Source organism: Chionomys nivalis, chromosome 10 (genome assembly GCF_950005125.1).
Source record: "Chionomys nivalis chromosome 10, mChiNiv1.1, whole genome shotgun sequence".
NCBI lineage: Eukaryota > Metazoa > Chordata > Mammalia > Rodentia > Cricetidae > Chionomys > Chionomys nivalis.
Genome location: NC_080095.1, coordinates 39,914,015 through 40,028,144, shown reverse-complemented (window position 1 = coordinate 40,028,144; position 114,130 = coordinate 39,914,015). Strand labels below are relative to the sequence as shown.

The 114,130-nt window shown below is 45.1% G+C and overlaps 2 protein-coding genes and 1 pseudogene across 10 annotated transcripts; 1 reads left to right on the top strand and 2 right to left on the bottom strand.

The window, feature by feature from the left end:
* Positions 1 to 39,390: 39,390 nt before the first annotated feature.
* On the bottom strand, positions 39,391 to 92,297 carry Arel1 (apoptosis resistant E3 ubiquitin protein ligase 1). 7 transcript variants are annotated; one of them, XM_057782420.1, is made up of 22 exons: positions 92,139 to 92,296; positions 86,243 to 86,343; positions 71,273 to 71,336; positions 69,819 to 70,122; positions 62,641 to 62,701; positions 61,621 to 61,847; positions 59,548 to 59,785; positions 54,232 to 54,401; positions 53,848 to 54,028; positions 53,405 to 53,652; positions 51,691 to 51,768; positions 50,369 to 50,510; positions 50,150 to 50,271; positions 49,085 to 49,160; positions 48,524 to 48,633; positions 47,451 to 47,630; positions 46,875 to 47,000; positions 45,080 to 45,209; positions 44,941 to 44,999; positions 42,046 to 42,135; positions 41,471 to 41,646; positions 39,391 to 41,364 (listed from the first exon to the last, which is right to left on the bottom strand). In XM_057782420.1, exons 5-22 carry the CDS (start codon positions 62,654 to 62,656, stop codon positions 41,262 to 41,264), a joined length of 2,472 nt encoding a protein of 823 aa, XP_057638403.1. In that variant the 5' UTR covers positions 62,657 to 62,701; positions 69,819 to 70,122; positions 71,273 to 71,336; positions 86,243 to 86,343; positions 92,139 to 92,296; the 3' UTR covers positions 39,391 to 41,261. The 7 variants fall into 7 exon arrangements, with proteins under 7 accessions (XP_057638403.1, XP_057638402.1, XP_057638405.1 ...); XM_057782419.1 differs by lacking the exon at positions 71,273 to 71,336; XM_057782422.1 differs by lacking the exon at positions 86,243 to 86,343.
* On the top strand, positions 92,250 to 106,018 carry Fcf1 (FCF1 rRNA-processing protein). Of its 3 annotated transcripts, XM_057782426.1 has the most exons (8): positions 92,250 to 92,364; positions 92,669 to 92,736; positions 95,020 to 95,091; positions 96,356 to 96,504; positions 100,646 to 100,718; positions 101,937 to 102,024; positions 104,741 to 104,835; positions 105,858 to 106,015. In XM_057782426.1, the coding sequence occupies exons 1-8, from the start codon at positions 92,344 to 92,346 to the stop codon at positions 105,904 to 105,906; spliced, it is 615 nt and encodes a 204-aa protein (XP_057638409.1). In that variant the 5' UTR covers positions 92,250 to 92,343; the 3' UTR covers positions 105,907 to 106,015. The 3 variants fall into 3 exon arrangements, with proteins under 3 accessions (XP_057638409.1, XP_057638410.1, XP_057638411.1); XM_057782427.1 differs by lacking the exon at positions 101,937 to 102,024 and having other exon boundaries at positions 105,858 to 106,018; XM_057782428.1 differs by lacking the exons at positions 92,250 to 92,364; positions 95,020 to 95,091 and having other exon boundaries at positions 92,387 to 92,736.
* Positions 92,980 to 93,321, bottom strand: LOC130882682 (60S ribosomal protein L37a-like; annotated as a pseudogene).
* Positions 106,019 to 114,130: the final 8,112 nt, after the last annotated feature.

Below are 114,130 nucleotides of genomic sequence, written 5' to 3'. Positions count from 1 at the left end.
TCTCTCCCTCTCCCTCTCCCTCTTCCCCTCCCCCTCCCTCCCTCTCTCTCCCCCCCCCGTGTGTGTGTGTAAGTGTAAATGCAGGGGTGCACATATGCACAGTGGCCAGAGGTGTCATCAACCTTGGGTGTCGCTCCTCAGGGGCCATCCATCTTGGGTTGTTTTGTTTTGTGATAAAAGCCTCTCACTGGCCTCAGCTTGCTTGCTGATTGGCTGGGCTGGCCGTCCAAGAAGCCCCACAGATTCATCTGTCTTGGCCTTCCCAGCACTGGGATTAACAAGCAGGCCTAACTTTTTGGTTTTTTATTTTAACCTGGCTTGTAAGGACCAAACTTGGGGCTCTGCTTGCAGGCAAGCACTTTACCAGCTGAGCCATCTCCCCAGCCCAGCTTCAGCCGATCTGCTAAAGCCACAGGAGGAGTCCTGTCCAACAATCTCTACAAATATTTGTCGTCTTAACTCCCCAGCTACTGGATCTCTAAAGGAGCTGATATGTTGCTCACTGTCTCCCCAGAACATAGAACAGGGCTAGAATCTGGTGGGCAGGCAAGGGATACACCTCAGCTGTGACTCAGGAATGAATGACAGAATGCCCCACCAACCAGGAAGGACTGGTCGCTAAGCCTTTTGAAGAGAGGGAAAACTTGAGCCCTGGGTAGCGGTTCCTGTCCAAACTCTCATGCTTGCTGTCCTTGGGGACGAATGCTACCTCCATCCCCAGGATGCTCAGTTTCATCCCTTCACACTGATGCAAGCCTCGGCCATGCTGACTCTTCCTGCTTGGAGTGGGTATCCCTCTCTGCAGTCCAGGCCTCCCCCTTCTACCTGTCCAGTGCCTTCAGGGGCCCTCTTCCCCAGCCACCAGTGCTCACCTCACAACCCCAAGGACTCCTCAAGGCCAGAAACCTTGGCGTCATCTTCTCCCTGAGCTATTTTTTCCTCCTGTGTGTCCAAGTCATTATTGCTGCTCCGTCTCCCCAGCCTGAATTTCTGGAAGTCTGCCGCCCATTCAGCCTCTCACTGCCGTCTCAGCCAAAAGCCTCAGCAGACACGCTTCCCTCACCACCCGGCACCCCTCCCATTCCTCAGTGAGTACAAGTGGTCCTTGGAAATCCCCACTCTGTACTCCTGGGGCCCAGAGCCCCAGTAATCTACTCCAAAGCTTGGCATCTGCTGCCCATCTGAGCTCCATTCTCCTGTCTCACCTCCTTTATCTTCCACATGCCTACCCCCACCCCCCGTAATTATTGGCACCTCATGACATAGCTTTTCAAAATCCTTTCTCCCATTAGCACTCGAGTTCTGGTAGAGTTTGACTTCATTTTGCTGTCTTAAGATGTCAAAATTTGTGACCCTTGGTATGGCCCAGGCATTATGTTAATCTGCTATGCAGATGGCTCATGCAGCCAACCTATAGAGCATCGTGACTGCGATTTCCATACAGAAGAGCATGAGGCTGGGGACAGCTACTGGCTTGTCCGAGACCACACAACTTGTTGATAAGCAGCAGATACAAAATTTGAACCTGGCTCACTGAAGCCCAAGCTTTTAAGGCCATATCATCCAGAGCTCCCATCACAACCAAGCAGGACTCCCACTGTTGTGACCACTAAAGGGTCTCCCGTGAATAGTCTCAAACGCCTCACCCATGCCTGCCAGTTCACAATTTAATTCCCTAAAGAACTGGGGTGATCGGAACATTCTGCTCCCCTGAGCCCCATCTGCACAGTTCGAGAAGGGGTTAACTGTTCCCAGCATGGTCCTGACTCACCATGTGTCACTTCCCTGTCACTGATGAGGCAGGAGAATGCTGTTAAGCCTGCTCACACATTTGTGGAGTCTGGAGGGAAAGCATTTCTGGAAAGCCCTGAAGAGTTACTTTTAAAGGGTCAACATTGGTCAGGACCCTGCCCCACCAAGCTGAGGGCAGTCTGCTGGACACATGGGCAACCTAATTGCTTTCCCATGTCTTGCTGGAGTGATGCTGGCAGCCAGAGAGCTACCAGAACCTGAACTAATTTGGTAAATAAGGACCAAAAACAAGGACCGCATTTCTCCTTCCTTTGCTGAGACCCAGACTCCCCACAGAATTCCAGAGATTTTTCTTCTTTGGAAGTCACTGGACCTCCAGCCCCGAATTCCTCTCCCCAGGAGAGCCTGTTCCCCTGCTCAGAACAAATAACATATTTCCTGGTTAATTGAAAGTCAGGAGAGCTTGAAGAAGGATGATTGGGGCTCCAGTCTTCCAGAGAAGTCAGCTCGTGGGCTCAGTGTCCTACAGACACCGGGCAGCTGGGACTACTGCGTGGTACAGCCTCCATCTCAAGTTCTGAAGATGGAGGTGGTACAGGATGACCTCCTCTCTCTCATGACTTCTATGCCCATAGAGGTAGGTTGTCAGGGTAACTCTGACTCATACATCATAGCCTGTCATCCCCACAAATTCACAACCACTGGGTCTGATCTGCTGATGTCTGTCCCTCCCAGTGAGTATGGATGCTGGCTTAGTGGTGGCAGCCACAGAGTAAATATCCACCCAGAGATCAAGCAATCTGGCCTGACACTATCAAATGTTCTGGACGAGGTGCCTTCTGCGACTGGAGCTCCGTTCAGAGCGCCCCCTGGCCTCTATTTTCCCATCTGGAAAGGGAGCTAATGATGTCCTTTCCTGCAGTTCCCTCCTCCAGGGCAAACCATGCTCTGTCATTGGAAGGGGGCTGATTACTGCCATGCCCTGCACTAGCACGTAAAAACTACCCGGCTCTGGGCTCAGCGCCCCACGTTCATTTTCTCATCTGGTTCTCACAATAATTCTGTGAAGGACGTGTTGCGTTTCCCCGTGTTGCGGGTGAGGGAGTGAAGACGCAGGGAGGTGAAATGACTTATCCACAGTCACAGCTATGAGCAGCTACATAGCGACACTCTCCTGGTTTATCTAGCTACAGACACTAAATCCACACCAGCTTCCAAGGGCAGGGAGACTATCTCCAGCCACACTCTCTGGGAAATAGAAACTCTCAGCATTTGGGGTACAGTAAAGATACTGATGGCCCCAGAACTTCTGTTAGTCCCAAGCAAGGTCCCCTGTCAGGCCTGTTGGTCAGCTAGAACACCTTGTGTCCAAGCAGACCAAAACCACCGTGAGTTTCAGAAACCCTGACTCCACCCACTAAGGAGAAGGAAGGGGGTCACGTTCATTCCATTGAGCGGCTTGCCGTTGCTGGCCGAGGCTCATCTTGCCCTCAGCTTTTCTCTTTGGGGACAGGAGAGATACAAACATGAACCCCTGTGCAGCCACGAGGCAGGCATTGTAATCTGCAGCTCACAAACCCAGAAGGGTAAAGTATCTTGTTCAAGGTCACACGGGCTAGGAGTCCAGCCAGGATTCATCTAAGAAGTCTGAATGGCTCAAAAGTCCATAATTTTTCCACTATAGCACACTGGGCTCGCTCCAGGGTGTCCTACAAAGATGTGAGAAGGGCCACTCTTCAAAATGACTGACTCCACTCTGTTCCCTTCAGGCTCTGGCATAGGGGTGAACTGGTCTGAAGTCTCCGCATTTAGTACTAAAGCCAAGATGGCATTTCTGACTTACTTGCACGTTTCTTTCAGTCTCTAACTAGAGCAGAATCTTCTAGAATTCCTGGGATCTGGATCACAACAATGTCTCCTCCTTCTTGGTGTTTTTTGTTTGTTAGTTTGAGACAGGGTCTCACTGTGTACCTATTCCTGACTGGCCTGGAACTTGCCATATAGACCAGGCTGGCCTCGAACTTAGAGAGCTCTACTTGCCTCTGCCTCTCAAGCGCTATGATTAAACTCACATACCACCATACCCTGCTGAAGTACTATTTCTTCGGCAGAGGCTCCAAAGACCTGAACCACACTGGCATCTGGAGGCCTTTTTCATCCGGGGACTTGTGTGCTCACCTGGGGTGAGGTGAGAGCGAGAATGAAAGATTCTAAATCTCCAGGAAGAAATTCTAAAGACTTTGGGGAGAGAGACAGACCTCTGCAGAATTCTGAGGTGGCTGTGGAGGAATCTAAGGGCAAGACTGGGAGGGAGCAGCTGTCCTTGGCTGTCAGTGAGTTCTCCCAGCCCCTTCACATCTTGGCCTCCTGCTGGGACAGCGACAACCCTGAGGGGTGAGGCTGGCTTGTCAGAACAAGCAAAGGGACAGCTATGGCTCTTTCTCTGTGGAGGCCGCCAGAAGACTCACCATTTATTCTATTCCCCTAGTCAAGGGAAGAGGATGCCGCCTGCTCCCATGAGACGAAACACAGGTCAAGAGTGGGGACATTCATGAAGTTGGCTCTGTCTCTAGGGCCTCAAGCCCTTAGGACCAGACCTGGATCCCAAAAGTCCCCAGGAAAGATCACAGACACCAGGCTGAGGGGGGAGGGGAGAGGTGCAGCCAGAGTCCACCGGCCCAGCCAGTCCCCATGACTCATCCCGTTTCTGTCCACTCTGGTCTGAGCGCCTTGGCCAAGGGGCCTTGAGGAGGCTGTAACACAGCCTGGCCTCTTGCCCATCTGGGCTCAGCAGACAAAAATTAAAGATCTCACCCCTCAGGAACTCACACAGACAGCAAAGACACGCTCGGTGCAGGGCTGCCTCGGAGACCAGACTTCAGGCCAGCTGATGCTGGTTGCCAAGGAGGAGGGAAAAGTCTTTGGCTCCACCCCCTCCTCTGCACCCCTTGAGTCCAGCCCTAAAACCCCAAGGCCTGTTCACTTCCCTCTGCTCCCCGTCTGGTCCCAGTCTGAAGGTGGCAGTGCCAACCAGTGTTTCCTCAGGTTCCTCCTCCCTGGCCCTTCCCGCCTCTCCCTGAAGACAGTACTCCGCGTCTTCCAAGAGAAACAGACTTGTAATTAGTTCTCCATCCATTTCTGGACTCACAGTTCCGACTCTGTCACTCCCCTTGCTCAACAACCTTCCGAGGCTCCCCGCTACTCCATCAATCAAGCCCAAACCCTTCGCTGGGGCTGGCCCCTAAGCTCGCCTCACGTCAGACCCTTCGCTATTTCTGCTGACGCTCAACACATTCGCTTAACATCTCCTCCCTGTCCCCTTTCCCTTTCCCGCGGCTTGCTCTAACCCAGATACCTTCGTACACGTAATTTCCTTCACCTTGAATGTTCTTCACCATCCCTGCCCTCAATTTCAAAGGCCACCTCTTCCAGGAATTTCCTAGATTACTCCTTCCATCTAGAAAGCTTTTTGCCTCCACCAGACCTCTATGGCTCTCAGTGTTCTCCACGACACCCTGTGCGTTCCAGGCCACAGCGGGTGGCACTGGCGGAGAGGAAGAACACGGAGCTAACCTCAACACAATCCTTGACCAGTTCCACAGCATGAGCTAAGGGGCTCTGAGTCAGATTCCTCACCAGTGAACTAACTGGATGTCTTTCTATACACAGCTCCTAGAAAAATCAACTGTATATTGCCAGTGACACCATAGCCCAGGGCACGCGTATCTGGACCAGGGATGAGGCAGCATTCTGAAAGCAGCCGCTTAACTGATTGGTGACCTAAGACTTCTATGGTCTGATTCAAATACAGACATCATGGGATGAATTAGCAGTTAGCAGTCCAGGCTTTGAAAATCCAGACCTGGAATTCAAACACAGCAGGCAAGTCTCTGCTTTCTAGAGGTCACATTCTAGCCACGGTCAAAAAATCAGAGAATGATGAAACCAGACTGGGTAGCCAGTGGCACAGAGAAGTCTGGAGCATGGGTCTCCAGGCTTGGGTTTGGTCTTGACTAGTTGGCCCTTGCTGTAGGCTCGAGAAGTACACAGCCCTGAACTGATGCTCTCTAGAAGACTAAAGGCCACCACACCCCTTGCCAACCATGCAGAACACTTGGGTCGCTTGGGAGCACAGGGCTCTTCCGTTCCAGGTAGTTCGGCCAAAGTCAGATGGCAACAGGAAGCAAACATCCTTGGGTCTGCATCTGCCTCTAACGGGACTCACTGACCTGCCCTCCCTCCTCCCCGGGACTCAGCTTTTTATGGATATACAAATTCAAATCCCTGTCAACACTAAAATTTATATTTGAGGAGTAGACAGACAAGGGCTATGGAGCCAAGAACTGTAGGGTCCAGCGAACGTGCCTGCAGAGGGGAACTTCCTTAAGGGACCAAGCAGTCAATGCTGTTAACAGGAAACTGAGGCCCCAAAGAGGGAGACAAGCTTGTCCAAGGTCCCATGACTGATTTTGGCAGCACCCAACCCTTGAATTAGGGTCTCCCGACTCCCAAGCCTTTCAGCTCTTTCTCTTTCAACTCCCATGGAAAGCTGGGAGCGATTTGACCGTCTGGGCACGAGAGGCCAGGAGTCACTAAGCATGTCAGAGCCGGGCCTTGGGGCCTGGGAATCTCTCTGATGGGGAGTGCATGTGCCAAAGCTGCTGGGGTGAAGGGCAGGGAGGATACCAAAGAGATAAGTTGTCAGCATCCCACTCTTCTCGTCGTCGTCAAGTGTCCATGGTGACAGAGGAGCAACAGCCCCGCCCCTGGCTCTCCATGGAGAGCTTCTCCACTGGCAGTACCCACTGTCTTGTTGCTGAAAACTGCCTACAGCCTCATATCTTAAAGTATTGAAGTTTCCTCAGGCACACTGAGATGTTCCTGCTCACCTGCTTCTAGCTGGAGGTCCACTCACTCGACGAGGCTCACAATGCTCTCCCCTCTCACTCCACAGGCTAGTCACTGGGGATAGACAGCTAGGGCATCCTCACTCCCTGTGCAATGTAAGTGTTACAGTTTGAATATGAATTTTACCCATAGGCGCATTGCTGGACACCTGGTCCCCAGGTGGTACTATTTGGGAAGGTCATGGAAACTTTAGGAGTTGGTTAGCTGGAAGTAGGTTCCTAGAAGCAGGACTTTGAAGAGTACACCTATTGCCCCTGGTCCCTTCCAATTCCACCCTTTTCTTTTGGCTTCCGACCTACCATGAGGTGATGAACCTTTTCCGTCATATGTTCCAGCCACCACGACTGTTGTGGGAGACCGATTGTTTGTTCCCGGCTGCCTAGACTCAAAATCATCACACAGAAACTGTATTAATTAAATCAACACTTGGCCTATTAGCTCTAGCTTCTTATTGGCTAGCACTTATATCTTAATTTAACCCATTTCTAATAATCTGTGTATTGCCATGTGGCTGTGGCTTGCTGGCAAGAATTGACAGAGACATCTTGCTGCCTGGACAGTCACCCAAAGTTCTTCTATACCATTGGAACATCCATATTCAGCCTACAGGCCCATAGTATCCAACAGACTTTACCACAAAGCAGGAAATTTGAAGATCTGTTCTGCCTTGTATTGGCAAAGTCCATCAGTTGCTTTCTTCTGTGTTGTGTAGAATGTCTGGCAGGCTCTTTGATGAAGCAGGAACCCCGAAGGACAGTCTCACCTTTAGGTAACTTCAGCAGTCATTTTTCTGTGGGCCCTGCATGTCCAGTTCAGGGACTCCATCAAGGTAAGAGCAGTTTCTTGCCCAAGTAGCTAGCAAACTCCATAAGGAGCCTCTTCAATGCCCATCTTCCTCTTGAAGTTACTGGTGCTGCCAAGAGCAGATATGTCTCATTGCAATAAAAAGTCTTAAGTTCTTAAAACATTTTAAATTGGGATTGATGAGAGTGTTTCTGGTAAGCTTGGGTCAATGAATAGAGGTCTTAACTCTATTGATCTCCTGTTGTGAAATGTTTAGCTATGTAACGATGTGTTACATTTGTTTATGCTATAGAATATTACTTTAACTGTGTAAAGGTGTGGCACCTTTGTTTATGTTAGAGAATATTAACTGTGTAAAGGTGTGGTACCTTTGTTTATGTTAGAGAATATTATTTAAACTGTGTAAAGGTGTGTTACATTTGTTTACGTTAGAGAATATTATTTTAACTGTGTAAAGGTGTGTTACATTTGTTTATGTTAGAGAATATTTTAACTGTGTAAAGGTGTGGTACCTTTGTTTATGTTAGAAAATATTTTAACTGTGTAAAGGTGTGTTACATTTGTTTACGTTAGAGAATATTATTTTAATTGTGTAAAGGTATGTTACATTTGTTTACGTTAGAGAATATTATTTTAACTGTGTAAAGGTGTGTTACATTTGTTTACGTTAGAGAATATTATTTTAACTGTGTAAAGGTGTGTTACATTTGTTTACATTAGAGAATATTATTTTAACTGTGTAAAGGTGTGTTACATTTGTTTACGTTAGAGAATATTATTTTAACTGTGTAAAGGTGTGTTACATTTGTTTACGTTAGAGAATATTATTTTAACTGTGTAAAGGTGTGTTACATTTGTTTGCGCTGCATTTGTTTAACTATGTAAAGATGTATCCCATTTATTTCACCTTGCCTGCCTAAGGTGCCTGGTTGGTCTAATAAAGAGCTGAATGGCCAATAGCTAGGCAGGAGAGGGACAAGCAGGGCTGGTGGGCAGAGAGAATAAGTAGGAGGAGAAATCTAGGCTCAGGAAAAGGAAAGAGAAGAACGAGGGAACAAGGGAGAAAGAGGGACATGCCTGGGGCCAGAAGCCAGGCAGCTGGCAGCCAGACACCAGACGCAGTGAAAGTAAGATAAAAGAGAAGAAAGGTTAAAAGCTCCAGGCAAAACGTAGATGAAGCCGGGCGGTGGTGGCGCACGCCTTTAATCCCAGCACTCAGGAGGCAGAGGCAGGCAGATCTCTGTGAGTTCGAGACCAGCCTGGTCTACAAGAGCTAGTTCCAGGACAGGCTCCAAAAACCACAGAGAAACCCTGTCTCGAAAACAAAACAAACAAACAAACAAAAAAAAAAAAAAAAAAAAAAAAACCCCTGTAGATGAAGAGAAACAGGTTAAGTTGTAAGAGCATAAGATAAGGCTGAGTGATGGAGTGTACAGACTATCAATCTGGATTCTTAGTCTCTTGATGTCTCCAGTCAATAGTAGAGAGTCAGGACTAGAGGGAAGTCAGGGTGTCCTTAATCTCCATCAGCTCAGAGTTATCCAAATAAACATCAGTAAACACAAAGCCAGGGAGCTTGCTAGGATTAAAGTCATCCCCCAACAGTGCTTCTGACCAGCCTGCCCTACAGAGAACTTCCCAGTTTTACAGAAATGGGGAGAGCTGCCAATGCTGCGGGGTGGCCTGGCCTCTGGCTCTTGCAGTGGTGACCCAACACCCAGAGTATTCCTTTCTTCTTCAGCCTGTTCCCAGATACCTCTCCCTTCTAAACCCAGTCTGAATGCTCAACTTCTGCACTTGACCCGTCTGGGGGCTCAGCTGCAGACTCCTATGCCCAAGCAAGCCTCACCCTGGTTTGGCTGCAGGTCCCTCTGCAATCTCACAATCTTGCCATTGTGTCATGCCTTTGGCAGCGTACACAGTGCAGCTTTCCTCACTGCCTCGCTCCATAGATAGATAAGCTTGACAGCCCATGGACAGCACAGATAATACACCAATCCCTTGTCTCTTGAGCACCCCTTCAGTGGGCATGTTGAAGAATCAGGTTGAGGATATCTGTCATGTCTCGTCCCGTGTGTCCTGTCCCAGCCCCCGACCATGCTTGCAGGAAGAAGAAAGGCGACAACTGCTTAATGCATGAGTTCAAGGATAAAGCGCTCATTCGTGGCTGAGATGATGAGATGACTGGACTCTGGTGAAGTCTCCAAGATGGACTGGGAGGTCTTGGCCAGGAGGTGAGGAAGAAGCATCCATTGACCACTAGAGCCAGGCTTGTGGAAATCGACACCACACCTATCCTGTTTCTTTTATTTTCATTTGGCTAGGCTGGCTGGCAGCAAGCCTGAGGGTCCTCCTGTCTCCTCTTCCACTCTGGGAGTACCAGCACACACCTCCACACCTAGCTTTTTAACATGACTGCTGGGGATCAAACTTAGGAACTTACGCTGTGAAGCAAGCCTTTTTATCCACTGAGTCACCGCCCCAGAGCTATCATTTCCTTTTTCAGTAGGGTTCCTGGTCAGCAAATTGTTGCCATAGTTTGGTGATATTCTGATGCTATGTGACATGGGCAGTCTGAAGAAGTGTGAGGCCCTTGGTAATGCAGTCAGAAGATGCATAGTTCTCCTATGCCCTTCCCCCACAGTAATGGGTGGGTGGAGGTCACCGAGAACTGTGAGATGGGGCAGGGACCAGCAGAAGGCTTCTCACAATTGGGGAGTGGGAAAAACATTTTTCTCAAATTTTCACATGACACAGAACAGAAGGAATAAATAATAAAATTGGATGCTAGAAATAAGATCTGAACTGAACTAGATAAATGGAGAGTCAATAGAGATAAGGGGAAAAGCCTTGCATCTTGGTCCAGAGAGGTCAGTAATTAAGTGAAGAATGGGAGATGCTAGCTCTGACAGTCAGTCATCTAAAATGACCTGAAATTGGTGGAGTGGACAAGGGGGGATCACGGTGGGGGTTACAGAGACTGTTGAAAAGGGACAGCCTAGTTAACCAGTGGTTAAAAAGTTAACTAGCAGCTGGGCATGGTGGAGCACGCCTCTCATCCCAGGACTGCAGAGGCAGCAGCAGGCAGATCTGGTCTAATATGGTCAGATCTTGTCTCTTGAAAAAAAATAATAACAGTGACACCTTCTAATGGATCTAGTACCTTCTTTTATTGCCTTCAGGTCTAAGAACCCAGAGAGTGACGGTGTTCTCCAAACTATTCGGATGCAATGGAAGCTTTACACTGCTAGACGATGATAATGGCATATTATAACCCCGAGACATGTCTAAGGGGAGGCGGCCAAATGGAGATAAATGAAACCCAGAGGAAGGAGAAGCCAGAGAAGAAAACTATCAGCAGAATCTGACCATACACAAGTGTTTGAAGGACTACTGGGCAAGAGAGGGGTTTACATTAGTCAGGACAGTTTGACAACCTCTAAGGCCACGTGTGGTGTCATGCCTTTACTTCCAGCACTCAGGAGGCAAGGGAAGATTCATCTTTGAGAGTTTGAAAAGAGCCTGGTCGACATAGTAAATTCCAAGCCAGCCAGTGCTATAGTGATACCCATCTAAAAACAAACAAAAACAATAAAATAAAACACAACAAAAAAAACAAACCAGGACTAGGTGTGCAGCTTAGTGGCAGAACCCTTGTCTAGCACGCTTGAGGCCAGGGTTCAATCCCCAGAACTTACAAGTTTGTTCTTGCTTGTGTTCATTCAAGCTTCAGGGACCTGGCTCCTCCCATTTACGGTGTTCTAGTATTTTATAGATTCTTCCTCCGTCAGCGTAAAGGTGGAGCCTCAGCAGAACCTTACAATGAAGAATGACTTCAGGAGTCGTGGAAGCAGCAGCCTTTCCCACCAATGCTACCAGTGGATGGGCTATTCCATTCTGCCTTCTCTGCTTTCTCCTCTAAGGAGTCCCAGGGCCCAGCGAGCCAGAGATGACAGCATAGCCACTGCCACATGTCCTAGCTACTCTTCCTCTGCTGTGACCACAGATTTAGACAACGGCAACTTAAAGGAGAAATGGCTTGAAGGTGGAAGAGTCCTGGCGACAGGAACTTGCGGCAACTGGTCACTTGTGCATCTGAAGTCAGGAAGCAAGGACCAAAGAATGCCTGTGTTCATCATCCTTTCTGTGCGGTCCAAGAACCAAGCCCAGGGAATAATCTGACCTCCTTTAAGGCAGTTCCTCCCACCTCCAGTAACCTAATTGAGATAATCCGCAGCAGGGGTTCTCCAAACCAAAACTAATCTAAATAATCCTGAAGCGGTAGGCCTGCAGTCTTCCCTCCGAGGCTGATTCCAGACCTTGTCAAGTTGACAAGTCTGCATTAACCCTCCTAAATGCAAACATCACCAGTGGTCCAGGCCAGCTGGAAGAGTGTTTTTCAAACTTCTAACCATAACTCACAGCAGGAAGCCCATCTTATAACATGGCTGGCTACCCAGGGACATATAATCACTGAAATGAGGCATCCCTGTTCACTGGGAGACATTCTCATGGTTTCGATTGCCTCTCTTCTGTTTTGCATTTTAATACTGGTCGTGACTCACTTCAGTGATTTCACAACCCACAGATGGACTGCAATGCTCGGCTCAGCCCCGGAGTTCCAGACAGGAGTCAGGAAACTTGGGACAAGCCCAAAGGCAAGGTGTGAAGCAGCAGCCAGCGTGGACAATACATAGGACCCAAGAAGAAAGGCCTGGAAGCCCCTCAACCCAGAGAAAAAGGCACCCAGGGAACTTACCACATTTCCATGTTTACCAAGACATCGTCTCTCTGTGGTTTTCTTGTGTTCACAGAGGGTAGTGCTAAAGGGGTTGATTCAAACTCAGTGGAAGAGATTTCAGTTCATAGAGGACTGGCAGCTGAGTGTGTGAGGGGAGTGGGGGCAGTCAGTGTTCATGGTAAAAAAAAAAAGGTTCAGGACTGTTCCCCTTGTTCACGGCAAGGTAAAGGCAGATGTAGGTAAAAGCCCTGGCTGAATTCTTGCTAATCTAGGATGAATTGTAATGTTTTCCCAAGAGACAAAGGACACACCTGATGGCTTGAGAAGAACTTGTCCAGACTTAGGGGGTTCACGAGCGCTTTCAGCTCACCCTGTCCATAGCCTGTTGGAGACCTTCATCTTGGCTCATGTTAGCGAAGAGCGCCCAAGCAGAAAGATCCCAAAGAGCCAGAGGGTCCAAGGCTGGGGAAAGGAGAGATTTCAGTACAGTGGGGCCGGCGAGGTTAGGAGGCGGCATCTGTGTGCCGAGCTGGGCAAGCCATGGTGAGTGACTATCCAAGTAGAGCAGAGTTAAGAGCTTAGCATCAGGAAGGAGGCAGGTCTAGCCCCTGTCACCTCTGCAGGGATGTGCTGAAAGCAGGAGGAAACTGCCCGGCATGTGAAGGCCAGCAAAGCTATTCCCTGTGCCAGCAGGACAGGAGAAAGCTGAGCAGAGGGTATAGGGCTCATCCTCCTCCCCATATCAGCAGAAGCTGGAGGTGAGGGTTGCTCAGAGGTGTCTGAGATGGACCCCCTGGGGAGTAGGAATTAGATGTCGAGAGATTCTGTTGCAGTCCTAAGGGCCCAGTAGTTGCAAGGGCACTGGGCACCCTTAGGGAAAGGAGAAGACCCAGGGAAGCTGTCAGCTGCAGCCCTGGGCAGGCCATGGGGAGAGATTCTGAACAGAGGCAAAGGCTGGGCTTAGTGACAGGCAGAAGGGACTGGTCCACCCTGCCCCACCAGGGCAGCACAAATGGCCACAAGTATTTGCAGACTGTAAACACCAAGAGGGACTAGGCTTGTCTGGATCTACAGGGCTCTGGCTAGGACTGATGGAAAAGAGCCCAGGGTAGGGAGGAAGCCAGAGCCTGGCATCCTCTGTAATGACCGCTCCAGACCATGGGAGAAACTCTGGGAGACCCAGGGACCATCCAGAAAACCTCACGGAGCCAAGAGCTAGACACCACCCCAAATAAAGATCTGGGACCAGCTTGTGTTTATATAGGTGTTGGTCACCTACAAGTATTTTCTCCCTTTGGAGCTCAAAGTCCAAAGACTCAGACTGGTGTTTCTGTTTGGATGGACAGGGTTCTATAGACATATAGGGGAGCTGGCTTTACCTCCCAGCACCAGGGTTCAGCTAGGGCAGTCCAATAACTATGGTGCATGCCCATTACCCTCTCACATGTGGGGTGACCCTCCTAATGGCTTCCATATGGACTCTCACCCCTCCACTCTCCTTTCTTGTATGGAAAATTCCTGCCAGAAGCAGAGTCTATGGATGCAGTCTCACCTTCTGTCCAGCACTAGGATAGTGAGGCCTTCACCAGATGCGGGTTAGAATAGAGACTGTGGCCAGAAACACAACGGACCTAGGATAGGACTGCCTCCCTACCTGGGGCCTCAGTTCACCCAGCTGCAACACGAGGGTGAACTGGCAGTCACAGATTTCATTGATTACAGCCCTTGGCTCAGCCTGTGATTGCTATGAGAATAGACCCATATAGGCACTAAAGTACTCAGCAGGCTGCGGCGTTCCTCTTACACTATGACTCTCTTAGATTGTGTTAGTCCCTTTACCATCCCTCCTTCCATTCCCACACAACCGTTCCTTTTCCTTCAGCAAACTGCCCCGCTGTTTTCTAGGTCTTTTGATGAATGGCCAATTACTGTATTTGCCACAAGGCACACAGCCTAAACTGGTCCAATTAGATTCTCTCCCATGATTTGACCCTGCGGCAGATAAACATTTTAATGGCAGCATCCAATTTGCAGCTCCCCCAGAAAGACATGACCCCAAGGAGTCTCTGGGACTGAGCACAGTTGCTGTCTAAATTCCTAGCTCTCTTGAATCCTGCCTCTGCAGGTCATGGATGTGACTGCAGGCCCTTCCTCCCTCCTTTAGGGCTGAAGGATGGCTTAGTCCTCCCATAGCAGTCAGTGGAAGTAGGAGGCCGGGAGGATCTGTTTATCCAACAAGACTAGGGGTAACTCCACAGTAGGGTGTGTGCTCAGCCGTGATGAGACCCTGAGTTTTTCCTAGGAAAAAAAAGACTGAACTAGAATTCAAAGCATATCAGTTATCTCCGACACCTGTCTTAGGACCTTGTACATTGTAGGTATTCCATTGCATGAAATCAGACTCAACCCCCCTTTTATTTATTTACTAACTTATTTACCTATTTTTATTTTATGTATATGGGTGTTTTGACTGTGTGTATGTTGGTGTACCATGTGCATGCCTGGTGGTCAGAAGAAGGGCATCGGAACCCCTGAACTTGAAGTTATAGATGGTTGCAAACCACCATATGGGTACTGGAAATCAAACCCAGGTCCTCTGGTACCAGTGCTCTTAAAAAGTCTTTTTTTTTTTTTTTTTTTTTTTCCAAGACAGGGTTTTCTGTGTAGCCCTGGCTGTCCTGGAACTCTATCTATAGACCAGGCTGGTCTTGAGCTCAGAGATCTTCTGCCTCTGCTTCCCGAGTGCTGGGATTAAAGGTGTGCAGCATGACTGCCCAACAGAACCAGTGATCTTAACCAGTGAGCAAGCGCCTCAGCCCTGTGAATCAGAATGTTGAAGCCAGCAACTCCACTGAGAGAAAAGCTTAACAAGTCTCAGGGGATGCCACCTGAAGGAGAGACACAAACAGCTCCACCTACCCTGCTCTGGAACCACGCAGTTCCCTCTGAACACAAGCACAGTGCGTCAGGCAGGGAGGATGATGGGCAGGCAGCTGGAGGGTTTAGAGGCCCAGAATGTCAAATAATTTACAGAGAAACTGTGAGAAAGAGAAGAGCAGGGCAGGGATGCTGGGACACAAGGGAGTGTGGTGCCTGGTGGCTTTGGCTGCAAGTTACAGAACTTGGCTCTAGCAGGCTACATAGGGGGATAGGAATTGGATGAAGGAGGTGCTCCTCAAGGCCTGGGAATGCCAACACCAGGGCGGCAACGGGACTCTGGTGGCAGGCACCCATAGGCCGTCTGTCTTTGGATGGTTCTGAGCCTTGATGGTTCGGAGTGACTCCCACCCACATTCAAAGCTCTCAGGGAAGTCTGATGGGTGCAGGGTCCACCCTTTGTGGGTGGAGGGACGGGAGCATCCCGTGGCCTGCAACACCATTAGGAATGTATGGAATTGGGGAGGGGAGGTTCCCCAAAGGAAAACTGGTTTTCTGTTCCCCAAAGCAGAAGGAGTGCTGGGCATATGCACACAGCAGATGTTCACTGCACATGGGATGTCAATTGAGCGAGGAGGGAGATGAGAGGGGCGGGGTCTGAGAATTTCCAGCACTCTCCAGAATCTGCCACAGGGGCCAAGACTCTTGCTCTAGCCTTGGATTGCGTCGCTCTTTCCCTCTAAAAGAGCAAGCTCAGAAAAAAAAAAAAGAACACTGTTTTTATTCTTGACAGCTTGATAGAATTGTCCCGTTAGCTTCCAGTCACGGTCAGCTTCTGCTAGAATAATTACCACCCACCTGTTCGGCAGACGAGAATTCACAGCCAGTGGATGCACATCTGGCCTGTAAAAGACACACTTGGAAGTCTCCCAGGCTGCTCGGAACAGGCTGGGGACAACACAGAGTCAGCCACTGATTCGAAAGCAGGGAAACAGCTGGCCTGAGAGCCATGGTCACTGGGCCTGACCGTTGCCCACCATTGCCTGCAGAAAAACCCCTGAAACTCAGAGGAAGTCTGAAGGGTGGGGGTGGGCCCTGCCCTGCTCCCCCAGTACACCCTTTTCTCCAGGCGTGGAAGGGGGGCTGGGTGGTCTTTTAGAAGATGCTTTGACGTTTTTCTTCCTATTACTGTACACATCACTCTCTTCTAAGCATCTCAGAAATTAAGACCAGTGATGGTGCACGCCTTTAATCCCAGCACTAGGGAGGCAGAGGCAGGAAGATCTCTGTGAGTTTGAGGCCTGCCTGGTCTACAAGAGCTAGTTCCAGGACAGCCAGGACTATATAAAGAGGCCCTGTCTCAAAACACAAAACAACAACAAAAGAAGACCTGGAGTATTTTTAGTGGGGCCTGAGTGGGGGTAGCACTAGCAATTTGTTGGTGGTAGGAGCAACTGGTTTTTTGGGTTTTTGTTTTGTTTTGTTTTGTTTTTGTTTTTTTCTGAGACAGGGTTTCTCTATGTAATAGTCCTGGTTGTCCTGAATCTCACTCTGTAGACCAGGCTGGCCTCAAACTCACTGAGTTCTGCCTACCTCTGCCTCCCAAGTGCTGGGATTAGAGGCATGCGCCACCACCGTCTGGCTGGTTTTGTTTTTTGTTTGTTTGTTTTTTAATGAATGCAGAACCAGAATGGACCTGAGAGCTGAGAGTTTCTCAGTCATTGATTTCAGGGAAAAAAAAAAAAACTTTGTTCAATGTTCCAGCAGTCAACCAACATTTTGTTTTGTTTTGTTTCTTATTTTTGTTTTTTGAGACAGGGTTTCTCTATGTAGCCTTGGCTGTCCTGGAGCTCATTCTGTAGACCAGGCTGGCCTTGAACTCATAGAGATCCGCCTGCCTCTGCTGCCAGAGTTCTGGGATTAAAGGCATACACCACCACCACCACCTTCCTCAACCAATATTTATGAAGTGCCGGTCGTGGGTTGTGTTGGAAGGTACAACAGCATGCATTCCAGACCCAACCCCTGCCCTCAGGAGCTCACTTATAGTCCAGTAGAGGCGACAGGTCAGCGGAAGTTCAGACAACTAGTTCAGCTTTCAAGGGAAGTAGAGGTAGGAAAGAGACACAGGCAGCTACGTGACTCAGAATAGACTTAGGGATAACAAAGGCTAAGAGAGACTTCTGAGCGAAAATCCAAAGGGTACCAAGAAGAAAAAAGACAGGGAGTTGAATGAGCCAGGCAAGAGAGATTAAGGAAAATCTCTGGTAGGAAGGCACTGTGGTAAGCAGCTGCCCCGGCCAAAACAAGCAGACAGTGTGGGGTGAGGCTGGAGGGGACACAGGGACCAGACTACCAGGGCCTTAGAGCCCAGATCAAGAAAGAGAGCAGGAAACGTGGGAACTCTTGGGATTGAAAAGGGACCCACCACAACCTACTCACCCTTTACCACCCAGAAGTTTTTGAGGCACTTTGGTGGAGCCATAGGCTTCATGGAATATAGCTTTAAAAATCCCTATTCTAAAGCTAGACCTTGTAAGGGGCGGGCTTGGGATGCTAAGACAGGAGATAACGAGTTTGAGGGCAACCTGAGCTGTAGACCAAGACTCTGTCTCAAGAATAACCCAACCCAGAAAAACTGAAAACCACTGTCCCAGCCAGCCCTGCTGGCCATTAAATTTATTTTCAGATATTTATTTTATTTTATGCTTATAATTGTTTTGTCTGCACGCATGCCTGTGTACCACATATGTGTCTGGTGTCCAAGGAGGTCAGAAATGGGGGCTGGATCCCTGAAACTGGAGTCACAGGTGGTTGTGAGCCACCATGTAGATGCTGGAAATTGAATCTGGATTCAATACAAGAATAACGACCGCTTTTAACTGTCAGCACTGTCTTTCCAGTCCACGCTTGCCATTTCTAAGACAAGATTCCTGGACTTCACTAGTGGTCCACCCCCAGTGCTGCTCGGTTAACTCTGGGCAGCTCACCAGCCTCGTCAGAGACAATGTGACATCAGGACAAGTTCCCAGGACATGGTACATCTTAGCAGTTCATGAATGACAGGAACAGTCTCAACAACCCCCAAGCTGGGGCACCGAGTGGGGAAGGGGGTTGGGGAGACACCAGGATGAGATGTTACCCCCTGAAGTCCTATGCTGGGAGAATCGCTGACCTCCTCCACCCCGCCTGTCCCCACCACTCACCCCAAGGCATAGACAGGCAGCCTGCCAGGACAGCAGACCCTATTCAAGCTCTAGCCTCAGCATTCTTCTTCACTCAGGGGTGAAGGTCAAGAGCAGGGTATTTTCCCAAGCTTCGAGGAACAGCGGCGCCTCCTGATAACTGCAGCTACTACTTGGCTATCGGGACAGCCAGACTGGAGAACAGAGTAGTCAGCTGGACCTCAAAGCCAGGGTGCAAGGGAAAGGGGCCTGGGGAAGAGGGCCTGGGATATATCAACAACTTCAGTCCCAGGAAGTAGAAATCTACTGGCGAGAAAGAGTGATCAAGGCAGGAGGCTGAGCTCTGTCGGCGTCCAGAAGAGACTGGAATCTTCCGACCCAAGCCCAGGTGGTCCTCTTCATAACTAGCCTAGGGTCTAGCCTCTCTGGAGACCCCTAACTGGCTTGTCTGCAGCTCCTAGGGCAGGAGCCTGGAGAAAGCGGGTATGGAGCCCCAGACTGAGGACAGCTGGAATAGGTATCGCAGACCCCTTTCCAGCCTGCAGATGTTCAAGGGCCCAGCAGGTCTGGCTGGAAGAAAGCTTCTAAGGATCAAGAGGCAATTGCCCGATCATGAAAAGCTGCAGGAAGAATCTCTGGGGTTCTGAAAGGCAGCTTTTAAGCAGCCGAGGCTAGCCCGAGGCGCACAACTCTCCCTTCTGCTCTCACGTGGCACCCGGCTCTGTGAGCACAGAACACCTGCCGCCCTCCCCCAGAAGGAGGTACAGAACATGGGAGCAGGTATCAGAGGGTCTAGCTGCTCCCTCTCTAGCTGTGTGATCTTCAGCAAAGCTCTTGGGCTCTCTGAGACTGCTTCCTTGTCTGTAAAAAATGGGAGGCAGAAGGGCTATACCACTGGCTTTCTGTATCCACAGACCCAACATCCTTGGATTTGACTATCCACAAACTGAAAATTGCATCTAGATTGAATATGTACAGACTTTTCCTAGGGTCGTTGCTCCTTAATAATTCAGTATAACCGTGGTTTAATTAACATTTTACTTTATATTAGGCACTGTACGGAATCCAGAGGAGATATCAAATAGGTCCTATGCCATCTGATAGAAGGGATTGGGCATCTGGGGTTTTTGGTATCTGCAGGTCCTGGAACCAATCCCCCAAGGATACAGAAGGACACTTAGGATTGTAGAAACTCTTGAAGTGATCTGAAGGAAATAAAGTTAGCTTGTGTCACCCTGGTTACTCCTAACAGTATGTGGGGCTAAGAAGGAAAATAGGGACAATAAGAGGGAACCTTTGGATTTTAAAATGGAGAACTTGATGCTGGGGCTTCTGAAAGTTCCCAGTCCCATTACTAGGTTAAAGGCCACGATAGATAGTGGGCATTGAGAACCTGGGGTGGGAAGGTTGTCCTCTATTAAAAGGAGAAAGGAGAGAGGAAGTCAAATTTCACAAGGTATTTAGGCCAAGAGCCTGGGCAGACAGCCGCTTCTCTGAGGGACGGCTGGTGTCCTGTGCTCTGGGGCCTCTGGCAGCCAGCACTGAGCTGCTGTTTTCCTCATTATTATGGCTGCTGCCTGGCTGGTCCACACTGATGCCAAGGGCCAGAATTAATTCAGAGTCCCCAAGCAGACAGTGGAGGCAGCAGTGGAGGACTAAATTTGGGGGAGTGCAGGGATTTTTCAAAAAAAAAAAACTTAACCAGAAGGGCTGGAGAGATGGCTCAGTGGGCAAGAGTGCTTGCTGCACACACATGAAGACCTGAGTTCAAATCCCCAGCACCCACATTAAAAGCCAAATGTGGCGACAGGCCTGTAACCCTAGAGCTGGAAAGGGGGACATAAACACGAGGATTACTGGGCATTGCTGGCCACCAGCCTAGCTCTAGATTCAGGAGACCCTGTTGAGGGGGGTAAGGTGGGGAGAGGGGCAGAGCTATGTACCTCCTCTTGCTTCAGGTGTGAATGACATACATACTCTCACACATGTGCACACCCACCCACACACACACACTTAAATGCTTAAAAGAATCTTATCTAGAAACTTAAGAAACAGAACAAAATAAAAACATAAAAAGCTGGGCATGGTAATGCATTTCTGTAATCCTAGCTCTTAGAAGGTTGAGATAAAAGGATGGTAAATTCAAGGCCAGCTTGGGTTTCAAAATGAGTTTTAGGACAGTCTGAGACACTTAGCAAGGTTCTACCTCAAAGCAGAGGCATGCACACACACACGTTATAATGTATTGAACATGAATATGTAATGTTTGGGTCCTAGGATTAGGAAAATAATGGCCATTGGTTGTACTTCTAAAGCACGATTAATAAAAACTCAGAGGGAGAAATTGGGGTTCAACACAAAGGTCAGAAAAGTGAAACAGCCAGACACTGGTTCTCACCTCTACGTCTGAAATAGCGATCCTGCCTCCCGGAATCTCAGAATGAGACTGAGAGCTGTTTCTTCCCATTTTATAATCCTCTCTAGGGCTGGGATTAAAGACACCACCTGGTTTCTATAACACCTAGTGTGGATACTGGGATTAAAGGTGTGTGTTACCACTGCCTGGTCTGTAAGACTAATGAGTAGGGCTGTTTTACTCTCTGATCATCAGGCAAGCTTTATTTATTAAAATACAAATGAAATGCCACTACATACTTTTTATGTGTGTGTGTGTGTGTGTATGTGTGTGTGTGTGTTAATGTTGGTGGTAGAGACTGAACTCAGATCCTACACCTGTAAGACAAATATTTCAGCATCTGAGCTACCTTCCCAGCCCTTTGTGCTCTTAATTTGTGTCACTTTCTTTCATTCTCAGGGATATGAGACCTGGACTGTTATTCTTCCTCCCTTCACAGATGTGGAGACTGATGCTCAGAGACACAAGGCCACCTGGCCAATTCAAACAGATTGGGGTTCAGACCTGCATCTCCCCTCTCCATCTCTCTCCCTCTTCCTCTCTGTCTTTGCAGTGCTAGGGATTAAACCTCTGCATATGTTAAGCAAGTATTTTACTCCTGACCTGCATCCCTACCCCTTGTTTCTGTTGAGATGGTGTTGCTATGTAGCCTCGGCTTCAAACTAGCCTCAAACTTGAACCCTCCTTCTTAGGCCTCCTATCTTCCACAACACCCAACTTGTATCTGCTCTCAACCCCTAAATGAAAGAGATGGTGACAACCAGTGGCAGGCCCTGCTCTTGACCTCACGCCTGTGAGTGAGCTGCTCGGGTCCCTATGGAAGAGTTCAGGCCAGCACCATGGCCCGCCTGATGATCGGGTTTTCTCCAGGAGATAGCATGTGCTTGTTTTCCTGCAGTTCATCTCATGGTCCTTGTATCTGCTAGCTAATAGAAAACAAAGAAATCGAACCCCATGGATTTCCGTTTATCCTTCATTTCAAGTTACCTCACAGCATGTTATATTTCCACATTCTATTAACTCTGAGTTCCCAGCACCTGAAGTGATGAGATGGAGCCTCTAAGCCAGGGCCTGGCATCCAGCCAAAGGTCAATGCACTACCCCGCTCATCACCTAGAGGCCTCATTCTTCAACCCCATCAGCAAGTCCCCCTGGCTCTCTCGGTACGGGCAGTATACAGTAGGGCCTTAACTGGAGCCGCTATCGTAGTTACTGATAAGGAGTAGTTACTGAGCTCATGAGCTGTCCCTTTCAATCCTGATAGCAATGTAGAAATGTTTTCTGCTCTCTCCCATTTACAGAAGATTAAACTGGGCTCAGAAAATATGAAATAAGGACACAGCAAGGACGTACAACTCCTCAGTGACAGGGCTAGGATCTGAGCCCAAGCAGTCAATCCAAAGCCTGCGCACGGTCTGCCCTGCCCTGGCCTGCTGCCTGGGAGGACGCGACAAGAGATACTGAAGAGCAAATGAGGGAAGGAGATGGCATCCTGCTGGGGTGGTCAGGATATGGTCAGAGGGAACACAGCCTATTGGACCCTGGAAGGAGGACAAGAGAAGCCAAAGAGGGGTAGTTGGAGAGATGGCTCTGCAGCTAAGGGCACTTCTGCTCTTACGAGGACCCAGGCTCAATTCCCAGCACCTGCAGAGTGACTTGCAACTGTTTGTAACTCCAGTTGCAGGGAATCTGATGCCTTTGTCCAACCTCCTTGTGTACCAGGCATGTATGTGACACATAGATATATATGCAAGTAAAACACTCATACACATATATGGAAAAAATTTAAGAGCAAAGTATAAAGAGAAATGTTTTAGGGTGGAAAACGATACTTGTATCTACTACAACCCAACCATGAAACATCAGAAGATGCCCCCTCCCTAGACCATGAGGGCTTGCTTCTCCTTTGAGGCATGTCCTTGGCCAACTGGTCTACCTGGGAGAGCACTTCAAGAGCCTGAGGGGGGGGGGGGCTTTGTCAGGTCTCCAGAATCAGTGTCAAACAGAACAGTACAAGAACTCCTAGGAGGCACTGGGCAGGGCTGGCCAGGGTTTAGGTGGATCCATATGAACTGGCCTTTAATGAAGCTGTGTTTGGTACCCTAGCAAGAATGGACACAGAGGGACCCCTGCGCCTCGAGAACTGTATTAGTCCTCAGTAATTATAGGCAGAAGCTTTGACCTCCAGAAGCCATAGTCACTGTTGGATGGGACAGAATGTAATTCAAGGCCGGGCAGCTGACAGTGTGTTAGTGCCCCCCCACCCCCACCCAATCAAAACAGACACAGCTGAAAGGTCAGATAAGATGCGCCTTGCGTGTGGCAAGCCTCCTTAGAGGTTCAGCCACATCTGGAAGCCCATCACATGACCTCACTTGTATGATCAAAATCTGCCCCGTTTGTCAACATGTGCATCTTCCCAACAGTACTCCTTTGTGAGTCTACGTGTCAACCCATCCTTGAAGTCTCCTTAAACAAAGTGAAGTGACCACCTGCAGGAACTCTGAGAGCCTTGTACTGCTTCTTCCTGGGAGGAAACCTGCAGCGACCTCAAATGCACTGAGGCGCTGTGAGGAGAGGATGCTGTGAGAACCCCGTGGCTGCGCGGAGGATTGGATGAAGAAGGGATGTCACAAGCACTTGGAACAAAACTACAGCACTGCAGAGCGTGGCTTCGGCGACTGGTGAAGTGCCAGGGGTTCTGCAGCTTTGTGACCATTTTTGCACGTATGCAGATACTAATTAGTAGAAATAACTTGCCTTTCTGGGTTGTCTGGCTTCGTGTCTATGGACAGTCTTACATCCCAGAGAGCGATGGAGGATCTCTGGGGAGCAAATGTCATCACCACCACTTGCCTGGAAGCCGCTCAAGTGAAGGCTCCAGGGAAAGCTGGGCCACTGCTGACGGGCTGGGGGGAACATGGATGCTCCCCAGGCCTGGCCTGGCTGTCGCAGGCACCAGTGGAATTTCTGAGCATGTCTAACTCTGCTGCACCTGTCTCTTTTCACATAGCCCCGGTTTGGCCCAGGCCAGATAGGCTGTAGCTAGAGGCAGACTAAAGAGAACTGGCCAGTGCTTCTAAGACACGGGCTGAGGCCAGAAAACATTCAAAGACTGGGGTTCCCAGAGCTGCTAAGGAACCCAGGTGAGAAGCCCAGGCTTCAGTGCTCTCAGCTCTCCACACACAGTTCTTGGCACCTTTCTTTCTCTTCTTTTTTTTTCCTTTTTGGTGGCTGCATATGTGCAGATTTTGCAATCCTAACACCGACCATGCCACTGTTCCTCACCGTGTGGTCTGGGGACCACCAGCAGCAGATGCGTGTGAGAAAGGCAGACTCTCAGGCGTTCCCCACTGGAATCACAGTCTGTATATGAACGTGATCCCTGGGGGCTTGGATGCTGTAATGCCTGGTTCTGAGCAACACTTGAAAGCAGGGCTAATCCGCATTGGCTGTCTAAACACTCCGCTTCCACATCCCATGTGTTTCTCAAGAAGGAAGCGCTCACCCAGTGTGTGATTTCACCTGCTATTTTGAAATAATTGAAGACTTAGTGAAAAGCTGCAAAAATTAATCCATGGCATTGTCATCACATCACCCAGCCCCCCGAGTATTAGTCCATGGTGTTCTCATACACACCACCCAGCCCCCCGAGTATTAGTTCAGGATGTTCCCATACACACCACCCAGCCCCCCGAGTATTAGTCCAGGACATTCCCATACACACCACCCAGCCCCCCGAGTATTAGTCCAGGGTATTCCCATACACACCACCCAGCACCCCAAGTGTTAGTCCACAGTGTTCTCATACACACCACCCAGCACCCCCAGTATTAGTCCAGGATGTTCTCATATATACCACCCAGCCCCCCGAATATTAGTCCAGGACATTCCCATACACACCACCCAGCACCCCCAGTATTAGTCCAGGGCATTCCCATACACACCACCCAGCACCCTGAGTGTTAATCCAGGGTGTTCTCATACACACCACCCAGCCCCCGGAGTATTAGTGCAGGACATTCTCATACACACCACCCTGTCCCCCCAGTATTAGTCCAGGGCGTTCCCATACACACCACCTAGCCCCCCGAGTGTTAGCGGTTCGCATGACCATGGTACAGCTGAGAGAAGAACGGCAGGAAGGTAGCCTAGGCATGAGACCATTCACTACACTACAGACCCTCTTCCAGTGCCACCAGCTTCCCCTCTGGTGGCCTTTTCTTCTGCTCTAGAACCCTCTTGACTTTTAGTTGTTGAGTCTCTTGAAGTCCTACAATCTATGATAGTTCCTCATTGTCCGCCCCTGTCTTTTATGACCTTGACTCTTTCTGTGATGGCTCTTCAGACACTTGGCAGTCTGTCCCTCTACTTGGGTGTGTCCACTGTTTTCTTCTAATCAGACTGAGGCTATGGTTTTTGTTTTTGTTTTGTAAAAGTCACTGAATTGGTCCTAGACTATTCCCCAGAGGGACAGCATCTTCAAGGGTACAAGATGTTGTTATGTCTTAATACCCAGGAGATGATCTTGATTATGTGGTTAAGTTTGTCTGTTGATTTTTTCCCCCCTGCTCATTCTAAAATTACCACTATCTTTGTCTATCTTCAGAGACAAAGACACCTGTCTCAGAGGAGACACCTGGGAAGTCTGCAGCTACATGGATTCCATTTAAACATTTTCCTCTGAGCCTCGTACCCACCCAGGTCTGGTGGAGCTTTCCTTCAACCATCTTTGCCTCTGTGTTTGTTTGATGATGATTTTAAATTTCCCCAGTCCCTTCTATATTTATTCGCTGGAATTCTAGCAAAACGGAAATCTCTCTTCCTCATTCTAAAGCTTCATTATTTATTTCAGTAATGTCTTGTGGGCATTTGTTTGATCCCGTGGCTTATAATCTCAAATACCATTATTTTATTTTGCTGCTTAAATTGTTCCCCAGTTTACCCTTGTCAGTTGGTTGCTGAGTCTCTACCACAGGCTCCACCCTTCACTAGGGACCTGCGTTTACTTCCAGACTCTTGTTGATAAAGTTCCAATGAGTAGACCTTAGATGGAAAAGTCAACGAATATATAAAATCATCCTGCCAGTCCCCAGCGTGGAAGCTGTAGATAGCTCAGTTCTCCATTGGGAAGGACAGGTGTCTGATGCCTCACAGAGCCTCTTGCCTCTGCTGCTCCAGGACCATCAAGAAGGCTGGAAAAATATCTAACCTGAAGACAAGGGCAATGTTCCCGTGGAAGTGAGGCCTAGGACTTTGCCTTGCCCTGAAATACCTGTCATGGGCTGTCTACACCTAGTAAGCAGTGTGCAAGTGCTTACTAGTCTACATAGCAGAGCCAGATTCCTGATTGTATGACCACCCTGTGCCTCAGTTTCCCAAAAGTAAAATGTAGGTGATATAAGCATTTGTCATCGACCTGAATAATAACCGGCTTTTAAATGTGTAAATCGCTTAGGACATTCTGCGGCATATATAAATAATCAAGGACCATTATCCAGGGAGTCTGGCATTCCTAGCATTGGCCTGCACTTTTTTTTTTTTTTTTATTTTCGAGACAGGGTTTCTCCGTAGCTTTTGGTTCCTGTCCTGGAACTAGCTCTTGTAGACCAGGCTGGCCTCGAACTCACAGAGATCCGCCTGCCTCTGCCTCTGTGCTAGGATTAAAGGCGAGAGGACCCTCTCTACACCCTTCTGGAATAGAATAGTCTAAACCTTAAAAGGCCTTGCCCTGGCTGTTCTGGAATTCTCTCTGTAGATCAGATTGGCCCCAAACTGACAGAGATCCGCCTGCCTCTGTCTCCAGAGTGCTGGGATTAAAGGCACGTGCCACCATGCCTGGCTACTTTTTAAGATGGCAGAGGGAGGAGGAGATAAAATACCAGCAATGCTGTCAACCATTTAATTCAGGCTTTAGTGAATCGAAGCACTGCATTATGCTACGGCAAGGACACGTGACCCAATCGGCATCCGCAAGACTAGCTTCCTGGTTCCTCACAGTAAGGAGCCCGTGAAGAATAGCCTGAAGATTGATGCCAACATCACTATTGTAGAACCTGAGTGGAGGGAAGAGCCCTGCTGGCCTTGCCCAAGCCCCTCAGTCAAGAATATGTTCTGAAAGTGGACATGGTGGTATTTGCCTGTGCCTGTAATACCAGCAGCAATCAGGAGGCTGAGGCAGGAGGATTAGAGTATAAAATGAAGCCTGAAATCTGTCCTATGGTCTGCTTTTCAGCTATACAAGCCAAGAAATTCTCTTCCATTGCTTATACCTGACTCCTGAGCTTACTTCAACCTGTAGAAAGCCTGATACCTCAGATGTTACTGTTCTCAGTGCTTCATGGTTCTGTGTTTTAGTCACAATACACACACTAATACACACATACACCACACACAAACATACCACACACACAGCCCCAACCCCTATACACACTAACACACACCCCATATACACACATACACACCACACAAATACACCACATATACCACACAACCTCAACATCTATACACACTAACACACGCACCACACACACAAACACACAAACCCACCCCCACACTAATACACACACATAACACACACACCATATATACACACCAAACACACCACACACAAACACACAAACCCACTCCCCACACTAATACACACATACACCACACACACGAACACACCATAAACACAGCCCCAACCCCTTTACACACTAACACACACACCATACACACCACACAAATACACCACATATACCACACACACACAACCTCAATGCCTATACACACTAACACACACCACATACACAAACACACCACACACAAACACCCCCACACTAATCCACACACATAACACATACACCATATACACATACCACACACACACCACATAAACACCACACACACAGCCGGGCGATGGTGGCGCACGCCTTTAATCACAGCACTTGGGAGGCAGAGGCAAGCGGATCTCTGTGAGTTCGAGACCAGCCTGGTCTACAGAGCTAGTTCCAGGATAGGCTCCAAAGCCACAGAGAAACCCTGTCTCGAAAAACCAAAAAAAAAAAAAAAAAAAAAAACACCACACACACACACACACACTACAGTTTACAGCCCACCCTTGACTTCTCTCCTGCTTGCCTTGCCCTTTCCCAAGCTCCTCTGCCCAAGCCACTTCCGCCCAGGTCAGTCAGAATGAATTCCCAGCCCCTAGTTTGGCCTCTGGTGGCCTTGCCTTTTCTTCTTCAGAAGTCTAAGGGACCATGCCTGCCCTCAATAAGCCAGCAGGGGAATGCTACCCCCAACAGCAGAAGGCTCCCACTCCTTCTAGAGTCCCCTGTACTGTTACCCCATCCCCTGTGTCTGAGATCTCCTGTAGCTAGGCCTGGGTGGATTCAAGGATCTTTGAGCCCTCCCATCTCTGTGCCCAGTGAGAAAGCTATCTCCTAAGGGCAGACCAGGAACACCCAAACTCCCTCATCCTTGGGAATATTCTCACCTCCCTCCCCCAGGGCTAAAAAATGCAGTGTCCAAATCACTTACTCATCCCTGATTGTTGACCCGTTTTGTGCTGTCTTCCAACTTCTTTTATTGTAAGACTTGCCTCCTTGCACCGACTATAAGCCTAGCATGGTACCCAGTAAACAAGGAAGAAATTATGGCTGAAAAAATGAATGGTTGGGTAAAGGGTAAAATGAGTAGTAGGACCTGGGTAGAGCAGCAGAAGGTGAAACAGCCCAGGGGAGGAGCAGCGGGAGGAGACGGGTGGGAGGAGGGGACAGCTAGCCTGAGAGCATGTCAGGAGGGACACAAATATCCAAGGTCTCTGAAATTTGTGTTTCCGTGAAAAAAAACAAACAAAAACCCTACGCTAGTTCTGTACTCGTCCACAGTTTACAATGCAAACGCCATTCTCAAGGACGCTGTGCACCACGCTTTGACGTGACCAGTCATGGCAGATGAGGGCTCAGCTCTCATATCCCACTCCCCAGATGTGGGGATGACAAGGCGGTTGAGACACCAGCATACTTTATAGAGCCTCTCAGACAGGGTCTGGGAGATCCAATGAACTTGAGTGCCTCCCAGCCAAGAGCTCCAAGTCCTCTTCAGACCAGGGCCACAGTGACCTCTGTCCTGCCACAAAGATTTTCCTTCTCTCTGGGCCACCAATTCCCATGCCTGGTTCTACATTGGCACTGCCCAGACCCGAGGAGACCTCAGACAACCCAAGAGAGCTTCGGGTGACTGCATGGGTTTGCAGCTACAAATGAAAAGCCACGTTTTGTTTTGAATGGATTGTGCTCTGGCAGGAAGGCCTGGGATGCAAATCCACCGAGAGACGATACAGATGGGAAGCAGATGTGGGGATGTTGCAAGCCCTTCTCCAGCGCCTTAGGCCCACCTTTTAGAATGCAGGCCTTCTGCTACAGAACGCTGATGGGGGTATAGACACCGTGGGAGCCCCAGCTGCCACCCTCGCCTTCTCCCCCTCCCACTCAGGAGCAAACCTTTCTTTCCTTGCATCCTCAGAAGATGTGTCTGTTCTTCCTGCCCTCCCCTCTGCCCACCTCTTGCCCTGTCTTTTTCTGTCGCTTGCCTCTCTTACACTGTCTCTTTCTCAGACATTCTGTCTGTCCCCACTCTTTGCCTCTCCCTCCTTTGTCTTGGCTGCTTCCCAAGGCTTCTGCCCCTACCCTCCATGCTTGGATAAATCTGCCAATCAGCTTGAATCCCTGGGGTGAGGAACAGGAAGAACTGGCCAAGGGCAGACAGCAACCCCAGTTCCCTGAAGGAAGCTGTTTCAAGCCAGCTAGGCTTGGGCGAGCTGAGGCCAAGAATTTCTCACTTACCCTCAGGGCTGGATATTTAGTCTGAGATGGGGAGGGCAGGTGGCAACCAGCCTGGAGCTTCTAAGCCTGCAGGAGTTCCAGCTCTCCATCCTTAAGTTCCTGCTCCTCCGTGGGACACTGCTCTCCCATCCTGGTTTGGGCCCAGCATTACAGAGAGGTAGCATAGCTGGGTACTGCGGTCACTATTTCCCAAGGGCCCAGGCCCAGGTGAAGGGCAGGCAGGACAGGAAGAGGCATATTTTGTATACTCCACTGCACTGCTAAGCAATCCTTCCCTTTCCACCCCTGCAAGGCCCCAGCCAGCCTCCAAATGCACGCGTGCTTGTTCCTTGGCCTGTATACAGCATACATACTTTACCCAATTGATACTGGGCTCCACATTCAGCTGTCTTGTTTTCCTTTATGTTCTGCAAGCGCTCTCGCGTTCTCAGACAAGACCTCGGGACCACTTCTAGCACATTCCAGGGGCCACCAGTCATCTCAAAATTTGATTCTGAACTCTTGAGTGCTACTCAACTTTTGAGAAGGACTTGAGAGGCATCCTGAAAAGCATCTAAAAATAGGATGTTGCCATTCCCAGCAGACTGAAACCGTGTAGAGGGACATTTCACAGAGGCTTCTGTGGTGTGAATGAGGAGGCTGTCAGAACACAGCTGGGGCCTCTCCCTGGCACTCCCCCAGCTCTGCTCAATGGTGTCCCTTCCCTCCAGCAGGCATTTGCTCCAGGATCCATGGGCACTTCATGGTGCCCAGGACTGGGCTGAACCGTAAGATGTAGTCTCAGGAGCCTGGCACTCAGTATGGCACCTAAGCTTGGCTCTGGACCCCTTCCTGCGCTGAGCATCCATTACACATGTGCCTCACACTGCTCGGCCACGGTTTTGAGGGGCGAGTAAACCAGCAAGCACATCTCTCTGCTTGTGAAGATGGACGGGGTGCTGACACCTGGATCACAGTCAGGGGAGGTCTGGGAAGAGTCCCTGCAGCTGAGGGGCTCTCAGACAGGTCACAGCAGCCATCTCGGAGGTTCGGTTTCGTCACCCAGTAGAGTGGGAGGTAGTCAGAGGACTAGTATGAGGAGCCACATGGTTAAAATCATTAGTACATAGGCTGGCAGAGGGCAGGGGCTGAGTTCTCTGCTCACCCGCCCCCAGACCTCCATGTTATTGCAGGATACACAGTTCACTTCCAAGAGCCGTCCCTGCATCTTTTTCAGAGATCTGCCTTTGGCTGCTTGATTCTGCTTGGGAGAACTGCATAGAAGGCAGCCAGGTGCCTGGGTGGTTACTTCCCTGAGCCCCAACAGGCAGGCCCCAGGGACTCTGGGAGTAAGGGATACATGCTTAGTCTCCAGAACTCCCTACAGACAGTCATGTCTCCTCCACAGCTCTTTGGCTGGCTGGCCCTGTATCTTTGCTTGGCCTTCTTCTCTTCCCTACCGCTCACCCCAAACTCTGGAAAGATTCCTAAGAAACTGTCACTTTCACACACAAACCCTTGTTTCTCTTCACCTGGTGAACACAGTTTAGGACACTGGGAAATGCTATGTAAACTTTAGGAAGTGTCTAAGCTATGTGACTCCTTTTTCCTGTAGAGCTGTCCCGTGGCCAAGGCGAGTCTCCCCAAGCCTCTGTGGAACCAGTCACGATACCCTGGCCATGGACATCTCTGTTTCCTGTACAGTCAAAGGCCACAGAAGCTGACAGCATGGCCCTGGCAGATACCTCTCTCAATTCAGGAAACTGTCTGGCCTATTGGCCTCTGGATTCTAAGTCCTCCCTCTAGGGACAGGCACAGGATACCAAAGGGTAGTATAACATTAATACTTGATAGCTGCCACCTTCTTCTAGTGCTAGCTACCACAAAGTCATGCTGAAGTTAGTTCTCCTTTTCCCACACGGGGCAGAAGCAGTTGACAAAGGTCAGATCCAGAGGCTAGTCTGGTTATTATTTTTTTCTGGACTTTGTGATGTTTATGGCATTTGCTACCTTTAAAACTGTGATTTGTTGATATTTTTCCTTGTTCCAAATATTCTCCTTCTTGCCTAATTTTCTAGTTCTCCCCCCACCCATAAAGATGACTTCCAAAATTATAGAGGCTTGAGATAACCTAAAACCTTAATGTGCTTTGATAGCCTGAGGTTTGAAGACTTGGTCAGGCTTGACTCTACCTCCCTACACTTCAAGCTGTGCTTCTCTTCTCATTTCTGTTATTCCAGTGTTGGATGTGACCACAAATGCATACTTTATAGCAGGTCCATTTGAAAACATGCCCAATTCAGATCCTTCAGTCCCCAAATGTCAGAGCTGCCCATCACCATCTGACACAGAGGGCAGCAGAAACCAAAACAGACTTGGAGAACTTCAATTCTTTTTTTTTCAAATATTAGCAAATAATGTAAAATATATAACCTTGCTGGGTGTTGGTGAGCATGCCTTTATTCCCAACATCCAGGAGGCAGAGGCAGAGGCAAAGGCAGAGGCAAGTGAATCTCTGTGAGTTCAAGGCCAGTCTGGTCTACACAGTGAATTCCAGAGAAACCCTGTCTCAAAAAAATCCCAATACATACATACATGCATGCATACATACATACATACATACATACATACATGTGTTTACACACACACACACACACACACACACACACACACGGATGACCTTGGGAGCAGCTTGCCTGGGCAAAGGGCCTTGAATACAAGCCTCAAAAGCTTCCTAGGAATTGGCCTTTGGTTGCTGGACTTATTGTTTTAAGGTTTGAGGGTTTTAGGCACATCCCAAATGTAAAAAGGAAGTATGGCTGTTCAGGGCTCTTCTTTCCTTGGTGCTCCTCAGTTGTGGCAAGAGGATCCTATAGCATACTGAGGCAAGACTGAAGAGGAACTGGAAATAATGAACTTGACTTCTGACATTGATCTTAATGGCAGGAGGTATCTGGCATCCACAAGCCCAAGTTTTCCCTTCTTTTGCATGTTTTTGTTTCAGGTGATCCCCCCCCCCCACATATACACTTCCTTTTTCAAAGTGTCTTCTAAAAAAAAAATTCCAGGTTTATCTTTATTGAATGGAAGAGAAGGACAAACGTGATTGGCTCTGTTTATGACAGGCCAGGGCTGGAGCCCACCAGAAGCGGGAGAGCAGTCCAGCATCTGTAGGCTCTTTTGTGGGTCTAGAACCTTTCTCCCTACCATTACTTCATTTGAGTTTCAAACTTCCTCTGTACCGTACACGGTAGTGCCTGTTAGAATCAATCTTCTCTAGGTAAACGAGAGACTAAGTCATCCATGCAATAGTGGCTACTTATCCTCAATTACAATTCAACACAGTCTAAGGAATTTGTGGCTATTGGTTTACATTGTAAGTAGTTTTTTAAAGAGGGCAGGGGCCACAGTGTAACTCACAGTGAAACATTCACTGGGAATTTCAAAACTCTAGGTTCAATCCTTAACACCACAAAAATACAGGAGGCTGGGGAGACGGCTCAGCAGGCAGAGTGCTTGCTGCTCCAGAATGAAGACCTAAATATGGATTCCCAGCTCCCACATAAAGTTGGATGCACCAGATCTTGGAGGCTCACTGGTCAGCTTGTCTAGCTAAAACGCTGAACTCCAGGTCCAATGAGAGGCCTTGTCTCAAAGAGTAAGATGGAGAACAATAGAAGAGACCTGATGTTGACCTCTGGCTCCCACATGCACACACATGCACATACCCCATACACAAGTAATAAAAATGATAATGCCTGCCCCATCCCTTTTGAGTTGAGAGTCTTACTATGGCGTTCAGGCGGACCTAGAATTCATTCTGTAGCCAGGCTGACCTCAACTCAGAGTGGTTCTCCTGCCCCTGCCTCCCAAATGCTGGCTGGCATTGCAGGCATGAGCCGCCACACTAGCTGTACCTTCCTTTTAAAAGGCTATGGTCAAGACTCTTTTTCATGAGTTCTCTAACCTCGTCTCCTCTGACACAAGCTGGGTTTGGAGGTTGAGGACAGACAGTCCAAGGTGAGGAACATTCTTCAAGCAGTGCATAGGATAAGCCCTGAGCTGAGCTTGTTCAGACCTTCACTGATACCTGGCCACGCCTGCAGAGGTACTGTCCCAGGATCTAGAGCCCTATCCCATAGGCCTCCCAGACCTCTCTCTGGCACATCTTGTCTCTTAGTGGAAAGAGGCTGCTTCAATATAAAAATGTCTCTGGCACAGTTCAAAGACAACCGGAAAAGGCCTGTGGCCTGTCATTGCCCATATGGTTTGTTCTCAGTGAGACAGAGAGAGGGTTGCCAGGGTGAGCTGGTATGTCATGATGGCGCCCACATTTCTAGCAAAGTGATGGACTTGGCTTCTACCCTGAGCTTTGAAACGGCAGCCCATGGCTTGGCCAGCACTTGTTCTTTTGCTTTTCTTCCACTCTAACAAGAGCCTGGAGTTGGACCCCTGTCTAAGGCTCTTTCCCAAACATTTGGGGATTGAGAGATGGAGGGATGCCTGCGGCCCTGGAAGGAGCAGCAGAATGTGCAAGTACTGGCCTGAATGGGCAGTAGCTCTCTCAGGGGTGGAGGGTGGCAGGACTGACTCCCTAGGGACCCGGGAGTCAGAGGCTCACGTGGTCTGCCTCCTTGCTTGGGGGATGACCCGCACTTTGGCAGCTCCCATACAGGTATCCTCGAAACTTGGCTCTCTGCCCCCAAGCCACCTCATTTGAGCTTGTGTGAGGCGAGGCGCTGGAGCCAAGCTGACACCAGGATTCATCTAATAGGCATGTAACCTTGGACAGCTTAGTCCTTTATGCCTCGGTCTCCTGTAATACAGAGACACTAAATGTCACCTATTATCACACCAGTTCTGAAATTATTCCTGTAGGTTATTTTCTATTACTTGGCAATGGACTGAGAATCTGCACAAGTGCTAGAGAAACTTTCGGCCTCTGCCTCCTGAGACCTTTAAGGATGCTGTGCCGAACAGCTCCTCTGGCAGCATCCCTCCTGCCCACCCAGCTGCAGGCTAGTTTCGCTGCTCTGTCCACTTGTGTCTGTTTCAGCTTACAAGCCAGCCGGGTGGAGGTGTTTAATGCCCCATTTGCACCTCACTGTTTGCTGTGGCCACTGACCACCTTGGCGGACCCCCTCTGGACTGACTAAGCTGCCTTCGAAAACTAGCTCCTGCCATGGCCCAGGCTTCCCCAGCTAGTCCCAATTCCTCCCCCAGGTCAGTCACACTTTTTACCCAGAAAGTCAAACAAGTTACTGGCTAGATTTTGGAGGCATATGTGAACTTGAAAAAAAAAAATCACACTAGCTTCCGATCCTGCTCTACAACCTGAAAGAGAACTCTGGGCAGCTCCATTCACCCAGAACCTTCCTTCTCTTCTTCTCTACCCAACACCTGCAGACATGCCCTCACCCTCACTCCTCACGGTCTAGTATGCAATCGGGCAGGGAGGCAAAGGCTCAAATTTGAAGCAGATGTTTGGGATGAGGAATGAAGTCAGGGTGGGGACAATAGGAAGGATGTGGACCCTTCTAGAACTGCTTGCTCTGACCCACTGCCAACGCTGAGGGAAAACGAGTGAATGTTCCTGGTTAAATACCCAGCTATTCCCTGTGCCAGGCTTTCCTGGGCCTCAGTCCTCAGAGACGCTGGCTCTGCCTCCTGAATTCTCCATTTCCTGTGCCAACCACTCTCCTGGCCCTCCGTTCTCACCAGGCCCCTGAGGCCAGTCCCACCCCAGAAGTCAGGGCTGGAGTTCTGCTTCCCTCTTTTCCCCCATAGTTAATCCACAGTGACAATTTTAAAACCCAAACTTAAGATTCGCTCTGACAAGAGAGATTTGTGCTTGTCCTGGTACGAGAGGTTGTCTGGAAGACTTCACTGAGACGCCAAGACAATAGAATCTTCCAGGTTCTGGGGCAGAAATAGATGAGAACCACTGGAGAGTGGGCAGATGAATGGCTGTTACCTGACCCCTCCCACCATGTCCCCAGAGTGGCACACATGAGCCTTCCTGGAGTCAATGTTCACTACCCTGAGCAAGACTCAAAGTCCCCTCTCTAGAACTCAGGTTCAATTCCATTACTGGAACGAGCTGCGCAAACACATGTTGGTATTATCATGAACAAGGCTCAAAGAAATCCTTCTAGGACAGGGAGCACAGTGAGCTGGTATTCTTGAGGCAGGGTTCAAACAAGCACCCATCTAGCTGTGGAGGAAATCAACCACAAGATTTTCCCGGCCCCCGGAGAGTAACAAGATTGGCCACAGCACAAGCAGAAAACACAGGGCTTGTTTCTTGGGTTTGACTAACTCTAAGGGAAAATTGGAATGAAGTTCAATGTTTCCACCCATGGTGGCCACGAACCAATGCCATGGCTCTTTGTGGCGTTGATTCACCTCCTCAGGCTTGGGGGTCACTGGAAATAGTGCTGTCTTTACTCTGCCATCCCAATTATTCTAAGCAAGCACTCATGTCTGATTGCTATTAATGTTGAAAATACTCCCTCTCCCTGTTCACTCAAGATTTTAATTTCATTCACTGAGCTGCAGGCAACTGGCCAGTTCCCTGCTGCCAAAGTCAATAGTCAGGTCTTCTGTGTCTGGGAGAGCAGGTTAATGGAGAGCTGGCCCTAAGATCAGAGCTCCCTTTCCCAGCCTGGTGCAGGATCTGCTGGACCATAGACTACTTATGGTACGACGAGAACTGGCCCCTTGGGTCTGCTTGAGCCCATTTCTACAAGAGTTCTTTCATCTCTCAAAGTCGGTAGGGAGAGCAGATTTCCCTCCATTAAAGGAGCTAGACATTTTTCTTTCAGCTGTTACTGTATGATGTAGCCTCCAAACACAGAGGGGACAGTCCCCACCCCCATGAAAATAAAGCAGCACGTGAAACACGGGGACGTGTGGCCGAGTCTGTGTGTCTCAGCCTCGGGGAAAGGGCGCAACACTGTCACGTGCTCACAGACGTGTCCCACACATGAGAAAGGTTTGCTGAAATAGATACGCACAGAACTCGAGGGGAAAAGGAGATCACAAACCCGGAGGTGGAACAGACACCTCTGAAGTGGAGAGTCTTGAACAGAAGTTAAATGACACCTTGGGAGAGATAGACCTAGGAGACCCTAGAATGACGACACATACTCTTCTTACACAAGAACACAACATTTTACATTCAAAATAGCTAAGAGCCATCAGCCTTCTCCAGCTGGCTTGCAAATCCTGATGTCCCTGACTCTGCTAATGGGCAGAGGAATGTCTTGGCAGTTTCTCGGAGTGGGAGTTCTGGAGAGGGAACACTCGCGCTGTAAAGCAGAGAGAGCATCAGATCCCACCCCAGACAAGCCCACAGTGCAGGTGAAGTGGGGGTTTGTCGAGATGACAGCTTCGGCCTAAAGAACCAGGACTCTCTCACACGACATGCTTAGAGAGGTTCAGGAGACTCCTGGTGCTGGTGTGTCGGCGAAGGGGTGTTTCCCTGATTCTGGCACTCTGGAAACTGCTTTTCAGTGAAGTGTGCTCCAGGAATTTGGCCTTTACCACTCGGGTGCTGTTTCATATAAAGTATAGACAGCAGATTTATTCAAATGTGTCTTTCTCTGCAGTTACCAGAGATAAATAGCAGAGGACTGTCTCTGACCTCATTGTAATCAGCCCATGTGCATGTGACTAAGGCCTTTCCACCAATGTAGAGATAAAAAACGATTTAGGACCAGCCCTCTCGGTTACGTCCTCAGGGGTGTCTTGTGTTCTTTATGCAGGGCTCATTTGGAACTTGGCAGTCTCTTCTCCCAGATTATTAGCTCTACAAAACTTTCTCCATGCAGATTTTAAAGCCATGGCTCCTCGCTGCACCTCTTTAAAACACCCCACCTGGAGTAGGGTCTTGTTGCCATCAACCCCAGGTCACAGTGACTAACAGGTAAACCAAGGCAGAAAGTGTTCATCTGTCACACCCAGCACCAAGTAAGTGTGAGGTGGCCTGATGTCTGGGTTTTCTGTCTAAACTTAGCTTTAAGACACAAAACCAAAAATGTCGTTTGGGTTCTGAAAAGAAACAGAACCACACTCAAATACAGTTCTGATGCCAGGCATGGTGGTGCACGCCTTTAAGCCCAGCATTCAGGAGATAGAGGCAGGAGAATCTCTGTGAGTTCTAGGCCAGCCTCAACTTTGTCTCAAAAAAAAAAAAAAAAAAAGCTACTAAGTCAGAAATACCAGCCTGGTTGACACATTTGGGGCTAATTTACCGCTGAGCCATTTTACACGATACTTAGTAATGCCCCACTGACTATCACAGAGAATCACAATTATGTCTAACCAGGCCACAAAGAGGTCATTAATGCCCAGGAGCATCCGACAGTCTCAGAATGTACGGGTAATCAGATTCAGCAGCAGGAGTCGGGGCTAGAGATGGTGTCAGAGGGTTGCAGCCAACTGCGGAAGGGTGAGCGGAGGAGCAGCATGTGGAGGCCGGTGCAGCTAAACACGCAGTCACATGAAAACCTGAAGGCTGCCAGTGTTCAGTGTTTGCCTCTGGAGGTGGGTGATGTAGCCTCTGCATCTCCTTTTATTGTTTTGTTTGGGGTTTGCTGTTGCCTGATACTTAAAGGGTCTTTTTTTTTTTTTTTTTTTTTTTTTTTGGTTTTTCGAGACAGGGTTTCTCTGTGGTTTTGGAGCCTGTCCTGGAACTAGCTCTTGTAGATCAGGCTGGTCTCGAACTCACAGAGATCCGCCTGCCTCTGCCTCCCGAGTGCTGGGATTAAAGGCGTGCGCCACCACCGCCCGGCAACTTAAAGGGTCTTATGAGGCAAGGAATCACTGTGTTACTCAGGCTGGTCTCAAACTCCTCGGCTCAAGTGATCCTCTTAGCCCAGTCACCTGGCAGCTGGGACTACAGGCATGCACTACCCATCCACCTTGACTGAACTTTTAAGATTTTTTTTTTTTTAAATGTGTGTGCAGACATCATGGGTTCCTGGGTCCCTGGATGTTACAGGGGGTTATAAGCTGTCCAGTATAGGCACCAGGAACCAAAGCCAGGTTTTCTGTAAGAGTAGCAAGCATCCCTAACCACTGAACCATCTCTCTGGCCCCCTCTTTTAACTTCTTATTCAAAAGTTTTCTCTGCTGACTTTATGATACAGAAAACAACACATAAAGGCTGAAAGATTATCATAGATACCCTTTGTTCATATCATAGCTCACAGTTTCCTCTTCAGGCTCTCAGCACAAGCACTTTCCCACTGGGGTGCTATCTATAGCAAGTAGTGTGGCCCTTCCTGGCATTAGGACAGGTACTGGAGACCAGCCAGGGCTCCAAGTGCACACCCTATCCACAGCAGACTGCTCCTGCTTATAACAGATAAAGGCCTCTCTACACATTTTCTTTCCCATCTTCTATTCAAGACCTGCTCCCCACCCCCACTCAAACAGTCACTTAGCCCGCACTCTGGTAGGCATTTTATTTACTGTACAAATATTTACATCTTCAGCTGCAGACGTCCAGACCTGACAATGTGCAGCAGAGCTCGGTCTCTGCCAAGTTTCTAGAACCAGGCCGACACTCTCGGTTTTCATTTCATGACTTGTCTCCATCAAGGACACTGAGAAGCCAAACGCCGGGAGAGCGGCTAGCCTCCCAAGCGCCTATGCCACAAAGCATTAACAGAAAAACTGGCCAAAATAAGGAATATGAATAGAAAATTGCCCAAGAAATAACACATTGTTTTATCTCTCCCACATTCAGTATGTCTTCCCCACAGTGGCTAGCGCCAAAGCTGCATTAGAAAAAAAAGGTAAAGGAAAATGCAAAAGAGAGCGAAATGCTTCTAGATAGTTAGGAGAGTAAACTGGAACAGAAAACCACACAGTACTAAAGGGGGTTTTGGGTTTGTTTTTTTTTTTTGTTAAAGACTCTGGTGCCTAAAGACCACCCTGGGATACAGCTGCCCCAGCTGGGCTAGAACAGTGCTTGGAGACTCTGAAGAAGTGCTATGACTAGAGCTTAAAGTGGCAGGTCTAGCCAAAACTATAAACTCCACTCCCCTGCATAATCTCTGGAGGGGTGTCCAGGACAGGAGCATCTGCCCTGAGCAGCCAAGCCAGACCATGACCCCAGCTGGGAGCCCCAGCGGGGGCCTGAGAGGCAGCTGGATAACGGCTACACTATCTTGTACATGTTCCATGGGCAAAGTGTGGGCAAGCAGCAGCACCTTGTCCTGGTCCCTGAGGAGAGCAGTGACCATATGGCATGGAAGATCCTGGGGTGGAGAGGCCCTGGTGCCAGGCCCTAAACCCCAAGGACAAGTGAGGTCAGCACCCACGCCAAGAAAGGACAGATGACTGCGAAGGAGGTCGGGCGGGAATTGGAGCAGCTCAGGAGGGCTTGTTTCTTATGATCCCCGGGAACAGGAGGGCTCAGACATGCTTCCAAGAGGCCAAGGCACTGTCACAACAACTGCCTTGTCTCGGGATTCTGTGTACTTGCTGGTTTTGGCAATAAAGATGGCTTGTAATATTCTGAGTGAGTACCCATCAGAAATGGCGGCTTGCAACAAAGCCCTATTAAAGACAGAAACTGGCAAGTCCATGTGATCTTGAGCCTTACTGTTGTTTTCATTCAAACACTAATGAGAAGAGATGTGATCATCTTCTAAGAGACTGACACGTTCTCTTCAATCGCCACGTAATGGTAAACCTAATATAGCTTTCTCCCTCCTTGGATCCCCTTCCCAGTAACTGACAAGGTATTCACTGCTGCTGGATCTCCACATGTCTCTCCCCAGTGGCCTGACCATGATCTGTGATGGCAGTTCTTCTGCCTCAGTGCTACCAGAACCACCCAAGGGAGGCTGGTAAGCTATGTTTACTGTTCCAGTCCTTTGCTCCCCAATCCCACCAGAAGAATGCTAAAGACAGCTCTTAACAGACTGCATACCGATGGAGGTCAGTGGTCAGGCCACGCTAGCCTTCAGTCAAACAAGAAGCTCAGAGAAAGACATCAAGAGTCTTCAAGCCATCCACATGCCTGGACACGGTCCTTCCCCGAGAGAAGCACAGCCACGGGAGGCCACAGCACAGCCATCCTTCACATCCTTCTCACTGGCTCACACTCGAGAGAAAGCTTAGCACATTCTTCATAGATTAATGAGCATCTTCAAAAAGGCCTGCAGGAAGCATCCTTTCCAGTGTCACCACAAAGAGATCTTTATCAGTTCCCATCAGTGCCAGGGCCTGTGCCTGCCATTATGCAGGAGGCCAAATCAGATGGCTGTGTGAGTCACTTTCTATCTATGCTTCTCCTGTCTAGTGATGAGAAGAGGTGAGAGGTTGCCCGGAAGGGATCATGTGCCAGTCTGGTCACGGAGTGAGATCAAGAAGGGTACTTCCAAAGAGCAGAGGGTGCTGGAACAAGGCATGGCGTACAGGATCTCACACGCCAGCTTTCCAACAGAACTGAGTCCTCCGTGTCACCCATTCCTCCCAGCCACTGGGGTGGATCCAGTTACAGAGATTTTCAAAGGACCAAAGGAAATGGCAGCAGCATGGTCCTCTTCTCATGACTGAGTACCCAAGTGGCCTGTGGTAAATGTGGACACAGAGGGGGTGAGGTAAGAGCGATGCTGTAGATGACAGAATACTCCAGACATGAGGGAGCATGCAGTATCTTCTGGCTAGTGGTTATGTGTGTTAAGGTCAGTGGTTACGCTTGTTGACCTGTGTCCAGATGCTCTAGAGAGTCAAGCAGGTGACAGGAGCGGTCAGAGCATGCCGAAGCCCTCGCAACCCTCACTGATGGCCAGCTGCAGCATCCTGTGCACCTCTTCATAGGAGTCATATGTAGGGAGGCACAGCTGGTTAAAACTGGAAAGACAAGGAGGAAGATGATTAATTCACACTCCCAGAAACACAAGCAAGGGCTCGAAAGAGAATCTCCTGCAGGGGATGCTCTGTGCAGTCAGACACCTACCATGTGTGTGCAGTAGGAAGAGTGCTGTGGGTCGGAGCAGCGATAATCTGAAATGAGGGACAGAGGGCAGCAAAGCCTCCAGGGGGAAGCTGAGAGGAGCCTGTTGTGAACTGAAGTAGCCGAGCCAGTTCCTCCTGGGTCAGACTGGAAACCACAGTCCAGAACCATCTCATGACCTGGCAGAAAATACAGGGCTATAGTCACATATGGTGTGCAGCCATTTGATCCTAAGGATTTGATCCTCGAGGAAGGAACAGGATACTCTGGGAAGGCAGATGCTCCCGTTTACAGTTCTACGAGGCATGAACAACAACCTCGGCAAGAATTTACATTGTCACAGGGTCAGAAGAGCAACCACCAACTGATTGCTTCACTCTGTTTACCTGCATTTCCCACTCACCGCCCCAGTGACAGTCTGCATAACGGTTTCAGGACCCGAGCTCCTTGCAGCTTGGATAACCACCTGTTCCCCCACGTGGATCACCTATGCGCCAGTCAACATGCCAACTTTCTTCTTCTAAAACCTTTCCTCACAAGACGATACCAATCCAACTGTAGAAAGTTTAGCTTGTTACCTTTTCTCTGAAATGCCAGGAGCCACCAACCACTACAGCATGGGCTTTGAAGTCAGACACACTGATGTCTCCGGTCCCACACATCAGCAGCTAAAGAGACAGAAGGACAAAGGCACACAGGTAACTATTGACATGGAAATGCAGGATAAAAGAAAGACCAGGAGAAAGACAGAAAGTAAGATCGGTGTCAGAATGAACTGAAATAGGCCAGTGATTCCTAACCAGTGTGGTATTAAAGGAAAAAAAAAAAAAAAAAAAAAAGACCAGGATATGGGCCCAGGTCTAGGATCGTTAAACAGGCTTAAAGGCAGTTTAGCGGGTTGTGGGCAGAGCCTTCCCTAGGACTGCTCTGGCCTCCGGTACAGCTCTCTAGATGTGCCTGCATCAGACTCAATTAAAAAGAAAGACAGGCAGATATGCTTGGAGCTGTGCCCTAGGTCTATTGCATCAGAATCTCTAGGGCTGGATTACAAGTTTGTGTAACTGAAAGGGTGCTTCTGGTGAGCACGCCTAATTAAGAACTGCTACAGATTCTTTGTAATTAAAGGACAAAATTAGGGGGAGGGAAATGGGAAACGGGGAGGAGGCGGAAATTTTAATTAAAAAAGAATAAAATAAATAAATAAATTTTTTAAAAAAAGGACAAAATTAAAGAACAAAAAAAGAACTGAGTATATGTTCTAGCAAAGGAACGCCAAAAAGAAAAGGCAAACCCTTTCTCTTTGACGAAAATCCCTAACCCCATTTATAAGTGTTTTCTCTCAGGATCTATCCTCCTTTGGTAGATTGAACTTTTTTACTTCTCTTTAGCTCCACTTCCACTTGAACAGATAAATTAAAAGGTATGCAGAGGCAGAGAGAGAGAGAGAGAGAGAGAGAGAGAGAGAGAGAGAGAGAGAGGCAGAGAGAGGCAGAGAGAGAGAGAGAGAGAGAGAGAGAGAGAGAGAGAGAGAGAGAGAACATTAATGACATCAGAGCCCTAAACATCTTGTTGATGTCCTAATTTGGTTCAAGATCCAACATGTTACTTAGCAGACCATGAATATCCATCCAATGGCTATAAGGAATGAAACTTCTTAATAAAGAGACAAAAAAGGACAAAATCAGCCCTAGAAAGCTATGGTTTCTTCAAGCCCATGCCAAGCAAATGAGTAACTAGCAGCAGACTGTAAGAGACGGCAACTTTCTTTTATATGTTCTTACCAATGCTCATGATAAAACAAAATATTCCAATGCTCCAAAATATCAGCACTGGGTCAGAGGTCTATTAGAAATTTTAGACTGAGAATTCATTATTTTATATCTCAAGATACAAAGTGATAAAAATTATAGAAGTCTTTAATTGTTCTCTGACAGCCCAGCTAACAAGAAAAAAAATTACACATCACCCGACACACTAATTTTTTCCTTACAAACTTTAAAGAATTTCTTTGTGTTTGGTTGGTTGTTTTGTTTTTTGAAGACAGTATTTCTCCATAGCCCAAGCTGTCCAGAAACTCCCTCTGTAGACCAGGCTGGCCTCGAACTTAGAGATCCGCCTGCCTCTGTCTCCTAGTGCTGTGAAAGGTTTTCTAACAGGAAACAGTTTGCAGAAATGAACTCCTCATAAAGTCTTGGAAAGTCAAAAGTCCTAACTTTTGTATCAGCTGTGAGGAGCAACAGACAGTAAAGACAAACTGGCTTTGTTTTGTTCTCGACTCAAAAGGACTTTAATTCAGCTAACTTTAAAAATGGTATTTACTGTCTTACAGCTACTTTTGACTGATACAAAACGTGAAATAGTAACACAGATATGTAAATACACACATGTTCATACACTCTGTGGTACTATAGATATGTAAACATACAGACATACATACACACAATGGTTATGGTCTAAACTTTAAATGTAATCCCATCTTGTGGGGTCTCTTTTACTAGCATACGGGACTTTGTCTTCTTCACTGCTATTTCTCTGGTATCTCAGTACACAACTCATAGTTCAAATATACCTGAACAAATACATTCTATAATCCCCTTAAATGTCGTAAGATATTATGAAGACTGCAATCCTCCTTAATAGTCAATAATTATCAATAATAGTTGATGGATAAATATTAACTACCACTCTTCATAAATACTTGTCACTTTCTGACTTTCAGCATTCTAATGAAAGCTGAAGGAAAGGCCAATGAACGGAAGAGTGACAAGTGATACAGCGCTGGAGGGATGGCTCAGTGGTTAGGAGCAATGGCTGCTCTTCCAGAGGACCTGGGTTCAACTCCCAGCATCCAAACAGAAGCTCACAACTGTCTGTAACTCAAGTTCTAGGGGACCCAATACCCTCTTCTGGCTTCTGGAGGAACTAGGCACACATGTGGTACACAGAAATACATGCAGACAAAAGACTAACACACACATATTAAAATAAAAATTTTAAAAAGTGAATCCAACTCCTGTATAATAAAAAAGACTTTTTCGGAAGGCAGAGTCAGGCAGATCTCTGTGAGTTTGAGGCCAGCCTGGTCTACAAGAGCTAGTTCCAAGACAGGCTCCAAAGCTACAGAGAAACCCTGTCTCGAAAAACCAAAAAAGACTTTCTGGCTACATAGTCAGGCTCTGTCTCAATGTGTCACCACGCCTCTACCAGAAGGCACAGCAAGCAGGAGCCCACAAGGCCTGCTCTCCAGAGCAGCAGTCTTGGGGCTGCTGAGATGGCTCAGAAGGTAAAGGCACTTGCTACCAACCAACCCTGATCACCGTGTCCAACCCGGAGACTCATGTGGTAGACGGAGAGAAGCAAGTCCGCCAGTGGCTCTCTGCCCTCCACAACTGTGACATGGACTTGTGAGCCCCTTGACACACGTAAATGAAAGATAACACAAGACAAAACAGGTTTGAATCCTAAGCACTTACCTCAAGCTCATTCTCATCAAAAATAGCCAAAAGGTTCTCAGGAACCAACTCATTCAAGCCTGAAACAAAAGGATCTAAGTTAAGGCCACACCTGCAAGTACCACACCGACATCTTAAGCATAAGGAGACAGGGTCCCACCTTTTAGGAAATGCTCCACCTCCTCTTTCACTTGACTGGCCAGCCGGTACTGGGCTAGCAAGTTTAAATAGAAGATTTTATTTGCATTGGTGACTGGGGTTTGAGCTCCACCTGTCATGAGTTCTATAATCTGAAACAGGAGGCAAAAGACAGGAGAGGTTGTGGCTAAGCAAACTGTAAGCTGTATCAGCCTGGAAGTCCCTGCAAGCAGTGGACTGAACTCCCTCGGTATCAGTCTCAAGTTCCTAATCTCCATGTGGCTTTTTAACACACTTGCTTTACCTTTTGTTACTAACCTTCAGGGCCTGCACCACTTCCCCCACACCTGCAGGCTACGACCTAATAGTTAAGTGAGGTCTTCTCGCATGTGTGGGGCAAATGACGCAACAGGAAGATATTATGATTTCTTGTCAGCAATATTTTAACCCATCTCCTACAATTAAACCACTGATGACCTTTTCTCAAAGCAGCTCTTTCATGGCTCTGCAATCTAAGGTGGAAACCGCCATTCCCACACATTCTTCTATCTTCCAAGTACACCAAGGGAAAGATCAATGGCATCCAAAACTCCAGCCCGATACTGACTTGGTACAGAACGTCAGTCTAGTAACTATTTGTTCCTCAGTTTGTATCTCTGTAGAGAAAAGCTGAACAAGCTTCTTGAGTCACAAACAGAACACTAAACACACATACACACTCAACAACAACTGAGGGGCATTCAAGGACGTCCCAAGCAATGAGATCCCGTGTATGGAAACCAGAGTTGTCTCCTTAAGTGAATGAATGCCTCCATGAGTTACAAGATCAGATTTTAAGGTCCTGGTAATATTTTAATTACACTGATGTGAACAATAAATCTTACTAACATTTCTTAGGCCATAGCTAGAAATGTTTATTCACAAAAAAAAAAAAAAAAAAAAAAAAAAAACCACACCAAACTATAGCAGTAATATAATATCCATAAGTATTAAAAAAAAAAGTTCCAGTCTCTTAATCTACTGAGAATCCTGCTGGTGAACAAGCTGCTGCTGTCCCTGGGGCCAAGGACTGAAGCCTAAAGCTCTGTTCACCTGTTGCTCTGTTACATCAGCTCCAGCCAGGTACAGACCTCACTGGAACAAAGACAGAAAACAGTCATTCCAATCATTTTCAGTAGTATTTAGTTCTGAGTTTTGAGACAGGGTCTCTCTATGTAGGCCAGGCTAGCCTCAAACTCACAGACATCTGCCTGCCTGCCTCTATCTCCCAACTGCTGGGATTAAAGGTGTATGCCACCATACCCAGCTGCCACATCTTTTCAGTCATTGCTACATTCCCTTTAAGTGCATATTGTTAACTAGTTTCATAGTGGTGGTATCATACCTAATGAAGTTTAATTACGTGTTGTTATTATGACTAGCTTCATTTTTATCATTTGATATTGCATAGCTCCACAATGTAACAAAAGCACATTTGCAACAACAACAACAAAATATCTGGGCAGTAAGCTCAGCACTCAGGAGGCCAGCCTGAGCTACACTGTGAGACCCTGCCTCAAAAAAACAAACCAAACAAACAAACCTGAACAACAAAAAGGGTTTAAAAATGGACAGCCATTGTGTTAAACTAAGAATCAGTCACCTACACCCCAACTACCCATCACTGACAGTCAGCCTCCCAAACTGGCTTGTTGCAACCATACTTCTTTGCCACTTGGTTCTTTGTAGTCATTCCTTAACCGCACAAAGTCCTATTGGTACTGCTTTAGAAGAACCAGGGGTGTAGGGGACCCATAAATTCTGGTCTTCTTTATCACCTTATCCAGTTGACCTGATTTGTTATATTTTTCTTCTGCAAAGACCAGCTCCATCTCACTCATGTCATTGTTGAGGATAAAGCAAACTTTGGACTTGTAGAATTCTGGGTCATCTGTTTCAAAGTACTGAGGAGAAAGGAAGACACAGAAGCTTATGAACACACTTTTGCCATGAATAAAATTTTACCTGCTTGATAGCACTTGATATAGCTTGATATACATTCATCCTTAAGAATAATCAGCTCAGGGGCTGGAGAGACAGCTCAGTGGTTAAGAGCACTGGCTACTCTTCCAGAGGACCTGGGCTCAGTTTCTAGCACCCACATGGAGGCTCACAACTGTCTATAACTCCAGTTCCAGGAGATCTGATACTTTCTTCTGACTCTGTGGGCACCAGGGATGTATCTGGTGCATGTATATACATGTAAGCAAAACACACATACAGACAGAATAAAAATAAATAAACCCTATAAAAAAATAAAAGGGGAAAAATACTTTAGAAAATCAGCTCATGTGGAAAGAGTCCAGAGCCAGTGGCCAGACTGTCTTAGTGGAAATGCACACCTAAGATGTTACCTTGTAATGCATACGAAGTCCTATGATTTGGGCCAGGAAAGACCGAGTGAACCGGGCACGGACCAACTGCTTGTAAGCTCCTCCCAGAGAGGACTCATACAAACACTTGCCCACCAGCCGCCCTGCAAACTCATACATCTTTAAGCGCAGGTGAGCCGGCCGATTGGGGTTAGGATGCACCTGTCAAAGAAAGACATGGAAAGACCTTGGACCATTTTTATCTCTCCCAGTTCTGGAAAGGCCCTCCCTCCCATTGTGATGTACCACTATAATTTGGACCTGGAATGTCTTCCAAAGGTGCCCAATATGCCATCAGTAGGGCTCAGGTTACTGGGGTGTACCCTGGAAGAGGGCTGCCTGCTGGCCTCCTCTCCTTCATTCACACCCCCGCCCCAAGGTGAGTGATCTCGTCATACTTTGCCACCAGGATGTGCTGCCTCACCACAGACCCTAAACAAGGAGGCTGGCCAACCTCAGACTGAAACCTCTAGAAGGCTGCAGTGAGATGGTAATTTTCTCTTTATACGCTGACTGTCTCAGGCATTTTTTACAGTAACGGAAATCTGGCTCATACCCCATCCCAAGGGAATAAAATTTCAGTTTAAGGGTCACAGAGCAGACAACTGAGTAATTGAAAGTGGCCGGAGGGTAATGGCTGCTGAAGAACCTTAGTTAGTTTGTGTACAGGATGATTTGAGTACAGGAGATAAGATGCCTCTCCCTAAACGAGAACTTTTTAAAACGCCATCAGATGCTTTACTTCTGACATCTCTCTAGTACAGATCTAAGACAGAAACCAACTGCCTCAGGCTTTCTTCTTTAGAAAATAGCTTCATTATTATAAATGAGCGAAGTAGCCATTGCAATATAATGTCTTAGCCAGATGCTCAACTATCTATTTTTCCCCTATTTTACAGATGAAAATTATTGAGCCAAATAAAAGGGAGGCAATTTGATCAGCTCATTACTAACAGCAAATTAAGAGCAAAACACAAGCTGTGAGACTCCGAGGTCAGCGGTGTAAGCCTCTGTGGTTACTGTCCCACCCACCCGTGGGGAAGGCACGGACTCACTAGTGCTTGGTTGTTGTCGCTGAACCGAGCGAAGAGCTGACTGGTGGTATCAAACAGTGCTTTGCAGATTAGCTCAAACCATTCCCGGCGAGGCCCTCCCCAATCCAAAGCTGAAAAGTACAATGAAAATTAAAAGGGAGGCTGGCTGACTCCACCTCCTGCTGCTTCTCTTCCTAGTTACCACTCAACACTCTGAGCCTTCTAGTCCACTGCCGGTCTCTCCACTGCAGCTCGCCTGCATGGTGGACATTTTTTGGAAACCCCACTTCTTTCTGTAGAATTTAAGGTATTATGATCACTAAACTAACAGAAACACAGAAGGTCAGAGGTCCCAGGACAACGACACTCTGGGACCTGCAGTATTCTTTTGTCCTAGTGTGAACTCTAAGAGCTCACCTACATGTCTCTGTTCTCCACGCTCCATCACGCCACACAGCCAGGCCTCTTGCCTGACTCACAGAAACTGGGCCTTTTAGGGTTTGAGGAGCTGGTTTGGGATTTTCTGGAAAATGTGGGAGTAGGAAGGAGAGTTAAAATGTAAAATGAAACTTCAAAACTAACCTTCTTCATCCTGAAAAACCACTTCAAAGTTCTTGCTCCAATCTGAGATGGAAAAGTTCCGCGTGGCCTTCAAAGACTAAAACAGAGAGAGGAAGGAAGCTGTCAGAATACCGGCTGGCATTCCTCAGCTGCTAAAGACCAACCCCCCGGAGCACCACCACTGCCCCGAGTCAGCTACTACATGCAGGTAATATATGGCGCACATGTAAGCGTCAGTGACATTGTCTTATATTAAATACACAAATCTCCAGGAGGACTGCAAGTTCAAGGTCAGCCTGGTCTACAGCATGACATCTCACTGGAGGAAAAAAAACCCATCTAATTTGAAATCATATTTAGAATTTGATAGTTACAAGTTTTTTCTTTCTTCTTTTTTCATAAACTTCATTTTACTAATGAAAAACCCCTTATATACAAGTTTTCTTTAAAAAGATATGAGTAAGTGATAAGCTGTAAACAAAAGAGCTGAGGAGTCTTGGTTCCCAGCAAAGCACAGACTATCCACCAGACATCTTTCCACCACAAGCAAGGGAGCCATCCCACATGGAGTGTGGCTGAGAAAGGGGGTTGCCAGGCACATCTACAAGAGCCAAACACCACAAATGCTTTCTGGACAGGCACCAAGCCTTCTCACTCCCAGGGAATGTCAGACCCATGCCAATGTCTGTGGTGGAGACAAACACACATCAGGTGTCCCATGTCTGTCGACCCGAGCGACAACAAAAGCTACCTCCTTCTAACCCAGTGGAAGCTCCTGCCCCAGGGACGATGAACAGGCTGCTCCTCTAGCCACTACTTCCACCCCTACACTGTGACTGTCCAGGAACTACGTCAGCACAGACCGGAAAACTGAGGCATAATGAGTCTCCCCTCTGTTGATGCTTCTAGTACAGTGGCCCCAACCCAGCATGATAAAAGTATATACAATTTGAAAAGAACAAATAGTCTCTAATATGTTTAAAGGGAGAAATTTATGTTTCATTAAAAAGATACATTGCAGGATATAGCCAAATATTGAAGAGGTCCTTAGCCAAAGAACTTGCATATGAAGATGAAACTACGTACCGATTCCAACAGGGCGTGTCTGCTGACCTTCAGGGTGACTTTGGAATGAGGTCTCTTCATGTGTACCTGCCGAAGCTCTCGCTGGAAAAAGTCCACCTTGTCTTGAAAAGTCTCCGAGCCTCCTGAGGACCAGCAAAGTTCATTACAACTTATAGACAGGCAGAGGAACACCATCCTCCAGCTCTACACCCTTGGGGCCACTGCCTTCCCCACCCTTACCGATGTTCTTGTGCAGGGAACGGATAAAAGTGGCAGCTAGAATGTTCCTTTCCTTGCAGCTGAGCTCCACAGGAGGTTGAATGCCATCATCCACCACCAGGGTGAGGAGCTTGTGAACAGGGTCAGGGCCAAGATAGGAAAACTAGCAAAGAAAATTTAGAAAGTGGAGATGTTCGTCTATAAATCCCTTAATTTCAACAAAGTCTTTCACATACCTACTCTGCTACACAAACAACAGAAGCAAGGCAACACCGTCTTTTGTGAACAAGTACATCCCAGTATACCTCTTGTTTCTCTTATACTTAGTGCACATGTACGCATATGTGTATGGTGCACGGCCACAGTATGCACATGGAGGTCAGAGGACAGCCTGTGGGCACTCTTCTCTTACATCACAGCGGTCTGGAGGAATGAACTCTGGTCGCTAGACCTGGCTGGCACTTCCAGCTGCTGAGCCATCACCAGCCCTATCTCGATGATCTATAATTCACAGGTTTCTGTTTGTCTCTTTGTTGTTTTCAGTGTGTGTGCCCATGCAGTGCCTATGTGACAGTTTTCAGGACTTGGTTCTGCCTTGCTAAATACTGCAGGCTGATTGGCCTTTGAGCTTCCAAGCGATTCTCCTGTCTCTGCCTCCCATCCTGTCGCATGAACGCTGGGATCACGTGCTGCTACCACGTTTGGCTTTTTACATGAGTTCTGGAGATCAACTCAGATGGTCAGGTTTGGTTGACAAGCACTTTCACCCACTGTGAAGGGACTGCTGGTTCCTTCACAGGTTCTCATTGAAATTATTTGAGTCATAGAAACTGCCTTTAAGTAAGAATCCATGGCAATACTGCCATGAAGAAGGGAAATAGGAGCAACTCCTATTCCATACACTTGGAAAGTCATCTTCATAGACAATACACCTAAACCTCTGCAGTACAGCTTACATTTAGGCCCAGAACAATTAGAAAAACAACTACAAAAACAAAAAATACAAACTTTTGAATATATGAGAACATTCCTTCTCATAGAATGAGCCAGGCACCAGGAGACCATATACTGGCAGAGTAATCAACATCCTTTGAAAATGCTGCTGCAGACAAAAGACACTGGTAAAGAATTCTGAATGGCTATTGGTATATACCAGTCAAGGATCCAGTTTCTGTAGCACACTTCTCGTATATTCATGGCATTTAATGAGGGACAACTTTTTCTTTGTTTGGAAATGAATCTGTGCATAGAGAGAGAACTTTCAAGAACAATGAAAAAGAAAAGACTGCTCACGCCGAGGTTGAGGCCCACTTGGCAGGAGGCAGCCCTATAGTTCCCCTTACCTTTGTTCCAGGACACACTCGGAAGGTGTAGAGGCGCCAGGGGATGATTTTCAGGTAGAATTCCTTCACTGAGAATTGCTGGGGACCAACACAGAAAATGAAGTGAGTGATAAATAAGAGGGCCCTGTTTGGATGTTAGAAGGCAAATAGCAAAGTCTTGTCTATATTCTTCATATGACAAAAGGATAATCTACTCAGCACTAAAATAAATATATCTGTACCCAAACCTGACAGTACTATTTCACAAACACACGTCATCATCGCAATGCTCAGGTCCGACTCTCATTTTGGGGTGCTTGGAATTAGGTCTTCACTTTATGAGCACAAAACATGTCACCCTGGAACAACTAGGACCCCTTCTTTCCTGCAGCCGCTCAGTGACCCCCAAGCCCACATACAGGCACCATGCCCACTGCTCCCTGGCTATTTGATGTTGATTTGCTGTGGTTTGGTTTGAGAGGGTTTATGCCCCAGCCCAGACTATATTGGGACTCATGAGGCAGCCCAGGCTGTGCTTGACGTCACAGTGATCTTGCTTCAGCTTCCTGAGTGCTGAGATGATAGGTGTGAGCTACCATGCCTGGTTCCTTTGCCCTATTTGGATGGGGATACAGGAAGAAGAGCTGGAGAGAAACACAGTGGGATCTCACACAAAAGTCCACCGAGATACCGAACTATGAGGACAAGGAAGACTCTTCTTATGCCATTTATAAAAGGAGAAAAGATAATGCATGATTTTTTTAAATCTGTTATGTGAATGTGTGTCATACATGTTCCCTTTTTTCCAGTGCTTGGGACTGCCCCTCCTATGCTATAGGCATGTTCTACCACTCAACTACATCCCAGCCCCTACACGTTCCCTTATGACTTAAAGACCAATGCTTATTAAAGAAAACTTCCAACCAAACTAAAGAGAAGAAACAGCTCGCCGATTTTAGCAATGATGAATTCAGGGCTGATGCACTGTAATTTCTCACCCCACTCAGTGACCTCACTGCTACCCTCCACTACACAAGAAAGCTAGATTTGTAAATAAGAGGGCATCCAGAAGAAGATTAGGAAACACAAGGGAATTTGAGCCCCGCTTTGACTATGAGACTAAAGGATGCAATAGAATGCTCCAATAGTCCATTCTCGTGAGGACTGGATGAAGAAGAAAACACGAACAGTCAAAAGAAAGCCTCCAACAAGGTGCCCTGAACTCCAGGGCTTGGAAAGTTGACCTTCCTGTCTCTGCCAAGCTCTTTCTTACAGTCTTGAAGCCTGTTAGTGACAACCATTTAATGTTGTTTGACATTATCACAAAACTAAAGAGCAAATTGTTTCAATACAGCACAAGGGGCCAACAGGGATTTTTATCCTACTGAGGACTTACTGGTCGAAAGTGACCTTCCTTACAATCCTGACAGCCCCACCTTAGACAATCTTCCCTGAAGCATTCACAGGACAGAATGTGCAGGTATTCAACAGTGCTGAGAGACACAGGCTCTGGTGGAGATCTGCCCTCGTACAAAGCAAACTCCTGCAGCAGCAGAGGGAACACAACCTTCTGTTCCATGTTAGGAAGCCTCTTGTAGTGTCCCAGAAACCCTACGAGTAGATGACTGCCCTACTAACACTCAGACTGCCACAAAAACTTACAGTGTTTCTCACTAAATGCAAGTCATATACAGACTCAGATGGGGGATTTAAAGGTAAGAAAAGGAGCGCCAACCTTTGGTGACACATAGCAGTACACCTTCTTGGGTTTCTTCACCTTCTCAGGGGTGTGGCACTCGGAGGGTGAGTCTTCATCGTCCTCCTCAGCAGCGGTGGAGGGCCGGCGCTGAGAGGAGCTCATGTGCAAGGGAGGAAGATGCCACGGTGCACCTGTGCAGTTGTTGGCGTTGTAAAGGTAAGCCTCGAAGTAGATGCTCACCCCGGAGGTGGACACGTTGCGCTCAACAATATTCTTCTCATTCTCTGAAGGGGAAAGAATGAATGAAGCTTGACATAGAAATCGAGAGAGGACAAACGAGCTGCCGATGGTCACTTAGTGTACTGCAGGACAGGAAGGTAAATGTGGTTCGTCTATCAAATGTTTGTGGGGTGGGCAAAGAGCAGACATAAGAGGAGGAAACAGGCTGGGAAAGGGCCAAGTCACCGCTCTCAGCTCACCACTAAGGACAATCATGTCAAATTCGCCATTATTGATGGGCTGGTTCTGGTATGAGATGCAGGCATGGAAGCAACCTCGAGAATGCAGGGTGAGTCGCAGGAACACCTGGCACGTCTGCCTGTTGGATGTCACCGACTTCTCAAATGAGACTTCATTGTTCTTGTCTTCTTGAGCACCGAGCTACAGGAAGCAAAGTGTGACTCCATATGCTTCACAAGAGCTTGCCCAGGCTCCTTTAACATATGCCTCACACTTCCTAAACACACATGCACTATGAAATAAAGACGAGATGGCTCCAAAGTCAGGGGGAAGACAAGAGCTGGGAGTGCGATTCCCAGGAGAGACCCTAGCTTTCTTGCATATGGGAAAGAGAAGGCACTCACCTCATGAATGGACAAGCTGTAGTTGTGCTCATCTCTCAGGGACATGGAGTTGTTGGTTGGGTTGTCATACTCATCTCGGGGCACTATCTGCAGAGTGTGTGGTTGACCACAGGTCAGCACAAGAGTAGAAAAATGGCACACAATTTTGGTTTTGGAAGGAACCACCATTCCTGAAACAGACGATGAAAGACAATGGAGACCAAGAGAGAAAAACAGTTCACAGAAATGAACGTGGGGACTTGTTCTCTGTTGTTGATTCTGGGAGTGTTTTTACTTTTCTTGTTATTTTTAACCACTTTCTGTACCAGACAAAATGAGAAAAGAACCTGAAGAAGACGGAAGTAAAGGCACAAATACAGTGCTACAATTTCCCAGGGAGCCTCTGAGTGGGCCTCATAAGTGAGTGCTGAAGCCAGGCGGAGTTCTGTGAATTCGAGGCCACTCTGGGCTACAGCGGGAGTTCCAGGATGGCCAGGGGGTGACTACACGCTGTGCAAGCATGGGGACCTAACCCGATTCCCAGAACACATGCACAGATAGAAGGAGAGAAAAAAATTGTTTTCAAAGTTGTTAGAGGACAACTTTTTTGACCTGTAATCTCTATGTACACACCTGCCATTGAATACACCCACATTCGTACACACATATACAAGTAAAAATAAGCACTGAACAACAGCAAAACCGACTCTATAGTGCATGAAAGAGGTGTAAATCCAACAAAATCCATAGCAGAACTGTATACTGAGCACCATTAATGCTATGAACAATGAAAAACTGGTTTAAAAATATAAAATTTACTCTTTAAGAATTTCATACATACATATCATATATTTTGGTCATATTTACCCACACCCCTCCAACCCATCTCTACCCAACACCACCACATGCCCCTCCCAGCTTCATTCCTTCTTTTTTAACCCACTGAGTCCAATTAGTGCTATCCCTTGTGCATAGCATAGGTGTTAGGACTCCAAATAAACAAAATACAGCTTGTTGATGAATTAGAAGATTCAATACAGAGGACGAGCCAACTTGCCCATGTTGAAATACAGGTCTAACACAATTCTTACTAAAATCTTAGGGAAATAAATTAGATACTATACCAAAATTTGTATAGAAAAAAAAAAAAGGAACTGGAATTAGCTAGAGCAGTTTTGAAAAAGAGGACTAATGGAGAAGAGCCGTGCAGGCAATAAAGCAGGTGCAGTAATCCAGGCTCTGGTACCAACTGGAGGACGGACACATGAGCCAGTGTCACAGCACAGAACCCCACACAGGAAAGACAACCCTCTTAACACAGTCCTTGGCAACCAGAGAGCTTCAAGACAAAAAATTTAAAAAATTTTAAAAACCTCAACATAAATCTCACATACAAAAATTAACTAAAAATGGAGCATGGCTTTAACACAAAGTGTGAAATAATGAAACTTTTAGGAAATTTTTTAGGGAAAAATCTTTAGGATCTGGAATTAGCCAGAGATTTTAAACATCAAAAGCATGATCATGAAAGGAAAAAAAAAAACCAGAAGTGAATTTTATCAATATTAAAAATGTTTTTATACCATGGAAGATCCTATTAGGATGAAAAGAAAAGCCAGGTTTTTGAATGTTTGAAAGGGGACTAGTGGTGCATAGGATTTATTTAAAAGGCTCTCAAAACACAACATTGAAAACCCAAAAATTTCTAATTAAAAAATACACAAATATCATAAAACGATATTTAACTAAAGAGGATATACAGTTGTCAAATAAACACATGAACTATATTTATCGTCACTAGCCATTTGGGAAATGCAAAGTAAATACACATTTATCAGAACTGCTAAAGAACAGTGACAGTATTACAATGGCAAGGATGTGAACAAACGGGACACAAATGCCACAGTCACTCTGGAAAAAAGTTTAACAATTTCTTTCCATGCAGGGCTGGAGAGATGGCTCAGTGATTGGAAACACTGGCTGTTCTCCCACAGGTTCAATTCCTAGCACCCATATGATGGCTCAGGACAGTCTGAGACTCCAGTTCAGGGGATCTGTCACTCTTGCACCCTCGAATAGACATACATGCAGGCAAAACAATAGTGTAGATGAGAATAAATCTTTACAACAAAACAAGCAAACAAACCTAAAGATGCAGCCCTTTGATCCCAGCACGAAGGAGGCAGAGGCAGGTGGATCTTTGTGAGTTCATGGTCAGCCTGATCTACAGAGTGAGTACCAGGACAGCCAGGGCTACACAGAGAACTCCTATCTAAAAAACAAAACAAAAACCAAAACAAAACTAAACCAAACCAAAACAAAACAAAACAAAACAAAAAACCCTAAAGATGTGATTATCAAGTATCTTGGTAATTACACTCCCGGGTATTTACCTTGAGAAATAAAAACTTATGTTCACACAAAAAAGTGTACATGAATATTAATAGCAGCTATGTTGATAATAGGAAACAATCAGGTGTCCTTCAACCGGTGAACAGCTAAACAAATATCCACACCACTGAACAATACCCGCAAAGAAAAACCAACAACTGAGATACCTGACAACCTAGATGAATCTCCAAAAGTTCAGCCAGCCTTGACAAGTTGCTCAGTGTGAGTCTCCCTTTCTAACACCCTTCAAATGACCTAGTGCAGAAACGTTTTGGGACTTTGGTTTGAGACAGGGTCTGTGTATCTCAGGTTGGCCAAGGAAGACCTAAAACTTCTGATCTCCTGCCTCTGCCTTCTGAGCGCTCACGATCCAGATCATTGCTGACATGGATCACTGGACCTGGTGTGTGTAAAGGAAACAGAAACTAGATTACTGGTTTCCCAGGGTTTAGAAACAAGCCTATGGAAGATGAGTGGAGAGAACTATAGAAGGGCAACACAGGGAGGAGCTGGATAGCGGCAGAAATGCTTTGTGTCCTTTCTTTCTAAAACTTTACATTTTACCGTTATTTTATGTGTATGCATGATTTCCCTGAATGTATATTTGTGCACCATGTGCATGCCTGGTGCTCACGGAGGACAGAAGAGATTGTTGGAACCCCTGGACCTGGAGTTAAAAGATGACTGTGAGCCACCATGTGGGTGCTGGGAATTAAAGCAGGATCCTCCTCTCCAGCCTTGTTCTGTACCTAACTGTATTAATGTCAGAAACATGACTGTGATATTGCACTACATCACCAATATACTACAATCTGAAAGACGTCACCATTAGAAAACTAGGTTAGGGTATACCTGATCTCTTATTTATCATGCATGTGAATATATAATTATCAAAATAAGTTTAATTTAAAACAGAGATGGTATGTAAGGATATAAATTGTTCCCCATTGGTGGCAAGAAGAATGTGACAATTCAGGTAGAAAGAGTCTGAGTGAGGCATTCAGGCAAAGGAGGCTGAGCAATGCAGAGATGGCTTGTTCAGTCTTCCTTTGCTCTAGACAAAGAATAGGGACCATTCAAGCAAGACTCACTAACCTTCCTAAGACTTCAGTCACTAAGATGTGCCTCCCCAAGTCAGCCAAGGTTCTATCATGTTTATGGACACCAAACTAGCCAATATCTAATAACATCTTCAAAAAAATGCAAGGAGATCATAAAGCACAGACAGGACTACAACACATTAAACCCTGACATCAAGAACTGGAGATTACAGTTTGGACCTCAATCTCAGTGAGCATTTGTTAACTGGCATAAAGGCATGAAGACGAAAAGGAAGAGATAAAGGCATGAATCATGGGCAGATGCTCTTCAGTGGGAAGTAAAATACATAGTACCAGTGGATTTGGGCCAAGGTGCTTTTACTTGGAAATGTCTTTAAAAAAAAAATCAGAAAAATGTTTCTCCTTTCTATTCTGATATCTTTGGCCCTTAAGACCCCGTCAGACTGGTTACTCAGCAATTCTATTCCTTGAGAAATAGAAACACATGCCCACACAGAGACCCATACACAGACGCCAAAAAGATCGCAAAAGCATTACTATTTTTCTTATTTGAAAAAAAAAAATACTGCCTCCAAGCCTGCTGACCTGACTGTGATCTCCAGAACCCATATGATAGAAGGAAAGACCTGACTCTACAAATTGTCCTCTGACCTCCACATGCACACTGTGGCTTAGATATGCCCCTCACACAATGGATGGATGGATGGATGGGTAGATAATAGATAGATGACAGATAGGCAGAGAGATGATAGGAAGATGATAGATACATAGATAAAGAACATTTACAGTAGTCTTATTCTTATGAGTCAGGAAGCAGCGTGGGAAGAAACAACCTAGATGTGCACTGAGAGGGCTGGGGCGGAGGGGGTGGTGTAGAGAGGGGTGTGCAGACCAGGCTCTCCTAGTAGCCTGACAGAGACCAGGCCTTAGTTTCGGTTCACTAAAATGGGACAGAGCTAAACAGACAGTCCTCAAGAAAACCACTACTTAGAAGCAACCAATCAGCAGGTACTCCACAGCCTTCTGCTAGCTCAGCAGGCACCCCACGCCCCCTTCTGCTGGCTCAGCAGGCCCCCAAAGCCCCTTTGCTGGCTCAGCAGGCGTGCCCCAGTCTCCTGATAACTAAAGATAGCTTTCCCTACCCTGCTGCTGGAACCTTCCACCAATCAACCCCCAGACTAATCTTTCCTCTACCAATCAGCCCCAGATTAATCCCTCCTCCCTGGAATTTCTCTAACTCTGCTTAAAAGGAGCTTGCGACCTTCTTGGGGGGGTCACCATGTGTCACTCCAACATTGGAATTAATGAAGTGCTCTTGTTACTGCATACGTGGCTGTTGGTCTTTCCTTGGGGGCTTCTCTCGGACCCTAACATGCACAGCTTACAAAAAGGCAAACAATACATGGCATATTACTTGTCAAGTAAAATAAATGAAGAACTAAGCATGATACAGCATAGATAAACTTTACATTAGGTCAAATAAGTCAAAAAGGCCTCATATTTTATGATTATGCTGCTAGAACTGTCCAGAGAAGGCAATTCCATAGCAACAGACTAGTGGCTATAGTTGGGGACATGGCAACAAAGTTGCTAATGGGCCTGGGGTTTCTTGAGCCATAATGAAAATCCTCTAAAGCTGAATGTGGTGAATTCTGCCGAGCAATGACTTTTGCATCTATTACATTTTAAATTGATGAATTTTGTGTTAAGTGAACATAATCTCACAGTGTTATTTTTTAAAGAAAGAACTGGGAGTCCTGTTCGGTGGCAGAGCACATGCTTGGCCCAGGGCTCCGGATCCCATCGTACCCTCTAGAAAAGAGAAGAAAGCACAAAGGAGGGACGGGGAAATAAAAGGACAAACAAAGAATAACCAAGGACCTACCAGGCTGAAAAATTTTGTAGTAGGGACTATAGGCCACATTTAATCCACCGAGCTTCACAGTGATCTCGTAACGCCCCGCCTTGCGCACAGTGAAAGCCACCTTTACCACGTTGGAATTTGGCTCTTGGAGGACTTCCTGGGTCACTGGAATTTCCACTGCGAGTTCAACGTGAGAGATGTGAACTCGCAGTCCCACAGGCCGATGGGCGGGGAAAGGCTGTCCATTCTTATAGAACAACTGCAATGGGAGTGGGCACTCATTAGTGAAAACGAGGGGTGATCAGAGTATGGGACAGAGGAAGCAGCTGGCCAAGGTCACACTGGGAAACCCCAGTCCCTACCTGTTCCTTTGAGTTTGCTTTTAGCGACACAGTGAGATGCTAATTCATACAAAAGAAACCATTAAATCATGGACAAGTTCTTTTCCTGTTTGGAGGACAGGGCAGCATACACCGCGGAGTCAAGAACACACCAATTTCAACTTGAGGTTTCTGAACAATAAATGGTGCCTCAGTGTTCCTGGCACTATTATAAAAACCAATGTATAATGATAACCCAAATGCAAGGCAGTAGCCAGCAGTACAGCGGCTAACATTGGCACCGAGGGGGAAGGAAGCACCAGGCAAAGGTTGAGGGGTTCAGGCTCGCACACCAAACTTAATGCTACCTAGTGGTGAAGGTGCTGGACGGGTTGTAAAGGTTCTTTGTAAGGTGCCAGAGAGTAAATATTTATGGCTTTGTGGACCATAGACAACTATCCTAATTATGCAAACGAGAAAGCAGCTGAAGGATGCTGTGGGACAATGGTCTTGTAACCTGTAAAGATTATATTATAGTGGCTTTGTATTGTTTTGTATTTGTATTGTACTGTATTGTTAAATATTGTCACTTGTATTGGCTTAATAAAACGCTGATTGGCCAATAGCCAGGCAGGAAGTATAGGTGGGGTGACCAGAACAGGAGAATTCTGGGAAGAGGAAAGGCTCAGTCTGCAGTAGTCACCCAGATGCAGAGGACACAAGATGAGAATGCCTCACTGATAAAAGGTACCAAGCCATCTGGCTAACACAGACAAGAATTATGGGTTAATGAAAGATGTAAGAGTTAATAAGAAGCCTAAGCTAATAGGCCAACCAGTTTATAATTAATGTAGGCCTCTGTGCATTTCTTTGGGACTGAATGGCTACAGGACCAGGTGGAACAGAAACCTCTGTCAACAGAAGGACAAGTGAATATGGCTGTGTTCCAATTAAACGGCATTTACAATGCCAGGCAGTACATACCTTTAATCCCAGAATCTGGGAGACAGAGGCAGGCAGATCTGTGTTCAAAGCCAGTCTGGTTCAGGACTGTCAAGAGTTACATAGTGAGACCCTGTCTCAAAAAAAAAAAAAAAACAAAAAAAAACAACAACAATAAAGAAGAAGGAAGAGGAGGAAAGAGAGAAGGATGAAGAAAAGAGGAGGAAGAAGAGGAGGAGGCGGCATTTACAGAAACAGAACTGGGGCTTGCTTACACTTTCAGGCTAGATTTACCAATTTCTGATCCACAACCCCTCCTCCCACACTTCCTTCTGCCCTTTTCTTTCTTGCCTCCCCTCCCCCCTTTTAAGACAAGGTCACACAGTATAGCCCTAGAATTCACAGAGATCTGCCAGCCTCTGCCTCCTGAGCACTGGAATTAAAGATGTTTGGGCTTTTTATTTTTTGAGTCAAGAGTCCCATACAGTTTAGGATGGCTTTGAAATCCTTATGTAGACAAGGATGACCTTGAACTCCTGATTCTCTTGCATCTGTCTCCCATGTGCTGACATCATAGTAGTGCAAATCCAACCAGCCTCAATACTGCTCTTCTTATTTCAAAGGCTAACATTAGGCTTTCCACTTCATCAAAGCCATGTACCCAGTAAACCAAAAGGCTAGGAAAATATTAACAATCCCCAAGTTCCTGGGAGGGACTGAAAAACAAGGGAAAATGTTGACATCTAGCCGGCACCACCAAGATAGCACTGGGCTCTGGGAAGCCAATGACTCAGAAACCACAATGGGTACGGAGACAAAAACATTCCCTTACATGCACTCGGAAGGCCATGCTGTGGCCCACCTCATAGGGGTCCTTCCAATCCCAGAACACTTTGCAGGACCGGGGATCCAGGTAATTTCCCCGCACGTAGTCATAAATAGTCCGGTCCCCTCGGCGTTCACGGTCTTCATTCTGAAGAAAGCTGACTACCCGTGCGGCAAGCTCAAAGAGGAACTTAATTGTGAAGAAGAATGCAACCACAGACACTGTGATTCCACCTATGTGAAAGAGAAACACACATCAGCTGCCAGTTACACATTATAATTCCCACAGAACACACTGGTCAGCTCACAAAGCTTAAGGAAGTCAAGATGAGCCTGCAAGACTGTAAAAACCAACACCATACTGGGCAAAGAGAGAAACTTCTAGACCAGGAGTAGGTAACTACAGTACTCAGAGCAAACCCCACACACTGTCAGCTTTCTGCAGATTAAGTTATGCTGGGACATCACCTCACCCTGCCCTAAACAAACTGTGGCTGCTTTTTTTTTCAAAATGGGAACATATTTACTCTCCTGCCTTTTACAAAAAGTCTGCCAACCCAATTCTATTCCATGACACCCATACAATGCTCCCTCTACCTTCCTGCCTGTTTCGCCCCTCACAGAAGCAGTCAAAACAATGTGCTTTTTGGTTCCCTCCATTTAGAAGCCTCTTGTTCTCTTGTCCACTTGGCAAAAGCCTCTGCAAGCCCATCAGTTAGGAGTTCCTTCTCTTGGGCACCCTCAAACTTCTGCATTTATTAACTTCTTCATATTTACCCACCTCCCCCTTCATGTTGTGAGTTCCTTAAAGGCAGATTTTTGCCTTGATTTGGACTTTACAGTAAACAGTGTCTGGCACAGACGGTAATTACTCACTAAATATTTCCCAAATGAATGAGCTTCTCTGCCAACTGTGGGAAGGTACATTTTGGCTCCATTTTCAAGGAGGAGGAGGAGAGATAAGGAGGCAAATAGGAACTAGACAACAATAACCAAAAGACAAGCAAAAGAAATTTCTACCACCTACCAATGACGTAAAACATTAGGTCTCTTCAACGCCAACAGACAGCCGAGGATCACAGCTGCAACTGCAAAAGACACTCTGTTCAGTGCGGCTCTAGTCTCTAAAGTCACCTCAGAGAGAGCGGATAAAGAAGAGCACATGGCTTAGGCCAAGCAGCTCTAGTCTAGCGCCCTACCATCCCTGTCCTCTTTGCCAAGCCTGACAGGGGCCTGCGCCATATGTCAGATAACTAAGGCAAAGTCATAGCACTCCCCACAAAGGTTAGAATCTACTGACCACTCCTGGAACACCACAAGCAGCCTCTTGCTAATTACAAAAATGAAAGGAGAAGACAGTTTTCATCTTCTCTGACTCTGGGTTCCCAAGACAGTTTCCTTCTTCCAAGCAAAGTGGTGCTAAGCCCTGCAAGGAGAGAAGATAATGGGATAGTTTCCCCGAGTGTTATTTGCCCTCTGAAAGTAATTCAGCCAAGTAGAAACATCTAGATAAATTAAAGATTCTTTTTTACAAGTAAACATGATCACCGTGTGGGCATTACATAACTAAAATGAACTCTGGGCCATCCAGATAATGAGTAGTGGGTGCAGAGAAGTCATTCCTGACATTACCAGATCACACAAACTAAAGGGCCCTCGGGAAGATGAGTTCAACAGAAGGCTGGGGAGAGGAACTAAAGGAGAGAGGAGGCTACCCACTAAGGTCAGAATTTCAGGGAAAATTTCACTGTTATTCAACTTACTCCCCCACCCCCATTTCTACATGAGCACCCAGCACTTACTGGGCTCAGATCTTGGAGGGCACAAAACAACTTTTAAAAGGGGGAAGGAAAACAAGCATCTGTGTGCTTTTCTATCTGGGCGTGCGTCAAGTGTTTGGGAGAGAGGGTGACTGGAGCACTTGGGAGGCTGAGACGGGATGATGGCCGACAGTTTAAGACCCTGTCTCAAAACCCAACCCAAAGGTGCTAGTGGAGCTCATTAGTTGGTGAAGTGCCTGTTCCACACACAGAAGGACTTCAAGGTTGATCCCCCAGGACGCCTGTTAATAGGTGTGGCAGAAGCAGACACGAGAGGATTCCTGGAGCTTGTCAGCCAGCCAGGAGAGCAAATTCAAGCTCCAAGATCAGTGAGAGATGCTGTCTCAAAAAATGAAATAAAGCACAACCAAGAAAGACACTCAATGTCACCTTCTGGCCTCATTTGAACGTTTGTATAACGCTTGTATAAGGGCATCTGCACACATATGTATGGACACACTAAACATGTGTATACACACACATAATGGAGGCAGAACACACCCTCTCCCAATTTCTCTGTTAATATATTAAGTGGAACCCAGAGTGGGTAACTTAAGGAATGAGCACCTCAACTTCTACAGGAATGCCTATAGACTGGGTCTAAAGTGCTACTAGAAAAGAAACTCGCAAAGGAACATTGGAACTGCCAGCACGTGCAGTCTCAGGTATTCCCACAAGAATCTACCATAGAGAGGACATACAGACTCAAGGCTTGAGACGACAATTGCCGAGCCTCCTTCCAAATAGTAGCTCATCTCTGGGGGCTCTATGGAGAAAGGTTGTCATGATGTCGCTTACAAACATCTCTGTTCCTCACAGGCTATGCTAGATGGTTCCATGGCATCAAACTGGGAAGCTGTGGCAGCTGACAGAAGTGAAACACATATGGCTGATAGCAGACTTGCATTTCAAGCCTCTTGATCCTTGGACAAAACTTACAGCTTCAGACACAGGGCAGGAGAACGCTTATCCAGCCCTGACGACTATCCTTCCCTCCGCGGGGCAGCCGGGGGTCCGAGCTGCACTGCCTCTGAGCATCACAATTTTTGCTGCTGTAGTTTAAGTTAGAATTTAGTATTTTCTGTGTCATCTCCTTTAGCAGGAGTTTGGCATAACCCCCCATATGATAACTCAAAAACAAGAGAGCGTAACAAACAGTAAAATATAGAGGAACAAGACACCTGCTTGTTCCCTGAGTTAAGAGTCATAGGTGCAAATTGTGACCCTGGCCAAGCCATCTCATCTCTCTCTCTCTCTCTTTTTTTTTTTTTTTTTTTTTTTTTTTTTTGGTTTTTCGAGACAGGGTTTCTCTGTGGCTTTGGAGCCTTTCCTGGAACTAGCTCTATAGACCAGGCTGGTCTCGAACTCACAGAGATCTGCCTGCCTCTGCCTCCCGAGTGCTGGGATTAAAGGCGTGCGCCACCACCGCCCGGCTGCCATCTCATCTCTTTACCAAGTGCCAGTTGTCTTCTCTGCACATTTGTGTGCTGTGAGAATTTAATAAGCTAACACATGTTAGGCTGGAACTATGCCTGGAACACAGTGACTTTTCAGTCTTCATGGTGCTTATCTCTAGAACTAGCATCAAAACTCTGCTTCAGAGCAGACAGGAAATTCAGGGACCCTCTACTGACCCCAGCGTTCTTCAAGGAGAAATGTATAAGCAATGACAAAGGACATGGTTTCTCAACCAAAAAAAAAAAAAAAAAAAAAAAGAGCAAAAGAGCTCTTCACACTATTCTAATGTGGGTGACTGATAATGTCTATAAGAAGTTAAAATTGGGGCTGGAGAGATGGCTCAGAGGTTAAGAGCTTTGCCTGCTCTTCCAAAGGTCCTGAATTCAATTCCCAGCAACCACATGGTGGCTCACAACCATCTATAATGGGGCCTGGTGCCCTCATCTGGCCTGCAGGCATACATAGAGACAGAATATTGTACACCTAATAAAGAAATAAATATTAAAAAAAAAAAAAGAAGTTAAAACTGATTGAAACAAAGCAGCCAACAAACACTGAGTGTTTAATGGTGTCAGGTGCTGGGGATGGCACAGACGTAACATCCACTCGTGACCCCAGTAGTAATCAATCGCCTTTGCCTTTTTGAATCTTCAGCCATTATTTCTTCCTATTCACTTATTTCTGAGCCAAATTATTAGTACTAGCTTTTACATCACCTGGACCTTTTTCCACTAAGTCATTTCTTTAGCTCTACCACAATTCTTCTCAGAGCGCACAAGCCAATACCAATGACTACTCTTCCCAAAGGCCTCTCCTCCTCTCAGAACATATGAGTAAGGCGCCTGCTCTGTCATCTCCTCACCCATCGGTCTGACCTTTAGAAAACATCGCCTACTCTCACATCACAGCTTAAAACCTTCCCTAAAATACTCACCCTTCTCCAAGTTTCCCCCAAGGTCACAGTCTGAACTTGTAATCCTCTGCAGCTTCTCCTCAGCGTCAGAGGGTTCTGTCTGCCCTGTCTGTCCCGCTACACCCTCCACTTTCCTTAACCACACCTCACACTCACCATTTCCCCTCATTATCCATTCTGTGCTGCCCAGAGCAGATCCTTCATACTCGCACATTCACACCCTGAAATGTCCTGTCTCCGTGCTTTTTCAAAAGTCATCTCCTGGTATAGTAAACTTGGTCAGAAACCCATGATTGAGGTCACAGACCCCAGCAGAGAAGCTACTGTGTTGTTGAGCTAAATAGACACGATGTGTCTGTTAAATTGCCTTCTAAAGAACTATGTTTATATTCACAGGTTACTGCTGTTGACACCTGTGGTTATTAAGAGAACTTTCGGTTTGCTGTGGGCAGGGGTAAGAACACACTCAGAGCTGGTCAAACTGGTAAGAACAATGACCTGAATGCTCAACAATAAATGGGACATTTATCACCCTAGTCAAGGCTCAAGGAGCACTGCAGAAGAGAAATCCAAAGAATTTAAGAACCAAAGAGAGAGGAAGGGGTGGGATGCTGTCTTCCAGACATCACACGGCCATTGCCCTTTGGAACTCACAGAACCTGCATAAGATGGAGCCCGTGAAGATCCTATCACGGAGAGGAGATGAACTCAGAAGGCCTGACCCCTTCCTGAGGATTTAAAGGTAGTTAATAGATAATATTTCAGGAGATATTTTCATCAGTGACATAGTCACTGGTAAAGTGACCATGCTCCTGCAAATATAATCAAAATGTATTATGTATACATATTTAATCAATAATGTCCACTGTCTATCTTTCCTCTCATTTTCAATTTTCTTTTTTGAAATGCAGTTGTTTCCTTATTTTTCCTTTTTTTAAATCTTTTTATTTATTTATTTTTGAAACAATTTCCGCCTCCTCCCCTCATTTTCAATTTTCATCCATGAACTGTCTCCTGATCTCAACCTTAGGCATAAGATCTCCAATTTTCAATTTAGAAACTCTTCCTACCTTTGAATTTGTGCTTAACTTTGAAATTTTTCTTCTATGGCATTTACATTCTTTTTTTTTTTTTTTTTTTTTTTTTTTTGGTTTTTCGAGACAGGGTTTCTCTGTGGTTTTGGAGCCTGTCCTGGAACTAGCTCTTGTAGACCAGGCTGGTCTCGAACTCACAGAGATCCGCCTGCCTCTGCCTCCCAAGTGCTGAGATTAAAGGCGTGCGCCACCACCGCCCGGCACCAAATACAGTTTTAAAGCATAGATTTAATTACCAGTCTATTCACTTGAACCAATATATTCATTGAGGCTCCTTTAGATCCCAAATTACTAATTTAACTCAGCTCGGCACGTCTACCAGATGTTCACAGGAGGGCCGTGGCTCGCTCACTCTCTCTCTCTCTCTCTCTCTCTCTCTCTCTCTCTCTCTCTCTCACACACACACACACACACACACGCACACACACACACATATGAGTGCGCACGCCTGTTACTTTTCTACAGCAGTCCGTGTCCACGGCACCCTCCATTTTCTGCTGCTCCCACTCTACGCGCACGACCCTGGAACCTTTCCACTCTAACACAGGTAAGCACAGTGCCCAACACAACTTACTCCCCTGAGCTAGCTGACATTCCTCTCTACAGTATCCTTGCCCTTATAAGGTCTTACAAATTGACACTCTGAGCTCAGGGAGTAACAAGAGAACCGTTAAATAACTCATGTATAGCCTGCAGCTTGTGGGACACATGTAGCCCAGGATAGCTCTGAATTTGCCCCAACACTAAAACTTTAATTTACTTAAGCATTATGAGATTTTCTTTATTGGTAACTCAATTAAAAAGTTCTAGAGTATGATCTTTGTAAATGACCAGGTTGTGTCAATACTGAAAGGTTGGACGTGTCCCAGTGAATGAGGGCTTCTCCAGTACTAAGTACTCAGACTAGCCATTGCCCAATGGGCTTTACATATCTTATGCTAAGTACCCTTACTGCAATCACAACATAAACGCTATTATTCTCATTTCACAGGTAAAGCAAACAAACAACAAAAAGACTAGGCTTAGAAAAATAAACTTTCAGGCTGGAGAGGTGGCTCAGAGGTTAAGAGCACTGACTGTTCTTCCAGAGGTCCTGAGTTCAATTCCCAGCAACCACATGGTGGCTCACAACCATCTGTAATGAGATCTGGTGCCCTCTCCTGGCCTATAGGATATATGTAGACAGAATACTGTATACATAATAAATAAACTTTCAGTCACGCAATGGTGGTGCACACCTTTAATCCCAGCACTCAGGAGGCAAAGGCAGGTGGATCCCTGTGAGTTTAAGGCCAGCCTGGTCTACAGAGCGAGTTCCAGGACAGCTAAGGCTACACAGAGAAATTCTAACTTGAAAAACAAAAAACAAAACAAAAAAAAAAAAAACAAAAAGAAGAAGAAGGAAGGAAGAAATGCAAAGCCGCGACCCTCCCACAGTGGTTTGAGTTTCAGGTCCACAACTGAAGCACCCAACTTGGAACCTGTAATGCTGAATCATGAAAAAGAATGAAGACACAGAAAGAGCCAAGTATTTGGGGGGAAAAGATTTAAGAATACAAATAAATAATTAGAGAGAGAGAGAGAGAGAGAGAGAGAGAGAGAGAGAGAGAAGGTCACTCAATCTAACTGTAATGAATCTCACAGCAAAGTTAAAATTAGAACTACAAACTCCTACAGCTTTTTTGTTATCTTTTGAAGTAAAAATAATGCAAGACAGCACAAAGTGGAATGCAGTGCCGATACTTAGCAGAGAAATAGCACTTGCTGACTGCAGGATCCTAGAGCACTTTAATACTAGAGCACTGTAGCTCACAGGAAAGGGAGGAAATGCTTGAAAATACCTATCTTCAGGAAATGCTAAAACGGTGACAGACACACGTATTCCAAAGTTTGCAAGATCCAATAAATTTTAGCCCATTTTTGAAGATCAGTTGTAAATAAAACTGTCATTTTCAAAAATGAATAATTAATTTCTTTATATTAAAAATGGCTCTAGGAGAGCCAGTCAAAGCTCACTGTCACCCTTCTTCCCTGCATCTCCTACTGCAGAGGCTGAGGATCGGGTCACTGGTCCACGTTTGACACCCCAGTAGCTGAGTTTCAGGGCAATCTATTGCCTCAGTGTTGAGATCAGGCTGTGCCCTGTCCTGTTAGTCCATGTTGTACAACAGTGGGTTTCTAATCTGTGGCCTGCCTAAGAAACTCCCCAATTTTACCAGCAGCAATTAACTCCGTTTTGTGGATGGAGGATGACTGTACCTTGGTGGGCATGGTGTCCAGCACCACCAACCAGCACGGTCTGATACATAACTTATTCCTCAAGTAGGAAGGGTACGACCCCAGAAATTTATCTCAGTAAATTAGACTATGGCAATACTTATGTGGATTTGAGTCTTACTAGGAAATACAGGAGTTTATAAACACCCAGAAAGGCCAGGCAGTGGTGGCGCACGCCTTTAATCCCAGCACTCGGGAGGCAGAGGCAGGCGGATCTCTGTGAGTTCGAGACCAGCCTGGTCTACAAGAGCTAGTTCCGGGACAGGCACCAAAAAGCTACAGAGAAACCCTGTCTCGAAAAACCAAAAAAAAAAAAAAAACCCACCCAGAAAGGCACTGAGAGGAGAGTACAAATCTCTCACTTGAACTTCATAAAGAGCAAGTTACACCTAACTCTGTAATGTTTGACTACTGTGTGTGTGTGTGTGTTTCTCTAAGAAAGAAAGCTTACTCCATGATGTATAATGTGTGATCTGAGAGTAAACATTAGTAATTAAGATTGCAATGAAAGAACCTGTGTTTGTCCTGGCCAGTTGCTGCCAATAAAAGCACTGTACAATGTGAATCTACTCTTCTCCAATCAGCTGACATGTAGGAAGGGGCTTGCCTATGTTTCTGACACAGTGCACTTAGCAAGACTTACCTTTAAACGAGGGCCCATGTTCTGAGAGCCAAGTCGTTCACCAAAGCAGGTAACTTTTACTCCTTTCACTTGTCTTCTAACTTGTACAAGAAAAAAAAAAGCCAGTCACCAGAAAGGACCAGTCCAGAAGGTGTTCATTGAGGTTATGTGTGTCCCAGTAAACAAAGAGTCAGGATTCTGCATTGAAGCGGTTGAATTCTGAGGTGAAGAAATACAAGCCAAGAATGTATCATCCCTGAACGTCTCTAGTGTAAGATGAGACCAAGCATGGAAGATGCATATGTTCTGGTATAGCAGGGTCCTCCTATAAAGAAAAAGAGCACGTGCAGTAAGTTTCTGTTTCTGAAAGAGATTCCACAACCCCTCGCCCCCCGGGGGGAAAAAACAACCAGCAACAGAGGAGCTACAACATGCAGTAAAATACTGAGAGTAACTGAGTGTTGGTCACCTCTGACTAGGCTTTCCAACAGAAACTCCATCATGCGGAAGCTGCTCTAACTCCACAAGGACAACCTCATCCGCCTACAAGCATGTCACTCCCCAGAAGCTCCAGCACTTCAAACGCTGTCTTCCAGTAGGGGTGGGCGGGGGTACAGATTTAAAGAGCCTCATCATAGCCTCATGCCTAGCTGCAGCTTAATGGGGCTGGGACACAGCGTGGGAGGAATGTGGCGAGAACTGAGATGCACAGCAGAGGCATGGAGACGACTCCATACTCAGCTGGAAAGAAGAAGAGCTTTAGAACCTGATCTGCCTGCCTATGCAGTTACCTCCTTTGCACCCATGTACACAGTTCCAAGATATGATAAAAGACAACAATATTGGGGCTGGAGAGATGGCTCAGCTGTTAAAAGGGCGGGCCACATTGGCTGTGCTTCCAAAGGACCTGGGTTCAATTCCCAGCACCCACATGGCAGCTCACAACTGTCTGTAACTCCTGTTCCAAGGGATCTGACATCCTCACACAGACATTCGTGCAGGCAAAACCCAAATACACATTTTAAAAAATGACAATTTCTTAAATTTTAAATATTGCTAAAATTTAAAAATCTGGCTAGGTGCAGTGGTGCATGCCTGTAATCCCAGCACTTGGGAGGCTAAGGCAGGAGGATCATGAGTTCAAGACCAAAAGGGGAGTGAGAAGCTGTAAAATCTGCTCCTATAAGTAATGGAAGGGTACTAATGTCAGTTCATAATTCTCAAAGACATTCAGGGACCAGATGTAGCAAACGGGACGTTATGGGTATACATATAAGAGCTACCAGAAAGCAAATGAAAACAGGTTACTGACTAGTAAACGGGAAGAGACCGTCTCAACAATGGCATAAACCACTATCAGCACTTCCAAACTCACAACACAGACATAGTTCTCTTTAGACACAGATGCTGAACTATTCATCCTGATTTTACAGTCCAGGACATAAAGAGCAAGGTATGTTTTCCCAGTTACTCACAAAAAGTAGCAGACAGTCTGGTTCCAGAGTCCACATTTTTAGTGACCATTCTCCTATCTTTCTGCTAAGGGAAACCAAGGGAGAAAATACAGATTGCTAAACAAACCAGAACAGAAGGACTGGAGGCCAGCAGATCAAATAAGTTGGCAGACTTTTATAATTAAAAATGAGTAAGTATATGCATGTATTTTAACACATGGTGATGAACTTGCCAAGTACATGAGCCAAAACATGGGTCAACCAGCAATTGGAATCAGTTTAAAGGATCTACAAACAAGGGAATAGTTATGTAAACTATTAAAGATCCTCATGATAGAACGTTATATGATAATTTAAAAATGAAACTTTTAAGTAACAAAAACACCAGATTGGGAAATGCTCACAAACAGACATTAAATGAAAAAGCAAGCACAACACTGTTCATACAATACAAACCCAATCTTAGAAATGGCATTATATAGTTGTGAAATGATTTTAAAAGGGTAGTTGGAGATGTTCCTCATTTATTTAAGAATGACTGCTGCCCTTGCAGAGGACCTAACTTCGGTTTCAAGCACCCGCACTGGGCAGCTCGCAACCACTTCTAACTCCAGATTCAGGGGATCCTGCACCTTCTTCTGGTGTCCATGGACATACACACACAGGCTGAGAACTGCTGATAGAATCTCATAGAGCTCAGAGTGGCCCTAAACTCAGCAGTAGCCAAAGATGGTCTTGACCTCCTGATCTTGCCTTTACTTCCCAAGCCCTGCAATTTAGATGTGTGCCACTATGCCTGGTTTATCAAATTATTTTTTTTAAATATTTTACTTAAGTTCAGGTGCCTGCAAAAGCCAGAAGAGGAGGTCAGATCCTGTGGAGCTGGAGTAAAGGCAGCTGTGAGCTACCCAATATAGGTACTGGAGACTGAACTCAGATCCTCTGAAAAAACATGACACACTCTTAACCACTGAGCCATCTCTCCAGCCCCAGTTTTCCATTGTTTTTAATAAAACAAAGACTAATAAAATGTTCCTATTTCAGGAAAACATTTAATATGGGGGACCTATTTTCTTTAACAGGGCAGTGGAGAATAGGCAAATTATCTTTTTGGGTTTTCTTTTCTTTTTCTTTTGGAGATAAGGTCTCATGTAGCCCAGCTTGGCCTCACTCACTACACAGTCAAGGATGACTCTGAACTTTCCCACCTTCCAGTGCTGGGATTACAGACAAACACCACCTTGCTGGGTTTAAGTTACCTTTTTCCAAATAATGAAATGGCATAAAGAAGTTAAGATAAAATATATTGAAGTTTTATTTCTATTCATTTTGATTTTAGTGGCTCTTCAATTCTGTAATCAGCTACTTGGCTATTAAACCAAGTAACTCCTAATATAACCTGTCCCTACTATGAATAAGTTTATCTCAATAGCTCGGCACCTCTATTGAGCATCAAGGCTCAACCTAAGCTGATGCCCTTTTCTAGCCCAGCTCCCAGGCTTCACCATGGCCTCTACCATGCTAGACAGAATCAATCACCTCCTTTGTGATACTCACACAACAAAGATATCTCTATTACAGCACTTATTAGTCTGCATTATAATAATCTGTTTACATATGGGTTTTTTGTTGTTGTTGTTCCTTGTTTTTCGAGACAGGGTTTCTCTGTAGCTTTGGAGCTTGTCCTGGAACCAGCTCTTGTAGAGCAGGTTGGCCTCGAACTCACAGAGATCCGCCTGCCTCTGCCTCCCGAGTGCTGCACCACCACTGCCTGCTCTGTTTACATAACAGTAAAGCAGTGAGAGTGGCAGTTCCCTGGGGAGTCACAGTGTGTCTTTGCCACCTTTGCCTTCCACTGTAAATTAGGTGTCCAGCCCTGGGCTGTCAGGGTCTGTACCCTCTTATAAGCTCCTCGATTGAGTTCTACACATGTCAATGTTTCAAAAGCACTGCCTCAACTGTAAAGCAGGCAGCCCAAGGTTCCCCATGTTCTAATAGGCTTACAGGTAATCCTTACGTTGTCAGTACTAGAGACTATGCTCTCAAATGCAAGAGACTAAAGCAGGAGTCAGTAAACTTTTATTTGTAGACCAGATTCACTTGTTTGATCTTTTTGTAAACACAAACAGAACGAAGATGGTCAAGTTCATTCATTCACATAGCCAGTCTATCACCCAGTTTTTGCACAGCAAGGCAGAGCCAAGTAGTTGCAGAAAAGATAAATGTGTAAATTATCTGACCTTCAGGGGCAAAGCCCACAGATACCTGGCTTTCAGACAGGACTGATGTGGGATTCCCCTCTGTATGCTGTGAATATCACTGATAAATAAAGGAACTGCTTTGGACCTATAGCAGAGCTATAGGGGAACAGAGCTAGGCAGAGAAAACTAAACAGAATGCTGGGAGAAAGGAGATGGAGTCAGAGAGAAGCCATATAGCCCCGCCAGAGCCAGATGGAACTTTAGCCAGTAAGCCACAGCCATGTGATGATATACAGATTAATAGAAATGGGTTAAATTAATATGTAAGAGTTAGCCAATAAGAAGCCAGAGCTAATGGGCTAAGCAGTGATTTAATTAATACAGTTTCTGTGTGATTTTTTTCGAGGCAAAGCAGCCAGGAACCAACAAGCAGCCCCCTCCTTATAACACAGCATCTCTCCACACAGCTGCCTTGAACTCCCAACACTTTTGCCCCAGCTCCCAAAAGCTCTGCTTTACAGCCTTGTGCCGCTACTGTCAGTCCTAAGGGCTTAAAGTTACGTAGCTGCCTCTTGTAAATATGAATACATTCCTACAATAAATCAAAAAAAGTATAAGAATTATTTTCTTCCCATTCTACTATCGCCTTTTCTGGGAAGAGAGCTAGAAAGCTCACAAAATTATGCAAAGATTTCTCATTTCAATTCTTCCCTCTCATGGGTTAATCAAGCTCTCAATATGTAGTACAGGCTAGCCTGAAACTTATCATCCTCTGTTCTCCACTTCCCAATCATTCCTGGCTCTTATTTTAACTCTGATTTAAAAGTTTCATGTCTATAGTCATAGGATAACTAGAAATTTTATTCAATCATTTCCAAAGTGCTAAGCAAGAGGATTTTTTTATACAATGTATCTGAAGGATCAAACACATTACTGTCCCTACAATTAATTAATACATACTAATGACTCAGTCTGCTTTCAAAATGCTACTGGAGGGCTGGAGAGATGGCTCAGAGGTTAAGAGCACGGGCTGCTCTTCCAGAGGTCCTGAGTTCAATCCCCAGCAACCACATGGTGGATCACAACCATCTGTAATGAGATCTGGTGCCCTCCTCTGATGTGCAGGCATACAAACCAGCAGAACACTGTATACATAATAAATAAAATAAATCTTAAAAAATGCTACTGGAACATTTTCTTTTTTTTTTTTTGGTTTTTCGAGACAGGGTTTCTCTGTGGTTTTTGGAGCCTGTCCCGGAACTAGCTCTTGTAGACCAGGCTGGTCTCGAACTCACAGAGATCCGCCTGCCTCTGCCTCCCGAGTGCTGGGATTAAAGGCGTGCGCCACCACCGCCCAGCTACTGGAACATTTTCTAAAGATTTATTTATTTCGTGTGTTTGAGTGGATGCACAACTCATGTATGCTTGGTGAAGGTCAGGAGAGGGCATGGATCCTCTGGAACTGGAATTATAAATGTTGTGAGCCATCAGCCAGGTGCTGGGAACCTAACCCAGGTCCTCTTCAAGAGCAGCAAGTGCTCTTAACCACTGAGCCATCTTTCCAGTCCTCAAAATGCTATTCTAAGAAAGTAAGAAAACACTCATGTAAAGGTCCACTTCAGGTATATTTGGAGAGAGTGGCCAACAACCAAGCGTTCTAGCATCACAGACTGGTTTTCACAAAACAAGGCAGAATGTAAGAAAAATGTATTTCGCCGGACAGTGGTGGCTCATGCCTTTAATCCCAGCACTTGGGAGGCAGAGGCAGGCGAATCTCTGTGAGTTCGAGGCCAACCTGGTCTACAAGAGCTAGTTCCAGGCCAGGCTCCAAAGCTACAGAGAAACTCTGTCTCAAAAAAAAAAAAAAAAAAGAAAGAAAAGAAAAGAAAAAAGAAAGAAAGAAAAAGAAAAATGTATTTCTCAGACTTATTCTCCAATGTTTAAAAAAAAAATTCAGCTGGGACAAGGTCCATAAGGTAGAGTAGTCTAAGAAGATTCCCCGAAATAAAGTATGAACTGTTGGTTTATAATATGCTGCCTTAATTTTACTCTTGCATTTTTTTTCTCCCCATCCCAAACCCCACCATAAAGAGTTACTCTCCCCAATCAAGTTTATATTCTTGAGATATTTATACAGTTGTATACTTCTGCTGTCTTGGTTCAGCCAAGTTATACGGTTTTCATTTATATTCTTTCCTCATCAGTCAGCCTTTTCAGTCTTTCAAGCATTCCTGTGGGTCTCCTGTGAACTCTCTCCAACTGGTCCCCAGCACTCTTGTAATGAGGTGCCTCCAATTGACTGCAGCCTTCCAGGAACTGCCCAGTCGATCAGAACAAGATGAGCTCACCCTTCTCTGTCCCATGACACAATACCTCTTAGTGGGTAATCCCCCAAGTCACAGAAAGCTGGTGTGCTGCCATTCTAGACTAAACCCCAATCCTTATCTCCCAGATCTGGGCACTGGGACATGCAGAGCATGCCAAAGCCCAGAGGACAAGGGACACATGTCTTGCAGATCTCTCTTACTGGAAGAGAACATGAACAGACAAGAAGCATTTTCATGTTCTAGATACAGATAAGAACACAGAACACCAAAGTTCCATGAATTTCTAAAGCTAAAACATGATGTCCAGAACAGCTGTACATATTTAAGACCAAAAGGCTCCTTGGTGCTGCACCACCAGCTGCTGCCCCTGCCACGGGCCTTAAAGCTCTTGTGTATAAAAGCCTGAAGAGCACTCACCTCCCCTGCACTCTGGTCACCACCCACTACCGCCTCGCACACACAGTTTGCTGTTGTTTTCCCATCCCTAGAGCTATATTTCTTCATTGGTTAGAATTGTTTTCTAAAACTACAGGAACACTTCAATATGCAATTCACTGACAACCAACAAACACCCTTGGTTCCTCTGCACGACTTCCTCTTCTTCATTACATATTTCTTGATCTGTCAGACTACCTGCTAAAAGCTGAGGTCCCAGGCACAAAATAAGTAAGACAGGATTCCCCTACATCTTCATCCTTGTTTCTTTTTTCTTTTCTTTTCTTCTTCCTTTTTGTGTTTGGAGTCAAGCTCAAGGCCTCAAACATACTACACAAGGTCCTACCATAGAGCAAACTCCGTGGATACTATACAAGGTTCTAAAATAAAACTAACTCCCTGCCCTTGTTTTTTGTTTTTGTTTTTTTTAAGTGCCTTAGCCACGTACTCAGACTGGCCTAAAACGTGCTATGCTGCTCAAGCAAGACATAATAATGCTTTTCTTTTTTTTCTAAATTGATTCATCTGATAGATGCATAAATGTATAGAATGCATTTGGTCATTTTCGCCCCCTACTATCCTCTCTTTCCCCTCCCATTCCTGCTCAACCCTTGCTTCTTCCCAGCCAGTAAGCCCTTCTCCCACTGTCATGTCTTTTGTTGCTGTTGACTTCTGTGACCCACTGAATTTAATTAAGTTGCCTGCAAGAGAATGAGTAAGGGGCTATCCACTGCAGTGTGCACAAGTTAGTAGTTGCTGTATCAGTGAAGAAAATGGCTCTCCCTTGGCCAGCAACCAGTAATGGTCCCTCAGGGAAGGGTGGAAAGACAGGGGTTTTGTTAACCTTGATGCACTTAATTCAATACGGAAGATAAACAATATAATGAACTAAGTGCGGTGACAGAGAAATAAAGTGTGGAGGACAAGAAAAGAGAGGCAATCTTGCCTTAAGAGGCAGAAGATGTCTTCATAATAGAGGCAATAAGGTCGATTAACTAAGAACGAGGGTGATGGGCGGGCTCAGTGGTTAAGAGTGTGTGCTATTCCTGCAGAGGACCAGAGTTTGGTTTCTAGCACCCCGATCAAGCAGCTCATAACCTGCTATAACCCCACCTCCAGAAGTTCTGACTACATCTCCTGGCCTCTGCACTTTCAAGGACACCACCCCCCAAACACACAAATTACACATAATTAAAAAACAAAAAAAAAAATTTAAAGAATGAGTAAATACTTGCAAAGGTAAGGAGTGGTGTGCGTGGAATATCCTAGAGACAGGTAAAGGTAAGTGTGCGGTGGGATAACCTAGAGACAGGTAAAGGTAAGTGTGCATGGGATATCCTAGAGACAGGTAAAGGTAAGTGTGCGTGGGATATCCTAGAGACAGGTAAAGATAAGTGTGTGTGGGATATCCTAGAGACAGGTAAAGATAAGTGTGTGTGGGATATCCTAGAGACAGGTAAAATCCAAGCCCAGATGAAGAGTGATGACAAACTTCAACATTGTAAAAGCAAAGTATTTGGAACGTCCACCAGGGACAGAGTCTGCTTCTAAATACAGTCTCGAATAATGGCAAGGATCTCATCACTGATGGTCCTGGACTAGTCAGCTGCCCTTCCTTTGTTGTAAAGTGGAGACATACTGAGAAGAGAAGAACTTCAGCTGCTCCGTAAGAGCAAGCGTGGACTACAGGGACAGAAAGACTGAGAATGGGCACCCCCGACCCAGATGGCCAAGGCTGTTGGGTTGCCAAGAGAGTGGTTTATGTCAGGCCACAGCAGCTCCAGTAAGTAAGGAAGAGGCCTACACTCTACACAAGGGATTAACTGGTTTTCTAGAGCGATCCCATGTGGGAACAATCATAGCAACCACCCAAAAGACTGAATGTGCTGGGACTCTCAGGGATGACGATAACAGGAGTCTACCTTGCTGAGAACATCCTGGGAGCCAGGTAAAGTACTTCATCTGCGTTCTATCATCAACCCTAACAGCAACCATGTTAGGCACATATATTATAAACTCTATTAGATCAGGAAACAGAGGCATAAAGAGCTAAAATAATGTTGATAAAGCCACCTACTTGATAGCTTAAAGAGTCAAACAATTTGATTCCAAACCTATGACATTAACCAGGAATTCTGATGTATATAAAAGAATCACCAGTCCCTGGCCAGGGAGAGGAGTATTTGGGAGATGAGTAGAATAAGAGCACAGATGATATATTTAATTTGCATTTTAAAGAAATATTACTTTGCGGGGCGGTGGTGGCACATGCCTTTAATCCCAGCACTCAGGAGGCAGAGGCAGGCAGATCTCTCTGAGTTCGAGGCCAGCCTGGTCTACAAGAGCTAGTTCCAGGACAGGCTCCAAAGCCACATGGAAATCCTGTCTCGAAAAACCAAAAGAAAAGAAATATTACTTCATTTTAGACTTTAAACAGCAAGAAAAAATTTTCTAAGGTGATGTTCTTTTTAAACCAAATGAGAAAGAAGATTTTTAAGAGAAATAACTCTGGAGGTAAAAAAGGAAGAACAAGACAGACTTTTGACTGAGAGACAAGATCAGAGAACCCATGGTGGTGCTGCCTGTAATCCCAGCACTCAGGAGGCTGAGGTAGGAGAATCAAGTCTGAGGTTACCCTGAGCTAGAGAATAAGATTCTATATTCCCTCTGCTCCCAAGAAGTAAACAAAGCCTGGTGGCAGAGGCAGAAACAAAATGATCAAAAGTTCAAGGCTTCAAGGCCAGCATGAATTTGCAAATTTCTGTCTCAAATAAAAAGTTCAAAAAAACTATTAAAAAGTGGGGTGGTTGGAGACATCATAGTTCAGTGGTTGAGCGCCTATCTCACACACATGAGGTTCTAGATTCAAGCCCCATGCCACCAAATAAAAAAATAAAGGAGGAAAAGAGAAAAGCTGAAAAGGAGAAACAATTAAACTAGTCAAACTCTAGTCATGAAATAGAGGTTAGAGTGTTCTTTACGTTCTGAGAAGCAACAACAGGATGAATGTCCTGTGAGGTGAGAAAGAAATAAGGGTGAAAAGTTAAGTACCAATGTTGATTTTCCGACCTTGGGAGCCTAGAGAAATGTTGTGAATGAAGGAGGAAGGGCAAAGGGAAGGAGAGTTAATAAGTACAGAAGAGCATGCTATATCTGTGCCCTGATAGGATATACAGGAGACATGCACGAAACAAATGGAAACAAACAGGTATCTGAAGGTGTAGACAAGTGCAACACCCCAGAGACACTGGACATGCAAAAGACCACTATGAAAAGCAAGCGCAGAGACAGGCTAATTGAACTTCAAGAAAATCAATCTAACCAAACAGAAGGGTCACTTAAGACAAGGAATCTGAGGCCAGTCTTGATTATAGAGACCTTGTCTCAAAAAGGTAGAGGAGGGCATGTTGATTAGTATTTTGGGTATAGAGGTAGATCCACTCCATCTTGCTATTCCTGCTCCTGCAGAGATGGCAGGAGGTTCCAGAGGTAGCTGCCTGCAGATACTTGTGCTACTCCTTATATTGTGCTCATGAGGTCTGCTGCCACCCCCTCCTTTGGAGTGAAGTATATAAGTGTGTGGAAAACAAACACGGGCAGGTTCAGTATTCACTGAACGTCCCTCCCAATGTTGCTCTGTGTTCTGTCTCTTATTTCTCTCGTATCTCTGTTACTTTTGCTTAATAATTCTAATCCTCATGCTCCTACCCTGGAATGTGTGAATTTCGTCAAGGCTGAACCCCAACAACTGTGTAAACCAGGCAGGCCCTGAACTCAGTGACCCTTTGCCTCTGCCACAGAGTGCTGGGCTTAAAGGTGTGCACCACCACACCCAACCTGTGTCCTGTTTAAAACAAAACAAAACAAAAAAAGGGCAGGACTGGTGAGATGGCTCAGCATTAAGGGCACTGGCTGCTCTTCCAGAGGATCCAGGTTCATTTCCCAGCACCCACATGGTAGCTCATAACCATCTGTAACTTCTGGTCCAGTGCATCTGATAGTCTTCTGATCTCCATGTGCACCAGGTACGTACTTGACACACATACTTACATACAGGCAAAAGAGTCACATATCTACTAGTTTAAAATTTTTAGGATTAAAAGAATCAAAAGTATACTACGGGGCTGCAGAGATGGCTCCGACTCTATCGGATGATCTGATGCCCTCTTTTGGATTTCCTCGGGCACCTGTGTGCTCGTGTGTACATACACTTACACACATCAATGAAAATCTTCTCAAAAAGGAATATTAGTCTAAATTTGACCTAATTTAATAACCATTAAACTCTTTGCAATTCAACCTAGTAACGGTTATTTCAAAAATCATGTGTCTAAAATAAGTTAACACCTAAACTAATCTCAATCCTAATCTGAATCTAACTCTATAGAAATCACAGACTCTCATCCAAATTTTAAGATTTTTAAATCTTACTTTATGAGTGTTTTGTCTGCATGATGTCTGTGCACTATATGTGTGCCTAGGGCCTACAGGGTCCAGGAGAGAGTATGAAGGCCCTGGAACTGGAGTTACAGGCAGCTATGAGATGAAATGTGGGTGCTGGGAATAGAAGACCAGTCAGTGCCATCTCTCCAGCCCCAAACACACCAGTTTTTAGATTCACTCATGCTTTTACTTACATCAGTAAGTAGTTCATTCCTGATTACTGGTTAGTAGTCTCTTTTAATGATGGAGTACAAGTTGTTTATCCATCCAGCATATGAACATTTGGACTATATCCAACTTAGTGTTGTTATGCATAAAGCTGCAATGAATCTTCAAGCATAAGTGTTTGTATAAACACGTGTTTTATTTCTCTGAAGTAAATACCTGGAGTGGAACTGCTAGTTCATATGGGAAGCACATTTCCAGAGCTGACTGCCAAGCTGCTTTCCCAGGCAGCTGCATTACTTTACATTTAGAGCAACACATCAGAGGTCTAGCTGTACTCCCACCAACACTTGGCACTTCTCACAGTACCCCCAATTCCTGGAGTTCACTGAGTAGTCCTGGCTGGTCTCGAACTCACAGAGATCTGCTTGCCTCTGCCTCCCACATGCTGCGATTAAAAGTTTATGCTATTACACCTGGCTTAATCTGCGTTTTTCCAAGAGCTAAGAATTCTGAGCATCTTTTCAGATACGCATTAGCTATTACATAGCTTCTCTGCTAAATGTCTGTTCCAATATTTTGTCTTCTTACCACTGAGCCTCAGTTCTTTATAGGCTCTCCATGTAAGCCCCTTATTAGACATCAGATAGACATGTGCCAAGTATTTCCTGTGGCTTGCTCCTTGCTTTATTTTCTTTAGCTTATATATATTTGTGTGTGTGCTATGTGTGTGTCTGTAAAAGATAGAAGAAGTGTCAGAGTTCCCAAACCTGAAGTTGAGATGTTGTGAGCTGCTCAACATGGGCGCTGGTCCTCTGGAAAAGTAGTAAATGCTCTTAACTGTGAAGCCATCTTTCTAGTTCTCCTTTTCATTTTCTTAATAGAAACTGAACTATTTTTTTTTTCCCCTGAGACAGGGTTTCTCTGTGTAACAACCCTAGCTGTCCTGGAATTTACTTTGTAGACCAGGCTGGCCTTGAACTCAGAGAGATCTGCCTTCCTTTGCCTCCAGTGCTCAGACAAAAAGCATGCACCACCATGCCTATTGGAAACTAAACTTTTTTTTAATTTATTTATTTATTATATGTACAATATTCTGTCTGTGTGTATGCCTGCTGACCAGAAGAGGGCACCAGACCTCATTACAGATGGTTGTGAGCCACCATGTGGTTGCTGGGAATTGAACTCAGGACCTTTGGAAGAGCAGGCAATGCTCTTAACTAACCGCTGAGCCATCTCTCCAGCCCCGGAAACTAAACTTTTTAAGAGTAAACACTTCTAACATTGATGAAATCCAATTTATCAACTTTTTCTTTTACAGTTTATTTCTTTTTATTTTTAAATTGTGTGTGTGTGTGTGTGTGTGTGTGTCTTCACTCCTGCCTATAGCCAGAAGACCATGCTGAATCCCCTGGAGCTGGAGTTAGAGGCATCAACTGCATGACTAGGTAGTGGGACTTGAACTCAGCAAAAACAGAAAGTGTTCTTAACCACTGAGCCATTTCTTCAGCTGTTTCCTGTGTTCTACATTTTTAAAGTCTTTGCTTAACTTAAGATCACGAAGCCTTTTTCCTGTTTTCTTCTAAAGTTTATATTAAAGTTTCATAAGAAAAAAAATCTCATCAAAAATTTTAACAAGATTTCACTAAAACTCTGCACTCCACTCTTCTCCTGACTATCCGGGTTTCTCATCTCTTTGTTTGGCTCAGAGTCCTCCCACACTACTGAGCACTACTCAAGTCAGAGGCCATTTCTGAATCTAGACTTGTCTTCTAACAGATTTCTCCTTCCACCTAACAAGCGGCATAGCTAAATGGATCCAAGGTTTTTGTTCCTGCACTGTCTTCAGATCAACCCCAAATCTCTACTGATCTGAATCTGCTTCTGATGACGAGTTCTAGAACCTGGAACAGACACCCTGGGACATGGCCTGGAACGATCAACCGCATGCCATCCTGATGTGAAAGAGAAGATTCCAGATCATTCTCTCTAGTTCAAGTCACTCTTGCCTGTAGGAAGCTGGAGAAAGCTGCATACCTCACTAGTTAATTTAAAATTTGATCTTATAAAAGTTAAGATGACCAGAACCAAAGCAATTCTACATCCATTTATTCTATATAAATTCTCTTGGCATCATTTTTTTTCTTTTTTCTTTTTTTTTTTTGGTTTTCAAGACAGAGTTTCTCTGTGGTTTTGGAGCCTGTCCTGGAACTAGCTCTTGTAGACCAGGCTGGTCTCGAACTCACAGAGATCCGCCTGCCTCTGCCTCCCAAGTGCTGGGATTAAAGGCGTGCGCCACCACCGCCCAGCCTGGCATCATTTTCTTTAAAACAAGACAGTTTTGGGGCTGGAGAGATGGGTTGGTGGTTAAGAGCACTGGTTGTTCTTCCAGAGGTCCTGAGTTCAATTCCCAGCCACCACATGGCAGCTCACAACCATCTCTAGTGGGATCTGATGCCCTCTTCTGGCAAAGGTGTACATCCAAATAGAGTTTCTCTAAGTAGCAGACACAAAAAGAGAGCTTGGATGCATTCCACTTCCGTCTGGACTAGCTTGTTAATCACTCTGAGCCCTGTTCAGATGGAGTAGGAAAACAGCATCAAAGCTAACAGGACAAAACAGAGAGAACAAGCAATGACTGTCACTGCTCTCTTTGTACTGTGGGACATCTAAAGAAAAACAAGAGAGAAAACTGGCTGTCTACACCCCGTCATATCCTTTCTCCCCAAGTACAGAAAACAGAAGCTTCTAAAATTATTGACCCACGGGGCCTTTGTGTGGTTTCCTTTCTTGGTATTCACTACTTTATTCAAATAAATAAAATTATTTTGAGTTTATTTTGAAAGATAGCCCAAGCTATCTTTCATGCAACCCATGGTATGGAACAGCCTGGATTCCAAATTCCAGTCCTCTAGAACCCCTCCTAAGTCTGGAGATTACAGACATGACCCACGAGAAGAGGCCTAAAAATATAACTTTGCTCTTTGTCGTGTGTGTGTGTGTGTGCCCGTGGAGGCTAAAGGTAAAATGCCATGTCTTCCTTGGTGGCTTTTTCCTTCCCCACCCCTACCAGGTAAGACCTCTCACAAACCTGACACCCAGTGATTCTGCTAGATTAGCTGGCCATCAAGAGTATCTGTCCTCCTGTCTCTGCCTCCTTGTGGCTGGAATCACAGACCAGTATTGCCACATCCAACTTTTTACATGGGTGCTGAGGGTCTGGACACAGGTCCTAAAAACTTTAACACCTGAACCTTCCACTCAGACAGTCTGTTTGATGTTTTACGACAAAGACTCATGTAGCTAAGTTAAGGCTGGCCTCTACCTGCTGATTCTCCTTCGTCTACCATCCATCGGATGGAATTATAGCAGTGGTTCTAACCTCCCTAATGCTGTAACCCTATAATACAGTTCCTCATAACCATAAAATTTTCATTGCTGTAATTTTTGTCAGTTATGAGTCATAATATAAATATCTGATATGCAGGATATCTGATGTGTGACCCCACACACACACACACACACGAGGTTGATACTATTGTCTGGATTATAGACAATAGGCCTTTATGTTTGGCTGAAAATATGACTTTTCAATCTTAGCCTGGCATCCTTCATCACTAACTATGTCACTATTAAGGCAACTTCATTAGATGCTAACACGTGTCAGAATGGGGCTACAAAGAGAGAAATGGAATGGAATCAGTAATATCTAGAAATAACTGCCCAGGCAGTATTTTCACAGTGCAAAATGACACTATATGATACTGCTTTAGACAAATTCCTAGAAAAAGAGCTTCTCCCCTTTAAGTCCTCCTGTGGCTATGGCAAGGGGACGACTGCTCATGTACACAAGTCAGGACATAGAAGAAACTGGGTTTCAGAAATCCTCTCTGTGCATGGCAAACTCCTAACAGTAATGGGGAGGTGACAGGAATTCGGGGAACATTTGCCCAAGGAGATAAGCTTTACCTGTGGGGCTGGAGAGAGGGCTCAGCAGTTAAGGCAAGCACTGCTCTCACTGAGGATCCAAGTTTGGTTGTCAGCACCTAGGCCAGGTGGCTCACCGCCTCCTCTAACTCCAGTTCAAGGGGACCTGATGCCCTCCTCCGGCCTCTGTGGGCAATGGTGTTTACACGTATTGACATACATGTGTATATAATACATCCCTTTGTTTAAAGCTTCAAACATTTCCTAAACTGGTTCCTCCCATTCACGTTCACTTCTCCAAGTGATGGCTATTGTACTGACAAGTGACTGAGTTCCAGGTGACCAGAACCATTTCAAAATGTAGCACAGAGAGCAACTGCCCATAACTGGGCACTGGGTGAGTTTGAACCCACTTGCTCCTTCCATCTGTCAGGGGTTTTATTGTCTTTTTGAGACATGTTCTCACTCTGTAACACAAGCTGCCTCAAACTCTCGATCCTCATTTCAGTACTGACTAAGATCCCAGACATACACCACCACACCTGGTGTCAGACTTATTTCTCTTGGCTCCCTCTTTCAACATACTTCCTGGGACCATTTTCTGGAGCCATGTCCAGCTCAGAACAATTAAGAACTTTCAAAAATTTTAGAGTTGACAATATGTCTAAATCAACAGCAAATTTGTTTTGAGTATTTTAAAAGGAAAAGAAATTACTAGTTCAATTTACAACTTCCTCTTATTCTGATGGTTTCCTGTCTATAAAATGAACTCTTCCATGTTGATCCACAGAATGAGGACAGGCTGCCAAGCTCCCATCTCATAGCAGCCTTTATGTTCAGGTAACCCTGAACTACTGAACTTGGCTACAGCAGGAATATTTCTACAGTAATTCTCTGAATCTGACAAGCCGTCTCCCTCAATAAGGCTAGGAAGTTGTTATTTTATTAACTGTGCATGAAAGGGCAGGCAAATGGCCAGCTATGCAGCCCTGCAGGGTAGAACTGCAATTGTTACACACATATTAAAGGCTAAAATTTCTGCCTCTATTATGATCCACTTCTTACTTCCCAGTCCACTCTTGTTTTTTAGAGTAACTTTAATACTTTATTTAGTTATTGCTATTTCAGTGTGTACAGAGGTGTGTATGTGCCACATCTGTGTAGAGGTCAGAGGACAATTTTCAGGAGTCGGTTCTCTTTCCACTATGGGTTCCAGGGGGCAAATTCAAGTTGTCGGGCTTGTGTAGCAAGCACTTTCAACCAACTGAACCATGTAGCTGGCCCTACATTCTTCTTCCTCCTTTTTTTTTTTAAAAAAAAATATTTCTTTAGCCTGGTGTGACCGCTATGAGACAAACACCAAACTGGTCTACATGATGAGTTCCACAACAGCCAGGGTTATGTAGTAAGACACTGTCTCAAAACAAACAGCAAAAAAGTATGTATTTATTTTTATTTTATATGTGTGAGTGTTTTACCTGCATATGTCCTACCTGTATACCTGGTACCCTTGGAGGCCAGAAGCAGGTATTGAATCTTCTGGAACTGCAGTTGTGAGCTGTCATGTGGGTGCTGGGGACAGAACCTGGGTCCTCTGCAAGAACAACAAGTGCTCTTAACCACTGAGCCCTCTCTCCAGACCCCTCCAGTCTTATTTTTAAGGAAAAAAAATTATACAACTGAAAAGAAGAACAATCTTTTTACTGTTTGTTTGATTAGTTTGTTTTATTTTATTTGAGGGGGCAGAGTTTCATGTAGCCCAGGTTGGCCTTGAGTTCATTGTGTAGCTAAGGATCACCTTAAATTTCCTCCTCCTCCTGTCACCACCTTCTGAATTCAGGGGTGATAGCCACGTGCCATCGCTCCCACCTTAATATGAAAGAGAAGCTCAAAACTTACACACTCAAGCCAAAATTCCTGACAATTTTGAAGCTCAAGTTCCAGGCGAACAAGGGCTACATAAGGAGACCTTGTTTTTTTTTTTTTTTTTTTTAATTACACAGTTTAACTGCAATCTGGATTCTGGACTGGATTCTGCATAGAGGAGGAAGGTGAGCTGAAATTTTGTGATCATCAAAGTCTGTAGGTTAGTAGAGAATATCATACCACTGCTAAAATCTTAGATGCACCATGGCTATGGAAGAAGCTAACATTTAAAAAATAGATGAGAAGCAGATATGGACGCTCTGTATTGTTTTTAAACTTTTCTATGAATTTAAAATGATTACCCCACTATTTTTTAACTAAAATATAGTTGGTTAACTTTATATCCTCACTGTCCCTTACAAGTCTGATGCTGCTTCCCTAATCACTGCCCTACCGTAAGCAGTGGAAGGTTAAAACACTCTAGTAGATACTTTTCTGTTCCTTTCTACATACTACTTGCTCATCTGCACTGCCTTCTTTACCAAAATGTGAAAAACTGCTTCACACTTGGGAGGTCTCAGATGTTTTCTCTTCCAAATAGCTTTACTATTTAAACCAGAGGTTATCCTTACATTTGAACTTCCCAAAGTGGATGAAGGTTAAAATAACATGGGCTAGATCATGAGGGGTCTGTACTATTAAGAACTATTACTAACTATTAAGAAGTATATAATACTATTATCACATTACAGAAAATGATGTTGCTTATTATTAAATTATAGTTATCTCTGGCCAGAAAGTATAATGAACACAAAATACAATTAATATCAGCATTTCAATAATAACAGGCAAACTGCACTAAAACGAATACATTTGTTGTAAGTATACACATATATGAACACACACAGGTACACACATGCACCACAATATGTAAACCACCTCAAAAGTTTGAAAACATTAATATGAAAAAATGAAAGCTAAACATTCAATAACCATTCAAAGAAAATGGTGCCAAAGAATAACAGCTTACATTTAAACCTAAGACAATCAATGGCTAGAGGCATTTACAAGGTAAAATGATGGCTCTGGATGTAGCTGAGTTGGTAGAGCTGCTTGCCTAACATGAGGTTTGATCCTCAGCTTGAACTGGGGGGTGTGGTGCTATGCTGCACTCAGGAGGCTGAAGTAGGAGGATCAAGAAATTCTAGGTGGTTGGCCACCGCAGAGCACACCTTTAATCTCAGCACTCTGGAAGCAGTGGCAGGCAGACCTCTGGGAGTTCAAGGTCAGCCTTGAACTCCATGGGGAGAGACCCTCTATCTCAAAACAAAAAAACAAACAAAATTCTAGGTTATCCTCAGCTGCATAGCAAGTTCAAGGCCAGCCTGTGACACACCAGACCTTGTCTGGAAAAAAAGGGGGGGGCATAATATAGTAGAACTCATTAGCACATCATGGTATATTATTTGTGTTTTCATAAATAAAGCTCGCCTGGAGGTCAGTGCAAAGCAGCCCCACTAGTCTGTCGTACAGGCCTGGGAGTGGTGGCACACACCTTTAATCCCAGCAGCCACATTAGGTAGCCATAGAGGCTGGGCAGTGGGTGATGCATACCTTTAATCCCAGCTAGAGAGTAATATAAGACAGGAGGAGGCACATCTTACGTTCAGTCTCATTCTGAGGATTTGTGGAGGCAGGAATGCCATTTCAGTTTGAGACAGAGGTAAGAGCCAGTGACTGGTTGCTTTGTTTTTCTGATCTTCAGAGTGAACCCCAATATCTGTCTCTGGGTTTTTATTATTCGTGCTATGTTGATTGTAGTAAATTAAATATTATACAATACTCTAACCAAGACCCTTCCAGGAAGATGAACACGTGCAATAATTTCTCCAAAATATTTGAATTTATATACCTCTAGCTGACCATATTCCATAATATTTACGTATTTACAAGTCATTCTTCAACAGAGCCTGAGTGTTTTAGAGTAGTTAGCATACTGTCTGGGACAGAATGGGCTCTGAATAAATGCCCTGTGAATAAATACATAGTAGTAATATATCTCTAAAGTGTCACACAAACCAATGCAACACCAAGACCTAGGAGAACATGATGTGTTAATTTTACTTTATGCAGCCGGGCGGTGGTGGCGCACGCCTTTAATCCCAGCACTCGGGAGGCAGAGGCAGGCGGATCTCTGTGAGTTCGAGACCAGCCTGGTCTACAAGAGCTAGTTCCAGGACAGGCTCCAAAAACTACAGAGAAACCCTGTCTCGAAAAACCAAAAAAAAAAAAAAAAAAGGAAATTTTACTTTATGTGTATGCTATGTGTGTGTGTTTTCAAACAATCTCAAGAGCCCATGAAGGTCACAAGGTGTCAAATCCCCTGGAGCTAAAGTTACAGCAGTTGTGAGCTGTCAGATCTGGGTGCTGAGAATCAAATTCGGGTCACTAGGACAGTCGCCAGCGCTGTTAACCACCAAGTCATCTCTCCAGCCCTGCTACTTCATTTAAAGGTAGTCAAATTAAATTAAAAAGTAACGGACAGCAACAAATGTTTGCTGGGGAAACAACATGAACCATAAGGGTAAGTGTAAAACTGTGTTTGAAGCTAGAAATCATATCTCTAAATTAACTCGAAATACAAGACTTTCTCTAGGGACTCTTCCACCAGCCATAATTTTATTAAACATCTATTTAGACCAATGAGTGAGAAGAATAAAATTCAAGTCCAATTAAGTATTCAGACTGTGGACTCAACAGCTTCACAGATTCTTTCTCTTCAGTATGCAGAAAAATACACAAGGGCCCTCTGAACCACCAAGAAGGACTAAAATCATTCTTTTCCTCACAAGAGTGCAATCAAAAGTAATTCCATTCTGCTCCCACCCAACAGAGTCAAAACCATCCCTCTCTCCATCCCTCTCGAAGAATGCTATATAATAGCTGAGTGTTTTAACCGTAGGCTTTAAGAGTCTCAAAATTACAATGCAGCAGAAACACTTGTCTGACTGTGTCCACCCCCACAGCGTTCCTACACTAATTTAGCTTCCTGTCAAGTATTAACAATCAAGGGATCAGAAAGTTCTCGGAAGAGAAACTACAAACCGCTTTAATGTGAAATAAGGAAGGAAAAAAAAGTTCATGGATTTCACACTGAGAGGAAAGGGTTTTTCTGTCAGGGCCTGCATTTCAATGCAAATTACTATTTAACTAGCTGCAATTTTCTCTTCAAGTGCTCTCAATAAGCACACACAGACACTTGCACACACAGGCACGCACGCGCACATGCACACTTCTAATCAATCTCCATAGGTTTAAAAACAAAAACCGACCATGTTTACTTTAAAGGCTAAATGCCTAATCACTAACATGTTTCAATTTAAAAAAAAATGTGGCTGCTGCTAACTCTACCCATGAATTACAGCTAGGCAGAGGCAAACTGTTCTGAAAAGATGAGATGTAATTTCCTGGGGGTAAAGCAAGAGGTACCGACAATCTCTAAAGATGTGTCAATAATAAAACTATTTCAACACCAAAAATTTGCTACAAACAGATATGTAAACTATAAAGAGATCTGAATGCGATGTGTGGCTAAAAGAACACAAGGAAGGACACCAGTTCTATATCCAAATCAACTCAAAATGATCCATTATAGAGACCTGAAATTTTAATAAGTTTTCTGAAGTTTACCAATATGCTCAAGTTTCAAAATAGTACAAATATATTAACATGTAAGTGGAGTAACATTTCAAGTTGGAAAACCATTACATGAAATGACTGAAAACACTTAAAAAGAGTTTCTTTTTTGTGTTGTTTTATTTGTTTTTTGAGACAGGATTTCTCTGTGTAACAGTCCTGGCTGTCCTGGAACTCACTTTATAGACCAGACTGGCCTTGAACTCACAGAGATCCGTCTGCCTCTGCCTCACGAGTGCTGGGATTAAAGGCCTGAGCCACTGCCCAGCTAAAAGAGTTATTTAATGGTAAGCTTTCCAGGGACTTAATGAGTATAAAAACACAAGCCCTGGTGGCATCCTCATACTATGTACTATGATGACTATCTTAGCTTTACGGATGAAGAAACAGAGGCACCAACTGATGGCCCAAAGTAACACACTGCAAGCAAGCAACATAAAAGGGTTTAAACTGCAGTCAATCAAACTCCAGAATTCAATAACCAATGCACTGTTATACCGTGAACATCTTTTTAACCCAGTAACACTAGGTCATCGTCACGCACTAAGAAAAACACAAGCTTTTAAAACTAAACAGACCTCTGAGCATCTAGGCCACAGCTTCAACATCAGAAAGATATGGGGGTACTATGAAGGTCAAAGTGTCAAGAAAATGATGATTACATAGTTTAGAAGTCTCATAAGCAGCATGACAGTCATTTTCAGAAAAACTGTCACCTGGCTTTCCACAGACTTTCGAGGAGTAAAAGAAATCTCTCCAAATGGTTAAGAATAACTAGGAGGGGGCTGCAGAGATGGCTCAGCGGTTAAGAGCATTGCCTGCTCTTCCAAAGGTCCTGAGTTCAATTCCCAGCAACCACATGGTGGCTCACAACCATCTGTAATGAGGTCTGGTGCTCTCTTCTAGCACCAGAATATTGTATACATAATAAATAAATATTTAAAAAAAAAAAAGAATAACTAGGAAACATAGCAGGTTCTAAAAGCAAAAACCAGAAAACAAAAACGGACACCCCAGAAGTTATCTTTCTCGTTCTCACAAATCCTCCCTCTCCCGTTAAGGACGGCACACCAGGTTTCATAACAAATATCTATGGTTCTCCCACCAAATTCGAGGCGTGGTAAGTACTAGCTGCACAAACAAGCTTATGCCCGTCTTCCTGTGACCATCGACAGAAGGCCGCTGCGACTGGAGAAGTTAGTGAGTAAGTGCTTGCAGAACAAGCAAGACCTCAGTCTGGATACCCAGGACCTGGACAGAAAACAAGCCAGGGTAGTGGCGAGTGTTTGTCATCCCAGTGCTGGGAGGCAGAGATGGGAGTTATCTCTGGGGCTTTCTGGCCAGACAATCTAGCGAAAAACAGGGGGAAAGGAGGGAGTGTTTCAGATTCGGTGAGAGACTCTTAAAACAAAACAAAAAAGTGGAGAGAAAGATAAAGACAAGCTTCTTCTGACTTCTGCTCAGAATGCACCTGCACGCTCGTGCTTGTACGTACAAGTACGCACACGCGCACACACACACACACACACACACACGATGGGGGTGTCCTTAAGCGTTGTTACATCCTTCTCTTCCCGAAGAATCGTCCACCCAGCCTCACGAAGTACTGTGCCAACGAGGAAAACCAAGCAATAACCAGAGCCTCCGGGCTGAACTACAGAGCCCTGGTGCACCGGAGGATAAACAGACTATATTTGCAAACTACCGGGCAGCCCAGGATTCTGACCCCGCTGTTCTCGACCCCCTCTCTCGCTCTCCTTCTGGAACTCTGGTGCCTGCGGGTCGACTAGGCTCTGTCTCCGGTTGGGGCGTGAAGGGAAACGTTACCTGAACTGGGGCTGCAGCGTGGCCAAGTCCTAGCTTTAGGGTCCGGGGAGGCAGGGGCCGCATCCAGCACAGAACCTGCTCTCCACCCGACCCCCAAAACTCCCCAGTCTCGATCTCAACCGGCGTTAAAAGCCGGTTCGAAGGTTTTCCGTTTCCCAAAGTGACTTCCGCCTCCGGGTTGACTTTTGCCGGAAGCCGTACATGGATGACGTTAAAGTGTTGCGCAGTAAGTGATTCCGGAAGAAACAGGAGTACAGCGTGAACATGGTGAGGAGAGTGGGAGAAGGAACTTTGTCGGAGGGCTTTGCGGGTATATGGGAGCTCAGCGCGTGGCCAGATGTAGCCTCGGAGCTCCCCTTGTGTTTTGTTTTTTCCATTGTGGTCTTAGCTCGAAGGAACCTATGTTTTACAGAGTGGGGAAGGGTCTGGCTTGTGTTTGCGTAAAGGAGAAGCGACAAGAACAATAGAGAAGGAAATTTTAAAGGATGCACTGTTTCCAGCTCTTTTAACTCGAAAATTTCCGTTTCAAGGGGAAGCAAAAGAAAACAAGAAGATATGCGACCATGAAGCGAATGCTTAGTCTCAGAGATGAGAGACTGTGAGTGGCCAGAATCAACTGATTTCTTAAACTGATCAGAGATACAGAAAAATCACAATGGGCTAAGTAGTAAAACTTGTTATTTTTGTTTTGCTTATTATGTCTTAGGTCTATATTCATGGAATTATAGTCACTCGTTCTAGAGGGTGGGGAGGATGGTGTCACTGTGTAAAAGCCGGTGAGGTCCCACCATGCTTGTCTTCAGTTTCCAATTTCTTTTCTTTCTTTTTTTTTCTTGTTACGTAATTAACCCATTTATTTAGTTGGCTGCGCACTATTGAGTAGGCTTGGGTATCAAATGGTAGCACTTTTACTGGTCTTTCAGTTCCCTCAGTCTTCTGATGGCAGACTTCGCTGTGACGGCAGAAGTCGTGTTGTAGGTCCAGGCCCCGCCAGCCACTGCTTTCATGCAGAAACCACAGCGCCAGATGCCGACGGCTCGTCTCTTCATCTTGGTCTTGCCACAGAAGGAGCACGTGTACATGGCGTGCTGGCTGATTTCAATTTTCTTCACCATTTTCCGGAGGGAGGCACCATAGCGGCCACATATTTCCCGACGATCCCGACCTTCTTGGTGCAAACCATGTCGCTGGAACCTAAGCCAAGCACGGAGAGAACCAGTTTCCAATTTCTGACACCCAAGTTTCAAAGGGAGAAGGGAAAACCCCAAGATACATCCATTTTATAAATTACAAAAATTCAAAATGTTAGGCAGGCGGTGCGCACGCCTTTAATCCCGGCACTCGGGAGGCAGAGGCAGGCGGATCTCTGTGAGTTCGTGGCCAGCCTGGTCTACAGAATGAGTTCCAGAACAGGCACCAAAGCTACAGAGAAACCCTGTCTCTAAAAACCAAAATAAATAAATAAAAATTTTAAAAAAAGAAAGAAAACAATTCAAAATGTTAGAAGAAACTAGAGTGATAATTTCCCATGATAAAGAAGACCCAATCAGTTTCTCTACATCAGTAAAGACAGGGTGAACAGTTTTTAAATAAAAACCGGCCTTTGTTGTGTTTTAAGAGTCTTAGAACAGGGGCTGGAGAGATGGCTCAGCGGTTAAGAACACTGACTGCTCTTCCTGAGGACCCGGGTTCAATTCCCAGCACCCACATGGCAGTTCACAACTGTCTGAAAATCCAGGTCCAGCGATCTGACACCCTTACACCTGTGCACATAAAATAAAGTTAAATAAACCATAGAAGATTAAAAAAAAAAAAGAGTCTTAGAACAAGAGAATGACCGTTAAAGCCTTCAGAACTATTATTCTCAGCTTCTGATGTGAACTTTTATTGTATATTTTTAAGGAATGATGTCCCGCTGATAATTTCTTTGTGGTTAAGAGTTTTATATGTGCTGGGCGTTGGTGGCGCACGCCTTTAATCCCAGCACTCGGGAGGCAGAGGCAGGCGGATCTCTGTGAGTTCGAGGCCAGCCTGGTCTATAAAGGGAGTTCCAGGACAGGCTCCAAAGCTACAGAGAAACCCTGTCTCGAAAAAAACCAAAAAAAAAAGTAAAAAAAAAAAAAAAAAAAAAAAAGACTTTTATATGTGTGTTATGTCTCGGACCTTTATAAGGAATGTGGGAAAATTTTGGCCCATACTGGTTATTAGAGGTTTTTGTTTTGTTTTTTTTGTTGTTGTTGTTGCTTTTTGAGACAGGGTGTCACTACGTAGCCTTGGCTGACCTGGAATTTACAATACAGACCAGACCTCAAACTCCTAGAAATCTGTCTACCTCTATCTACCTCCCTGGTGCTGGGAAGGCTATCAGGTCCAGCTTGGGATATTCAGAAGTATTCAGAAAGTAGTATCAACCTCTTCACAGCCTCTTATAAGTGGATTTTTATTAGCATATATTAACTATACATAGTAAGTTTCTTATAATGTCTTTTGTCATAATAAACCTCCATTACTCTCTTGGAATTAATCACTGATAAATATTAAGGAAAAAGTTAATTAGAATTTACTCATTAACATTTTTTGGTTTTTAACCTTATTGATTAATTTTTATATTTTAAGCCCCTTCCTCCTACAGTTACTTGCTGTCAAAGTGTATGTTGATATTAGCATCACAGGCACAAAGCTGGATTGCTTTGATGCCTTGAAGGCATTAAAGAGAAAGGAAAGACGTTGGACTGGAACTTGAGGTGATAGGGATTGAGCCCAGAGCTTCATACGTACATCCGGTGCTCTACCACTGAATGACGTCCCCAGCAAGCTGGAACTTCCCAATGAAATTTTCACTGTATCATTTTTCCTCTTCTCCGGATTTACTTTTTTACAGTAAAGAAAAGGATAGATTAAAGCCTAAAAAGAAAGAGAAGAAAGATCCCAGTGCGCTGAAGGAAAGAGAAGTGTGAGTATGAACGAACGTTAAGTTCTCATCAAAGTAAAGAGATGCTAACCCATGGCTCCGTTAGAGTCCAGGCTTCCTGTGAGCTGAGTGATTTACCAGCAGGTTCTGCACACACACAAATGAAAGAGGTTGATAGGATATACTGATGTCAGTGCTTTGGGGGTCTCTGAATCCCATGGGGCACTAAGTTTTCCCCTATGGCACTGGGGAAAAAATGTTTTTCCTTTAAAAAAAAATTTTTTTTTTCTTAAGTAATTGCCACACTAAAAAATTTCACGCCGGGCGGTGGTGGCACACGCCTTTAATCCCAGCACTCGGGAGGCAGAGGCAGGCGGATCTCTGTGAGTTCGAGACCAGCCTGGTCTACAAGAGCTAGTTCCAGGACAGGCTCCAAAACTACAGAGAAACCCTGTCTCGAAAAACCAAAAAAAAAAAAAAAAAAAAAAAAATTTCACAAAAGAGAGACTATATTGGTAAAGTTATATATTCTGGATGAAAGTCATTCCTTTAATGTTAGTATATTTAACTTTATGAAAACTCTTACCACATTTTTCGTATTTTGCTCTGGGGTCACAGAGGCTATATTGTCACATAGATACTGGTTCACACAGCAATGTTTGAAGATCATGGATTTTTAGGTGAGCGACAGGCTCTGCTATAATATGTGATCCAAATTCTAAACGATCGTTTACATTCCATACAAGTATTTAGGATTTTGAGAACGGCAGACTGGCGGTAGCGTTGATTCTATCCTGATAACCACCTCCAGCCTCTTTGTGCCCCGTAGCCGTCCTGATCAAGGAGAAACTAGGTTTGGGGTAATCATGGTTTTAAAGTCATGTCACAGCTTTCCAGTGAGGCTGATGTTAACATGTGGTTAACTTTTTTAAAGATTCCTTTTTTTTCTTACAGCTATGTGTGGCGTGTGTTTATGTAGGGCATGTGTGTGTCTGTATATGGGCATGTTCTCATGAGTTTGGGTGTCTGTGGAGCTTAGCGGTTTAGGATCTCCTGAAGCTGGAATGTCAGTTGTAGAAACTGAATTCGGATCCCCACAAGAGCACTAGGACATACTTTTAACTGCCGAGCCACTTCTTCAGGCCCTTTCCTGACTTCTTTTAAACTCTGACTTGCAGTGAACCAGGGGAAGGGACAATTGCCTGAATGAACTTTCTCAAGCAGATAACTTCATTTTTGGTTTCACTAACATCAAAATTATTGATACAGACTTGAGCTTGTGATCTTCCTTTCTTTTTCCTTCCAGCCCCCAACATCCTTCCTGCTTATTCTTCCAGTACAATACACAGCTGGGCCCACCGTACCACATCCTTGTTGATACCAACTTCATCAACTTTTCCATCAAAGCCAAACTAGACTTAGTGCAGTCCATGATGGACTGTCTGTACGCCAAGTGTGAGTATCATACTTTTATGTTTCTATCACATCTGGACAGAATAATCATATTGATCCAAATACATGAAAGAAAGAAAGTGAGGATCTCAATGAATGAACTACCAGGATTATTAATTTTCAATAAACCCAGCACTGTCGGTTTTCAATAAATTGAGATCTAATGCATACCTGACTAGGAATAATAGTTCAGTTGTCATAATTTAGAAAACAATGCTCTGACTGTTATTATTAAAGACATTAATTTTGAACCTAGATTTTAAATTTTGAACAAATGAAAATCTATTTTTGGTATATACATTTATATGAAGCAGGATGTGTTCTCCATTACACTCCACAATAGGGCAGCTCAATAAAACGCTTTTCCATTTGTGGTCACAGGGCCGGAAGTCAAATAATGGGCAGTTCTCACATTTGTTCAGTTAGCATTTATTTGTGCTACCAAAGGTCTGGGGTAGTTTTACCTCAGTGTACAATTTGCCAGTTACAGAGTCCCTTATTTATTTGGGTATTCCTTTGTACTTGTAATCCTGAGTAGGAAAAAGAAAACATAAACCATATCTAAGAGAACAGCTCCTAATAGTTAGGTATATTACATTTTTGGTTTAGGGAGGTGGCTCAGTGGCTCAATGGAGCCTTCCTAGCATTGAGAAGCCAAGTCCCCAGCACTGCCAAACAAGAAGAAGAAGCCTGGTGGTGGCACACGACTTTAATCCCAGCACTTGGGAGGCAGAGGCCAGCAGATCTCCGGCGGATCTCTGAGATTGAGGCCCATCTGGTCTTAAACCAAACAGCCAGGACTATACAGAGAAACCCTGTCTTGAAAAACAACAACAACAAAAACAAGATCAGTTACATTTTATAATTGATGGGTTTCTATCCATAGGGTTTTTTTGTTTGTCTTTTTCTGTAAGGACAAATGACGTTCATACTGGTACTTTGCACCTCCTTTTCAAAAGGACACTACAGCCGGGCGGTGGTGGCGCACGCCTTTAATCCCAGCACTCGGGAGGCAGAGACAGGCGGATCTCTGTGAGTTCGAGACCAGCCTGGTCTACAAGAGCTAGTTCCAGGACAGGCTCCAAAAAAAAAAAAACCACAGAGAAACCCTGTCTCAAAAAAAAAACCAAAAAAAAACAAAAAACAAAAGGACACTACAGGCATACATTATTGTGGTTGGAGAGTTTGGTTATAGGCTCAAGTAGAGACACCGCCTCCATCTGTGGAGCAGGTGAAGCAGCAGTGCTAATATGGGACAGTGGTAAAGTTATCCAGGAGGTCAAGCTAAGACAGCTGCGGAGGTCAGTGTACACAGAACATCCCTATACCGAAAGACCGTACTGAGACTTTCACACCTAGAGCAGCGACGTCCTGCTTAGTGGTTAATGTGACTGTGATGTGAGATGTCCCTCTGTATATGTGTTGCTTATTTGTAAACGGAGATTGCTCATTTGTTTCCTGGTCATCTAACCCAAATACTCACACAAAAAATTCATTAATTACAGCACTGCTTGGCCAACAGCTTAGGCCTATTCCTACCTAGCTCTAACATCTTAAATTAACCCATTTCTATTAATCTGTATCACCACAAGGCTATGGCTTATGCTTCCGGCGGTATCCTCCTTCAGCAGCTACATGGTGTTTCCCTTACTCTGCCTACTCTCTATGTTCAGATTTTCTGCCTAGTTTTACTCTGCTAAGCCATTGACCCAAAAAGCTTTATTCATCAACCAATAAAAGCAACACATGCACAGAAGAGCATCCCACATCATGACTGGTGCTTTTAAGCTAAAGCTAGTTCTTATTTATATTTTATAAAATCCAGACCAGAAATATAGCTCAGTAGTAGGGTGTTTGCCCAGCACGTGTGATGCCCCACGTCTAATACCCAGTACTACACATACTAAAACACAAAACCAAAGAAACCTCAGCTGAAGGAAAGGGAACTGGAAAGAAAGCAGGAGTGGGAACTGGAAGTGGAGTTGAGTGTAACACTTGCATGGTGTGCATATGATCTCTGGGTTTGCTCTCCAGCTCTACCCCACCACACTGCAGAAAGTCCTAGGCCTCCAAAGAATCATACTAAATCCTCTCTGCATGCGTAAGTAAATAAATAAGTAAATAGGCAAGCCCAGGCAACAGCCTACCTATTTTCAATGTGGATGGTAGACATTTTAAGTCTAATATGAGATGGGCTGTTCAACAAAAATGGTTTTTTGTTTTGTTTTATTTTGTTTTTTTAAAATAAAACTGCTGGGAGTGGCAGGTTGAGCTGGAGGGATGGCTCAGCAGTTAAGAGCACTTGTTGCTTTTGCAGAGGACCTGGTTCAGTACCCAGGACCCACACGGCGGCTTACAGTGATTCCAAGTCCTCATCTGACCGCTACAGCCACCAGGCATGTACATCATTGCACATATATATAGGCAAAACATTCATACATGTTAGATAAATATTTTTTAAAAGATACTTTAAAAAATTTAAATATACTAGGGCCAGCAGGATGGCTCATCAGGTAAAGGCACTTTCCACCAAGCCTCCTGAGTTTGAGCCCAGGAGCCCATGTTTTGGAAGGAGAGACCAGATTCCTACAAGTTGTCTTCTGATCTTCATACATGTTCTGTAGCACATGATCCCTACCATCCCCCCGTAAATAAATGACTATAATTTAATTTATAATTACATATAATTATAATTTAATTTTGTGTTTGTTTGTTTTCTTTTTCGAGACAGGGTTTCTCTGTAGCTTTGGAGCCTGTCCTGGAACTAGCTCTTGTAGACCAGGCTGGCCTCAAACTCACAGAGATCCGCCTGCTCTGTCTCCCTAGTGCTGGGCTTAAAAGTGTGCATACACCACCACTCGGATAGTTTTGAATTTTAAATATATAGTAATGCTTTTGAAAGACAAGGGGGCCGGGCGGTGGTGGCGCACGCCTTTAATCCCAGCACTCGGGAGGCAGAGGCAGGCGGATCTCTGTGAGTTCGAGACCAGCCTGGTCTACAAGAGCTAGTTCCAGGACAGGCTCCAAAACCACAGAGAAACCCTGTCTCGAAAAACCAAAAAAAAAAAAAAAAAAAAAAAAACATTGAAAGACAAGGGGGAAAACTAAAAGTAAATTTAAATGAAGAGAATGCTAGGTCAATGAAATTAGATGGTTATGGAGTCAGAAGGCCGTATGTGCTTGAAGACTAACTTCACAGTAATAAACCCTGAGAGCATGGGGCCTGCAATGGAGTAGGGAAGTATGCTCCAAGAGCCTCCGTATCATCAGCTATTATGCCCCACAATGGGCGGTGCTCCTCATTTTCCCTACCCCTGAGTGACATTAATCTAGTTCTGTTTGTATAGATTTGCCTGTTCTGGGCATTTCATACATATAGAGCCTCTGATGTGACTCTCATTCAGCATGATGCTGTCAAAGATCACATAGTGCATACTGTTTGATGTCTGGTCATGCGTACTGTGTGTAGAGGTCACATTTTAGTTTCCTGTTCTTGGTTTTTGCATTAAATAATAAACTTTACTTTGTTTGTATATGTAGATGGGTGTCATCCTTTTAAGCTACATATTATTCTTTTTAATATATAATTTTATTTATTCATATGTAAATATATGGGGAGGAATTTGTTGTTTTAAGACAGGATCTCATGTAGTCTGTGTTGGCTTAATTGTGTAGCTCAGGATGACCTTGGGCTACTGACTCTTCTGCCTCTACCTCTGAAATGCTCAGATTATAGATGTGCATCTCTCCCATCTGCCACCCCAGCCCCATGTTTTGAGGATTGAACCTAGGACCTCCTGAATGTTAGGCCAGCACTGTATCACTGAGCTACTAGCCAGCCCACTTTTACTTTTTGTTTTGAGACAGGGTCTCACCAAATTGCCCAGGATGGCCTTGATCTCCTTCTAGTCCATGCAGGCCTTGGACTTTTAATCCTCCTGTATCAGCATCTGGAGCAGCTAGGATCACAAGCCTTTGTCGACATACCTGACTCTTTTAGTTCTTACTGATTGTTTCAGTAGACTTAGTCTGTTGTTATTGCACAAGTCTGCAGGATTTTACAGACTGAAATAAATATATTTCAGCGGATATCTTTATAAGTTCTGTTACTAATTTTTATGCTGTGTTTATTTGTTCCTTGCAGGTATCCCTTGTATAACTGATTGTGTGATGGCTGAAATTGAGAAATTGGGCCAGAAGTACCGAGTGGCATTGAGGTAGGAAACCCTGTCTCGAAAAACCCAAAAAAAAAAAAAAAAAAGAAAAAATTATAATAATAAAATAAAATAAAAAAAGGCTAGAGAGATGGCGGAGTAGTTAAGAACATTGCTGCTTTTCCAGAGGACCTCAGCCCCATTCCTGCTATCCATATTGGACACTCAAAACTGCCTGTAACTCTCTCTCCATGTCACACTGCTTGTTCTCATACAAGGATGACAGCTGAAAGGGAACAGTGAATTTTTTTCACAGGTCACTTCCTATGTAAATGCAAATCTAGAAAGTTCCAGGAAAACTCATCTCTTTTCTTTTTTTTAATGGATCTTACACCCACATACACACACAGACAGTTCACTAACTAGCCTGTTATACAGCAGATTAGCAAAGGTTCTCCTATATTCATACCTTCAATTCACTCTTTCTCTCCCCCTATCTCTTTTGTAATCAGACAAGCATAGAAAAATGTATTTAGGCCAGGCAGTGGTGGCGCACGCCTTTAATCCCAGCACTCGGGAGGCAGAGGCAGGCGGATCTCTGTGAGTTCGAGACCAGCCTGGTCTACAAGAGCTAGTTCCAGGACAGGCTCCAAAACCACAGAGAAACCCTGTCTCGAAAAACCAAAAAAAAAAAAAAAAAAGTATCTAGCCTTCATATTGTTGATGGGCTATGCCATGGTGATCATCCATTTGTGCCTGTTTTGCAGTATATTTGTGTAAGACAACTTCCTAAAATGGATTTGATTTTCTTTTTTTTTTTTTTTAATATTTATTTATTTATTATGAATACAATATTCTGTCTGTGTGCATGTCTGCAGGCCAGAAGAGGGCACCAGACCTCTTTACAGATGGTTGTGAGCCACCATGTGGTTGCCGGGAATTGAACTCAGGACCTTTGGAAGAGCAGGCAATGCTCTTAACCACTGAGCCATCTCTGGATTTGATTTTCAATTCTGACTTTTCTTAACTCTGTAGGTTTGAGCAAATTAATGTCTGAATCTCTTCCCTCTTTTGTAAACAGAAATACAAACGCCCTAGAGTTTGTGTAGTAAACGAGCTCAATCGCTCTCAGCTCCTGATTGTAATTTCCTTCCTCATAAGATGAAAACATAAGCTTTGGAGGCCAGAGGGTACCTCATAATGCCCACATAGATTTGTTACCTTTGGTTTACTGGTTGGATGGAGAACATTTTTCTTTAATTCACTTTTCTAATTCTGTAGAATCGCCAAGGATCCACGATTTGACCGACTTCCGTGCACACACAAAGGAACCTATGCTGATGACTGCTTGGTACAGAGAGTCACTCAGGTATCAGCATCGCTTTTGAGATGTTGACTTTGTGCCTAAAAAAACCTGGGCAGTGGTGGTGCACACCTTTAATCCCAGCACCTGGGAGGCAGAGGCAGGTAGATCCCTGTGAGTTTGGGGTCAGCCTGATCTACAGAGCAAGGTTCAGGACAGCCAAAGTTACACAGAAAAACTTTTCTTGAAAAACCAAAAGAAAAAAGGAAAAAAAAAAAAGTGGCAAGCTGGAGCTGAAGAGGTGGTGTTTTAGTGAACAAGAGTACTTGCTGCTCTTGCTGAGGACCCAGGTTCAGGTGCCAACACTCACATCAGGTGGCTCACAACCTTCTCTAATTCCAATTCTGATGCCTTCTTCTGGCATCTGCAGACACCTGCACACATGTATTGCATACATATACACTAAACACACACATACACACACAAATATATATATATTTTTGGAAGGAAAAAAGACACTATCTGGGTGCGGTAAAGAGGCAAAGGTAGGTAGACCTCTAAGTTTAAGTTCATCCTGGTCTACATAGCCAATTCCAGCTATCCATGCGAACCCCCCCAAAAAGGGGGCACATATTATTACCTACCTTCTGAATATTAAGCTTCAGTAAGGTACTTAGGGTGGGTTTTTTCATGTATACATATATGAAAATATATTTATGAAATATATATGTGAAAAATATGTGCATATATATCTTTATATATAGTGCATATATGTGTATATATATATTTAGCAGTTGTTCATAATCAGCGTAGATATGATACCACTTGAAAAAGTAGATCTAAAAAAACTGCTGTAACCATAATGGGAGGAGCATGTGCTTGAGAAGGAAGTCTGATTTCAAATCTCAGCCCCTTACCCATTGGAAGCAGAGGCAAATAGATCTCTGTTCAAGGTTCAAGGCCAACTTGATCTATATAGTGAGTTTTAGGCCACCCAGGACTACAGAGTGGGATTATGTCTTAAATAAAACAAAAACAACTCCAACAACTGCATTAACTTAGTGTGTGATTTGGGACAATGATTGGATCTTTATTCCACAAATTCCCTATAAAATGTTTTAAGTGAATTCATGTAGCTATAATAATATATCACATTCCACTATCCTGTGAATCTTAAATAAGGTTCCATTTCCACCCCATGAAGGAATGATGTTCCTCCCCACCATACCTAACTCAGAAATGTCTTCTTAATTAAGTCTGAGAATCTCCCAGGGTGCTGTCTCATACACTGGATTAATTACTTTTTGAATTCTTCCATTCTGAACTGCTCATCAAATAATACAGAACATCTGCTATTGGTTATACCCTTAAGAACCTTTCTCTGGCTGGAGGTGTCGCTCAGGCTGCATCAGGTCCTGGATTTGATCCCCAGCACTGAGTGAGACAGGAAGGGAGGGGGAGAGCCTGGCACTTGCAGAGGATAGAATGAAGAGAGGAAGAACTTGGCCCTTGCTAAAGATGACCGTCTTCATTCAATGACTACTCTGCCCTTTAACAATTTGATCCATAGATGGGGCCACAGCACAACCTCCACCTCAATGATAAAGTTTTATAAAACTCAATGGAGACTTTTTTTCCCCCTTAAGACAGGGTTTCTCTGTAGCTTTGGAGCCTGTCCTGGAAACTAGCTCTTATAGACCAGACTGGCCTTGAACTCACAGAGATCCACCTGCCTCTGCCTCCCAAGTTCTGGCCTCTGCCTCCCAAGTTCTGGGATTAAAGGCTTGCGCCCCCACCGCCTGGCTTAATGGAGATTTTTTTTTTTAAAATATTTATTTATTATGTATACAATATTCTGTCTATGTGTATGCCTGCTGGCCAGAAGAGGGCACCAGACCTCATTACAGATGGTTGTGAGCCACCATGTGGTTGCCAGGAATTGAACTCAGGACCTTTGGAAGAGCAGACAATGCTCTTAACCACTGAGCCATCTCTTCAGCCCCCTGGAGATTTTTTTTTTTTTTTTTTTTTTTGGTTTTTCGAGACAGGGTTTCTCTGTGGTTTTGGAGCCTGTCCTGGAACTAGCTCTTGTAGACCAGGCTGGTCTCGAACTCACAGAGATCCACCTGCCTCTGCCTCCCAAGTGCTGGGATTAAAGGCGTGCGCCACCACCGCCCGGCCTCAAAGAGCTTTTTTTTTTTTTTTTTTTGGTTTTTCTAGACAGGGTTTCTCTGTGGTTTTGGAGCCTGTAGACCAGGCTGGTCTCGAACTCACAAAGATCCGCCTGCCTCTCCCCCTGGAGATTTTTATATGAAGTAAACTATAACAAAGTAGTTTCCAGCTGATAGTTAATGTTAAGCCAAACTGGGATTTTGAATCTTAGAGATCCTTCTCCTGGCCCAGGACCTGCCTACTTACACCACTAAAGAACTTCAGCATATCTCTGAATCACAAGGAAGGAAGATCTGTGCCCTCCAATATAAGGCATTTACAGTCAGGGTGTTTTCCCAAAACTAAGGAATTGTCTGCCTTAACTGTGGCAGTCCTTCTGTGTGTGAGACAGGAAACAGTTTGCAGCTTAAACACTTCTTTCTTTCTTCCCCTCAAGATTCATAAGACCACATTGAGGCCAGGTAGCTTACATCTGTTATTGTGTAACTATCTCCTAGGTCTTAGCATCCTTTCCTCTGCTAGTTATTGTGAAAATGAGGGACTATTCAGTGGTTGTGTGTGCAGATACTCTTGTGAGTCCTTTGTAAACATCAGTGGACTTCTCTTTCAGCACAAGTGTTACATTGTGGCTACAGTTGATCGGGACCTCAAACGAAGAATCCGGAAGATCCCTGGAGTTCCTATCATGTATATTTCTAACCACAGGTGAGAAGTTGCTATTAGAAAGTGACTAGAGGCACATGTTGGTCATCAGTGAAAGTAGAGCAGGTTATAAAGTCACAGAGGATTTCCAAGAAGTGACACTATCCCAGTGACGTCTAAAGTTGAAGAAATGCAAAAAAAAAAAAAGAAAGAGAGAAAAAAAAGGAAAGAAAAAAGCCGGGCGATGGTGGCGCACTCCTTTAATCCCAACACTTGGGAGGCAGAGACAGGCGGATCTCTGTGAGTTCGAGACCAGCCTGGTCTACAGAGCTAGTTCCAGGACAGGCTCCAAAACCACAGAGAAACCCTGTCTCGAAAAACAAAAATAAATAAATAAATAAAGTTGAAGAAATGAGACAAAATAGCAAGAATAAGGACAGAAGATAAAGATAGGATTTAGGAATGAAACAAATCAAATTGGTAAAATAAGATTATTAGATGTGCATGTATTACTTTGTATAAAACATTTTAAGTCATGCTCATCCTTTTAGGTAGAAATATCCTTTTTGTAAGATTTTTGTAGGGTGCTTGATCTTCAGCATGGAATAAAACTGGCCATGGTAGAATACCTATAGTCCCAACACTGAGGAAATAGTCACCAGAAATTCAAGATCATTCTTGCTACTCAATGCATTTGAGACCACCTCAGAGAGAGGAATATTTTATTAACACCTCATCTTGGAAACTAAATGTTTATTTTAATCAAAACAGTTCTTTATTCTTCTTGGATGTTCCCATGTCTGCCCTATACATACTACTGTGCCCAGCTTTTCCATTTGGGAAGAGCACAGTAAAAATATGGGCTGATTTAGGGTATCCTGGACCCAAGTCCTAGTTGCCCCTTGCCAATGCTGTGACTCGAAGAACGAAGGTAATATAGTCAGCATTTTGGTATAAGCCATTCATTGTGGGGTCCCTCTAAAATAGTTACCTCCGATAAGGTTTAAGAGTAAAGGGTGGGGGTGACTCAGACGAATTCTGTGCCATACCTCTTTTTAACAGTGTCTGTTTTCCTTCCTGACCAGATACAACATTGAACGGATGCCAGATGATTATGGAGCTCCTCGGTTCTAATTCTTACCTGACCACATTCGCCTGCCTTTCTTTACCAGCTTTCTCTGTTGTCAGTTAATTAAACACACTTTTTGTTGTTTCTTTAATCATATTTTGTCTCAATTTTAAAAATAGCTGCATCTTTAAAAAGATTATATTATTAAAATGTGTATATGTATGTTTGCATGTGGATATGTACATGTTAGTGCAGGTACCTTTTGGGGCCAGAGACCTCAGATCCCCTGCAGTTACAGAACTGAAGTTACAAGATGTCTGAGAACTGAACTATCCTCTGGAAGACCAGCCAGTGCTCTTAACTCTTAACCACTGGGTCTTCTTTCCAGCCCAATTGTATCTTTTTATGAATGAGATGCTCCAGGGGGTGTTCACATAATTTGATTTACTTAGTGTCTTAGTCAGTGTTCTGTTGCTGTGAAGAGACACCATGCCCACGGCAGCTTTTTTTTTTTCCCCTTTTTTTTGCAGGGAGGGGGGCGTTCAGGACAGGGTTTCTCTGTGTAGCAGCTCTGGCTGTCCTGGATTTGTAGTCCAGACTGGCCTTGAACTCACTGAAATCTGCCTGCCTCTCCCAAGTGCCAGGATTAAAGGCATGCGCCACCATGCCCAGCAACAGCTATTATAAGGGAAAATATTTCATTGCAGCTGGTTTATGGTTTCAGAGGTTTAGTACATTATCACCACGGAAGCATGGCAGGGTGCAGGCAGACACAGTACTGAAGAAGTAGCTGAGAGTTCTACATCCAGATCAGCAGGCAGCAGGAAGAGAATGAGGCTCACTGGGCCTGCCTTGAGTATCTGAAACCTCAGAGCCCACCCCCAGTGAGATACTTCCTCTGACAAGGCCACACCTCATAATATTGCTACTCCCTGTGGACCTAAGAGGGGCATTTTATTCAAACTTAGCAAACCTTTAAATACAATTTTAGAGAAAATATTGTTAGGGTAACAATATCAGGCAAGTTGAGAACAAGTTTTGTTTTAAAAACGAAAAAAAGAGAAGCCTGGTGTGGTGAGTGTTATGGTTTAAGTAAAATACTGCAGATCCCCGAGGGGCGCAGTGGCAGAAACGCTGCAGGTCCCTGAGTGGTGGCAGTGAGCAACGGGCCATGAGACCACGCCGAAGGTCCCCAAGCAGCAGCAGGCGTGGGTACTGTGACCACAGCAGTCTCAGGCAAGGAACTTCCCAGTGGCCTGCGGTCCATGAGGGTCATCAGGTCCTAGGCACTGAGCTGCATGGTGGGTGAGAGACGGAGGTGGGTAGGCATGCCATGCAGAGGAAGTGGGTATTTATTTAGTGGGTTATGGAGGGGAAAGAGAAAGTTGGGAGAAGAGCAGAGAGAGAAACGGGAGGTGGAGAGAAGTGGGAAGAAGGGAGTGAGGCAGAAGCTGCCTCTTCCGAGAGGGAGAGAGACAGGGAGAGAGGGAAGAGACTCAGACTGAAAGCTGATGACCAGCTGGCCTCAGTGATGTGGGGCATGGCTTATCTCTTAAAGGGACAGGACAGACCATTACAGTGACCATACTTTTAATCTTAGCACATGATACAAGTGGATCTCTGTGGGTTCAACACTAGCTTGGGCTATAGAGTGAGGTCCTTTTAAATGAATTTTTACTTTAATAAGAGATAGCCTTTGATGAGAAGAGCCTTGTGCTTAGGACATCTTTTGAATTGTTCCAGTTCAATGAATCAGGTTCCTCTTTTTGTTTTGCTATTTTTGCTTTTTTGGTTTTTGTTTGTTTGTTTGTTTGGTTTTTTGGTGTTTTTTTTTTTTTTTTTTTTTTTTTTTTTTTTGGTTTTTCGAGACAGGGTTTCTCTGTAGCTTTGGAGCCTGTCCTGGAACTAGCTCTATAGACCAAACTGGTCTCGAACTCACAGAGATCCGCCTGCCTCTGCCTCCCGAGTGCTCGGATTAAAGGCGTGCGCCACCATTGCGCGGCTGTTTGTTTTTCTTGAAACAGGGTTTCTCTGTAGCTTTGGAGCCTGTCCTAAAACTCACTCTGTAGACCAGGCTGGCCTCAAACTCACAGAGATCCGTCTGCCTTTGCCTCCCAAGGGCTAGGATTAAAGGTGTGTACCGCCACTGCACGGCTTCAGGTTCCTCTTTGATAGTGATAATCTATTTGACAATTATGTGCTTTCAAAAGCCTCCCATTAAGACTGACTTGCTTTTTTCCAGCTGCATACTATTCATATCTTTTGGCTCTGGTAAGCAGTAACTATGCCACAGCCTGATGGCTATCCTGTCTTGAAATTTCCTCCACTTAGCAAATCAGTCCATTGCCTGTATGACTGCATCCCCACTCAAGCTGACAGGACACAAGCACCATACAGTCAGAATGTCAACAGCAGTGGTAGTGGTGCATGTCTTTAATCCCAGCACTCTGAGGCAGAATCAGGCAGATCTCTGAGTTCAAGGCCAGCCTGGTCTACAAAACAAGTTCCAGGACAGTCAGAGCTACACAGAAGCCATGTCTTGGAAAACTAAAACCTCTCCCTATCCCCTAATAAAAGAATACTGGAACAAGAATGACTTCTTTCCCTATCCCCAATAAAACAATACTGTAACAATAGCTTCTTGCCAGCTCCCAACAGTCATGTTCCCCTTTGAAACTCATGAGTCTGGCCTTCATGTTTTTCTTGGCATTCTAGTCTTCCAAACTCCCAACAAAACATTCCATTAAGTTCTGCTTACAACTTCCGAGAGCTTTTCTAGGTTAGTTATTGTAAAGGTAAAAGTAAAATGCTGCGGCAGAAATGCTGCAGGTCCCCAAAGAGCCCGTTTACGCACTAGGAATAAATACTGGTCCCTGTTAGTGGCCCCACAAACTGCCCACGCCGCAGTACTGTCACCCACATCAGAGGGCCTAGTTTGGTCTTACATTGTTTCCCCAGCTGTTAGTCCAGGGTCGGTGTGCTCCCACTAGCTCTAGTTCTACAATCCTCTTAACCATGATCAAAACATGATCAAGTTTATCACTGCTAATTTTCTGAGTTACATGCCTTGCTGTGACTAGAAGCAGCTTACAGATGGAAAAGTTTGTTTCAGCTTACAGTTCCTTACTGTGGAGAAGGCGTGGTCACTCTGCATCTGCAGTGGGGCAGAGTGTGGACACTACGATGTTCGGTGCACTTTCCTTTTATCCCAGGAGTTCTCAACCTGTGGGGTGTGGCCCTTTTGGAGAGTCAAGTGACACTTTCACAGGGGTCACCTAAGACCATCAGAAAGCATAGTTACATTTAGGGTCATAACAGTAACAAAATTATAGTTAGGAAGTAGCAATAGAAATAATTTTATGGTTTGGGGTCACCACAACATAGGGAACTGTATTGAAGGGTCACAGCATTAGGAAGACTGAGAACCACAGTTACAGTCAGTCTGAGATCTCTGCCCATAGAAAGGTACAACCCTCCTATAAGGTGGATCCGTCATACCTCAATTAACCTAATTCAGAAACTTTCAGAGAGCTAATTCTAAAATGACAAAGACTAACCATCACAACCGGGTGGTGTTGGTACATGCCTTTAATCCCAGCACTTGAAAGGCGGAGGCAGGCAGATCTCTGTGAGTTCGAGGCCAGCCTGGTCTACAGAGTGAGTTTCAGGACAGGCACCAAAGCTACAAAGAAACCCTGTCTCGGGGAAAACAACAACAACAACAACAACAAAAACACCCTAACCATCACTAACACAAAGTGCATAAACTAAGGATTTTTCTAAACTGAACTACCTATGTAACTGATTTACCCCAAGTAAAAAGCAAATATTTAGCTGAGCATGATCGCACACTTCAACAATTTCAGAACTGAAGAGGCAGAAACAGGAAGGTGAGTTCAGGTTCATCTTTGACTACATAGTAAGTTCCAGGCCAGCTTGGGGTATATGAATCATTATCTCAACAAGCAAAATGAAGGGGCAGGGTTTTAAAAAAAAAAGTTCCTTTAGTGACTTGCCTCATCTCTATTTGTGTTAGCAGGCATTCTCCAGAGATTAAATAAATAAGAGATTGTGTGTGTGTGTGTGTGTGTGTGTGTAATATGAAAGGAGATTGCTGGTTTACCGTGGCATACAACCTTTCTCTGTGTCTCTCTTCATGAGGCCACACTAGTATGATAACTGTCAGCCAGGGCGGTGGTGGCCTACATCCTAATCCCAGTACTTGGGAGGTAGCGGCAGGCGGATCTCTTTGAGTTAGACGACAAATCGAGCTCCAGGACAGCTAGGACTATTACACAGAGAAACCCTGTCTCAGAAAGAAAAAAAAAAGACCTTATGTTAGGAATTTTTATAACACGAGCTCTCTGCCGCCGCAAAAATCCCAATCAAGCCAAATGACAACCAGTCAAATTAAAGAATATCCAGGTTTAATGGAATTTCTGCGCTCTTGGGTGGCCCCCGAGGGGGAACCGGGAAACCACAAACGACTGGGGTGGAGGTGAGGACACGGAGACTTTCCGGGTAGTAGTTTAAATAGACTGGGGGAGTGGTCAAGGTTTGGCAGGCACAGGGGCGGGGCCTCCATAGATGGAGGCCCGAGACCGGGACTTATACCTTGGTTGAAAGGAACCAGACAACCTCCGTTTTACTGATCAAGAATTTACATTTGGAACCGCAGTGGTGGCGCACTCCTTTAATCCTAGCACTCGGGAGGCAGAGGCAGGCGGATATCTGTGAGTTCGAGGTCAGCCTAATCTACAAGAGCTAGTTCCAGGACAGGCACCAAAGTTACCGAGAAACACCTTGTCGGACAAAAAAAAAAAAAAAAAATTTACATTTAGCATTGTCCCTTTGAAAGCTTAATTAAGATGTTTTGGGGATGGAAATAAACTTGCTAAGGTGTAAGCTGCAATAAGGCTAAGATCATCCTTGTGCCTCTGTACTTCTTCCATGGGCTCTGGTGAACACCCACACCCATTACACAACAGGTCTGTCTGCCTTGTGGAGTGATTTCTGTCACCAAGTCATTAGGAGTAACATCTTTTTTTCTTTAATTACTTCTTCAATTGAGCCTTCCACATTCAATTAATTTAATTCTCTTAACTGCTTGGGACAATCTTTTCCCTCCAATTTTTGTTTACTTTTGGTTAATTGCAGCTTCCATCTGCACGCCCTTTGTTCCTCTTGGTAAACACCTTCTGCCTGCCTGCATTTAAACCAAGAGTACCTCAGGCACCTAAGCTAGACACCCACTCTCACAGTAGGATCTGGCCACGCTGCTTATAATCAGTATTCAGTTTTGGTTTTCTCCAATTTTTGCCTTCTTTGAAGGATCTCATTACATAACACAGGCTAGGCTGGAGAATGCTTTGTAGGCCACGTTCAGATTGGATTCTTCTGCCTCAGCCTACTGAGTGCTGTGATTATAGGTGATTATAAGCATATGCTGCCAAGTCCAACTATTCCATTTTCGTTACTGTTCTTTCTGAAGCAGGGTCTCATGGAGCTCACAGAACTCGTTAAGTAGTGGAGAATGACCTTGGATTCCTGATCCTCCAGCTTCCACTTCCAGACTGCTGGGGAGGATTACCCTTGTGAGCCATGACACCCAGTCTTTTTTTTCCCTTCAAGACAGGGTTTTTCTGTAGCTTGGGAGCCTGTCCTGGAACTCACTCTGTAGACCAGGCAAGCCTCAAACTCACAGAGATCTGCTTGCCTCTGCCTCCCAAGTGCTCGGATTAAAGGCATGCACCACCACTGCCGGGCTAACACCCAGTCTTATGTGATGCTGAGGAACTGAACCCAGAATTTCATGTGTGGTAGACAAGAAATCTATCAAGTGAGCTGTATGACAAGCTGTTGGGCAGACATTTCCTCCCAGACCCAAACACTTCATCACTCAGGAAGCTCCTTCAGACAGAAAGTTAACAACACAAAAATAGCCTCAGGAAGTCCCTGAAACTGATCAGATTAATTAGGCTCCTCCTTCCCAAGAGTACTAAAATCTTTTTTTTTTTTTTTTTGGTTTTTCGAGACAGGGTTTCTCTGTGGCTTTGGAGCCTGTCCTGGAACTAGCTCTGTAGACCAGGCTGGTCTCGAACTCACAGAGATCCGCTTGCCTCTGCCTCCCGAGTGCTGGGATTAAAGGCGTGCGCCACCACCGCCCGGCTACTAAAAACTTTTGAGAGTCACACTCAGACCACATAAGCAGCTTGAAAGAAGCCAATACCAGCTAAGCGGTCTAGAAGAGGTACAGAACCAAGTACTGGAGGCTGATACTCTCCAGCTTCTTGAGCGGCTTGCAGGTTGTGCAGTATGCTTCGGAGTTTCCAACTTTGGTGAGCTGCGCCTCACGTGCCTTGGTGATGCAGTTGTTTCCGAGTCATTTGTGCTCCTGAAACTCCTCTCCCATATTTCTTTAAGTAACCCAACTGAACTCATCGTTTTATTGAACTTTGGTGTTATACACGCTTCGGTCTGGGTCCGCAGTGGGCTTCCTCTCCCAGCTGAGCAGACCTTGTCATATCTCCCCAGGAACAGTCAAACACACGGCTATTTCTTGAGCTGGGATAAATGTGACTGGGTTGCAAAAAATTCATGGTGGTTTATACTCATGCCATGCAACCTTATGCATTTCTATGCTACTTCAATAAAAAAAGAAAGAAAGAAAGAAACTGAATCCCTAGCCCCATACCTACCACACACAACCACCTGAGACAGATAAAAATCTGCTTACTAGAAAGAAAGGTCACATATTCAAGGGTAGACAATTGACATGCTGATACATTTATTAGTCTTAAAATTAGGTGTAGTTTTCTTTTCCTTAGTCGGAATTCATTGTACCACCTCTAATTTTCAGCAATCACCCAAACCAAAGGAATACTTTAATATCTTATTGCTAGTGTTTAGAAGATTAGCTTTTAAGTTACCTTTCCTTGGCTTTGCATTAGATTTGAGGAATCTCCAACAAGAAATTTTTACCCGTTAAAGATTCAATCTAAGGGGTAGGTGAAAGGAATGGGAAGAGGGGAGGGAGTGCGAACTGGGATTGGTATGTAAAATGAAAAAAGATTGTTTTTTTTTAAAAAATAAAATAAATGCATGGCAAAAAAAATTCAATCTAAGCCATGCTTGGTGTCATAGGCCTTTTATCCCAGCACACAGGAGGCAGAGGCAGGAGGATTGCTGTGAGTTTGAGGCCAGTCTGGTCTACCAGGGAGGGCTGTTACACACAGAAATCTTGTCTTGAAAAACCAATAATAAAATAATAATAATAAAACTAAAAATTAATTTAAAAATTAAAAAAAGAGTCAGTCTAATTTCATTTCTTTCTTCTCACTGTCCCTGTAGATGTTACCTGAAGCAAAGAATTAGTGCTGTTTTCACACTTCTTCCTCCCGAAACCATTTATAGTCTTCACACCATTGTTCCTGTTATACCCCAATCCGTGGGTCCCCACAAAAGCTAACAAAGGAGACTGAGTCCCATATGTAAAAGCAAAGAGCCTTTGTAATAATCAAGTTTGCAAACTCAGTCTCTCCGCATGTCCAACGTATTGGAATATACGGAGAGCCCCCAGAGCTCAATTCAGATCGGGTTTTTATAGTAGTTAAAGGTGGGGGTAAGGGGGGAGGTCTCTGAGGTTCAGGACCCCTGATTGGCTGACATTTGTCTAGGGGTGTCCTGGTGAAGCGCTGGCAGGTGTTTCTATTTACAGTGCTTGGAATGTCAGAAATTTTCTTTGGATGGTCTGCTCTAGGGCATTGTCTCAGGGTAAATTATTGAGACTCCAGACTCCATTTAAATTTATTTATTTATTTATTTTCGAGACAGGGTTTCTCTGTGGTTTTGGAGCATGTCCTGGAACTAGTTCTTGTAGACCAGGCTGGTCTCGAACTCACAGAGATCCGCCTGCCTCTGCCTCCCAAGTGCTGGGATTAAAGGCGTGTGCCACCACCGCCCGGCTTCCATTTAAATTTATTGATGGCCACAGTCCCAGGTGATAATGGTTGGAAGTAAAGAAATTTCCTTTGGATGACCTGCCCAGACTTAGTTTATCGTGGCTGGCCCTCACATTCTCAGTCGGACTTTGGGTTGACTGAGTTAAATCAATTTATTTAACTTAAAAGAAGCGTCACTTTTACAAAAATCCCCTCTTTTCTACTAAGGATTACTGTAAGCCTCTCCATTATTTCAAGTTTAATCTTATTCTCAGGTATGATTCTGCAGTTTTCGTCATATAACTTCTACATTTTTCTGACTAGAAGTTATTCCTTCTTGTTATACGTT

What these genes read in the sequence shown, in the direction of transcription:
- Arel1 (XM_057782418.1), bottom strand. An exon ending in AATCAGGTCAACTGGATAAG is followed by an intron (nt 45,210 to 46,874) that starts GTGATAAAGAAG and finishes CTCCTGTTTCAG; the next exon opens with ATTATAGAACTCATGACAGG. An exon ending in GGTGGAGCATTTCCTAAAAG is followed by an intron (nt 45,000 to 45,079) that starts GTGGGACCCTGT and finishes CTTTTGTTTCAG; the next exon opens with GCTTGAATGAGTTGGTTCCT.
- Fcf1 (XM_057782426.1), top strand. Translation starts at nt 92,344, where the DNA reads ATGACGTTAAAGTGTTGCGCA. An exon ending in GCGCTGAAGGAAAGAGAAGT is followed by an intron (nt 95,092 to 96,355) that starts GTGAGTATGAAC and finishes TTTTCCTTCCAG; the next exon opens with CCCCCAACATCCTTCCTGCT. An exon ending in AAGTACCGAGTGGCATTGAG is followed by an intron (nt 100,719 to 101,936) that starts GTAGGAAACCCT and finishes CTAATTCTGTAG; the next exon opens with AATCGCCAAGGATCCACGAT.